At 43.9% G+C, this 144,179-nt stretch overlaps 2 protein-coding genes across 5 annotated transcripts in view; one reads left to right on the top strand and one right to left on the bottom strand.

Moving 5' to 3' along the window:
- The window catches only part of LOC120052406 (protein MON2 homolog), a 55,929-nt gene extending 10,482 nt beyond the window's left edge, over window positions 1-45,447 (top strand). Inside the window, exons 2-35 of one of the 4 annotated variants that reach the window (XM_038999288.1) lie at window positions 2,361-2,424; window positions 2,652-2,779; window positions 9,746-9,877; window positions 10,140-10,269; window positions 10,812-10,909; window positions 13,200-13,325; window positions 13,543-13,737; window positions 16,939-17,063; window positions 17,389-17,528; window positions 17,743-17,890; window positions 19,767-19,957; window positions 20,269-20,350; window positions 20,743-20,924; window positions 22,154-22,266; window positions 23,652-23,756; window positions 24,204-24,284; window positions 24,484-24,648; window positions 24,792-24,893; window positions 25,364-25,366; window positions 27,758-27,868; window positions 28,308-28,483; window positions 28,972-29,134; window positions 30,236-30,529; window positions 30,790-30,988; window positions 31,210-31,859; window positions 32,646-32,789; window positions 34,085-34,102; window positions 34,988-35,116; window positions 36,120-36,310; window positions 36,541-36,601; window positions 36,946-37,069; window positions 37,493-37,700; window positions 40,519-40,601; window positions 44,669-45,447. In XM_038999288.1, the coding sequence (XP_038855216.1) occupies window positions 2,361-2,424; window positions 2,652-2,779; window positions 9,746-9,877; window positions 10,140-10,269; window positions 10,812-10,909; window positions 13,200-13,325; window positions 13,543-13,737; window positions 16,939-17,063; window positions 17,389-17,528; window positions 17,743-17,890; window positions 19,767-19,957; window positions 20,269-20,350; window positions 20,743-20,924; window positions 22,154-22,266; window positions 23,652-23,756; window positions 24,204-24,284; window positions 24,484-24,648; window positions 24,792-24,893; window positions 25,364-25,366; window positions 27,758-27,868; window positions 28,308-28,483; window positions 28,972-29,134; window positions 30,236-30,529; window positions 30,790-30,988; window positions 31,210-31,859; window positions 32,646-32,789; window positions 34,085-34,102; window positions 34,988-35,116; window positions 36,120-36,310; window positions 36,541-36,601; window positions 36,946-37,069; window positions 37,493-37,700; window positions 40,519-40,601; window positions 44,669-44,832 (5,025 nt within the window). In that variant the 3' untranslated portion in view covers window positions 44,833-45,447. The remainder of the gene's footprint in view (window positions 1-2,360; window positions 2,425-2,651; window positions 2,780-9,745; window positions 9,878-10,139; window positions 10,270-10,811; window positions 10,910-13,199; window positions 13,326-13,542; window positions 13,738-16,938; window positions 17,064-17,388; window positions 17,529-17,742; window positions 17,891-19,766; window positions 19,958-20,268; window positions 20,351-20,742; window positions 20,925-22,153; window positions 22,267-23,651; window positions 23,757-24,203; window positions 24,285-24,483; window positions 24,649-24,791; window positions 24,894-25,363; window positions 25,367-27,757; window positions 27,869-28,307; window positions 28,484-28,971; window positions 29,135-30,235; window positions 30,530-30,789; window positions 30,989-31,209; window positions 31,860-32,645; window positions 32,790-34,084; window positions 34,103-34,987; window positions 35,117-36,119; window positions 36,311-36,540; window positions 36,602-36,945; window positions 37,070-37,492; window positions 37,701-40,518; window positions 40,602-44,668) is intronic. The other 3 variants (XM_038999289.1, XM_038999290.1, XM_038999291.1) reach the window with 3 other exon arrangements.
- A 15,605-nt stretch (window positions 45,448-61,052) lies between these two features.
- LOC120052405 (protein phosphatase 1H-like) lies at window positions 61,053-115,918 on the bottom strand. Its single transcript, XM_038999287.1, has 10 exons — window positions 115,482-115,918; window positions 97,065-97,236; window positions 88,866-89,225; window positions 80,822-80,934; window positions 80,302-80,386; window positions 79,211-79,329; window positions 70,389-70,452; window positions 68,734-68,841; window positions 65,698-65,849; window positions 61,053-63,979 (listed from the first exon to the last, which is right to left on the bottom strand). The coding sequence occupies exons 1-10, from the start codon at window positions 115,712-115,714 to the stop codon at window positions 63,832-63,834; spliced, it is 1,554 nt and encodes a 517-aa protein (XP_038855215.1). The 5' UTR covers window positions 115,715-115,918; the 3' UTR covers window positions 61,053-63,831.
- Window positions 115,919-144,179: the final 28,261 nt, after the last annotated feature.

The following is a 144,179-nucleotide window of genomic DNA, read 5'->3' as shown; positions in this document are numbered from 1 at the left end:
GGCCTAACCTTGTTTGTGCTAGAGAGATGTCCTCAACAACAACAAAAATGTATGTCACCCTGCCTGCCTCCCATTTTAGAAATAAGAGCAACAGCCAAAAAGAAAGGAGGACCAAGGCAGTCTTCATAGAATTAAAATGCCTTTATTTGTATGGCATGTTCAATGGAAACAAAGATGAAAAACTGTTTCGGCTGCATGACCTTTGTCAGGGAATACATGAGCCAAAGCCAATTAGTTGTCTTCACTGTTCTTCGTAGCTTCTAGGGTTATATTGATATCTTCGTCTCTACACCAGCAGGATCGGAATGATTATTAGAACAAGTTCTGTGTGATTTTTAATGCCCTGTTTAACGCCCTCCGCCTCCATCCACACTGAGGACAAAGGAGAGGAGGGAGACGTGCATTTCTCTAGATTATCTTTAAGTCGCTGTGTGGGGTTACAATAGGGCCTGTAGTTCTACACAGTTTGGCCCAGTCCACACTCTGCAGTATTAAGGCCCTGTTGCCGGGTAACCAAGAGGTTCAAGAGGTCGCATACTGTCCAATTGACTCCCACCTCTGTGCGGCCTTGTGGCAGGTCAAATTAAATATGAAGTGATATGACTGTATACCAGGCCAAACACAGCAGCATAGCACAGCAGGTCTGGTTAGAACAACAATAACAGGAAGTGTTTGTCACCCAGGCTGTCTTCCTACGTGATTTTACATCATACGAAGAGGGTTTGACTGGTGGTTGTTATTCATATCAAATGAATTACCTGCTGGAGTGTTGCACACTGTTCTTAAGCTAGACCCTTTGTGGTCAGATTTTAACTGCAAAAAAACCTGCTAAGCTGTGTGTGTTTTAGTATGGAGGAGAGGCAGTGACTAGAACAGGTTAACTGAAGAAACCCTGCTAAGCTGTGTGTGTTTCAGTATGGAGGAGAGGCAGTGACTAGAACAGGTTAACTGAAAGAAACCCTGCTAAGCTGTGTGTGTTTCAGTATGGAGGAGAGGCAGTGACTAGAACAGGTTAACTGAAGAAACCCTGCTAAGCTGTGTGTGTTTCAGTATGGAGGAGAGGCAGTGACTAGAACAGGTTAACTGAAAGAAACCCTGCTAAGCTGTGTGTGTTTCAGTATGGAGGAGAGGCAGTGACTAGAACAGGTTAACTGAAAGAAACCCTGCTAAGCTGTGTGTGTTTCAGTATGGAGGAGAGGCAGTGACTAGAACAGGTTAACTGAAAGAAACCCTGCTAAGCTGTGTGTGTTTCAGTATGGAGGAGAGGCAGTGACTAGAACAGGTTAACTGAAAGAAACCCTGCTAAGCTGTGTGTGTTTCAGTATGGAGGAGAGGCAGTGACTAGAACAGGTTAACTGAAGAAACCCTGCTAAGCTGTGTGTGTTTCAGTATGGAGGAGAGGCAGTGACTAGAACAGGTTAACTGAAGAAACCCTGCTAAGCTGTGTGTGTTTCAGTACTAGAACAGGTTGTCTTGTGCTCACACCAATCCAATATTTCCTCACTTTAGCTTGGAACAAGAATTGTGGGACAGGAATTGCCAGGAAACAATTTGACACTGAAAGTATGTTAATGTAGGCTATAGGGAAAGAAGTGGAGGGTGCTCAACCAATGGGAGGCGAGGTACAACCCAAAAAATGTTAATCATCATTGAAAAGGAAAAGACGCAACGCTCGCTCACCATTTAAATATTCATTGTTTTATTCAAGCAAGGTTAAAAGTTGTTCTGATAAAGGCCATTGAGGGCTGAAATGTTCATCTTTTAACCTTGCTTAAATAAAACACTGCATTTTGTTATGGTGAACGAGCGTCGCACCTTTTCTATGTAGGTTATAGGCCCAGTCTGTATCACAGTGCACAGTCAGGTGTTAATGATCTGCTTGTTGTGGTTGGTTTCTTACTTTTTAACGGCATTGTTGGGAAAGGGCTCGTGAGTAAGCATTTCACGGTAAAGTCTACACTTGTTGTATTCGGCGTATGTGACAAATAAAAATTTATTTCAATTTGAATTGTTTTATTCGATTTGACTTGGGGATGGGAGAAAAAGAACGAAGGAGAACGAGAGGGAGAATATCTAGACCTCTGTAGACTGCTGAAAGCACAGCATGATCTCACTATGTCAGGCAACAGAGCTCCACACAAGAGAAATCACTATGGCTCCCAGGGTCTCCTCTCCGGTAACTCAAGGTTAACTGATTAGTGTGTCTGGCCTTGAGGATCATTAATAAGGACTAGGAGACGTCTACCTCAGTTCTAACAGTGCATATAGAGGTGGTAACGTATCGTCAGCTGTCTTATCATAAGGAATGTATAGGTACAGTAAATGGAAACTTAATGTGTCTCTGTTCTGTGCTTTTCTAGGCTGCTGAGTCTGGGATAGTCAAGATCAAGACCATCGCTGCGAGGAATTCAGACATCTTGGCAAGTGAGTGATTGAGGGAGGGGACACTCTTATGCCTTGTGTTTGTTTGTTTGTGAGCGATGTTTTGGCTGAGCCAATATCCAATCACATACAGAACAGTGATTAGACCCCTTTAAAACAAGCTAAGGAAAGGAGGATGCATTCTAACAGAGTAGTCTTATTGTAGATGTTTGTTTTAGAACAGCTGTCTAATGTGTTAACTGCATGCCCATGATTTGTCTCCTCTTTAGCTCTGAAGGAGAACAGCTCGGAGGTGGTCCAGCCGTTCCTGATGGGCTGTGGCACCAAGGAGCCCAAGATCACCCAGCTGTGTCTGGCTGCTATCCAGAGACTCATGTCCCACGAGGTGGTGTCTGAGGTGAGGAACACAGGACCACTAACAAAAGAGTGATATGCTTTCATTCTAAGGAAATTGGTCTGGATGTAAGGCATACATTTGAAGTCAGGGCAGTGGGAGAACGTTATGATGATCCTGTCTGGGCTTCTACTACTTTACATTCAGTAGTGCCAGTATCTCTCACTGAGAGGGTGAGAGATCTACTTTAGGCTTCACATTGCAGTGCAAAGCCTCATCTCTGTAGAACTGCTTGCTGCACCTCAATATGGAGCCCAGGCTATTGTGACTGGCCCTTTAACCCCTACACCTCAACATGGAACACAGGCTATTGTGACTGGCCCTTTAACCCCTACACCTCAACATGGAACACAGGCTATTGTGACTGGCCCTTTAACCCCTACACCTCAACATGGAACACAGGCTATTGTGACTGGCCCTTTAACCCCTACACCTCAACATGGAACACAGGCTATTGTGACTGGCCCTTTAACCCCTACACCTCAACATGGAACACAGGCTATTGTGACTGGCCCTTTAACCCCTACACTTCAACATGGAACACAGGCTATTGTGACTGGCCCTTTAACCCCTACACCTCAACATGGAACACAGGCTATTGTGACTGGCCTTCCCTGACAATGGCCTTGATCTGCCTGGTGTTAGCAGCGACACCTTACTGACCACTGACCACCTAGCCAGCCAGGCCTACTGTGTGAATAAGAACACCCTGGCTAATTCACTCCCTGCCTGACTGAATGTGTACACCCTGCCTTCCTGATTGGCTGGCTGGCTGACTGACTGTGTACACCCTACCTTCCTGGCTGACTGACTGTGTACAGCCTGACTGGCTGGCTGGTTGTGTTTACATGATATCAGCAGTCTCCCTGTTTGTAGCCTTTCAACAGAGGCTTTCTGCCACACTCCAGCGCCTCCGCTCTATCTCTGTTTGTCTGTAAGCCCAGGGCTTAACTACTGGGATGGGGAAGAGGAACCAAGCTACCACGATATTGATTATATGTGATGTTTTATGTGAGTGAAAAGTGTTGGTTTTGCCTTCTGAAGAACAGGTTCTTTCTTCAAACTCAACTTCCCCCAGTTTCACTGGTTGTGTACGAGTTCTGCAGAGTTGTTCTGACCTCAGGAAGTGACACGAGGACAATGGCTCAATCCCAATACCCCCGCCTTAGCCCTCCCCCTCGTTTTCAAGTGTCCCTCGGTGGGGGAGTGGCACTCAAACGGAGCAACTAGAGGTAGGGAGAGATGAATAACCCTAGGGAATGGGACGTCACTCACGTACATCAGAAGCCGCCGAAGGATAGCCTACCACGCAATTCAATGACGTCGAGCCTTGTTTTCACTCCACTGGCGGCGATAATAGCTTTCCTTATATTTCTCATGCAACAAATACGTACAGTACTTACCAAATGAAAACAGCCAAATAACAATGTGCCCATAATGTACCAATCCTCTGGTTGTGGTTCAATGTGGAGTAGTACTGAAGTCAGGACTTTCATTCCATAATAGCAGTTTGACATGTAACAGTCGCATTTCCCTTCACTCAGTCATTTTATGCATTTTCTTGGGGATTAAAGATGAATGATTAACCAGTGGAAGCATTGTAAAAAAGTTTCAACCACTGTTCTGAACTAATATTTAGTTAGAGGTGGGGGATATCTAGCTGCACAACATTTTTAACAAACCGATCTCATGGAACTATATTTAACTATACTGTACATTTTCGTTATAGTCCTTCAAATACTTGTTTTAATTAAAATTCAGAAATGGATAATCACCCTACAGTTTTCTTAATCTGAGCCGAAAGGTCATTTCAGAATCACCCCAGTTTGGTAGCCTATGCTGTTGAATGCTCTTCCTGGCCATGGTTGTTCATGTGGTGGTTACAATGTATCTCTGATCAAACGCTCTCATAAAAGGTCTGTGGTAAAGACACAGGAGCAAATGAGTTTGGTACAGGGATGGACAGAATTTTGACATGCAAATCTGATTGGATACAGCGTTTTTGATTATTGAAATATCAGCCTCAATTTTACATGTTGCTTTTTTATTTTTGAGGGCTAATTGGGGACATTTACAGCGACAGCTGTAGTCAGGGACAGGCCACTAAAATTGGCCCACTTATTTTATCCTCTACTACACAATAAGCAAGAAAATACTTAAAAACCTCTGAAGGTTTGGACTCTTTTTTTCAATTTTCGTCTAAAATGACATGCCCAAATCTAACTGCCTGTAGCTCTGGACCTGAAGCAAGGATATGCATATTCTTGACACCATTTGAAAGGAAACAATTTGAAGTTTGTGAGAATGTGAAATTACTGTAGGACAATATAATACATTAGATCTGGTAAAAGATAATACAAAGAAAATATGTTTTTTTTGTTTTTTGGTTCCATCTTTTGAAATGCAAGAGAAAGGCCAATATATGACTTAGGAATCTAGGCGCAGTTTAGATTTTGGCCACTAGATGGCAGCAGTGTATGTGCAAAGTTTTAGACTGATCCAATGAACCATTGTATTTCTGTTCAAAATGTTGTATCAAGACTGCCCAAATGTGCCTAATTGGATTATTAATACATTTTTAAGTTCATAACTGTGCACTCTCCTCAAACAATAGCATGGCATTTCACTGTAATAGCTACTGTAAATTGGACAGTGCAGTTAGATAAATTATTGTTAAAGCTTTCTGCCCATATCAAATATGTCTATGTAGAGGTTAAATATGTTATTTCAGCTGCATTGCATGGCATATACTGTAGTGTACAGTGCCTTCAGAAAGTATTCACATCTCTTGACTTTTTCCACATTTTGTTGTTACAGCCTGAATTTAAAATGGATTAAATTGAAATGTTGCGTCACTGGCTTACCCACTAATGTCAACGTGGAATTATGTTTATAGAATTTTTTTGGTAATTCATTAAATATGAAATGTCTTGAGTCAATAATTAAACAACCCAGGCTTGCATTATGGCAAGCCTAAATAAGTTCAGTAGTAAAAATATACTTAACAAGTCACATAATAAGTTGCCTGGACTCACTCAGTGTGGGATAATAGTGTATAACATGATTTTGGAATGACTCATCTCTACCCCACATACAATTATCTGTAAGGTCCCTCAGTTGAGCAGTGCATTTCAAACACAGATTCAACCACAAAGACCAGGAAGGTTTTTCAGTTCCTCACAAAGAAGGTCATCTATTGGTAGATGTGTAAAAAAGCATTTTTTTTAAATAGAGCACACTTTGAATATCCCTTTGAGCATGGTTAAGTTATTTACACTTTGGTTGGTGTATCAATACACCCAATCACTACAAAGATACAGGCGTCCTTCCTAACTCCATTGCTGGATAGGAAGGAAACCTCTCAGGGATTTCACCATGACGCCAATGATGACTTTAAAGCAGTTAGAGTTTAATGGCTTTGATAGGAGAAATCTGAGGATGGATCAACAACATTGTAGTTACTCCACAATACTAACCTAAATAACAGAGTGAAAAGAAGGAAGCCTGTACAGAATAAATTTATTCCAAAACATGCATCCTGTTTGCAATAAGGCACTGAAGTAAAACTGCTCAAATTAGGCAAAGAAATTGACTTTGTCTTGAATACAAAGCGCTATGTTTGGGACAAACACAACACATCACTTCAAATTTTCAACCATGGTGGTGGCTGCGTTATGTTATGGGTATGCTTGTCATCGGCAAGGACTAGGGAGTTTTTTGGATGCAAAGAAGTGGAATTAAGCTAAGCACAGGCAAAATCCTAGAGGAAAACCTGGTTGTCTGCTTTCCAACAGACACTGGGAGACAAATTCACCTTTCAGCACGACAGTATCCTAAAACACAAGACCAAATATACACTGGAATTGCTTATCAATATGACATTGTGAAGTAAAAAAATATATATATTTTAAGATAACAGCTGTAACAAATGTTTATTTTTTAACCTTTATTTAACTAGGCAAGTCAGTTAAGAACAAATTCTTATTTACAATGACGGCCTAGGAACTGCCTTGTTCAGAGGCAGAACGACAGATTTTTGTCAGCTCGGGATTCGATCTAGCAACCTTTCGGTTACTGGCTCAACACTCTAACCACTAGGCTACCTGCCGCCCCAACAAAATGTGCAGTAAGTCCAGGGGTATGAACATATTCTGGTGGCACTGTAGCTTCAATCTCTAACATTACTACAATAAAGAGCAATGGCAAGTGATTGACTTTTAAATCTTTTTTTATGAACAGCAAGGCAAGCTTTCACAATTGTACCTAACATTTTCAGTAAATGCTTTAGCTTTTTTTTGTTGTAAATTACCTTTATGACACATGCATAGGCCTAATCATTTCTCTACATTAACTAACAACATATTCCTCTTAACTGTACATTTTTTTAGCATGAAGTTATTTCTTACGTTTGCTTCCATCCTAGTATTTTTGTCAGCCATCTTTCCTGAAGCAACTTTCTAGCCTCGGGTCGCAGAGCTTCATGGGAGTTTTGAGTACCACTCGTTAGCAACTCGATTCGCTTCATTTGGTGTGCCAATTAGAGTGCTGAAAAGCCACTATGCCTCGCTCAAGGTTGAATTGGGATGCCACATTCCTCAATAGTTAACACAGCCACAAAGTAATAAATCGTGCCTATTTCTACAATTTATCTTAAAATCAGATTTTAAACCAAACCTTAACCCTTGCCGCACTGCTAACCTTAGGTCTGACCTTAACCTTAAATTAAGACAATTTTTATGATATAGCCAAATTTTGACTTTGTGGCTGTGTATCTAGTGAAAACTGGACACCACTCCGACTTGATGAGATTCGCGGGATCGTTGTTAACCTGTTGAGGACAGAGGGCGCTGTTTTCACTTTGGGGGAAAATCGTGCCCAATTTAAACGGCCTCGTACTCAATTCTTGCTCGTACAATATGCATATTATTATTACTATTGGATAGAAAACACTCTCTAGTTTCTAAAACCGTTTGAATTATATCTGTGAGTAAAACAGAACTCATTTTGCAGCAAACTTCCTGACAGGAAGTGGAAAATCTGAAATCGATGCTCTGTTCTAGGGCCTGCCTATAAATGTCCTTGATATTTATTAGTATACATGCACTTCATACGTCTTCCACTAGATGTCGACAGGCAGTGAGAGAAGAAATGGAGTGTATAACTTGATCTGGGGTCGAATAAAAGCTCTCGGCATGACGTGTCACCAGTTTCCTGTTTTCTGGAGAGCGCGAGAAGGGACCTGGTATTGCCTTCTGAAAAGCTGTCGTTATAGACGACTAATATCTCCGGCTTTGATTTTATTTGATAAATGTGACAATATCATCGTAAAGTATGTTTTTTCAATATAGTTTTATTAGATTATTGAAATTTATTCGGGACGTTAGGCGTGTTGCGTTGTGTGCCTTTGTTCAGGAAAGAGAGCTTCGCGCTACTTTGCTAGCTTTCCATGCTAATTGACTGGAGAAGAGGACATTCTAAAACCAAACAACGATTGTTCTGGACAAAGGACCCCTTGTACAACATTCTGATGGAAGATCATCAAAAGTAGGACCCATTTTATGATGCTATTTCATATATCTGTCGAACATGTGAAATAGTAGTTTGCGCCCAGATTTTGGGCACGCTCTCGCTATAACTAAGCTGGATGTTGTAATGAAGTTATTTTTAGAATTCTAACACGGCGATTGCATTAAGAACTAGTGTATATAATTTCCTATACAACATGTATTTTCTAGTAACGTTTATGAATAGTTATTTGGTCAGAATAGTTGAGTGTCGTAAAAATATCCGCACATTCTGGGAAAAAGATGCTACGTTAGCACAATGTATAACCTCTGATTTCAGCTCTAAATATGCACATTTTCGAACAAAACATAAGTGTATGTATAACCTGATGTTATAGGACTGTCATCTGATGAAGGTTTATGAAGGTTAGTGAAAATTAATATCTTTTGCTGGTTTATTCGCTATCGCTAACGTGCCTATTGCTATCGCTAACGTGCCTTGATGAATGAATGCGGTAGTGTGGTAGGCTATTGTAGTAAGCTAATATAATGCTATATTGTGTTTTCGCTGTAAAACAATTAAAAAATCGGAAATATTGGCTGGATTCACAAGATGTTTGTCTTTAATTTGCTGTACACCATCGATTTTTCAGAAATGTTTTATGATGAGTATTTAGGTATTTGACGTTGGTGTCTGTAATTACTCTGGCTGCTTCGGTGCTATTTCTGACGGTAGCTGTGATGGTAGCTGCAATGTAAAACTGATTTATACCTCAAATATGCAAATTTTTCGAACAAAACATAGATTTATTGTATAACATGTTATAAGACTGTCATCTGATGAAGTTGTTTCTTGGTTAGTTTGGTTGGTTCTTGGTTAGTTAGGTTGGCTTTGTGCATGCTATCTGGGCTGTGAAAAATGTCTGTCCTTTTTTGTATTTGGTGGTGAGCTAACATAAATATATGTGGTGTTTTCGCTGTAAAACATTTTAAAAATCGGACATGTTGACTGGATTCACAAGATGTGTATCTTTCATTTGCTGTATTGGACTTGTTAATGTGTGAAAGTTAAATATTTCTAAAAAAAATAATAATAATAATTTCGCGCTCTGCCTTTTCAGTGGAATGTGGGAGGAGTTCCGCTAGCGGAACCCCGGTGCCAGACAGGTTAACGAAGGTGGAGGGTTAAGGGGGTGGTGTTGGTATTAAGCCAATGTCACTGGAGTGCCACAGTGGCTGTGTTTGGCTGAAAGAATGCCAATGTGACTCCCTGACCCTGATGTGGTGTTGGCTGGTCCGGTCGGCTGCTGCCCTGTGTCTGTGTATCTGTGTGTACATGTCTGTGACCTCTAGAGCTCCTCTCACTTCCTCTGTTCTGTCACATTCCAGTACATTGTGACTGTCGCTGCCTCCTGGGTGTACAAGTAGGCTACAAGTCTAACCATGTGTTGTGTGTGTTCATCAGGCTGCAGCAGGGAACATCATTAACATGCTGTGGCAGTTGATGGAGAACGGGCTGGAGGAACTGAAGCTGCTGCAGACTGTCCTAGTGCTGCTCACCACCAACACAGTGGTACATGACCAAGTCCTGTCCAAGGTACCGTACACTCAGCAGACACTTTTATATATTCACAGTACAGTCAGATTGTACATGCTGTGTCCCAAACACGTCTCATATTGCCCAGGGAGTTGGTTTCCACGTACATGTTAATCCAGGTGTGTGCCTTAGTAAATCTGACTACGTTCCGATGTTCATACTAGCATACCACTTAGAATGTATTCCCCAGTACATGTCTTGATTCTTGGTGGCAGGCTATGTTAGGCTGGATATTGTAACAGAGCCTGTGTCACCCTTCCAGGCCATCGTGCTGTGTTTCCGTCTGCACTTCACCAAGGACAACATCACCAACAACACAGCCGCCGCCACCGTCAGACAAGTCGTCACCGTGGTATTCGAGAGGATGGTCGCGGAGGACGAGCGCTTCAAAGGTCAGAGCAGAGTGCTCATGGGAAATGGAGTTCCCGGACTTTCTTTTGGCCATTGATTCAGAGTTGAGTCATTGTTAGATCCACAAAGGGAAGTGCGCAAGTGTACACTTTGGATGAAAGGTGGAGGTTGCTGCCACAGAACTTTACATCAGTATTCTAGCATCCCACTTCCTCTCTCCAACCCTCCTCTTTTCCTCTAACTTTGACCATGCCACAGAGGAAGGGAAGGGTGTTTGTTTCTCCTTGGATTGCCTAAAACTCCTTATCCCATGACTTCAGTGAATACAACATGACTTGTTGAGGTTCTGGTTTGGCCCCTTTAGTTTTCACACTGCTGTCTTTCCACTCTACGTCTTAGTATCACTGGGATTGGAAATCACAATTTAAATGAGGGACTTTTCCCTCTTGAGGTAGGTTTTGGACGGGTCTTTTCTGAGAGTGTTTGTTTGTTATTGTTTGATGAGAGATTGATCTCTCCAGGCTTGTAGCCACAGCTGTTTCTAAAGTTGTCTCTCTCCTCTGCCCCCTTCCCTCTCCTCCAGACATCGTGGACCAGCCTCCTCCAGTCCAGGGTAACACTAACCGGAGGTCTGTCAGCACCCTGAGGCCCAGTGCTAAAGACGCCTACATGCTGTTCCAGGTACGTCCACCAGGTGGAGACAGTCCTCCATACCTCTCACTGTACCCAACATTCACCCTCTCTCCCATCAGTAGAGGCGGTGTAGCTAGGGTAGAGTAAAATAGGTATGGGAGGGCCAGGGCAAGGGAGGGAACGAGGGCCAGGGCAAGGGAGGGTACGAGGGCAAGGGAGGGTGCGGGGGCAAGGGAGGGTGCGGGGGCAAGGGAGGGTACGAGGGCAAGGGAGGGTACGAGGGCAAGGGAGGGTACGAGGTGAGGGAAGGGGGGGAACACGGGTAGGAGGAAATGAAGGTAGGGGAAGGGGTAGGGGGAACGAGGGTAGGGGGGGAACGAAGGTAGGGAGCGGGGTGAGGGAAGAGAATGGGGGAAGGGGTAGGGGGAACGAGGTGAGGGAAGGAAGGGGGGAAGGGGTAGGGAGGAATGAGGGAAGGGGTAGAGGAAGGGGGAACGAGGGTAGGGAAGGGTGAGGGAAGGGGGGGAACACGGGAAGGGGTAGGGGGAAATAAAGGTAGGGGAAGGGGTAGGGGGGAATGAGGGAACGAGGGTAGGGAAGGGGGGAACGAGGTGAGGGAAGGGGGGAAATGAGGGAAGGGGTAGGGGAATGAGGGAAGGGGTAGGGGGGGTAACGAGGTGAGGGAAGGGGTGAGGGAAGGGGTAGGGAGGAATGTTGGAAGGGTAGGGGGGAGGGAAGGTGGGGGAACGGGGGTAGGGAACGAGGTGAGGGAAGGGGGGAGCGAGGTGAGGGAAGGGGGGGGTGGAAGGGGGGGGACACGGGAAGGGGTAGGGGGAAATTAAGGTAGGGGAAGGGGTAGGAGGGAATGAGAGAACGAGGGTAGGGAAGGGGGGAACGAGGAGGAGGAGGTGGGAACGAGGGTAGGGAAGGGGGGGAACACGGGAAGGGGTAGGGGGAAATGAAGGTAGGGGGGAATGGGGGAACGAGGGAAGGGAAGTGGGGGAACGAGGGAAGGGAAGTGGGGGAACGAGGGAAGGGAAGTGGGGGAAGGGGTAGGGGGGGAACGAGATGAGGGAAGGGGGAATGAGGGAAGGGGGGAATGAGGGAAGGGTGAGGGAAGGGGGGAACGAGGGTAGGGAAGGGTGAGGGAAGGGTGGAACGAGGTGTGGGAAGGGGGGAACGAGGTGAGGGGTAGGGGGGAATGTTGGAAGGGGAAGGGGGGAGGGAAGGTGGGGGAACGGGGGTAGGGAACAAGGTGAGGGAAGGGGGGAACGAGGTGGGGGAGGGGGGGAACACAGGAAGGGGTAGGGGGAAATGAGGGAACGAGGGAAGGGGTAGGGGCTTGAGGGAAGGGGTAGGGGGGGAACGATGTGAGGGAAGGGGGGAAGGGGTAGGGAGGAATGAGGGAAGGGGGGAACGGGGTGAGGGAAAGGGGGGGAACGAGGTGTGGGGTAGGGGGGAACGAGGTGAGGGGTAGAGGGAACAAGGGGAGGGGTAGGGGGGAATGTTGGAAGGGGAAGGGGGAGGGAACGAGGTGAGGGAAGGGGGGAACAAGGTGGGGGAAGGGGGGGAATGAGGGAAGGGGTAGGTGGGAATGCGGGAAGGGATGAGGGTAGGGGTGGAAATGAGGGAAGGGGTAGGGGAATGAGGGAAGGGGTGGAATGAGGCTAGGGGAAAGGGGTGGAATGAGGGTGGGGGGAATGAGGGAAGGGGTAGGGGGGAATGAGGGAAGGGGTAGGGCTAGGGGAAGGGAGGGAACGAGGGGGAACGAGAGGAAGGGGAACGGGGGAAGGGGTGGGTGAGGGAACGAGGGAAGGGGTGGAATGAGGGTAGGGGAAAGGGGTGGAATGAGGGAAGGGGTAGGGCTAGGGGAAGGGAGGGAACGAGGGGGAACGAGAGGAAGGGGAACGGGGGAAGGGGTGGGTGAGGGAACGAGGGAAGGGGTGGAATGAGGGTAGGGGAAAGGGGTGGAATGAGGGAAGGGGTAGGGCTAGGGGAACGGCGAGAATGAGGGGTGAGGGAACGAGGGAAGGGGTGGGTGAGGGAACGAGGGAAGGGGTGGGTGAGGCAACGAGGGAAGGGGTGAGGGAATGAGTGTTGGGGAAGGGAGGGACGAGGAGAAGGGAGAGGGAGGGGACGGGGGAAGGGAGGGAAGGGGTGAGGGAGGGGAAGCGAGGGGTGGAAAAGGGTAAGGGAGGGAACAATTTTGTGGAATGAAACAGCCATGCTGTCATAAGATGTGTACAGCCCATACTTCCAGACTGTATCACAGAGGCAATGCTAGTAGCTGTCGCCAGCTGTCCTATGTCTACATCCCCATTTCCGTTTGTCCCTCCAGGACCTGTGTCAGCTAGTAAATGCTGATGCCCCCTACTGGCTGGTAGGGATGACAGAGATGACACGGACGTTTGGTCTGGAGCTCCTGGAGTCGGTCCTCAATGACTTCCCTGGGGTCTTCCTGCAGGTGAATACACAGTAAAGTATAATGCTGTACTGTACAATGCAATACAACTTAATACAATATGATGCAGTAAAGTATGGTGCAATACAACACAATCAATTTTTATCTGCATTGAAATAGAATACAATACAACATCTCATCTCACTGTAGGTGTCTTGTATTTGTACTGTGATCCCCAACTCTGTGGGGGATTGCCCTCTAACCTCTGACCCCCGTGTAGCACCAGGAGTTCAGCTTCCTGCTGAAGGAGCGTGTGTGTCCGCTGGTCATCAAGCTGTTCTCCCCCAACATCAAGTTCCGTCAAGGCAACAGCAGCGCCGCCTCCCCAGCCCCTGTAGAAAAACCCTACTTCCCCATCTGCATGAGGCTGCTCAGAGTGGTATCTGTGCTCATCAAACACTTCTACAGCCTACTGGTGAGTCTCTGTGGTTATCAAACACTTCTACAGCCTACTGGTGAGTCTCTGTGGTTATCAAACACTTCTACAGCCTACTGGTGAGTCTCTGTGGTTATCAAACACTTCTACAGCCTACTGGTGAGTCTCTGTGGTTATCAAACACTTCTACAGCCTACTGGTGAGAGTCAGTTACAGCTATCTATCAAATTTTATTTGTCACATACACATGGTTAGCAGATGTTAATGCGAGTGTAGCAAAATGCTTGTGCTTCTAGTTCCGACAATGCAGTAATAACCAACGAGTAATCTAACCTAACAATTCCACAACTACTACCTTATACACACAAGTGTAAAGGGATAAAGAATATGTACATAAAGATATATGAATGAGTGATGGTACAGAACGGCATAGGCAAGATGCAGTAGATGGTATTGAGTACAGTATATACATATGAGATGAGCAATGTAAGGTATGTAAACATAAAAGTGCATAGTTTAAAGTGGCTAGTGATACATGTATTACATAAAGATGGCAAGATGCGGTAGATGATATAGAGTACAGTATATACATATACATTATATTAAGTGGCATTGTTTAAAGTGGCTAGTGATACATTTTTGATAAATTTTCATTATTAAAGTGAGCTGGAGTTGAGTCAGTATGTTGGCAGCAGCCACTCAATGTTAGTGGTGGCTGTTTAACAGTCTGATGGCATTGAGATAGAAGCTGTTTTTCAGTCTCTCGGTCCCTGCTTTGATGCACCTGTACTGACCTCGCCTTCTGGATGATAGCGGGGTGAACAGGCAGTGGCTCGGGTGGTTGTTGTCCTTGGTGATCTTTATGGCCTTCCTGTGACATCGGGTGGTGTAGGTGTCCTGGAGGGCAGGTAGTTTGCCCCCAGTGATGCGTTGTGCAGACCTCACTACCCTCTGGAGAGCCTTACGGTTGTGGGCGGAGCAGTTGCCGTACCAGGCGGTGATACAGCCCGACAGGATGCTCTTGATTGTGCATCTGTGAAAGTTTGTGAGTGTTTTTGGTGACAAGCCAAATTTCTTCAGCCTCCTGAGGTTGAAGAGGCGCTGCTGCGCCTTCTTCACAACGCTGTCTGTGTGGGTGGACCAATTCATTTTGTCCGTGATGTGTACGAGGAACTTAAAACTTACTACCCTCTCCACTACTGTCCCGTCGATGTGGATAGGGGGGTGCTCCCTCTGCTGTTTCCTGAAGTCCTAAATCATCTCCTTTGTTTTGTTGACGTTGAGTGTGAGGTTATTTTCCTGACACCACACTCCGAGGGCCCTCACCTCCTCCCTGTAGGCCGTCTCGTCGTTGTTGGTAATCAAGCCTTCCACTGTAGTGTTGTCTGCAAACTTGATGATTGAGTTGGAGGCGTGCATGGCCACGCAGTCGTGGGTGAACAGGGAGTACAGGAGAGGGCTCAGAACGCACCCTTGTGGGGCCCCAGTGTTGAGGATCAGCGGGGTGGAGATGTTGTTACCTACCCTCACCACCTGGGGGCGGCCCGTCAGGAAGTCCAGTACCCAGTTGCACAGGGCGGGGTCGAGACCCAGGGTCTCGAGCTTGATGACGAGTTTGGAGGGTACTATGGTGTTAAATGTTGAGCTGTAGTCGACGAACAGCATTCTCACATAGGTATTCCTCTTGTCCAGATGGGTTAGGGCAGTGTGCAGTGTGGTTGCGATTGTGTCGTCTGTGGACCTATTGGGGCGGTAAGCAAATTGGAGTGGGTCGAGGGTGTCAGGTAGGGTGGAGGTGATATGGTCCTTGACTAGTCTCTCAAAGCACTTCATGATGACGGAAGTGAGTGCTACGGGGCGGTAGTCGTTTAGCTCAGTTACCTTAGCTTTCTTGGGAACAGGAACAATGGTGGCCCTCTTGAAGCATGTGGGAACACCAGACTGGGATAAGGATTGATTGAATATGTCCGTAAACACACCAGCCAGCTGGTCTGCGCATGCTCTGAGGACGCGGCTGGGGATGCCGTCTGGGCCTGCAGCCTTGCGAGGGTTAACACGTTTAAATGTTTTACTCACGTCGGCTGCAGTGAAGGAGAGTCCGCAGGTTTTGGTAGCGGGCCATGTCAGTGGCACTGTATTGTCCTCAAAGCGAGCAAAGAAGTTATTTAGTCTGTCTGGGAGCAAGACATCCTGGTCCGCGACGGGGCTGGTTTTCTTTTTGTAATCCGTGATTGGCTGGAGACCCTGCCACATACCTCTTGTGTTTGAGCCGTTGAATTGCAACTCTACTTTGTCTCTGTACTGACGCTTAGCTTATTTGATTGCCTTGCGGAGGGAATAGCTACACTGTTTGTATTCGGTCATGTTTCCGGTCACCTTGCCCTGGTTAAAAGCAGTGGTTCGCGCTTTCAGTTTTGCGCGAATGCTGCCATCAATCAACGGTTTCTGGTTTGGGAATGTTTTAATAGTTGCTATGGGTACGACATCCCCGATGCACTTTCTAATGAACTCGCTCACCGACTCAGCGTATTCGTCAATGTTGTTGTTGGACACAATGCGGAACATATCCCAATCCACGTGATCGAAGCAGTCTACTACTACCAAGTACTGTGTTCTCTGTACCTACATCAAACACAACTACAGTCTGTCCCAGACCTGCTGTTTTCAACTCTCTAGAGACAGCAGGAGCGGTAGAGATACTCTCAATGATTGGCTATGAAAAGCCAACTGACATTTACTCCTGAGGTGCTGACTTGTTGCACCCTCGACAACTACTGTGATTATTATTATTTGACCATGCTGTTCATTTATGAACATTTGAACATCTTGGCCATGTTCTGTTATAATCTCCACCCGGCACAGCCAGAAGAGGACTGGCCACCCCTCATAGCCTGGTTCCTCTCTAGGTTTCTTCCTAGGTTTTGGCCTATCTAGGGACATTTTCCTAGCCACCGTGCTTCTACACCTGCATTGCTTGCTGTTTGGGGTTTTAGGCTGGGTTTCTGTACAGCACTTTGAGATATCAGCTGATGTAAGAAGGGCTATATAAATACGTTTCATTTGATTTGATTAGTGGTGAGAGCCAAGGCAGGAACTATAGTTAGGGTCAAGTCCATTTCAATTTAGGAAGTGAGTTGAAATTCCAATTTTCCACAAATCCTGTTGTCTTATTGTAGAGCCAGAAATGTGTGGATAGTTAGCTTGGGGAGCTGAGGTGTGTGTTTGTCTGTGTTGCTGTAGGTGACAGAGTGTGAGATCTTCCTGTCTCTGCTGGTGAAGTTCTTGGATGGAGAGAAGCCTCAGTGGCTTAGAGCTGTGGCCGTGGAGTCAGTCCACAGGCTGTGTGTACAGCCACACCTGCTACGGTGAGTAGGAGGAGCGCACACACTGACTTTACCCTACACACACACACCCTCATCACTAAACTTACCACATAACTTCAACGTATCGCCGTTGATAATGGCTGACCCTGGCCATGACCCCCACTCTCCAAGGGTGTCTCAGGGGGAGTTGGGATTTGCAGAAAAACATTTCCATTTCACACATGCATATAATACATGCTTGTGCATGTGTGTAAAAGGACAAATATAATCACCCGCTAAATTATTATTATTAGATTCTATGTTCTACCCAACCTCCCATCCACTTTTCCAACTCCCTTCATCTCCCCCTCTCCCCCTGTTCACCCAGGTCTTTCTGCTTGTCCTATGACATGAAGCAGCACTCCACCAAGGTGTTCAGGGACATCGTCAATGCTCTGGGCTCCTTCATCCAGTCCCTCTTTATTGTCCTCAACACAGGAAACCCTGCTGCTACCAACGCTTCCACCGGTCAGTAGTGTTGACCTTTCGTGTTATAGCTTTTGACATATAATGTAGTGGGACTTATGGTGAGGTAAAGGAAGGAGTCTAGGATAGGAGTAGTCAACTCAAGAGGGTACAGGAGAGTGTGGTCTGCAGGGTGCAGGCTTTTGTTCCAACCCAACACTAACAGCCCACTCTTTTTACTCCTCTCTCTCCCTAATCTCTCTGTCCCCCTCCCTAGGTGGGTCAGGGGCCCAGGGGGCTGCCCAGGGGGGTCCAGGAGCAGGAGGTCAGGGTGGGAGTCTAACCACACAGGCTGCCTTTGAGTACCGCGGTACCTGGATCCCCCTCATGACCGTCAGTGTACAGGGCAGCGCCAAGGCTACCTAGTCAGTAGTAATATATATACACACACCCACTAGATATCTAGCTATTGCTGTCTAGATAGAAATCTGAACCTAGCTGCACTGTATCTGAACCTAGCTGCACTGTATCTGAACCTAGCTGCACTGTATCTGAACCTAGCTGCACTGTATCTGCACCTAGCTGCACTGTATCTGCACCTAGCTGCACTGTATCTGCACCTAGCTGCACTGTATCTGCACCTAGCTGCACTGTATCTGCACCTAGCTGCACTCTATCTGCACCTAGCTGCACTCTATCTGCACCTAGCTGCACTGTATCTGCACGCTGCTGGCTAGAGAGCATGTGCCAAGACCAGAGTGGACACATTCGCTATTTTTAACTATCGTAGAGCTGAAAATGCGAGGGAGTGGGTAGCATCTGTTGGCTGTAATTATGAGGAGATGAAACAATGCTGCTGTTTTTATGTTATAGAAGCTGGTTTGTTGATGCTGGAGAAAGAGTTGTTAGAGTTGTCAGTCAACATCTACCTCAACATTGTGTTTCTGTAATGGACAAATGGCCAGGGACAGCTGATCCTGCAGGGGTTTAATACAAGAACAAATGGTCAGGGACAGCTGATCCTGCAGGTGTTTAATACAAGAACAAATGGCCAGGGACAGCTGATCCTGCAGGTGTTTAATACAAGAACAAATGGTCAGGGACAGCTGATCCTGCAGGTGTTTAATACAAGAACAAATGGCCAGGGACAGCTGATCCTGCAGGTGTTTAATACAAGAACAAATGGTCAGAGACAGCTGATCCTGCAGGTGTTTAATACAAGAACAAATGGCCAGGGACAGCTGATCCTGCAGGTGTTTAATACAAGAACAAATGGTCAGGGACAGCTGATCCTGCAGGGGTTTAATACAAGATCAAATGGTCAGGGACAGCTGATCCTGCAGGTGTTTAATACAAGAACAAATGGCCAGGGACAGCTGATCCTGCAGGGGTTTAATACAAGAACAAATGGTCAGGGACAGCTGATCCTGCAGGGGTTTAATACAAGAACAAATGGTCAGGGACAGCTGATCCTGCAGGGGTTTAATACAAGAACAAATGGTCAGGGACAGCTGATCCTGCAGGTGTTTAATACAAGAACAAATGGTCAGGGACAGCTGATCCTGCAGGTGTTTAATACAAGAACAAATGGCCAGGGACAGCTGATCCTGCAGGTGTTTAATACAAGAACAAATGGTCAGGGACAGCTGATCCTGCAGGGGTTTAATACAAGAACAAATGGTCAGGGACAGCTGATCCTGCAGGTGTTTAATACAAGAACAAATGGCCAGGGACAGCTGATCCTGCAGGTGTTTAATACAAGAACAAATGGTCAGGGACAGCTGATCCTGCAGGTGTTTAATACAAGAACAAATGGTCAGGGACAGCTGATCCTGCAGGTGTTTAATACAAGAACAAATGGTCAGGGACAGCTGATCCTGCAGGTGTTTAATACAAGAACAAATGGCCAGGGACAGCTGATCCTGCAGGTGTTTAATACAAGAACAAATGGCCAGGGACAGCTGATCCTGCAGGTGTTTAACACAAGAACAAATGGCCAGGGACAGCTGATCCTGCAGGTGTTTAATACAAGAACAAATGGCCAGGGACAGCTGATCCTGCAGGGGTTTAATACAAGATCAAATGGTCAGGGATAGCTGATCCTGCAGGTGTTTAATATAAGCAGCAGTCCAGTGAAAAATAGTTTGTTAGTAGGAGCTGAACAACAGTGATTGCACGCAGCCCCTTTGATGTAATATACGCACATTCATGCGACTCAGCAGGGTAGAGAAGTGGTTCTCAGCATCTGCACACACACTAACACACACTCATTCACATAATTACTCTCTCTTCCTCCGCCAGTCTGGAGATGTTGGACAAGGTGGAGCCCCCGTCTATCCCAGAGGGTTATGCTATGTCTGTGGCCTTCAGCGCCCTGCTGGACCTGGTCCGAGGCATCACTTCCATGATAGAGAGAGAATTGGCCAAGGAGGAGGAGGAGGCGGCTGTACGCAGAGAGGCCAACCCAGACCAGAACACCCAGCCTGAGCCTGGTGAAGAGAGGGGAGGGGGATGAGGGTCAGGGGTTAGGACCGGGGGGCTTCTCTGGGCCTACAGAAAGTGCTGAATCTTAGCTTGACATTCTGTAGGTGTGCAAATCTTGAACTTTGAAGCACTTTTCTGACCTCTAGTGGCCAATCCAGTACCTACACTTCCTAAGGGAGTTTATCAATGTAGGCTTACCACAGTGATGCACTCTGTTGTCATCCTTATTCAAAAGCTTATGTAGAATTTTTAAATATAGATATCTGTACAAATGTATATTGCTTTTCCACTCTGTTGCTAACTGCTGTTTCTCTGTCAGGGGCCCATCTGGTCTGGGAGGAGATGGTCAGTACGTGTTGGTGTGGTCTACTGGCTGCCCTCTCTCTCCTGCTGGACGCCAGGTAAACAACCCTTCTTATAGATCACCTCAAAGTAAATGGATTTAGTATCCCCTCAAATGTATTTAGTATCCTCTCAAATGTATTTAGTATCCCCTCAAAGTAAATGTATTTAGTATCCTCTCAAATGTATTTAGTATCCCCTCAAAGTAACTTGATAGTTTGACAGGGGAAACTCAAGGTCAGTGTTAAGTTCAGGAGCAACAAAAGTTATTGAAACTACTGTGCCCAGCAACTATGGTCCCTAGACATAAATTGCTGTGTAAGGGGTCTGCAGATTAAACGGTTTTCTGATATTTTTTTTACCGCTGCAAAAAGTGAAGACGTTGCGGCAGTTAGGCCATCATAAACGTTTGTTCCAAACCCATAACCCCCTCTGTCTCGTCCCCTTCCAGTACAGATGAGACGGCGACAGAGAGCATCCTGAAGGCGGAGCTGACCGTGGCGGCGCTGTGTGGTCGCCTGGGCCTTGTGACGCCCCGCGACGCCTTCATCACAGCCATCTGCAAGGCCTCGCTGCCCCCACACTACGCCCTGACTGTCCTCAGCAGTAATACAGCCAACCTTAACAACAAGGGTCAGTCGTGGATGCTAAACCAACACTGCAAAAACGTTTTTACTAAACATTTGGGAAGGTAAAACGTTTTCAGTGTAAACTTAAACCACTAAAACAAGATATCAAGTATATAGAAAATATAATGGCGCTATATACTTTTAAATAAGATCATCTGTGAGAACTAATAATCACCAACATGAAAACTAGACAGTCAGGGAGAATCTAAAATTCAAAAAATGTGATGCCATGGGACCTCCAATGATTTTGTTGTAATGTTTAAGTCCGATAGCATAAGAACAAGGCATAAGCCATGACAAAATGTGTAGAATTTAAGGGAATTTGCTTTAAAACTGAAAATATTCTCTCGCCGCTCTGTGGCAAAATGTGTAGAAGTGCAAGAAATTAGCTTTAAAACAGCAACATTTTGTCTCTGCAGCTAAGAAGACAGCCTCTAAAACCGCGCCATTGGCCAAGGCCACTACCACGCACCCTCCAAAAATGTCTAGGGGAAACACTGGCGCGTGTACGTCAGTACCCTGCGTGGGGGTGGTGGGTGCATGCATGTGTGAGAGCGTATGTTTGTGTGCGTTCATAGCAGTCTTCCCTCATGGCTTTGCTACATCAGCTCTGTGATAATTATACATACGTGCCTCTGAGGAACTTGATAAGCCGGTGGTAGTTAGTTGTTTATTTGTACACTTAATGCGCTTTTCACCCCAAGTCTCTCTGTATACGTTTGTGAGAGTGTGAAGCTCTAGCCCTGGCTGTGTGATCTCCATACTAACCACTGTGATGCCCCACTTTTATGTCATTAACCCTGGCTGGGCCTCAACTGTTTTCTTGTTCCCTCTAATTAGTAACACCAAGATTAATGTGTCGGGGAGGTCACAGTCTCACACACACACACTATTTGCATATTTGCTGTGATAGATCGAGCTTGCAAAATGGCTTCAGCAGGATCGATGTTTGCTAGGGAGTTAATAAATCAAGTCTCTGTAGCATGTAGCTGGCTTGTCACTCAGTGAAGTATATACATGGAAATGCCTGACGTTGTGTGTTATTATTATCAGGGGTGTCTGCCTCTGTCTGTCTGCCTGCCTGTGAGGTACATCATGAAGAAGAGAAAATAACGAAGTCGTCGTGGACCAAGGAGTCTAAATCTATTTTTGGACCTCCAAAAGATTTGGTCCTTGTGATCATTACTTTTGTTGTGGACTCAAATAAAAGGTGTTTTCTCCTGTCCTCCTTAGCCTACTCCATCCAGGGCCAGAGTGTTCAGATCATCAGTTCCTCCAGTGAGTCTCATCAGCAGGTGGTGGCTGTGGGACAGCCTCTCTCTGTACAGCCCCAAGGCACCGTAGTGGTAAGATTACCTCTACACAACATTACCACAACACCACATCTAAAGGCCACTGTGGTGGTAAGATACTTTTGTGTATTTAGTGTTTGTGGACACACCTTCAAATTAGTGATTTCGGCTATTTCAGCCACTCACATCGCTGACAGGTGTATCAAATTGAGCACAGAGTCATGCAATCTCCATAGACAAATATTGGCAGTAGAATGGCCTTACTGAAGAGCTCAGTGACTTTCAACGTGGCACCGTCACAGGATGCCATCTTTCCAACAAGTCAGTTCGTAAAATTTCTGCCCTTCTAGAGCTGCCCTGGTCAACTGTAAGTACTGTTATTGTGAAGTGGAAACGTCTAGGAGCAACAATGGCTCAGCCGCGAAGTGGTAAGGCCACACAAGCTCACAGAACGGGACCGCCGAGTGCTGAAGCGTAAAAATCGCCTGTCCTCAGTTCGAACACACTACCGAGTTTGAAACTGCCTCTGGAAGCAACATCGGCACACGAACTGTTTGCCGGGAACTTCATGAAATGGGTTTCCATGGCCGAATAGCCTCACACAAGGCTAAGATCATCATGCACAATACCAAGCATCGGCTGGAGTGGTGTAAAGCTTGCTGCCATTGGACTCTGAAGCAGTGGAAATGCGTTCTCTGAAGTGATGAATCACGCTTCACCATCTGGCAGTCTGATGGATGAATCTGGGTTTGGAGGATGCCAGGAGAACGCTACATTCCCCAATGCATAGTGCCAACTGTAAAGTTTGGTGGAGGAGGAATAATGGTCTGGGGCTGTTTTTCATGGTTCGGACTAGGCGCCTTAGTTCAAGTGAAGGGACATCTTAACGTTACAGCATACAAGACATTCTAGACGATTCTGTGCTTCTAACTTTGTGGCAACTTTTTGGGGAAGGCCCTTTCCTGTTTTAGCATGACAATGTCCCCATGCATAAAGCGAGGTCTGTACAGAAATGGTTTGTTGATCGGTGTGGAAGAACTTGACTGGCCTGCACAGAGCCCTGACCTCAACCCCTTCGAACACCTTTGGGATAAATTGGAACGCCGACTGCGAGCCATGCCTAATCTCCGAACATCAGTGCCCTGCTCTTCTGGCTGGATGGAAGCAAGTCCCCACATCAATGCTCCAACATCTATTGGATAGCCTTCCCAGAAGTGGAGGCTGTTATAGCAGCAAAGAGGGGACCAACTCCATTTTAATGCCCATGATTTTGGACTGAGTTGTTCGATAAGCAGGTGTCCAAATACTTTTGGTCATGTAGTGTACCTCTACACAACATTTACTACAACACCACAACTAGAGGGCACCGTATGAGCAAATGTTAGATGTTCACACATACAAACAGTAGTGTTGCATAACTCCATCTCTCCATCTATCAGCTGACAGCTAAGAATATCCAGTGTATGCGGACCTTGTTGAACCTGGCCCACTGCCATGGGGCGGTGCTGGGAACCTCCTGGCAGCTGGTGCTGGCCACGCTGCAGGTACACTTCCACCATACTGTATCCACCACACACCAGAGGAGGCTGGTGGGTGGAGCTATAAGAGGACAGGCTCATTGTAATGGCTGGAATGGAATAGATGGAACAGTCAAACATGTGGTTTCCCTGTTTGATGTGTTTGATACCATTCCATTTATTCAATTCCAGCCATTACAATAAGCCTGTCCTCCTATAGCTCCTCCCACCAGCCTCCTCTGCCACACACACACACACACACACACACACTGGTACAATTTTACACCGTATTATAACCAAGCTGGGATTTTTATTTTTTTATTGTTGATATTGACAAGCCTAAATATTTCAATTCATAAAAACATATTATTTTTGTTCTGATTTATATAGTGGAAGTGGTCTGAGTGAATCACTCTGACTTTTCTCACCACTCCACTCTTCCTGTTCTCTCCCACCTTCCCTCTCCTCTCCCAGCACCTGGTGTGGATCCTAGGTCTGAAGCCTGGGGTTGGAGGTGCTCTGAAGCCTGGTCGTGCAGTAGAGGGGCCCAGCACGGTAATACAAAGCCACAAATCGATCGCCCTGCCTTACATAGTCATACTGTAATTAGTTAAATTCTCTGCATCAATTAGCAACAGCCTCCGTAAGGTTTCATTGGCTATTCGGCCTTCAAAGCTAGACACCACACTAAGGTACATGACTCTGCTGGATAGTAACAGACAAACCTGACTCCTCTGATGTCTGTTGGTTACAGGTGCTGACCACGGCTGTGATGACGGACCTGCCTGTCATCGCCAACATCCTGTCTAGGCTCTTTGAGAGTTCCCAGTACTTAGACGACGTGTCACTGCATCACCTGATCAACGCACTGTGCTCCCTCTCTCTGGAGGCTGTGGAGATGGCCTATGGGACTAACAAAGTAACTACTATACGTGCATGTAGCCAGAGCAACAACGTATGACATCCCCATCTTCTGTATGTGCCGCCTTGTGTTACTGAATGTGTAATGTTTATATCCACCAAACCAGTCACTCATATGTTCTGTTCTGGTCCTGTGTCCAGGAGCCGTCTCTGTTTGCTGTTGCCAAGCTGCTGGAGACCGGCCTGGTCAACATGGACCGTATAGAGATCCTATGGAGGCCCCTCACTGGACATCTACTGGAGGTACGTCTTCCATTCACTATTATAGACCACCAATAGACCTTTATATACCATCATAATGGAAGAGGTGGGTAGTGAAGTCCAGGGTTCAAATAATATTTTTTTATCATTTCAAATCTGTACTTTATTGAGCTTGCTTGCTTTAAATGGACCAGTAGAATAATCCCACTACTTGGAACTGCCCATCTCACATTCCAGGCAGGCTCAAGCTAACTTTGAAAGTATTTGAAAATATTTGAAATAGTATTTGAACCCAGGTCAATTGAAGTGGTATTTTGGGAAAACTTCAATAGATACTTCTCAAGCCCTTTCATTTCGTGGTAATGGTAGTAACTCCCCCGTTTCCAATGCCTTGAGTGGCATCTGTCCTCTGTGTAGTAAAAGTAATACACCTGTTGTGTGTGGTCTGTCTGAAACGAACCGTTCTCTTTTCTCTATCTCCCTCTCTTTTGCAACCCATGTCTGTTTTGCAGAAGGTAAGCTCGGAAACGTCTCCTCCCAATCATTTGCTTCCGCTCTCATTCCCTGTGCCTCTCTGCCTGGTAATCAATGTGTTGGAGCTGAGAGTATGCAATGTGCAGCTTGCAACACATTTATGTTTGCTTTGCTGTTATGTTTGATCTAAATTTCCTCGCTTGAGTTGCATTTTTGTAACTCTGTTTTTGTTTGAATGGATACTATACAGCACCAACCCTTTCTGAGGACAGATCACTTTCTGGGTCAAAAAGCAATCTGAGATCTATTGCTTCGATTCTACTTTTTTGTTGTTTTTTTACACGACTTAAACATAATCCTATGCAACATTAACCAATTAAAAACAGTTCTGTAGCAATTAGGTTTGTGCAGTAGGCTATAGGCCCAATACATTATCACTGCATATTGGCTGTGCTTGAATTGTCCTGCCAATGTTGTTCTTCTCAGACTATTTAGAAATTATATTTAAAAATTGTAGGTATATGATCACACTGGAATAGATACTTTGTTGTATTTCTTGAGGCACAGCTGAGTGAGCATAATAATTTGCTTTAAAAAAAAATGTTTTAACTGGACTGATGGCCTGCATCTGATGGTCAGTCTGAGGTGAGGGAGGGAGCAGTGGTGAGGCTGCCTCTCACCTGACTCACCATCTTCCAGCTGATGGCATCACTGCATGACTTTTCTTCTGCCTTATGCACCATGTTGTTACTCCTATGACCAGAGAAAGTGAAATATTCCTCGATATTAAGAGACACAAGCCGCAAATAATAGCAATAAAAGTTTATCGAAACATGCATTTTATGGCCTATAAAACTGTTGAACAAAGTGTTGACAGTGCTGAATAACAACTTAAACAGGAACTTACTCATAAAACAGCTGTTTGCTGTATTCATTCAGTCTCTCGTCATGGTTTTGAAATCTCACATTATGAACTTTGCTGTGTGTTACGGTCTATGGCTCCAGGAATCTGTGCAGACACAGTGATCTGAGCTATCTGATTGGCCAGCAGTAGGCCTATAGGTGCACTAGATTTGCTCTCTGGGCCTGCTGGGTAGACTGAGTTCTACCTTCAGGCTCGTGAAATCATTCAAAATGGTAACACGTTGCCTTCCCAGGACACTAGGGCTACTGAATCAAGTGCACCTACCGTCAATAGCGCACATTTTAAAATTTTTAAATAGGAACTCAAGGCTTTATCATTGGGTTTTGTACAGAAATGTTTGGTGATTGATTAGGAATGCCTTGGAGATGGACCGGTTGGTGACCACTGCTATACAGACATCTGAATATATACATCAGCTGTAATGATATGCCAGCCTTTCTAGACAAGTCACATACTTGTTTCATGTTGGGCAACGTGTATATAACAGACACTTGTGGGGTGTAAAGGATGGGGCTAATATGGCGTCTTAATCACTGTTGGTGTAGCTGTCCAGTGTAGTGAGCAACAATGCAACTCGTTGAAAGCCAGCTGATCTCGCCACAGCGTTCATGATTATGTGTCTGTCAAATGGAATTACATTATTTAATTCATCACAGGCATACAGTGTTTTAACCACTGGGTGGACATACTGTTTGAACAGCCCCTGACCCAGATCCCTTTCGCTCTCTCTCTACCCCCACTCTCCTCTTTCTCCCTCTCCGTGCTTGTCTACCGTGTGATCTCCCTCTCCGTGTTCGTCTACCGTGTGATCTCCCTCTCCGTGTTCGTGTACCGTGTGATCTCCCTCTCCGTGTTCGTGTACTGTGTGCTCTCCCTCTCCATGTTCGTGTACTGTGTGCTCTCCCTCTCCATGCTAGTGTACTGTGTGATCTCCCTCTCCATGTTCGTGTGCTGTGTGATCTCCCTCTCCATGCTCGTGTGCTGTGTGATCTCCCTCTCCATGCTCGTGTGCTGTGTGATCTCCCTCTCCATGCTCGTGTGCTGTGTGATCTCCCTCTCCATGATCGTGTGCTGTGTGATCTCCCTCTCCGTGCTGTGTGATCTCCCTCTCCGTGCTGTGTGATCTCCCTCTCCGTGCTGTGTGATCTCCCTCTCCGTGCTGTGTGATCTCCCCCTCCATGCTGTCTGATCTCCCCCGCCGTGCTGTCTGTTCTCCCCCGCCGTGATGTCTGATCTCCCTCTCCGTGCTCGTGTGATGTCTGATCTCCGTGCTCGTGTGATGTCCCTCTCCGTGCTCGTGTGATGTCTGATCTCCGTGCTCGTGTGATGTCCCTCTCCGTGCTCGTGTGATGTCCCTCTCCGTACTCGTGTGATGTCCCTTTCCGTGCTCGTGTGATGTCCCTTTCCGTGCTCGTGTGATGTCTGATCTCCTTATCCGTGCTCGTGTGATGTCTGATCTCCCTCTCCGTGCTCGTGTGTGTGCCCTACCCTCTGTTCCCTGCTGCAGGTCTGCCAGCACCCCAATGCCAGAATGAGAGAGTGGGGGGCTGAGGCTGTGACCTCCCTCATCAAAGCTGGCCTGGCCTACAAACACAACCCCCCTCTGGCACAGAACCAGGTACTACTACTATCCCATCTCGCTCATCTTCACCCAGTAACCCAAAAACAGGGAATGCTGGAACATTTCCTGTCTAGAAGTTGGAAGACTGTTACAATGCAATGGAAGGTGTTAAGATGACTAGCTATTAGTCCGCTTCACCATGCCAACCCACCCACACATAGTTGACATGTTTAGATCTTAAGGACACTCCCTGCCCTCTTTCTTTCTCTCTGTCCCCATCTCTCTCTCTCACGCTCTGTCAATTCCATTTTAATTTATTGGCATGGGAAACATGTTTACATTGCCAACGCAAGTGAAATAGATAATAAACAGATGTGAAATAAACAGTAAACATTGCAAAGTTTCAAAGGAATGGAGACATTTAAATAAACGTAAATAGGGATTGTATTTACAATGGTGTTTGTTCTTCACTGGTTGCCCTCTATCCCTCTGTCAGAGGCTGCAGCTCCTGTTGTTGAACCCGCTGAAGGAGCTGTCCAACGTGCTCCATGCAGACATCCGTCAGAAGCAGCTGGAGAGCGTGCTGCAGATCCTCCAGAGCCAAGGGGACAGTCTGGGGCCCGGCTGGCCCTTAGTGCTGGGCGTAATAGGGGCCATCCGCAACGACCAGGGGTGAGAGAGCAAGGGAGGGATGAAAGGATAGATGGGAAGAGCGATAACGTTGAAGCGGTGCAGAGATAATGTGCTTCTTTACTATTTTAGCAGTAGTAACACTTAAAGCGGTAATATGTTACTTTTCGGGCGACCCGACCAAATGTGAGTTAAAGATCTGTCATTCTTATTGAAAGCAAGTCTAAGAAGCTGTAGATCGGTTCTATATTTGCTATGTTTCCCGTTCTTAAGTTTTGTTTGTGTGTCTTTTAATTTTTGTTTTGTACATCAAACAGACGAAAATAAGATACTTTGTGTTCTTAAGAAGATATTTCACGGCGGTTTAGATTTGTACAATGATTCTCTGCACTATGCATTGCTTGTTTTGTCACATAAAATGAAATGAGGCAAACTTTTATTTTATTTTAGCAGCCAGGAAGTGGCAGAGCGATTTCTGCGTAGTGCACCTTTAATTGATCTCGCCTGCTGTATTTCCTCCTGTCCCCCAGAGAGTCATTGATCCGAACAGCCTTCCAGTGCCTGCAGTTGGTGGTGACTGACTTCCTCCCCACCATGCCTTGCGCGTGCCTCCAGATCGTAGTGGACGTAGCCGGCAGCTTCGGTCTCCAGAACCAGGAGCTCAACATCAGCCTCACCTCAATAGGACTCCTGGTGAGACTGAACACACCATGACTAACACTAGCTCTAACTTAACATCAGCCTCCCCTCAATAGGACTCCTGGTGAGACTGAACACACCATGATTAACACTAGCCCTAACTCAACATCAGCCTCCCCTCAATAGGACTCCTGGTGAGACTGAACACACCATGATTAACACTAGCCCTAACTCAACATCAGCCTCCCCTCCATAGGACTCCTGGTGAGACTGAACACACCATGATTAACACTAGCCCTAACTCAACATCAGCCTCCCCTCCATAGGACTCCTGGTGAGACTGAACACACCATGATTAACACTAGCCCTAACTCAACATCAGCCTCACCTCCATAGGACTCCTGGTGAGACTGAACACACCATGATTAACACTAGCCCTAACTCAACATCAGCCTCCCCTCAATAGGACTCCTGGTGAGACTGAACACACCATGATTAACACTAGCCCTAACTCAACATCAGCCTCCCCTCCATAGGACTCCTGGTGAGACTGAACACACCATGACTAACACTAGCTCTAACTTAACATCAGCCTCCCCTCAATAGGACTCCTGGTGAGACTGAACACACCATGATTAACACTAGCCCTAACTCAACATCAGCCTCCCCTCCATAGGACTCCTGGTGAGACTGAACACACCATGATTAACACTAGCCCTAACTCAACATCAGCCTCCCCTCAATAGGACTCCTGGTGAGACTGAACACACCATGACTAACACTAGCCCTAACTTAACATCAGCCTCCCCTCCATAGGACTCCTGGTGAGACTGAACACACCATGATTAACACTAGCCCTAACTCAACATCAGCCTCCCCTCCATAGGACTCCTGGTGAGACTGAACACACCATGATTAACACTAGCCCTAACTCAACATCAGCCTCCCCTCCATAGGACTCCTGGTACGACCGCAGTATGTGGCATATATTGTTTTATATCCTATATAGTATTGAGCTTGTTGATACTGTTATAAATGCTGTTGCGTTCCCCCAAGGTATTACCTTTCTAGTATTTAAACAATGATTTTTGAAAGTGACTGTCTGTGCTAGTGATTTTAGTCAACCTCTCTCCCTCCCCCTGTTTTCCCCCACAGTGGAACATCTCTGACTACTTCTTCCAGAGGGGCGAGGCCATCACCCAGGAGCTAGAGAGGGAGGAGGCCGTGTTACAGAAGCATGCTCAGGAAAAGGGTGAGCCCCTGAACAGGCCCTTTCATCCGGCCCCTCCCTTCGACTGCCTGTGGCTGTGTCTATACGCCAAGCTGGGCCAGCTGTGTGTGGACCCCCGGCCCGCCGTCAGGAAGAGCGCCGGTCAGACCATGTTCTCCACCATCGCTGCCCACGGCACCCTACTGCAGCAGTCCACCTGGCACATCGTCGTCTGGAAGGTACCGTCTAGTCACTAACAGTAATCACATGAATGATGCATGGCTGTAGACTCCTATGGCATACTGGAAGCTATTCAAACGTTCAGTCACTGGCCGTCGTCTATCAAGGAAACATGCGGTCAAATAGGATTGTACTTTTGGGATCTGTCAATTTGAACCTGATCATACGTGATTAAGTCCTGCTGCTAATACTTGAAACCACCCAGTATGATTTTAACAACCTTATTGGTCATCTGCCCTCTGGCGGTCAATAAAACCAGGTTCTGTTCCACCTGCTGGACTGTGTGAGGAAGTCTTCCACTACGGCCGATAAGGAAAAGATTGAGTCGGGGGGCGGGAACATCCTCATCCACCACTCACGGGACACAGCTGAGAAACAGTGGGCAGAGACCTGGGTGCTGACGCTGGCAGGGGTGGCTCGTATCTTCAACACCAGGAGATACCTCCTGCAGCAGCTAGGTGTGTGTGTCCCTGTCTGTGTGTGGTCACTTGTTTTTATTTCAAGCTTTTTTCATTCATCTCTTATGTCTACACTCAATGACAGGAGGAGGAAGATTAGTGATTTATGGACAGTGCTCCTCCTCCTCATTGCCCTGTCCCCACGCATATGCAAAATACTAATTTAATGAATAGGCCCCAATATTTTCCTCTTCTTACCTGGTTCTGTGTCCACTCCACAGGTGACTTCTTCAAGGCGTGGGAGGTTCTGTTGGACCACATCCAGTCTGCTGCCCTCAGTAAGAACAGCGAGGTCTCCCTGGCCGCGCTCAAGTCCTTCCAGGAGATCCTCCAGATCGCCACACCCGTCAAGGACTCCGCCATGCCCACCGACGCTCTGGCTGCCATGGGTGTTTCCCCCGTCCTCATCGACCCCCTCAGCGCCCCGGGCCCCGGCAGACCCCTGCTGCGCTCCGACTCGATGCTGGAGAGGCTGACGAGCTATAACGGCGCCGAACTCCAGGCCCCTCCACCAGGGGAGGAATCGGCACTGGAGGATGCGGCGCTGTGGTGGTCGGCGTGGAACACCTGGTACCGGACAGGCACAGACAGCACGAGGCCCCCTAGTGGTGGTACGGGGACAGACAGACCCTCCTTCGTCCCCAGCCAGCCCTTCCTGACAGCGTTAGTCCAGATCTTCCCTGCCCTCTACCAGCACATAAAGACTGGCTTCAGCATGGAGGACCTGAGGAAACTGGGGGTGATCCTCCACGGGGCCGTGTCCATACCCATCAGTAGTGACGCCTCGCCCTTCATCCTGCCCTCTTACACCGAGGCTGTCCTCACCAGCCTGCAGGAGGCCGTTCTCACTGCGCTCGACGTGCTGCAGAAGGTGGGTGGGCCGCAGCACAAAAATTATAACATTTTTAAAGCGAAAGCCAATCCGCACACACACACACTGTTAAATGCTCTCAGTTCCCTTTTTATTAGATGGACTATTCCTTTGTTGTCCTCTGTTATGGAAACTAGCACATTGATTTAAAGGGTCATTGTTCCTTTTCTCCTGACCTACTAATGGAACAGTATGTGACTGTGTAGTATAACCTTGTTTAAACTGATGGGTGTCAGTAGTGAGTGAGGTTCCCTGGTTCTAGTGAGGTCAGTAGTGAGTGAGGTTCCCTGGTTCTAGTGAGGTCAGTAGTGAGTGAGGTTCCCTGGTTCTAGTGAGGTCAGTAGTGAGTGAGGTTCCCTGGTTCTAGTGAGGTCAGTAGTGAATGAGGTTCCCTGGTTCTAGTGAGGTCAGTAGTGAGTGAGGTTCCCTGGTTCTAGTGAGGTCAGTAGTGAGTGAGGTTCCCTGGTTCTAGTGAGGTCAGTAGTGAGTGAGGTTCCCTGGTTCTAGTGAGGTCAGTAGTGAATGAGGTCCCCTGGTTCTAGTGAGGTCAGTAGTGAATGAGGTTCCCTGGTTCTAGTGAGGTCAGTAGTGAATGAGGTTCCCTGGTTCTAGTGAGGTCAGTAGTGAGTGAGGTTCCCTGGTTCTAGTGAGGTCAGTAGTGAGTGAGGTTCCCTGGTTCTAGTGAGGTCAGTAGTGAGTGAGGTTCCCTGGTTCTAGTGAGGTCAGTAGTGAGTGAGGTTCTAGTGAGGGCAGTAGTGAGTGAGGTTACTGTCTCTCTGTCTGCAGGCCATCTGTGTGGGCCCAGAGAACCTGCAGGTCATGTACCCAGCCGTCTTTGAACAGCTGCTCCTCTTCGTCGAGTTCTCCTGCAAACCCCCCCAGTACGGCAAGCTGGAAACCAAACATGTGGCCAACGCTAAATACAACCAGGTAACGAATCACAATCTATCTCTCTCTGCCGTTGTCTTTCTCTGACGCTTTGTGTGCAAGTCTCTCTCTCTCTCTCTCGCTTTCGCTCTCTCTCGATACCTCAGATATTTTCCATTGAAGGAATGTTGAAACATTTTCTATCCCAGTCGTCCGTTTCTTTCCAGGCTTTCTGAAAATGGTCACACCCCCCCCGTCTCGTGACATTAATTAAGCCCCTCCCCTTTATTTTGTGTTCCTTATTTGCCCTGCCCCCATTGTTCAAATCAAAAGACACACAGCTAGGTCTTTTAAACTGCATCAGCAGCCATAAACGATCTCTTCTTTCTCTCTCTCTCATTCCCACCAGCACGCTAGCCCCTCAGGCTGGCAGCACGCTAGCCCCTCAGGCTGGCAGCGCGCTAGCCCCTCAGGCTGGGAGCGCGCTAGCCCCTCAGGCTGGCAGCACGCTAGCCCCTCAGGCTGGCAGCGCGCTAGCCCCAGGTGACATTTTTCCGGCTTTCGGCAGCTTTTTATTAAAAATTTTAAAAAATGACCTTTTATTTAACTAGGCAAGTCAGTTAAGAACAAATTCTTATTTTCAATGACGGCCTAGGAACAGTAGGTTAACTGCCTTGTTCAGGGGCAGAACGACATATTTTTACCTTGTCAGCTCGGGGATTCGATCTTGCAACCTTCCGGTTACTAGTCCAACACTCTAACCGCCAGGATAGCTGCCCGAGTTCATCATTATTCCCTTTTCTCAGAATGAAGGACAAGTGAGATTCACTTAACTCGTACAACCCTTTTTTTTTAAGTAGGCTATTGGATGATACCTGCTTTGTTCACACTGAGTTCAGAACAGAAGGGAATCTTTAAAACAAAGCTAGGATCTCATCTCAGTGTTATCCTCACTTATTTGTATTCTCACACTTACAAAAAAAAGCCTGTCAAACGGTCTGGTCTTTGATGACATCATCTGGTGTAGCAGCTGCTGTGCCTATCAGGGGAGATGCAGTATGTTGTATTGATTTCATGGTGGTGGCTGAATCAGCTATGCTAATTAACGCTATCGCTACTCTCACCAGTAAAAGCTCCAAGTATGTCTGTCACTTGACCTGTCAGTCATTCATACTGTCAGTCAGTTTGTTGTTCAATCAAACCGTTAAGAAACATGATTGCCACTGTCAGTCAATTGGTCAGTGGCGACAAGTTGGTATAATAACACCAGGCACCAGCAAACAAGTTAACTCCAACCTTCTTCTCGTTGTTCTGTTTTTGTGTCGTACTATCCATCTACTCACTGGATCAACCTTTAGATCCAGCTGTTTGCACCGGTGAGTTCCACCTCCCCCCTTCAGCCCCCTTTAGTACTGTACTGTACTGTACTCAGCTGTGTATTACTGCTCAATGGTCCCATCACTACTACAGTAGATGAGGCATTTCACCCACCGCATGCTTGGTAAGACGTTGTCTACATCATCACTCACTCCATGTTACCTACCCCTATCTGTTCTGTCCGTCACTAACCAGTCCCTCCAGGATTTCGCTTGGATTTTTTGTGAAATTTGCAGGCCCAAATTCTTGATTTTGCTGCTGCAATTCAGACATTTTGCATAGCGAATATGCAAGGATTTTTTTGTCCGATTCGTCGCAACAATTCTGTCAACGAGTTTGTTGACGTGTGAGTTGATTGAACCATATTATGCGGTAAATGTCAGGTGAATTGTTGAAATTGCGAGCCCTCTTTGTGTTCTGTGGTCATGGATCAGTTCTATGTGATAATATTGCGATGGTTTGACTGTTTTATGCGGAAATAGTGCGACGATTGGTCAAATCTTCAAGCCCTCGGATAATATGCTGGGAATTATTGATTTAGCTAAAAGAAAATGATCACGGAATCCTGAAGAGGCTGACTAACCAGTGGATATGCCTCTCTCTGAATCTACTACCTACCTGTCAAGTCCCATCCTCCTATCACTTCTCTTACTGACTGTTTTAGTGTCGTGCTGTCCATATTTGCACATGTACAGTATTTCTACTACAAGTTATATGGTGCTTTGCTCCTGTTAGTATTTGAATGGAGGGATGTTTTCAGCTTTAGATAACCCCCTCTCTCTCTCTCTCTCTCTCTCTGTCTCTGTCTCTGTCTCTGTCTCTGTCTCTGTCTCTCTCTCTGTCTCTCTCTCTGTCTCTCTCTCTGTCTCTCTGTGTGTGTACAGGCAGAATGGGTTGCCTTAAACTACGTGCCCTTTGCTGAGAGGTCCCTGGAGGTGGTGGTGGACCTCTACCACAAAACAGCCTGTCACAAAGCTGTCATCAACGAGAAAGTCCTACAGAACATCATCAAGGTGCTGTCTCCAACATCACCAATACATGTTATTTTGTTTCTAAGTGTTCATGTAAAAGGAGTTGCTCGGAAACTGGAACTCCTAGTGCTGGTTCTGGTTGTGAAACTACTACTCCCTAATTTCAAATGTCAACGCCATTCTAAAATTCTTTCATATCTCCCATTAGTCTATCATACTCCAGTGACTAGTGTTTCTGTCATAAATGAGCTGCTCTTTGTCATGAGAAACAAGATCTCTTTACAAAGCTGTCAGGTTTTCCTCTTGTTTCCTGTGGGTCAATGACATACCAAGTTGTTTCCCAACAAGCCCTGGTCTGGTGTGTGTGGGACGATCTGACTCCCATTATCTTCTTAAAGCAACTCCCAGAACCAGGACTACTACTCTGCTACGACCTCATTAGAGAGTTTTTCTATGGATAGGTTCAAACCAACCCTCCTCTCCTGAGAACGGAGGTCATAGCCATAAAATCCTAACCTTTGGGAGGCCAGCTGTGTATGGAAAGAGGGAGCCGTTTGTCACAAAGACAGTCTGTTTCTGTTCCGTTGCTCATTCTTTCCCTGGTTTTGAGACTAAAATGCATAGACATCGATGGCTCAAGACATCATTGTTTAGATGTGTCTGTGATTGATGTTATACCTACAGGTCTCTGCGTCATTAGTGAGTCACACACACAAGACCATCAGGAATACTTTTTTTCCCTCCTGCGCTAGCAGATCGAGCACCAGGCAAGTTGAAGACTCCCATTGTGTTTCCAACGCCGCTTCCCCTCTCGTTACAGAGAATATGCTACACATTATCTCAATCACACTACATCTAAATATGAACCTTTGATCTTAATTTCCCCGTTACCCTCTCTCCTTTCCCCCATAGATCCTGAGGAAATAGCCTGGAAGTCGAGCCTAAGTGTTAGCTAATCCACTAGCAGACCGGTCAACCAGCCTGGTCCATACATTGAAGACTCCCATTGTGTTCCAACCCCACTCTTTCTCTCCTTCCTCCATAGACCCTGCGGATGCCCCTGGGCCTAAAGTATGGGTGTCCGTCAGAGAGCACGTGGAAGCTAGCTGTGTCATCCCTGCTGAAGGTGCTATCCACCGGGCTGCCCGTGGCCCGTCAGCACGCCTCCTCTGGGAAGTTTGACACTATGTGGCCAGAGCTGGCCAACGCCTTCGAAGACTTCCTTTTCACCAAAAGGTAGGTACACCCTTTCTCAGACAGTTCATAAAAAATATGCGGAGCGATTTCTACATATTGCACCTTAAAATGTAATGTTTTTTTATGTTATTTTTTTTGGGACGCACCTGAATGTTCCTCAGATTCTGGGAAACAGGCATTGATTCAGTATTGACACTGGATGGAGGACTGGGTCTTGATTAGCCATAAGGCAGTAGCTCATTAATTGCGTTTCTGTTTTTGTTTTACAGCACACCTCCAGACAATGTGTCCATCCAGGAGTTCCAGAAGAATGAAGCCATTGACGTTGAGGTAAAAACCTGACCGACTGACCACATGTAACGGATGTGAAATGGCTAGCTAGTTAGCGGGTACGCGCTAATAGCGTTTCAATCAGTTACGTCACTTGCTCTGAAACCTAGAAGTAGTGTTGCCCCTTGCTCTGCAAGGGCCGCGGCTTTTGTGGAGCGATGGGTAACGACGCTTCGTGGGTGACTGTTGTTGATGTGTGCAGAGGGTCCCTGGTTCGCGCCCGGGTCGGGGCGAGGGGACGGTTTAAAGTTATACTGTTACACACACTTAAACCAATCTTTGAATTGTATTACTGCTTTTATACCTGCCAATCTCTGAGGTCTGTGTGTGTCCTCTCTCTGTAGGTGGTGCAGTTGATCAGCACAGAGATCTTGCCGTTTGCCATCTTCATCCCCAAAGACTTTGTTGGCCAGATTATGGCCATGCTTAATAAAGGATCCATTCACTCACAGTCCTCCTCATTCACAGGTAAGGAAAGAACACCAACTCTTATTCCAGTCCCTTTGCTCTTCCCCTAACGATATGTTAACATAGTCCATACACTTCTGTTGGTCACAATGTATAATTTCAATCATTTGGGTTTTCCTTTTATTAATGAATCTATAATATATAATGTTGGTTAAGGGTTTGTAAGTAAGCATTTCACGGTAAGGTCTACACCTGTTGTATTCGGCGCATGTGACAAATAAAATTTGATTTGATCAAAAACACTGAAAAAACGATGTATTTTCTAGCATCACCTCTGAAACCAAATATTTTTTATGTACGTTTCTCATTCTAGTTATTTAGTAGATGCTCTTATATCACAGTGACTAACAATAAGGGCATTCAAATAGGTATAGCAACCACATATCACAATCTTTGCAAATACAACCATATTTCCCTCCACAGAGGCAGAGGTAGACGTGCGGATGCGGGAGGAGTTCTCCAAAGTGTGTTTTGAGACGCTGCTCCAGTTCTCTTTCAGTAACAAGGTGTCCACGCCCCAGGAAGGCTACATCTCTCGCATGGCCCTCTCCGTGCTCCTCAAGAGGTCCCAGGACGTGTTGAGGCGCTATGTGGACGATGAGAGGCTGAGTGGACGCTGCCCACTGCCCAGGTGAGTCCACTTACATCACTAAAATGATTTCTAGAACAGGGATGGTGAGACCACGACCCCTGTAGTAGACGCACCAAAACGCAGCATATTTAGCGCTTTTATGCACATTTTTACACAATTTGCATTCAACATTAACAAGAGAGTGCTTACACTGGTAAGTACTTCAGCTGAGAACTGGCATCAGTTTCTCCATCCATATTCCTCTATCTCATCATTTTTCTTCCCCCTAGTCTCTCTCGTCCTTTCTCTTCCCTCCTTTCTCTTTCGTTCTCTTGGTATTCATATAGTGCCTTCGGAAAGTATTCAGACCCCTTGACTTTTTCCACATTTTGTTACATTACAGCCTTATTCTAAAATGGAATAAATAGTTTTTTCCCCTCATCAATCTACACACACTACCTCATAATGACAAAGCAAAAACAGTGTTTTTTAGAAATGTTTGCTGTTTTTTTTAATCACATTTACATAAGTATTCAAACCCTTTATTCAGTATTTTGTTGAAGCACCTTTGGCAGCAATTACAGCCTCGGGTCTTCTTGGGTATGACACGACAAGCTTGGCACACCTGTATTTGGAGATTTTCTCCCATTCTCTGCAGATTCTCTCAAGCTCTGTCAGGTTGGATGGGGAGCGTTGCTGCACAGCTATTTTCAGGTCTCCAGAGATGTTCGATTGGGTTCAAGTCCGGCCTCTTGCTGGTATCACGCAAGGACATTCAGAGACTTGTCCCAAAGCCACTCCAGCATTGTCTTGGCTGTGTGCTTAGGGTCGTTGTCCTATTGGAAGGTGAACGTTCACCCCAGTCTGAGGTCCTGAGTGCTCTGGAGCAGGTTTATATCAAGGATCTCTCTGTACTTTGCTCTGTTGATCTTTGCCTCAATCCTGACTAGTCTCTCAGTCCCTGCTGCTGAAAAACACCCCCACAGCATGATGCTGCCACCATCATGCTTCACCATAGGGATGATGCCAGGTTCCCTCCAGACATGACACTTGGAATTCAGGCCAAAGAGTTTAATCTTGGTTTTCTCAGACCAGGGAATCTTGTTTCTCATGGTTTGAGAGTCTTTAGGTGCCTTTTGGCAAACGCCAAGCTGGCTGTCATGTGCCTTTTTATTGAGGAGTGGCTTCTGTCCGGCCACTCTACCATAAAGTGCTGCAGAGATGGTTGTCCTTCTGGAAGGTTCTCCCATCTCCACAGAGGAACTCTAGAGCTCTGTCAGTGACCATCGGGTTCTTGGTCATCTCCCTGACCGAGGCCCTTCTCCCCCGATTGCTCAGTTTGGCCGGGTGGCCAGCTCTAGGAAGAGGTGGTTCCAAACTTCTTCCATTTAAGAATGATGGAGGCCACTTTGTTCTTAGGGACCTTCAATGCTGCAGACATTTTTTGGTACCCTTCCCCAGATATGTGCCTCGACACAATCCTGTCTCGGAGCTCTACGGACAATTCCTTTGACCTCATGGCTTGGTTTTTGCCCTGACATGCACTGTCAACTGTGGGAGCTTATATAGATAGGTGTGTGCCTTTCCAAGTCATGTCCAATCAATTGAATTTACCACAGGTGGACTCCAATCAAGTTGTAGAAACATCAAGGATGATCAATGGAAACAGGATGCACCTGAGCTCAATTTCAATTCTCATAACAAAGGGTTTGAATACTTATATACATGGTATTTGTTTTTTTTGTTTTTAATACTTTTGCAAAAATGTCTAAACCTGTTTTTGCTTTGACATTGAGGTATTGTGGGCAGATTGCTGAGTTTTTTTTAAATTAAATGTTTTATCCATTTTAGTGTAAGGTTGTAACGTAACAAAATGTGGAAAATGTCAAGGGGTCTGAATACTTTCCAAAGGCACTGTATGGCACTGTACCTCCCTGGTAGGTGTACTGTCATCCTAGAATGTGTTCTGTGTTTGTTTACCATGGCGGCATAGTGTAACAGTCTTTTCACTGTCTTCCATAGTGGACAGAGGATGAAGCTTGATTGCCAACTTCTCAGGTTAATAGCATAATTACATTTGCATCCTTCAGATACACACCTTTTTTCAAACTGCTCCTGTTCCTTTTCTATGTGTGTTTTTCTCTATTACCTGAGCGAATTCCACACTGACTGATACAAATTATATACAGTGAGTATACAAAACATTAGGAATACCTGCTCTTTCCATGACATAGACTGACCAGGTGAGTCCAGGTGAAAGCTATGATCCCTTATTGATGTCAATCCACTTCAGTCAGTGTAAATGAAGGGGAGGATACAGGTTACATTTTTAATACTTGAGACATGGATTGTGTATGTGTGCCATTCAGAGGGTGAATGGGCAAGACAAAATATTTAAGTGTCTTTGAAGAGTGTATGGTAGTAGGTGCCAGGTGCACCGGTGTGTGTCAAGAACTGCAACACTGCCTGGATTTTCACGCTCAACAGTTTTCCGTATGAATCAAGAATGGTTCACCACCCAAAGGACATCCAGCCAACTTGACACAACTGTGGGAAGCGTTGGAGTCAACATGGGCCAGCATCCCTGTGGAACGCTTTCGACACCTTGTAGAGTCCATTCCCCGACGAATTGAGGCTGTTCTGTGGGCAAAAGGGGAGGGCGTAACTCAATATTAGGAAGGTATTCGGTATACTCAGTGTATATATTCATGCCTCCAGCTGCAAAAAGGGGTTTTCATTTTATTTTATTTTTCCTATGATTTGTTTGTGAAGATTTGAAGGTCGGTACTCATTGTATGTCCCCTTGTTTGGTTCTTTTTTTTATGCAGTACATGAATATGTGAGTATAATTATTCCATTCCTTTTATTTTATATTTAGGCAACAAGTGACGGAAATCATCTTTGTCTTAAAAGCTATCAGCACTTTGATGGACTCACTTAAAAAGACCCAGCCGGAAAACGGTGAGTGGAAATAAACTACTTAGGAAACACACTGACACTTATTTGACTATATCAAGCCAGGTGTCCATCCAATAGGCGACAGATCTTCATGCGAATATTCCAAAATCTGCATAAAAACATATGCGCATTTTCCCCCAACTTGTTCATATCAAATTTTAAACAACAGGTGTAGACTAACAGTGACATGCTTACTTACAGGCCCTTCCCAACAATGGAGGGAGAAAGAAAATATGGAAATAGAAAAATAAAATGCGTAATAATAAATCCACAATGATTAACTATAAATGGGCTATATACACGGGTTACCAGTACCAAGTCAATGTGCGGTGGTACAATGTGACTGAGGTAGATATGCACATAACTAGGAATAAAGTGACTAGGCAACATGATAGATAATAAACAGTATCAGCAGCGTATGTGATGAGGCAAAAAAAGTTAACTATTTAACTAAATACTACTTTTTGAGGATCTGAGGGCCAAATCATTTGTCTCCTGAGGGTGAAGAGGTGTTATCGTGCCCTCTACAATTGTGTTGGTGGGTATAGACCATGATAGATCCTTAAGCCGTCAGCATGCTTCAGTTCGGCTGGCGCCTAGCCAAACTTGGCTAACCGAACCGAATGAGTGTGTTTGCATGCTTCCTTAAAAGACCTTCGGTTGAAAAACAAGACAAAAGCGGCAATAGTACTGTTTGTCCATTTTGAGACCCCGTAGTCAGAATTAATCTAAGATAGCGCAAGAAATCTGTTATTACAACTACCTATATAAGATTTTTGAAGAATTTTTCAATTAAAACATTTGCATGAAAATTAGTCGTCTCTTTGAATGACAACAAAGACTGATCAACAGTATGGATTCTTCACTAATCATCGACGATGGGGCGTAGACTTCGGCTCCGAACTTCGGCTTGTCTCCAGAAAAAATGTTGTGTGCTCGAACAGCCGAAAAAACCCTCACCGAAGTACAAAACGAATGAAAAAACATCACAAAATGTCGTCATAATATACAGTGCATTTGGAAAGAATTCAGACCCCTTCCCTATTTCCACATTTTTGTTACGTAACAGCCTTATTCTAAAATTGATTAAATAAATGTTTTTCCTCATCAATCAACACACAATACCCCATAATGACAAAGCGGAAAACATGTTTTTAGAAATGTTTGCAAATGTCTAAAAAATGTTTTTTACATATCTTTACATAAGTATTCAGACCCTTTGCTATGAGACTCGGAAATTTAGCTCAGTGCATCCTGTTTCCATTGATCATCCTTGAGATATTTCTACAACTTGATTGGAGTCCACTTGTGGTAAATTCAATTGATTGGACATGATTTGGAAAGAGATTAATAGAGATTAGAGATTGTCATCTGTGGAACTATTGGAGTGGGTCCAGGGTTTCTGGGATGATGGTGTTGATGTGAGCCATAACCAGCCTTTCAAAGCATTTAATGGCTGCAGATGTGAGTGCTATGGGGCAATAACCTGTCTAAATGACTATCTTGCCGTTCTTGGGCACAGAGACTATGGTGGTCTGATTGAAACGTGTAGGTATTAGACTGGTTCAGAGAGAGGTTGGAAATGTCAGTGAAGAAACTTTCCAGCTGGTCAGCGCATGCTCCGAGTACTCGTCCTGTTAATCCGGCTGGGTTTCCCTTTGTAATCCTTGATAGTTTGCAAGCCCTACCACATCCGACAAGCGCCAAGAGCCGGTGTAGTAGGATTCGATCTTAGTCCTGTGTTGACGCTTTGCCTGTTTGATGGCTCGTCGGAGGACGTAGCAGGATTTCTTATAAGCGTCTGGATTAGTGTCACGCTCCTTGAAAGTGTCAGCTCTCGCCTGCAGCACAGTGCAGATGTTACCAATAATCCATGGCTTCTGGTTGGTATATGTATGTTGGTATATGTGGTAAACTCCTCAATGCCTTCGGATGAATCCCGGAACATATTCCAGTCGGTGCTAGCGAAACAGTACTGTAGTTTAGCATTCGCTTCATCGGACCACTTCCGTACTGGGTGCATCACTGGTACTTTCTGTTTGAGTTTTTGCATGTTAGCTTTGTATGTGTTTCTGTGTGTGGAGTAAAGGTGATTTGGAGTAAAATATGTCACCTGTGCCTCTAGTTGCGCAGGTGACAGGCTGGTAGAAATTAAGTCAAATGGATTTCAGTTTCCCTGCATTAAAATCGCCGGCCACTAGGAGCGCCACCTCTGGATCAGCATTTTCTTGTTTGCTTATGGCCCTATACAGCATGTTAACTGCGGTCTTAGTGCTAGTATCGGTTTGTGGTAGTAAATAGACAGCTACAAAAAATAGTAAATAGTATGGTCTACAGTTTAGCATGAGGTATTCTCATGAGTCTCAAGACTTCCTTCATATTAGAGATTGCGCACTAGCTGCTGTTAAGACACCCCTGCCCCTTGAGCTTACTCGACACTGCCGTTCTGTCTTCCTGATGCATAGAAAGCCCAGCTAGATGTATATTGTCCTTGTTCAACCACAACTCTGAGAAACATAGGATATTACAGTTCTTATGTTGCTGATAAAATTCTGTGCGTGATGACATTTACATTTACATTTAAGTCATTTAGCAGACGCTCTTATCCAGAGCGACTTACAAGTTGGTGCATTCACCTTATGATATCCAGTGGAACAACCACTTTACAATAGTGCATCTAACTCTTTTAAGGGGGGGGGGGGGGGGGGTTAGAAGGATTACTTTATCCTATCCTAGGTATTCCTTAAAGAGGTGGTGTTTCAGGTGTTTCCGGAAGGTGGTGATTGACTCCGCTGACCTGGCGTCGTGGGGGAGTTTGTTCCACCATTGGGGTGCCAGAGCAGCGAACAGAATGACGGAATGCACGGAATGCACATAAAAACACTTTTGCAGTTAAATTCCCATGTACCGACTAAAGAATACAAGTTAAATGGGTTTTCATCACATGTTCAACTCTACTGATGGTTTGTAAAAATGAAATTGTTATATAGGGAATGTGCCCACTCTGGTCTTGGCGCATGTACATTAGCCAACAGCTGGCAGATACAGTGTGGGTAGGTTTGCCTACATGATGAGATTATTATGGACAGAAGAGGGAGATTATTTTAATTTATCAAACAGTAGCCAAGCATCGATCATCATGTCACCAGAATAAGACCCTTGATATTTATTGGAAAGGAGCATTAATCTCATCACTGTGCACTTTTACCACACGTTGAAGTTCATCATACCTTATTTAATCTGTAGCCTAATAAACTGCATGCTTTCCTGAGTCGTAGTCGGAGGACCACACACGATGTCATCGCGTGACTTCCAAGTTTACTTTCCATATGATGGTTATTATATAAATATTTGCGGATAAAGATGTTTCCACCACCATTTTTTCACATAATTAATTTTACAGACACATAAAGATCCCGCCTTGTCTAGCGTATTTAGTTTTGTTGACATTTGGAAAGTTTGCCTGTCGTGAAATGTTTTATCCGAAATGTACTTTAATCACATAAGGTTGGATGGAAACCTGGTTTCAGTCATTATTAATTTGTGTCACAGTACAATGGGGAATGTTTGCAAATGCAATTTATATCTGAAGAGAGATTTGTATGTACCGTGTTAGGTCAATTTACAATGTTTGATTTTTGGAATCAGAGGCAAAAGTAAGGCATTCAAAGTGCCCTTGAGGTTGTTTATAACCTCATTTATCCAGACAAAAAGTCATTTATATTTCCCTCTGGCTTTCCATAAAAATAATGATTTATTTAATTGCTTTCTCTCTCACATCTGTCTCTGTGGCTCTCTCCTTTTCCTCTCCCTTCCTTCCTTCCTTCTCCCTCTGTGTCTTCTTCCCTTTCCTCTTCTTCTCTGCCATCCCCTCCGTTCCACTCCTCCCATCTTCTCCTCTGCCCTCCTCCTCTTCTCTTCTCACTCCTCTGTCCACCTTCCTCTCCTCTGCCCTCCTTCCTTTCCTCTGCCCTCCTTCCTTTCCTATCCCCACATTGCATCTCTTCTGCCTTTCTCTTTCCCCACCGCATTCCATGCCATCCCATGGTGTGTGTGTGTGTGTCCTACAGTGGATGGGACCACGTGGGCCCAGGTCATTGCACTGTACCCTACCCTGGTGGAGTGCATCACCTGCTCCTCCTCTGAGGTCAGCTCAGCACTGAAGGAGGCCATGGGGCCCTTCAAAGACTTTATGCAGCCCCCTGTCTCCAGAGTACAAAACGGAGAGTCCTGACTGTTCCAACCCCTTTTTATAATGAAGGAATTCATAATGAATGTGTCCTCCTGAGACCCAAACACACACTTCTTCACACAAGTGGATGGACGGATAGACGGACGGTCTCTTTTACTTCATATGAGCCCATCTAACAGACAGTAACCAGTGGCAACTGAGCTCCCCCGGCGACTGCTCGGTCCTCAACGAGAACTCTGACCTGCTACACACGACATCATCAATGTATGCTTCTAATACACGCTGGTTGATACCACCTCCCATTCTCATTCTGACTGGCTGGACTTGTGTATTAACTGCTACAGTAAAACAATTGCAGTGTTTTCTTTTGGGTTTTCCTTTGTTTTATTTTGATTTCTTGAATAGAGTCGATGTACAGTGTGTGGTTAGTGTTGATGTAATTAAGAAAAAACTAAAAGTACTGGGGCTATATGGACCTTTAAAAAGATTGAGAGGGGGAAAGATGAGATTACCTTTTGAAGTTTTTAACATCTAGGATTTTATTCCAAATCTTACTGTAACATTCCATGTCATATTTTAGCTGACCTGAGAAGTGTACTTGTCTGTATGAAATAAATGGGAGAGTTCTACAAACAATTAAATGATTTCTGTGTGTGCCTCGGTGATGTCCTGTCCTTAACCTTGTAATTGACTTGTATGTCGCTCTGTGTCATTTTCTTAAGCATCTGAGATTGTGGCAGAGCTTGCTGACTTGAGTGTAGAAAACACATTTCCCACAATCCTAAACAACTAACCTCCTGAATGGCATTTCCCGAAAAATTATATCAGAGGAATTCTGATGAATGGGTGAGTGTCATGGCCATAGAATGAGGACTTAGAATACTAGAAGGTCAGGGAGTTGGTCAACCATGGTTTGCCAGTGTTGTGATAAGATATTGTGTAAAATGCTGAATATGAAAAATATATCTGCATTGTATGTTTGTTAGCTAGCTAGTCAGACAGTTTTAGAGGAATGATTCCATAATTAGAAATATCAACTGCCAATATGCCTACATTCCATTCAAACAATGCTGTCAATCTACAGCCATACACTGGCTCAAATCAGTTGGTGATAGGACTTAGACAAGTTGTAAATGCAACGAGTACTGATATTGTATCATAATACACTCAACGCTTTCCAAGAAAGACCATACAATTTTAAGATTTGTTGTTTACTATATTTTAGAATCAATTTTTACAGAAAATGTGTTTACAACCTGTCTAAACTGTATTTATAGTTATATGACAATATTTTAGGTTGACAATAATTATATTAGACACATTTCTGATGTTACTTTTATTTTCCTGCATAAGTAAAATCAGGATTGTGCCTCTACTGCCATTCATTCCAATGAGACTGGTTTGGATTTCTCCCTAACCAATATGGCTGCCATTTTCAGACCTTTCCGGAACTTTGAGGGTTTATGACAAATCCCCTCTAGTAATTTAATAGTATAATGCTATGTATAAAACTGCTAACTTTCTCTGTGCCACAAGCCAAAAACAATAAGATATCGCTTCTGGGATGTAGCCATATTATCGTGCAAAGCAAGAATTATATTTGGTTGCGACCATGTACCTTCTTCACGTTAACAGTCGCGCAAGAAGGGTTGTGAAGTCTTCCATTCTTGCGACAAACTGGAGCTTGAGGTTAGGTCATATGAGGGAAACGACCGCAGGTTGTCTGGTGCACAGGGGAAAGGGGAGGAGTAGACTGGGGGAGGTCTTGGGCGGGGTTTCCCCTCATATTTCAACTCTGCCCATGATACGACCGTCTGCTCACTGCGCTCAGGAGATCGGATGAACATAACCAGCCCCAAGCGCGTGGAACCGTACGTATCAGGTCGGAATTATATAATAAAAATGTATTCGTTATAATTGGCAGTTGTGATTTCTGCTATTTCAGTGTGTTTCTATCGGCATTTGACCATGTACTGGCTGAGGTAGTAGTTTGTGCTGTTGGTTGGGTTATGACATTTCCCGCTATGGAGATGACTGCGCAAGCTACTGCCTTGCCAGTGCTGGTATTCGACTTCAAGCCGAGGATTTTCCTGTTTATTTGTTTTAAAAGGTAAATATAAATATATGATAATGTTATAAGAGCTACGTTGTTACAATGGAGCTGTGAAAGTAGTCTAGCCACTGTATTGTTACATTGTTGCAACATTCCTTCCGTTTTGCCTTGGCTATGAAGGTTCCAGAAGTGGCAGCAGTTATGATTTTTTACTCAAATAAAATGCTATTCAAGGGGGAAAAGCTGCTTGTGTGTAATTTTGAGCATTTCACATTTCATCGATTTTTTTTTAAATTTTGATTTGGTTGCATTTTTTTGATTTGATATTATCTAGGCTGCCATGATTGCATTTCCTGCAAAAATAGATACTCATTTTCAATAAAGGTTAATTGTACACCAGGGATAAAAATGTGAAGCAAAGAAGTATTTTTATATATACAGCTATTTGGTTTTATCCTTAGGCAAAGTGGCTGCTGCGTCTCTCTTCAATCTGGAAAGCATGTATGATGGGTGATAGATAGTGCTGTTGCTATGAAGAGAGAGCGAGCTGTGACGTGGCTCCTCTACTGCCCACTCGTAAAACTGGCCTGCTACAGCCTACAGACAGCCAGTCAGGCTAGGTATATGACTAACCATGACGTCCTTTGTTGATGTTTAGCATACCTTAAGTCACTGGTGAGTGGTAGCTGTACTCCAACATTTATTGTAAAGCAAACGTCTAAAGGCAGGTGGCCAATTTTAGCCAAGGCACTTTGATAGAAAAATGTGCAGCGTTGTACAGTGTTGTTCCTTTGGCACCACTGACTGACCTCGTAATCTGATGACTCAATTAAATCATCATCAGATGTGCCACAGACAGACACAGTATGTAAACTACTGTACAGAGAACTTACACATGATCCAGCTTGCCAATGCTGCTCAGCACAAGGCTTCATGTGTCTCTAAACTGAGTTGTGACTGTCTGGCTGGCTGCAGTTTACTGATATGGGTCATGCATTGTGACTTACCCTTTTAAACCCTAGCTGAGATAGCTAGCTGCTGGCCAACTGTACACAGTATCATCTGCCTGCCCTGTGCTGAGCCCTGAATCAGTATGGCAGCCGAGTCTCGTGGTGGATGGGGATGGAGACTGGCCTGGGTAATGCGTCCCTGAAACTGTACAGCCATGCAGGCTGCAGTCCTCCAGCAGGAGTTCAGAGCTGCCAGTCTCAGCCGAGACCATGGCTATGTGAAATGGCACCCTATTCCCTATACAGTGCACTACTTTTGACCAAAGCCCAATGGGTCATGGTCAAAAGTAGTGCACTATATAGGGAATAGGGTGCCAGACAGACTGTTTTGCTCTGTGAAGTTGCTGTGCTGACTGAAGATTGGATCCTACTACACTTGACCTTCCTACACTGACAAGCTGCAATATTTATCTGGGCAGGTTTATGTTAACAACTTGGAGCAATTTTTTTCTCACACCAGCACCTTTTTAGCATTGGGGCTTTGGACGGGTAGTGTATGGAGAATACAGTATTCTGCAGGGACATGACTGGCTGCCTCCTTTTGCCCATTTCAGTCCCTTCATGATCCCCAGATGGAGATGTCATCCCCTTCAGAGGTAACAACAACTATATTGAACACTCATTTACTCGTCTTGACTTAAGTAACCCTTAGTTTCCATCTCTTTTGCATACACTGACTGAGCTGGCTGCACCATTCCCATCAGTACTGATATAACATGGAAGAAGCGTTGTGAGAGTTCCCCTTGTACTGAGTGTCTCACAGATGGTACAGTACAGTGAGTGAAGGAGCCAGTGCGGATAGCTATATGGTAATGTAGGAGTTATGGAGGATAGCCTCTCTAGCTCGGCCTATCCAGACCCAGTCATCCATCTTGTGTGGAGGTTCCCATTTGAGTCGGCTGCAGATAAATCAGCTTCAGGCCGTTCAGGCCCCAAGGCAGTAAATTAGAGCCACTTCCCAGTGGAAAATCAGCCTGCTCCCTCCGATGATTATCGTCACAGCTGCATCCTGGAACGGAACCGGCTGCCGCAGCCTCCACTGCCACACCTTCCTCTGACGGACCGGACAGGACCATCTGCCTCTGGGTGTGAACGACACACCCCACATGCCTTTACATTGCACAACACTGTAACACTAGTCAATGGGAAGTAACACCAGTCAACAAAAAATGTTTCCTAAGACAAGTCCATATGGACTGTTCCTCTCAAAGCACCAAAATAACAAGGGTTACACATAGACAAAAGGAAAAACAGAGGTGGCAATCCAAGAAATATGTGAAGTCTATCATTTTTAAAACTTTTTTTTAAGCTGTTGTTCCTTTCTGGCCTTGTAGCTGATTCTGCAGGTTGAGGCATTGGTTTCAAGCCTTCACCAGAGTATAGTGCTACATCAACACTGGTACTGTAACACATGTCATTTGCAGTGCATCATTACCACTTACAGGGTGAGAAGGGGGGATGCTGGTTTTCCCAGCTGCTAATGCCTCAGCTAGGTTGTGAACCTGTAGTGTGTAGTGTTGACTTACAGCCCAAACCCAAGTGGATGTAATGATATAGTGCATCTATACTGAACAAAAATATAAACGAAAGATGGAAAGCGTTATCCCATGTTTCGTGAGCTGAAGTAAAAGATCTCAGACATTTTCCATATGCACAAAGAGCTTATTTCACTCAAATGTGCATAAATTTGTTAACATCCCTGTGAGTGAGCATTTTATCCTTTGTCAAGATAATTGATCCACCTGATAGGTGTGGCATATCAAGAAGCTGATTAAACAGCATGATCATTACACAGATGCACCTTGTGTGGAGACAATAAAAGGCCACTAAAATATGCAGTTGTGTCACACAACACAATTCCACAGATGTCTCAAGTTTTGAGGGAGCATGCAATTGGCATGCTGACTGCAGGAATGTCCACCAGAGCTGTTGCCAGATATTTAAGGTTCATTTCGCTACCATAAGCCACCTTCAACTTCATTTTAGAGAATGTGGCAGTACATCCAACTGGCCTCACAACCGCAGACCACATATAACCACGCCAGCCCAGGACCTCCACATCCAGCTTCTTCACCTGCAGGATCGTCTGAGGGGGGTGCTGAGGAGAATTTCTGTCTGTAATAAATGCTTTTTGTGGGGGAAAATGTATTCTGATTGGCTGGGTCTGGCTCCCAAGTGGGTGCGCCCCTGCCCAGTCATGTGAAATCCATAGATTATTAAAGCCTAATGAATTTATTTCAATTGACTGGTTTCCTTATATGAACAGTAACGCAGCAAAATCTTTGAAATTGTTGCATTTATATTTTTGTTCAGTATAATAACTCAGTGAAACGATAAGGAACTGTAAACACAGTCTACCTACTCTTACTACATGATTCTGCTCATAGCTCACATGCCTTACATGTGAAACATTTTGTCCTTTACACCAACTCTGCTCCTATTTCCCTTTAGCTTTCCTCTCAATATCTATTCAGTTTCCCTATACAGTCATTGATCCAGTTATTGATTGTAAGGTGCTTACTGTGCATACCTCTACCTCATCGCATTCACAGTGGCAGGCAGGGATGATGAGTATGGACCCTTGCCTTTCCCTGTCAGCTAAATACTACCTTGGTTACTTCTGTCCTCTGCTTCGATGCCATGTGATGACCTTGGAAAAAACAACCCACCCACAGACAGGGCTGACTGTGTCATCGCTGCCTTACAATCTGGACCACACACATACGCGTGGGGAGAGTAGGAGTGGACTGCCAGATCAATGCTGGCCTGACTGTATGGGAATTTGTGGTGTAAGGGTTGTATGGACCAGATGGCTCTCAGACTCCTGCAGAGGGCCTGGGAGTGTCAGACACAGCACTTTGAGATCCACTACAGATTGTGTGTGTGTATGTTTGCGTTCGAGCATGCGTGCGTGTATACGTGGGTGGATGGGTATGTGTGTGTGCGTGTCTTTCTTTTTATCACCACTCAAGGATAGGATCATGTGGCCAGATAAGACTTCTGGAACATACAGTTATGCAGTGAGTTAAATCCACAATAACAATACTGTTATAGTAATGGTCACTGGTGGTCCATAAACCCTCACTACACAACCTCATTCAATATGATTCCACTAATCAAACATGAATTTACTCAGAAACAAGATGGCAACTAGCAGTGAATTAAGTGTGTTTTCTCAAAAAATGAATGATGTTGTGTTTGATAATACAATATTTAGAGGGTTAAAGATCCATTATGATAGGCTGCCTCAACATTCCAGAACATTTCCTGGAGTGTTGAGTTCTGAATAAGACACTCAAATCATTCTCACACAGACCTCACCAGCCAGGTGGAAAACTTGCAGTTCAGCAAGGCTGACTAATTGGTCTAAAGTCTAAACTATTCCATCTATGAACTTCAGGTGTGGTAAGACTCCTTTCTCTTATTGCCACACACTCTTCAATCCTGTATTAGGCTGCGTTTACACAGTGCCCATTTCAGATATTTTTCCACTAATTAGTCTTTTGACCAATCACATCAGATCTTTGCACATCATATCTTTTTCAGAGCTAATCTGATTGGTGAAAAAAAAACAGAATTGGGCTACCTGTGTAAGAGTACTACTTGGCTTGTTCTCTGGAATACAAAGCAAAATCAGTGGAATCCATCCAAATTGAATATTAGCCCTCATCTCAAATGCAGCTGGACTCAAGTACATTTCCCATTTATGAATATTGACATATGTGGAACTTTACTTTCAGACAGGGCAAGGATATAATATTCTAAACTTTCTCTCGGTGGTGTAGTATGCTCAGACAATACGCTTTATAAAGCTCAAAATGTATGTACACTGAACAAAAATATGAACACAACATGTAAACTGTTGGTTGCATGTTTTATAAACTGAAATAAAAGATCCCATAAATTTGCCATATGCACAAAAAGCTTATTTCTCTCAAATGTTGTGCATACATTTGTTTACATCCCTGTTAGTGAGCATTTATCCTTCACCTAGATAATCCATCCACCTGGCAGGTGTGGCATAAGAAGCTGATTAAACAGCATGATCATCACACAGGTGCACCTTATGCTGGGGACAATAAAAGGCCACTCTAAAATGTGAGGTTTTGTCACACAACACAATGCCACAGATATCAATCAATAAATCAAGTTTATTTTATATAGCCCTTCGTACATCAGCTAATATCTCGAAGTGCTGTACAGAAACCCAGCCTAAAACCCCAAACAGCAAGCAATGCAGGTGTAGAAGCACGGTGGCTAGGAAAAACTCCCTAGAAAGGCCAAAACCTAGGAAGAAACCTAGAGAGGAACCAGGCTATGAGGGGTGGCCAGTCCTCTTCTGGCTGTGCCGGGTGGAGATTATAACAGAACTATGCCAAGATGTTCAAAATGTTCATAAGTGACAAGCATGGTCAAATAATAATCATGAATAATTTTCAGTTGGCTTTTCATAGCCGATCATTAAGAGTTGAAAACAGCAGGTCTGGGACAGGTGGCGGTTCCATAACCGCAGGCAGAACAGTTGAAACTGGAATAGCAGCAAGGCCAGGTGGACTGGGGACAGCAAGGAGTCAACATGCCCGGTAGTCCTGACGTATGGTCCTAGGGCTCAGGTCCTCCGAGAGAGAGAAAGAAAGAGAGAAGGAGAAAATTAGAGAGAGCCAAGATTTTCAAAATGTTCATAAATGACAAGCATGGTCAAATAATAATCAGGAATAAATGTCAGTTGGCTTTTCATAGCCGATCATTAAGAGTTGAAAACAGCAGGTCTGGGACAGGTAGGGGTTCCGTAACCGCAGGCAGAACAGTTGAAACTGGAATAGCAGCAAGGCCAGGCGGACTGGGGACAGCAAGGAGTCATCATGCCCGGTTTGCCGTGACGTATGGTCCTAGGGCTCAGGTTCTCAGAGAGAGAGAAAGAAAGAGAGAACGAGAGAATTAGAGAGAGCATACTTAAATTCACACAGGACACTGGATAAGACAGGAGAAGTACTCCAGGTATAACCAACTGACCCTAGCCCCCCGACACATAAACTACTGCAGCATAAATACTGGAGGCTGAGACAGGAGCGGTCAGGAGACACTGTGGCCCCATCCGAAGATACCCCCGGACAGGGCCAAACAGGAAGGATATAACCCCACCCACTTTGCCAAAGCACAGCCCCCGCACCACTAGAGGGATATCTTCAACCACCAACTTACAATCCTAAGACAAGGCCGAGTATAGCCCACAAAGATCTCCACCACAGCACAAACCAAGGGGGGGCGCCAACCCAGACAGGAAGATCACGTCAGTAACTCAACCCACTCAAGTGACGCACCCCTCCTAGGGACGGCATGAAAGAGCACCAGTAAGCCAGTGACTCAGCCCCTGTAATAGGGTTAGAGGTAGAGAATCCCAGTGGAGGGGAACCGGCCAGGCAGAGACAGCAAGGGCGGTTCGTTGCTCCAGAGCCTTTCCGTTCACCTTCACACTCCTGGGCCAGACTACACTCAATCATATGACCTACTGAAGAGATAAGTCTTCAGTAAAGACTTAAAGGTTGAGACCGAGTCTGCGTCTCTCACATGGGTAGGCAGACCGTTCCATAAAAATGGAGATCTATAGGAGAAAGCCCTGCCTCCCGCTGTTTGCTTAGAAATTCTAGGGACAATTAGGAGGCCTGCGTCTTGTGACCGTAGCGTACGTATAGGTATGTACGGCAGGACCAACTCGGAAAGATAGGTAGGAGCAAGCCCATGTAACGCTTTATAGGTTAACAGTAAAACCTTGAAATCAGCCCTTGCCTTAACAGGAAGCCAGTGTAGGGAAGCTAGCACTGGAGTAATATGATCAAATTTCTTGGTTCTAGTCAGGATTCTAGCAGCCGTATTTAGCACTAACTGAAGTTTATTTAGTGCTTTATCCGGGTAGCCGGAAAGTAGAGCATTGCAGTAGTCTAACCTAGAAGTAACAAATGCATGGATTAATTTTTCTGCATCATTTTTGTACAGAAAATTTCTGATTTTTGCAATGTTACGTAGATGGAAAAAAGCTGTCCTTGAAACAGTCTTGATATGTTCGTCAAAAGAGAGATCAGGGTCAAGAGTAACGCCGAGGTCCTTCACAGTTTTATTTGAGACGACTTTACAACCATCAAGATTAATTGTCAGATTTAACAGAAGATCTCTTTGTTTCTTGGGACCTAGAACAAGCATCTCTGTTTTGTCCGAGTTTAAAAGTAGAAAGTTTTCAGCCATCCACTTCCTTATGTCTGAAACACAGGCTTCTAGCGAGGGCAATTTTGGGGCTTCACCATGTTTCATTGAAATGTACAGCTGTCATCCGCATAGCAGTGAAAGTTAACATTATGTTTTCGAATAACATCCCCAAGAGGTAAAATATATAGTGAAAACAATAGTGGTCCTAAAACGGAACCTTGAGGAACACCGAAATGTACAGTTGATTTGTCAGAGGACAAACCATTCACAGAGACAAACTGATATCTTTCCGACAGGTAAGATCTAAACCAGGCCAGAACTTGTCCGTGTAGACCAATTTGGGTTTCCAGTCTCTCCAAAAGAATGTGGTGATCGATGGTGTCAAAGGCAGCACTAAGGTCTAGTAGCACGAGGACAGATGCAGAGCCTCGGTCTGACGCCATTAAAAGGTAATTTACCACCTTCACAAGTGCAGTCTCAGTGCTATGATGGGGTCTAAAACCAGACTGAAGCATTTCGTATACATTGTTTTTCTTCAGGAAGGCAGTGAGTTGCTGCGCAACAGCTTTTTCTAAAATTTTTGAGAGGAATGGAAGATTCGATATAGGCCGATAGTTTTTTATATTTTCCGGGTCAAGGTTTGGCTTTTTCAAGAGAGGCTTTATTACTGCCACTTTTAGTGAGTTTGGTACACATCCGGTGGATAGAGAGCTGTTTATTATGTTCAACATAGGAGGGCCAAGCACAGGAAGCAGCTCTTTCAGTAGTTTAGTAGGAATAGGATCCAGTATGCAGCTTGAAGGTTTAGAGGCCATGATTATTTTCATCATTGTGTCAAGAGATATAGTACTAAAACACTTAAGTGTCTCTCCCGATCCCAGGCCCTGGCAGAGCTGTGCAGATCCAGGACAGCTAAGCCCTGGAGGAATACGCAGATTCAAAGAGGAGTCCGTAATTTGCTTTCTAATGGTCATGATCTTTTCCTCAAAGAAGTTCATGAATTTATTACTGCTGAAGTGAAAGCCATCCTCTCTTGGGGAATGCTGCTTTTTAGTTAGCTTTGCAACAGTATCAAAAAGAAATTTTGGATTGTTCTTATTTTCCTCGATTAAGTTGGAAAAGTAGGATGATCGAGCAGCAGTGAGGGCTCTTCGGTACTGCACGGTACTGTCTTTCCAAGCTAGTCGGAAGACTTCCAGTTTGGTGTGGCGCCATTTCCGTTCCAATTTTCTGGAAGCTCGCTTCAAAGCTTGGGTATTTTCTGTATACCAGGGAGCTAGTTTCTTATGACAAATGTTTTTCGTTTTTTGGGGTGCAACTGCATCTAGGGTATAGCGCAAGGTTAAATTGAGTTCCTCAGTTAGGTGGTTAACTGATTTTTGTCCTCTGACGTCCTTGGGTAGGCAGAAGGAGTCTGGAAGGGCATCAAGGAATTTTTGTGTTGTCTGAGAATTTATAGCACGACTTTTGATGCTCCTTGGTTGGGGTCTGAGCAGATTATTTGTTGTGATTGCAAACGTAATAGAATGGTGGTCCGATAGTCCAGGATTATGTGGAAAAACATTAAGATCTACAACATTTATTCCATGGGACAAAACTAGGTCCAGAGTATGACTGTGGCAGTGAGTAGGTCCAGAGACATGTTGGACAAAACCCACTGAGTCGATGATGGCTCCGAAAGACTTTTGGAGTGGGTCTGTGGACTTCTCCATATGAATATTAAAATCACCAAAAATTAGAATATGATCTGCTATGACTACAAGGTCTGATAGGAATTCAGGGAACTCAGAGAGGAACGCTGTATATGGCCCAGGAGGCCTGTAAACAGTAGCTATAAAAAGTGATTGAGTAGGCTGCATAGATTTCATGACTAGAAGCTCAAAAGACGAAAACGTCATTTTTTTTTTTGTAAATTGAAATTTGCTATCGTAAATGTTAGCAACACCTCCGCCTTTGCGGGATGCATGGGGGATATGGTCACTAATGTAACCAGGAGGTGAGGCCTCATTTAACACAGTAAATTCATCAGGCTTAAGCCATGTTTCAGTCAGGCCAATCACATCAAGATTATGATCAGTGATTAGTTCATTGACTATGACTGCCTTTGAAGTGAGGGATCTAACATTAAGTAACCCTATTTTGAGATGTGAGGTATCACGATCTCTTTCAATAATGGCAGGAATGGAGGAGGTCTTTATCCTAATGAGATTGCTAAGGCGAACACCGCCATGTTTAGTTTTGCCCAACCTAGGTCGAGGCACAGACACAGTCTCAATGGGGATGGCTGAGCTGACTACACTGACTGTGCTATTGGCAGACTCCACTAAGCTGGCAGGTTGGCTAACAGCCTGCTGCCTGGCCTGCACCCTATTTCATTGTGGAGCTAGAGGAGTTAGAGCCCTATCTATGTTAGTAGATAAGATGAGAGCACCCCTCCAGCTAGGATGGAGTCCGTCACTCCTCAGCAGGCCAGGCTTGGTCCTGTTTGTGGGTGAGTCCCAGAAAGAGGGCCAATTATCTACAAATTCTATCTTTTGGGAGGGGCAGAAAACAGTTTTCAACCAGCGATTGAGTTGTGAGACTCTGCTGTAGAGCTCGTCACTCCCCCTAACTGGGAGGGGGCCAGAGACAATTACTCGATGCCGACACATCTTTCTAGCTGATTTACACGCTGAAGTTATGTTGCACTTGGTGACCTCTGACTGTTTCATCCTAACATCGTTGGTGCCGACGTGGATAACAATATCTCTATACTCTCTACACTCGCCAGATTTAGCTTTAGCCAGCACCATCTTTAGATTAGCCTTAACGTCGGTAGCCCTGCCCCCTGGTAAACAGTGTATGATCGCTGGGTGATTCGTTTTAAGTCTAATACTGCGGGTAATGGAGTCGCCAATGACTAGGGTTTTCAATTTGTCAGAGCTAATGGTTGGAGCCTTCGGCATCTCAGACCCCGTAGCGGGAGGAGTAGAGACAAGAGAAGACTCCGACTCGCTACATAATGGGGAAAACCGGTTGAAAGTTTCTGTCGGCTGAATGAGCGACACCAGTTGAGCATTCCAACAGCATTTCCCTCCAGAAGCCATGAGAAAGTTGTCCGGCTGCGGGGACCGTGCGGGGGGGGGGTTATACTAACGTTAGTATCTGTACTTACTGGTGGCACAGACGCTGTTTCTTCCTTTCCTACACTGAAATTACCCTTGCCTAACGATTGCGTCTGAAGCTGGGCTTGCAGCACAGCTATCCTCGCCATAAGGCGATCGTTCTCCTGTATATTATGAGTACAGCGACTGCAATTAGAAGACATCATGTTAATGTTACTACTTAGCTTCGGCTGTTGAAGGTGCTGACGAACCATGTCCAGATAAAGCGTCCGGAGTGAAAAAGTTGAATGAGGGAAAAAAGTTGATGGAAAAACTAAAAATATAAACGGTAATTAAAAAGAAAAAAAAAACGTAAAGTTGTCAGCTAGCAAAGTAAAGTTGGCAACAAAACGCACAGCAACAAAACGCACAGCAACACGTCTGCAAATTCAAGAGGAAGTGACGTCAAGAGTAGTCCAGGGTATCTACTCTCCTGATCTAGGTCTAAGTTGAGGGAGTGGGCAATTTGCATGCTGACTGAAGGAATGTCCACTAGAGCTGTTGCCAGAGAATTTAATGTTACTTTCTCTACCATAAGCCGCCACCAACGTCATTTTAGAGAATTTGGCAGTATTTCCAACCGGTCTCACAACCACAGAACACGTGCATCGCGTTGTGTGGGCGAGCGGTTTCCTGATGTCAACATTGTGAACAGAATGCTCCATGGTGGCGGTGGGATTATGGTATGGGCAGGCATAAGCTACGGACAACGAACACAATTGCATTTTATCAATGGCAATTTGAATGCACTGAGATACTGTGACGAGATCCTGAGGCCCATTGTCATATTATTTATCTGCCACCATCACCTCCTGTTTCAGCATGATCATGCACGCCCACATGTCACAAGGATCTGTAAACAATTCCTGGAAGCTGAAAATGTCCCACTTCTTCCATGGCCTGCATACTCACCAGACATGTCACCCATTGAGCATGTTTGGGATGTTCTGGATCAACGTCTACGGCAGCGTGTTCCATTTCCCGCCAATATCCAGCAACTTCGCACAGCCATTTTAGAGGAGTGGGACAACATTCCACAGGCCACAATCAACAGCCTCAACTCTTTGAGGTGTGTTGCACTACATGAGGGACATGGTGGTCACAACAGATACCGACTGGTTTTCTGATCACACCCCTTCCTTTTTCCTTTTTTTTTTAAGGTATCTGTGATCAACAGATGCATATCTGTATTGCCTGTCATGTGAAATCCATAGATTAGGGCCAAATTAATTTATTTCAATCGCCTGATTTCCATATATGAACTGTAACTCAGTACATCTTTGAAATTGTTGCGTTTATATTTTTGTTCAGTATAGACATTGACAAAAATATATTACATACAAACCCGAAGGTGTGGACAGTTGCATGGGTGTCATACGATCCCCCAGTCTCCCACGAGCCTTCCTTTCTCCCTCGCAGAAGCTCCATCTGCCAGTTGGGGATTTGTTCTAACTGATCGGTCTACCCCTCACCCCATGGGACTCTGACAGGGAGTTGAGTATCATGACACTGTGTCACAATGAGTGCACAGACACACCAGAGTGCCCCTGCTAAGCTGCTCTAGTTCCCTGGCTGTGTGTGATTGGTGGTGGTGGGGAGGCGGGGCAGTGCTGTGATGGGTTATTTCTCAATTCATATTCCCCTCGATTCCTCAAATGCATTGGAGAAAAAGGTCTGAGGGGAGGGACCTTGAACCTACTCTTCCAATACAGGTAAGAAAAAAGGCAAGGAGTCACAATGTGAGGAATAACAGAAAGACAAATGGAGAGCCCTGGTAATAGAGCAACCAGCCAGTCGACCTCCTCCCTCCAGATGTCTGCTCCCCCAGGGGCCCAGCCTGCCATACAGGGCTCACCAGAGCACTGCTCTACCCAGGAATCAATCACCACCTCTTGTAGCACCTTCCATCTGTCTAAAGCAAAACACTTAGTGCAGTCTGGGGATTGAGAGCTGAACACTCTAGACAAAGGCTTCCTACATCAGTATGTCTACTGTATCTATCTGATATATAGAACTATCTAAATCTGTTGTGGTAAATACTGTAGACACAATGGTACTTTGTGTAAATGAGTGTACCCTTTGTAAACAGTTCCTTATAAAACATTTACAAGAAAAAAGGCTTCAGAATCAGCTCATAGTATTTTTAATCCATTTGAAAAGCAATCCTTCAAATTATTTTCTTCTTTGCATTTTCCAAAACATTACAAATGCCTGTTGACTTCATTTCTTTTCTTGTGGCTTAAGAACAATGTAGAGCACATAGAGTAGTACAAAGGAGAGAATTGTTCCAGAAGTATCCTTTACATTTTATTTACACTTATGTTTACATTCTGCTTCTGCTTGAGGCTCTATTCAATACATACAGTTGAATTCGGAAGTTTACATACACTTAGGTTGGAGACATTAAAACTCGTTTTTCAACCACTCCACAAAATTCTTGTTAACAAACTATAGTTTTTGCAAGTCGGTTAAGACTTGTGCATGACACAAGTAATTTTTCCAACAATTGTTTACAGACAGATTATTTCACTTAATCACAATTCCAGTGGGTCAGAAGTTTACATACACTAGGTTGAATGGCATTAGAAGCTTCTGATAGGCTAATTGACATCATTTGAGTCAATTGGAGGTGTACCTGTGGATGTATTTCAAGGCCTAACTTCAAACTCAGTGCCTCTTTGCTTGACATCATGGGAAAATCAAAAGAAAATCAGCCAAGACCTCAGAAAAATAATTGTAGACCTCCACAAGTCTGGTTCATGCTTGGGAGCAATTTCCAAACACCTGAAGGTACCACGTTCATCTGTACAAACAATAGTACGCAAGTATAAACACCATGGGACCACGCAGCCGTCATACCGCTCAGGAAGGAGACGTGTTCTGCCTCCTAGAGATGACTGTACTTTGGTGCGAAAAGTGCAAATCAATCCCAGAACAACAGAAAAAGGACCTGGTGAAGATGCTGGAGGAAACAGGTACAAAAGTATCTATATCCACAGTAAAACGAGTTCTATATCGGCATTACCTGAAAGGCCGCTCAGCAAGGAAGAAGCCACTGCTCCAAAACCGCCTTCAAAAAGCCAGACTACAGTTTGCAACTGCACATGGGGACAAAGATCATACTTTTTGGAGAAATGTCCTCTGGTGAAACAAAAATAGAACTGTTTGGCCATAATGACAATTGTTATGTTTGGAGGAAAAAGGAGGAGGCTTGCAAGCCGAAGAACACCATCCCAACCGTGAAGCACAGGGGTGGCAGCATCATGTTGTGGGGGTGCTTTGCTGCAGGAGGGACTGGTGCACTTCACAAAATAGATGGCATCATGAGGATGGAAAATTATGTGGATATATTGAAACAACATCTCAAGACATCAGTCAGGAGGTTAAAGCTTGGGTCGCAAATGGGTCTTCCAAATGGACAATGACCCCACGCATACTTCTAAAGTTGTGGCAAAACAGCTTAAGGACAACAAAGTCAAGATATTGGAGTGGCCATCACAAAGCACTGACCTCAATCTATAGAAAATTTGTGGGCAGAACTGAAAAAGTGGGTGCGAGCAAGGTGGCCTACAAACCTGACTCAGTTACACCAGCTGTGTCAGGAGGAATGGGCCAAAATTCACCCAACTTATTGTGGGAAGCTTGTGGAAGGCTACCCAAAACATTTTACCCAGGTTAAACAATTTAAAGGCAATGCTACCAAATACTAACTGAGTGTATGTAAACTTGGGAATGTGATGAAAGAAATAAAAGCTGAAATAAATCATTCTCTCTACTATTATTCTGACATTTAAAATAAAGTGGTGATACTAACTGACCTAAAACAGGGAATTTGTACTTGGATTAAATGTCAGGAATTGTGAAAAACTGAGTTTAAAATGTATTTGGCTAAGGTGTATGTAAACTTCCCACTTCAACTGTATTGAGTAAGTTCAGCGTTACAGTGTGATTGAAATGTAAAGCCAATGTTCCCACGCTAGCGGAGACTGCATTCACGGTAAACACTGCTTAAATCGGCTCAATCTGAAATTACCTTTACATTTCTATCACATAATCTGTAACGCTTCGGCGATCCAGACTGAATAGAGCCCTGGGCCTCTTTCTGCAATGTTTTGAGCAGGTCAGTCATAGAGAAATAGATGAGTAAAGTTTGTGTTATCAGAACAAATACACTTTGAAACAGCTTGAAAAGAAACATGCCAAATACATTAAAAGGAACAGAGACAAATTAACATGGATTAGGCCATGACTAGACTAATTTGATTGGACTCGAAACAGTGCGGTCTTAGTCAGCGACACACACATCAACACCTCCCTAACAACGGTTTTAAACAACTCAGAGATGAATCCACTTAAAACGACATCTAGCAAGTCCCAAGTTCTGACATCATTAGTGACTGTGTGAGTGTTTTTAGAGCGCCAGTGGCATCAGTAGAGGTCCCACGGCAGTAGGAGAGATGTGTACAATGTCCATTAGTGTAGTTCATGACTGGACATCCAGGAACATTGTCATCATACTGCATTGAATAAAGGAAGTGCACCTGGCATTACATCCTCTATTTTCTTATCCAGAAAATGGAAGAGGTGGAAACCCAAGAATACACTGTACATCCTTCATACTGTATCTGAACAGCAATCGATTCAGGTTAATGCCCTAAATGGTTAGTTTGCAGAGTATTGTTCAGCAAAGTGTAAATACCAGACTGCATAATAACAAGGATTCAGGATAAAATAAGAATTCCTGTAGAGCAGAGGAGGCTGGTGGAAGGAGCTATAGGACAGGCTCATTGTAATGACTGGAATGGCATTGAATGAACAGCGTCAAACCTTGTTTCCATGTTTGATGTGCTTGATACCGTTCCATTTTTCCATTCCAGTCTGTACGATGAACCGGTCCTCCAAAAGCTCCTCCCACCAGCCTCCTCTGGTACAGACACATTTTCTGTATAGCATCCGGCATGAGAATCGGTCACATAGCTCCCTGAGTTGTGACACATGTTCAGTAAACTACAAGTAAAGATCACTTAAAAACAACAAAAAACAGAGAGCAACAGTTTTCATACCAGCATTCAATTTAATCTCATGTGTTCCTCCCAAGCACTTGCTAATCAATGTATCTGCTTAAGGGATGTAACTCTAGCCTTCAAGGACTGAATGTTCATTTGAGAGATCCACACTCGTAACTTGAACTTTTGAGTAAATCAAGCACGTCTCAATAAGATAAAATGACAACCATGTCTCAACTTAGGATTCAGCTGTAAGAACATTCAGTAAACTTGACCCATTTTACATCCTATTCATGTCGCTATACAGTTTCTCTAATTTTCCTAATATTTTTTACAGAGCTAAACTAAGCTATATTTGTATGAAAACTAGTGACAATTAATTAAGGAATGGCTGTTTCATATTTGAAAAGTAAACGAGCACGCAAACAGGATGATGCAAACAAGTATTTGACATATAGAAACATAAAATGTTAAACGGGCAAGGGATTGGATATCTTGTTTAAAACAAAGCAAAAACATGAGGTAGCTGTTTCACAATTATGTATAAAATGTGTTCCTTCACATCCTTTAAGTAAATACACTTTCAGGGTCATCGCAATGACAAAGAAAAAACAAACCTATCAAAATTAAGAAAAAAGAAACAATGAGAGATGAACATTGTCACTGGCAATACAACGACCATAAGACTGACTTCATTCACCTTACACTTAGAGAGGAACACTAGTTCTGAAAGCTGAAGGCTATAGTTTGTCTGTGGTAGGATTGTACTGTCTAGGTCAGTGACTTATGTATGTAATGGATCATAGGGACAGGAGAGGTTTCATAACGTACAGTATATACAGATAACTCAAAACTGGTTCTTTACACTGTACAGCATGGATATCTAAAATCCATACATTTTTAAGCATTTTTACCTGTTCATAATCAGTAATATAGTAACAATATCTCATCTAAAAAGGATAAAAAACAATTCCATAAAGCATTGCACTTGAAAGAGTCCCTTTGTCTTTCCCCATGCGATATCCATAAGAGAAGTATTGCCTTTGTGAAAGCAATACTCTTCCATTGCATCAGAAAATATTTGGCTATGCAGAAGCCGTAGCCTACTGAAAAACAACAAAGAGTTGGTTATGAATTACTCGAAATACATGGCCCCGGTAGGCCTTTAAATCCAGAATTGTCCTTTGTTCCTTTGCAGCACAGAAACACAAGAAGAAACTGAAGGTACTGTATATTGGAACATCCTGAGATTTTCCTTCCTTTCACAAGAGACAAGAACAATCATGCTACCCTGTACTGTACAACAACCAGCAGCCATTTTGTTTCCTCAGGAAAACCGTTCGGGATGAAGCACTGTGAGAGCACCAGGGCATTGATTTTAGGACAGAGGGGATAGGATAGATGGGATAGGGGGGCAGCCTGTCTAGAGTCCCATGGTGGGTGGTGAGCTGGTCCTTAGCTAGATCTGCCGGTTGGGAGAACACCTACAATTGCACCCTATTCCCTACATAATGCAATACTTGTCATGGCCTTGGCCTAAAGTAGTGCACTATATAGGGTGTCATTTTGGACACAGAACCTGTCTAGAGTCCCATGGTGGGTGGTGGTGAGCTGGACCTGGGCTACGGCTAGGTCTGCAGGTTGCCGTACCTCAGAGGGATGATGTAGACAGAGATGTCGTCTCCGGAGCCCAGACGTTCGTTGGCTATCCTCCAGCCTCGGTCCTTCAGGACCCCCCGTGCCCTCATCACCAAGTCCTGAGCTGCCATCGTGTACCTGGGTCACAATGGAAGAGACAAAAGACAGTTAGAAGACACTATGGACAATATACTTTGACATAGGGCAGACAGTTAGTTGTATTCATCTCCATACAGTGTGTGAACAAAGAGCAAGAGAGAGATGACATTACAACCTACACTTTAGAAAGTCTCTACACTCTCCCACCAGTCATCTGGAGCTTACTTAACCCAGTGGTGGGCCGTCAGGGCCAGCAAGGCCTTCTCTGCTGGCCTAAATATCATCAGAATATAATTTTTTTTTTTAAATATATTTTCCCACAAATATGTATTAAATTATTCCCCAGAGTAAGAGTTATACTCTTCATTTCATAGCTTTCCTCTTGGTTGCACTGCTTCCAGCCCCAGGTTGAGATTTGGAGGGCTGGTCTTTATGTTAGATGTTTTATCCAATCATATTCAGCCATCATGTGTTGCCAGGGGTCTAAAATCTGCCCTCATGCCTTCAGAATCAACAGTGCGGGCGCTTTTAGCTTAAAGTGAATGGAAATGAAAATTTAGTGTCAACCAATCAGCTTTAGAGTTGGCTATTGTACGCCTGCTGGCTGGCTCCAGTGTTACACAGGAGCCAGCTAGCAGGCGTAGTGCGTGCACGTCTTTTGATTGGATTACCAATATTGAGAGGCAGGTCCTATGGGCAGGTCTATGCAGAACCTCAGAACTAGGAAACTGAATTTGATAAACTAATTAATTCGCGTACTACTAAGCTGTTTTTTCAACCCACAATGGCGGAAGGAGGAGAAGATATCGATTTGGTCGAGGATATAATTATAACGCCATTCTCAAGACGAACTTTTCAAGAAAAGTTAGACATTGTAAGGAGAGGTCGCCCGACGCCGACGCTACAAAGCCTGTCACAGGCGGGAAAGGGGTTCGTTCGCCACTTTCAAAGTTCCAACTACGAGCGCTATCAATGGCTCACAGGCTCCGAGAAGCACTGCAAACTGTACTGCTGGGAATGCCTATTATTTGCAAGTGATCGATTTGGTGTTTGGAGCCACACTGGCTTTGCAAACTTGAGTTGTCTAACCAAGGCAGCAACGAGACACCAAAGTACGGCTGGGCACTTACAAGCAATGGTGCTTTTGAAAACTTTTGGGGACACCCGAGTGGATCTACAGCTCAAAGAACAAGCGCGCAGGGCAACGGAGCTGCACAATGAAAAGGTGAAGAAAAATAGGGAAATATTGAAAAGACTCATTGATTGTGTCATAAACACTGTTTACCCAAAAATGACAATTTTTGTCAATTTCAAGGTGACGCAACGCCTGGTTATACTGCGTTTCTGTCTAAATGTATAGTGTCTAGAGCCATGGCATCATAATGATGGTAATAAGAGGTGGATTAATTCGGGTGGGACTGTGTAGGACCTCACTGAAGGCCCAGGCCCCAGGCACGCCACTGACTTAACCCCAAACTAAGAAAGGGGTAGAACATTTCAGAAATGATTTCAATGTTATCACTTAAATCAACCACCATGCCATGGGATCCTCAAGACAGGAACCTTTACGTTACTAGTCTCACAAGCTCTTCATCGACTTCAGAGAATACTTTTAAAATGTGTGTAATTACGGCAAGATACTGTAAGAAGCATATCCTCTCCAAATAAGAGCGAGGTGAGTGTGATTTGACCACAGCATCGGTCTGTCAGCAGCTGGGCTACAGTAGTATGAGCGAAACATGGAACGTAGAACATGCCTATGCTGGTCGTCAGGGCCACAGTTGGCAAGGAAACCAGTGACTGCCTCGGCAACGTCCTGGTTGGATAGGACGTCCCACAGCCCATCTGTCCCCATCACCAGGACGTCATCCACCCCGTGTTCATACTGCGTCAGAGGGTACACTTTGACCTGTGGATGGGGAGAGAGGGAGGTAATAGTGATGTTATTACAGAGAAAATAGAAGATCACAGACACATCCGGTCTGCACTGTAGACCATTAATGGTGATAGAAAATCATCATCATTCAGAGGTATGCACTACACAATGTGTAACACCGTCTCCCTCCACACACTAACAGCGTCTCCCTCCACACATTGTAACACCGTCTCCCTCCACACAATACTTCGGGATTTTGGCAATCAGGCGCTTTATCTACTTCCCCAGAGTCAGAAGAACTCGTAAAAAACATTTTTATGTCTCTGTTCCCAGTATGAAGGAAGTTAGAGCTACACACAATACCCCATAATGACAAAGGAAATAATGGCATTTAGAAATGTTTGCAAATTGAAATAACTGAAATATCACATTTACATAAGTATTCAGACCCTTTACTCAGTATTTTGTTGAAGCACCTTTGGCAGCGATTACAGCCATGAGTCTTCTTGGGTTTGATGCTACAAGTTTGGCACACCTGTATTTGGGGAGTTTCTCCCATTCCTCTCTGCAGATCCTGTCAGGTTGGATGGGGAGCGTCGCTGCACAGCTATTTTCAGGTCTCTCCAGAGATGTTTGATCATGTTCAAGTACAGGCTCTGGCTGGGCCACTCAAGGACATTCGGAGACTTGTCCCGAAGCCACTCCTGCATTGTCTTGGCTGTGTGCTTAGGGTCGTTGTCCTGTTGGAATGTAAACCTTCGCCCCAGTCTGAGGTCCTGAGCGCTCTGGAGCAGGTTTTCAAGGATCTCTCTGTACTTTGCTTCGTTCATCTTTCCCTCGATCCTGACTAGTCTCCCAGTCCCTGACGCTGAGGAGTGTCTTCCATCTGGCCACTCTACCATAAAGGCCTGATTGGTGGAGTGCTGCAGATATGGTTGTCCTTCTGGAAGGTTCTCCCATCTCCACAAAAGGAACTCTGGAGCTCTGTCAGAGTGACCATCGGGTTCTTGGTCCTCCCTGACCATGGCCCTTCTTCCCCGATTGCTCAGTTTGGCCGGGCTGCCAGCTCTAGGAAGAGTATTGGTGGTTCAAAAGTTCTTCCATTTAAGAATGATGGAGGCCACTGTGTTCTTGAGGACCTTCATTGCTGCAGACATTTTATGGTTCCCTTCCCCACAATCCTGTCTATGAGCTCAACAGACAATTCCTTTGACCTCATACGGCTTGGTTTTTACTCTGACATGGACTGTCAACTGTGAGACCTTATATAGACAGGTGTGGGCCCTACCAAATCATGTCCAATCAATTGAATTTACCACAGGTGTTGTAAAAACATCTCAAGAATAATCAATGGAACCAGGATGCACTTGAGCTCAATTTCTGGTCTCCTAGCAACAGGTCTGAATACTTTCGTAAATAAGGTTTCTGTTTATTATTCTTAATAAATTTGCAAAACTTTCTATAAACTTGTTTTCGCTTTGTCATTATGGGGTATTGTGTGTAGATTGATGAGAAAAAAACATATTTAATCAATTTTAGAATAAGGCTGTAATGTAACAAAAATGTGAAGTGGTCTGAATACTTTCCGAATGCACTGCATCTGCTCACCCATAGACTTCCAGCCATTGTGCTAACGCTACTTCGCTACTTCTGGGGAAGTAGATAAAAGGGCCTCCTTGCCAAAATCTCAAAGTATCCATTTCATGAACAGGCTATGAAGAATGACTCATCTGTACATACATTCTTCATTTCCTTGTTCTTGATCTTGTCTTGTACCCCTGTCTTTTATGATAACAGACAGCTATAGCCTGCAGGTTCCACAAAGAGGTCTTCTAAATGCATAGATCAACGCTACTCCGTCTACTAGCACTGCTACAGCACACGCTCTTCAAGTATCTGGTATAATGAAAAGGCATCCTGCAGTATGTCACAATCAGAGAGCACTAAGTAATGCCTCTGGCTTTGGTCTTTGTACAAAGTGCCATGGTTTTGAAGTATTGTTGTTTCAATGTGCTGATAGAGGGAGTACTGTTATGGCGATAACCATGGACATGTTGTTCCTCCATAGGAGGCATATCACGTCACCTCACACAAACTGGGAGTGCTAGTCAGTCACTGAACAAACACTACATGAAGACGGTGTTGTAATAGTGGTTGTGAAAGAATCAGTCAAAAGGCTAAAGGCAAAAAATATTGTCTCATCAACCTCTGTCTGACTGGAATAATAACCAGCAATGGGAGACGCAATCTTAAGAATCTGTTTCACAATACAGTTCAAGGGAGATTTCGAAATGGAGACGTCATACTGTAAAACAGTGATGACTCGCCCACATCTTACTTTTGACCCACAACAGGAAGTGATTAACAGGAAGAGCCTTGACCTTCGGTTCACCCAATGGGAAGCAGTGGAAACCACTGACCGCTGGATTCCATAGCAATTTTACGACCTCCATCTTATATACATACTGTCTGCACATGTATTTACTGTGACTTTAAAGCAACAGTAAGGGCAGATAGACGGCAAGGAAAAAAGGTTCAAAAGAAGAGATCTTCAAAAAAAAGCTAATCTACTGTAGTAGTTGCATACTGTCTGAACCATGACTGAACTCAGAGGGTGATGAATTAAAGATCAAGAGAGTGTTGAGAGCTTCCTGACTATCAGGAGGCAGGAGGTACGTGTTCAGTGGAGGGTTGGTTGGGAGGTGAGAGCTTCTTTTAAGACTTGATGGGCCCTGGTCAAAAGCGGTGAACTATAAAAGGGATAGGGTGCCGTTTGGAACACAGGAATGGCTTCCTCTCATTGTATCATGATGATCTTGAGGTCAATAAGGATTGATGCACTGGAATGTGGAACTATTAAAAACCCACCAGGTTATTGATAGACAGGAAATAGAAAATGAGGAGTACCGTACTCTACCTCGGGACAGCAGGACAGGAAGGGCTTGATGTAGATATTGGAGTCATGCACTTTGAGCTCGTGGTCTCCCAGGCCCCTGGTGACCCCGATAGTAGCCAACACACGGGCCTGTGGAGGGATGAGACCATCAAAGAGAGGAACTATAATCACCTCCCTCTGACCCCATGACCCTCATTCCCCAACTCTGTTTGGCAACAATAATTATTTCAAACCAATGTTTGGAATCATTTGATCTATTGAAGTCTTTTGATGTGTGTGGACCTCAGGGTCAATTCTACCGGTTTTTCAACTCTGTCAACTCGGCGGGATGGGGAATTGAAATAACAATCCTCATTTAAAATAATCTACTAAATTGAAATTCTATTTACCCTGGCGCAGATAAATCATACTCCCCTCTGAGATTCCTTATTCATCAGGGCAGAACTGAAAACTGGACCAATGATGGCCTCATGACCTTATAATGATGACCTCCAAGGATATGTTCTCTGAGCAAATCTGATCTTCATAAACACACACAATCCTTAACGATCTATCTCCTCTCTCCCTAGTCTGAGACGCCGGCACGGTCTACGGTCTCCCTCATTTGTACTCTGTGTGAAATTCCTTTTGATTGCTACTGTCTGCACATATCGCCTCTGTCTCTGAAAAGGACTATCGGCTCAGAGCTGGGGAGCAGTACTAATTTAATCTATATCAAATAGGAGCCATGTGAGGAGGAGAGGGAGAGAGAGGAGGGAAGCGGTGAGAGTGAGGAAGATGAGAAAGAGAATGGGCGACAGAGGGGGGCGAGGAAAGAAAGAGGGGGTAAGAGTAAAGGTAGAGGAGAGAGATTGAGGAGGCAGTCATACAGTCCGTTGGCCTGACCGTGGATCAGTATGCAGTGCAAATGCTGCAACTAGAGAGCGATGAAAAGAGAGACTAGATAATGATGGAGAGAGACAGGGAGAGAGGGAGAAAGAGAGAGCTCCTCGGGCGGTTAAGGAGAAACATCCTGGGATTAATTGTTGAGCGTATGTACGGCCCCAACATGCTGTGCCGGGCTTTGAAGTGCTCTGGCGTTCCTCTCCAGCACAACCCATCTGCTCCCTTCTATCGCCATATCTACCCATTTCTCCCTCCCGTCTATCTACCCATCTCTTGCCCTCTCTCCCTACACTATTGCCCTATCTACCCATCTCTCTCTCCCCCACTGTAAAGGAGGGACTGGCTTCGGCTGGCACTTGATGTTGTGGGAAGCGCCAACTGTGATAGGAGGGTTTGTGTGGTGTGGTAACAGACTGCACTTGGGGGGGATATCTTCTTGGTCCTCAACTAACGACACAACCCCCTACTGCCTACATGTCAGATGATGGGCATAGTAGCAAACTGTGATAGCCAGACTTTGGCTTGGCATCTCAGGAACCACATTAACATGATATAGGCTAGCAATCTTATCGTGTGTGCAGTGTGACTGTTATAAAGATGGTCTGTAACGCCACCATAGTGAGCCTTCCTGCAGGCTGAAACTGCTCCTTCCTCCAGTGTGACACTGGGTTGACTAATGGTGCCCTGGTGGAGCTTTGATTACAGCTTAGCAACACAAGGCTGTGGGAGTAACCCTATCAGCAGGCAGGGAGCAGGGAGAGAGGCAGGCAGTACGGCGAGAGTAGTCTTACCTTCTTCCCTTCGCCGTAGATTAGGGGAAACTTCAGGTCGTCGTCCTCAATGGTTTTATATGCCCTGCACACAGGAGAGAAGAGACTTTAATGGGTTTTTGTTTTATGGCAGCCAGGCAGGCAGTGGTTCGTACGCAGTGTGCCCAGGAGATACACCACCTCCCTCAGGGCCTGTAGATGAGACGAGCTGAGAAGACAGAGTTAGGAAGAAAAGAGAAACACCCAGACAATACAAAGAGAGAAAACATATCTTTACATATTATTTTTTTGCTGTTTTTGTGAAAATATACCCTTGTGACAAAGTGGGAAATACCAATGAATGTATGAGATGGTGTTCCTGTTTCAGATTGTGTGTGTGTGTGTGTGTAAAGAGGGGTGATTGATTGATTTTCCCCCCCTGTATAATCCTCCATATTCTCAAAGCAGTGTTTAAACAACCCCCACTCATGCATTTTTCAACAGCATGTGACTGGGAGTCGATGAAGATGCAGTACAAGAGATCAGACTGGAAAGTATTACACACGTGCTACGGAAAGGTCTTACATTTGAATCTGGGCATCTATAGTACATTCAAAGTAAAACATCTATACTGGCTCCTTAAGAAAGCCAATGTACTAATGGACATGATGCCTACTGCCCATTCTTTTTCAGTGTTAAACGTTCCACCTTCCTTTCTAAGCAGCAGTTATGACCACATCGAAAGTAACCACCCCATGGTCACAAATCACACCATTTATACCAACTGAAAGGAGTCTGGATTTTCTATTCTAAATTCACACCTGGTCCTCCATGTGAATGTGATAAACACCAGCCTGGTAATGAAAGCCGTCCTACCATATGTTGTCAGATGCATTTCAGCTGTGCTGGTGTAGAGAGAGGAGGGTTAGACAGGACTGGAATGGTTTGTAGATTACTGGTTCCACTCTGAGACCATATGCTTCCACCCTGGGCCAGCAGGACTCACACACTCAGCACTTTCTGCAGCATGCAGAGCTAGATCTGAGGCCATGCTATCCATCCATCCATCTATCTATCTACAGTATCCGTCCATCCATCTGCAGGTATTCCCAAACTGGGGTACGCGTACCCCTGGCCGTCGGAGGTACGCCAAATAAAAATGTGAGGCACATTTTTTAAATCACATTTTCAAAACAGTCCATTTATATTTTCCAACGGGGCCATAGTTGGGTGGGTTTTTCCCCCCCTCGCCTGAGTAGCCTCGTTTCACTGCCAAAAATAAAATGAAACCATCTAGAGTTCAGAGAAATAACAACTATGTCAAATACAGGTAACCTAGTCAAATAATTAACCTGTTTGGGCTGCAGGGGCAGTATTGAGTAGTCAGATAAAAGGTGCCCATTTCAAACGGCCTCGTACTCAATTCTTGCTCGTACAATATGCATATTATTATTACTATTGGATAGAAAACACTCTCTAGTTTCTAAAACCGTTTGAATTATATCTGTGAGTAAAACAGAACTCATTTGGCACAAACTTCCTGACCAGGAAGTGGAAAGTCTGAAATCGAGGCTCTGTTCTACTTCCTGCCTATAAATGGGCATGATACGTATTAGTATACATGCACTTCATACACCTTCCCCTGGATGTCAAGAGGCGGTGAGAGAAGAAATTGAGTGTTTATCTTGGTCTGAAGTGGAATACAAGCTCTTTGTATGACGTGTCACCCATTTCCTGTTTTCTGGAGAGCGCGAGGAGGCACCTGGATTTGCCTTCTGATAAGCTGCCGTTATGGACGACTAATATCTCCGGCTTTGATTTTATTTGATACATGTGACCATATCATCGTAAAGTATGTTTTTTCAATATAGTTTAATCAGATTATTGAAATTTTTTCGGGAGTTTTGCCGTGTTCCGTTCTCTTCCGTTTGTTGACATGGAGAGATTCGTGCCACTTGGCTAGTGTGCTTGCTAAATCGAGAGGGAAAGAGGCCGTTCTAAATCCAAACAACGATTGTTCTTGACAAAGGACCCCTTGTCCAACATTCTGATGAAAGATCAGCAAAAGTAGGAAACATTTTATGATGCTATTTCATATATCTGTCGTACATGTGAACTAGTCGTCGGCGCCCAGCTTTTGGGTACTCTAGCTATACCGAAGCTGGATGTCGTAATGAAGTTATTTTTAGAATTCTAACACGGCGATTTCATTAAGAACTAATGGATCTATCATTTCCTATACAACATGTATTTTTTAGTTATGTTTATGAATAGCTATTTGGTCAGAATATGTGTGTCAGAAAAAGTGTCAGAAAAATATCCGGACGTTGTGGGAAAAAGTAGCTACGATAGCAAAACATAAGTGTATGTATAACCTGATGTTATAGGACTGTCATCTGATGAAGAATATCAAGGTTAGTCAAAAATTATATATCTTTTACTGGTTTGTTACGATCGCTAACCTTTGCTACTGGGAAATGGCTTGTGTTTCTGGCTATTGTGGTAAGCTAATATAACGCTATATTGTGTTTGCTGTAAAACACTTAATAAATCGGAAATATTGGCTGGAATCACAAGATGCCTGTCTTTCATTTGCTGTACACTATGTATTTTTCAGAAATGTTTTATGATGAGTATTTAGGTATTTGGCGTTGGTGTCTGTAATTATTCTGTCTGCTTTCGGTGCAATTTCTGATTGTAGCTGCAATGTAAACTATGATTTATACCTGAAATATGCACATTTTTCGAACAAAACATAGATTTATTGAATAACATGTTATAAGACTGTCATCTGATGAAGTTGTTTCTTGGTTAGTTTGGTTGGTTCTTGGTTAGTTAGGTTGGCTTTGTGCATGCTACCTGTGCTGTGAAAAATGCCTGTCCTTTTTTGTATTTGGTGGTGAGCTAACATAAATATACGTGCTGTTTTCGCTGTAAAACATTTTTAAAATCGGGCATGTTGGCTGGATTCACAAGATGTGTACCTTTCATATGCTGTATTGGACTTGTTAATGTGTGAAAGTTAAATATTTAAAAAAAAAAATTTGAATTTCGCGCCCTGCACTTGAGCTGGCTGTTGTCATAAGTGTACCGGGCTGCAGCCATAAGAAGTTAACATCCAATCACATTAACCGTTACTCTCTCACGGGAATTCCACTAACCGTCCGTATGTAACCTAACATAGATGCTGCTCATGTTGGTATCTGTGCGGATGGCGCAAAAGCCATGACAGGGAGACATAGTGGAGTGGGAACTCGCATGCAAGCAGTTGCTCCCGACGCCACTTGGGTACATTGAAGAATCCACCGAGAGACTCTTGCTGCTAAGGGAATGCCTGACAGCTTGAAATACGTTTTGGACACTACAGTGAAAATGGTTAACTTTGTTAAAGCAAGGACCTTGAACTCTCATGCATTTTCTGCACTATGCAATGATATGGACAGCGACCATGTAACACTTTTACAACATACAGAAGTGTGCTGGTTATCAAGGGGCAAAGTATGGACACATTTTTTTAAATTAAGTGACGAGCTTAAAGTTTTCTTCACTGACCATAATTTTCACTTGTCTGACCGCTTGTGTGATGAGTTTCTCACATGACTGGCCTATCTAGGTGATGTTTTTTCTCACCTGAATGATCTGAATCTAGGATTACAGGGACTCTCCGCAACTATATTCAATGTGCGGGACAAAATTTAGGCTAAATAGTTGGAGCTCTTCTCTGTCTGCATTAACAAGGACAACACACAGGTCTTTCCATCATTGTATGATTTTTCGTGTGCAAATTAACTCAAGCTTACAGACAATGTCAAATGTGATATAGCGAAGCACCTGAGTGACTTGGATGCTCAATTATGCAGGTACTTTCCAGAAACAAAGGACACAAACAACTGAATTCATTATCCCTTTCATGCCCTGCCTCCAGTCCACTTACCGATATCTGAACAACAGAGCCTCATCGAAATTGCAACAAGCGGTTCTGTGAAAATTGAATATAAATCAGAAGCCAATGCCAGATTTCTGGATTGGGCTGCGCTCAGAGCATCCTGCCTTGGCAAATCGCGCTGTGAAGACACTGATGCCCTTTGCAACCACGTACCTACGTGAGAGTGGATTCTCAGCCCTCACTAGCATGAAAACTAAATACAGGCACAGACTGTGTGTGGAAAATGATTTAAGACAGACTCTTCAATACAACCCAACAGTGCAGAGTTATGTGCATATCCTCAGGAGGCTGAAGAAATTCGGCTTGTCACCAAAAGCACACAAACTTTTACAGATGCACAATCGAGAGCATCCTGTAGGGCTGTATCACCGCCTGGTACGGCAACTGCTCCACTCACAACCGTAAGGCTCTCCAGAGGGTAGTGAGGTCTGCACAACACATCACCGGGGGCAAACTACCTGCCCTCCAGGACACCTACACCACCAGATGTCACAGGAAGGCCATAAAGATCACCAAGGACAACAACCACCCGAGCCACTGCCTGTTCACCCCGCTATCATCCAGAAGGCGAGGTCAGTACAGGTGCATCAAAGCAGGGACCGAGAGACTGAAAAACAGCTTCTATCTCAAGCCCATCAGACTGTTAAACAGCCACCACTAACATTGAGTGGCTGCTGCCAACATACTGACTCAACTCCAGCCACTTTAATAATGGAAAAATTGATGTAAAAAATGTATCACTAGCCACTTTAAACAATGCCACTTTATATAATGTTTACATACCCTACATTACTCATCTCATATGTATATACTGTACTCTATACCATCTACTGCATCTTGCCTATGCCGTTCTGTACCATCACTCATTCATATATCTTTATGTACATATTCTTCATCCCTTTACACTTGTGTGTATAAGGTTGTTGTTGTGAAATTGTTAGGTTAGATTACTCGTTGGTTATTACTGCATTGTCGGAACTAGAAGCACAAGCATTTCGCTACACTCGCATTAACATCTGCTAACCATGTGTATGTGACAAATAACATTTGATTTGCATCCTTTCAAGCACACCCTTCTCATGAACATGTGATGAGTTATTCACAATTTTCAATGAACAAATAAGGTTTTATATGTAAGATGGTTAAATAAAGAGTATAATGATTGATTATATTATTATTTGTGCCCTGGTCCTGCATGTGAGCTGGGTTGTGACAAAAACTCACACTCATTCTTACGTTTAATAAATGTATCGTATAGTGTGTGTGTGGCGGGCTTACAATGATGGCAAAAAACAACATTTGAGAGTGCGCCGACCCTGGTGCTAGAGGGGGTACGCAGCTGGAGGTTGAACGTTTGAAAGGGTACGGGACTATAAAAAGTTTGGGAACCACTGATCTACAGTATCCATCTAGCCATCCATCCACAGTATCCATCCACAGTATCCATTTATCCATCCATCCACAGTATCCATCCATCCACAGTATCCATCCATCCACAGTATCCATCCATCCACAGTATCCATCCGTCCGTCCACAGTATCCATCCGTCCGTCCACAGTATCCATCCGTCCGTCCACAGTATCCATCCGTCCGTCCACAGTATCCATCCGTCCGTCCACAGTATCCATCCGTCCGTCCACAGTATCCATCCGTCCGTCCACAGTATCCATCCGTCCGTCCACAGTATCCATCCGTCCGTCCACAGTATCCATCCGTCCGTCCACAGTATCCATCCGTCCGTCCGTCCACAGTATCCATCCGTCCGTCCACAGTATCCATCTGTCCGTCCGTCCACAGTATCCATCTGTCCATCCGTCCACAGTATCCATCAGTCCATCCGTCCACAGTATCCATCTATCCATCCATCCATCCAGTATCATCCATCCATCCACAGTATCATCCATCCATCCACAGTATCATCCATCCATCCACAGTATCATCCATCCATCCACAGTATCCATCCATATCTACAGTACCCATCTATCTACAGTATCCATCCATATCTACAGTATCCATCCATATCTACAGTATCCATCTAGTGTTATACAAACTTGTAAGGCTGAGCACAGAAATACTGTCCTTCACTTTAGAACTTTAATATGATCTATGGTCCTTTCTGACTCATTCTGTGAGGTTCTTTTCATTCCATCATTTCACCTACAAAAACATAAAGCTTTATACTGAAAAGCCCCAGCAGCCTTTATGATTTCAAAGGACATCTAGCAGACATCTTCAGACTAGTCCCTATGGGGACTGAGTCAGACTCCCAGTGAAGTTAGTGTTTTACCAGGACGCTCCCAGTCTCAGAGCGCGGTCTCTCTGTCTAGCTGGAGATAAAGCATGTGTGACAGCGTGACATACACACATTAATCCCCTTATAATACCTGCTCCCACTCATACCTCCGGGACTGTCAGGGACAACACTATGGTTGCTGCAAACAGCACCAGACATTCACAGGCTCATTTTCCTGACGAAGACCCAGCTTGGGGTTGAAACGTTGTCCAATGAACCTACCCCTGGGAGCATGTACCAGTGTGTGGATTTCATTGTTCATTAGACCATGGTTTTCTACAGTGTGGGGGTCTATTTCAGACAACCACACTGTAGTGTGTGACAGAGGAGAGGGGAGGAGAGGTGTTGGGTGTAGTAACTGCTAGCCTGTATCCTCCACTCTGCTGGTGATGAGAGATGGGCAGGAGAGCAGTGATCTCATCTCTTACGAGTGGGCAGGGCCACTGCTCAGTGTACTGGGGTGATAGAGAGAGACATTAGCTTTACGTGCTCAGTATACTAACCACGACTCAAACAGGCACTCACAGTGCACACACACATCAATAAACTGTGGGGTGACATTGAGGGGCCGTCAGCAGCAGTCAGTCATGTATGGAGTCAGACAGATTGCGATATTAGAGAGTAAAGGCAAACCTTAAGACAACCATTTGCCCAAGTTTGATAGACTATAAATCGATGCAGTCTGTGTTCAGAATTAAAACAGGGCCAAAGTGGACAGGGGTGTGGCCCTACAGTATCTCTCCAAAAATAGACTATTTACATCACACTGCCATCGTAGGCAGGAAAGAGGGGAGTGCATGCAGAGAGGGAGAATGAAGAGAGAGAAAGACAAAAGAGAGCAGTAAATAAATGTGTGACAATGATGAACGTTCTAGGATTCGCCCCTCTCTCCTCTCCTTTGTCTCGGAGAACAGGAGTCCAGTGAGACAGCTTGAGTCCATTGATCTCCTGCTTCCTCTCTTTCCCTCTCTGCCTCCTTGTCTCCCTCCCTCCATCCACTGTTGGCTGCCGGGCTGTTTGAAAATGTAGAACATGCGTGCTGCTAAACATCCATCAACTGAACACGGCCCTGAAACACCACCGCCTGCCATCCTTAACAACCCCCCATCTGCACTATCAACTCACAGCCCAGCTCACTGCCAACTGGGCATGAGAGGGAGGAGGTGGTAGAGGGAGTGAGGGAGCACACAGACACACACACAAATGCAGTTACGTCTTTTTGTCTGTTATGGTACACTAGAGGCCAGTTGTAGTCCTGAGAAGTGGCTTTTAAAGGAATCTGTTTAAAAATACATCACAAGTGTAACCGATGTGAAATGGCTAGCTAGTTAGCGGTGGTGCGCGCTAATAGCGTTTCAATCGTTGACGTCACTCGCTTTGAGACCTTGAAGTAGTGGTTCCCCTTGCTCTGCAAGGGCCGCGGCTTTTGTGGAGCGATGGGTAACGATGCTTCGTGGGTGACTGTTGTTGATGTGTGCAGAGGGTCCCTGGTTCGCGATCGGGTCGGGGTGAGGGGACGGACTAAAGTTATACTGTTACATTGATGCTGTTGACCCGGATCACTGGTTGCTGCGGAAAAGGAGGAGGTCGAAAGGGGGGTGAGTGTAACCGATGTGAAATGGCTAGCTAGTTAGCGGTGGTGCGTGCTAATAGCGTTTCAATCGGTGAGGTCACTCCCTTTGAGACCTTGAAGTAGTGGTTCCCCTTGCTCTGCAAGGGGAACGACGCTTCGTGGGTGACTGTTGTTGATGTGTGCAGAAGGTCCCTGGTTCGCGCCCGGACGGACTAAAGTTAAACTGTTACACAGGCATGTCTGAGTCAGTGAGACAGATGGTCAGTTCTGGATTCAATAAGGAGCAGCACTGCTCTACATCGGCACATCTTAACAGCACACAGAACCGCATTGAGAAAGCTCCAGCACCAATAAACCTCCCCTCAATCACCTCTTGCTCGTTCACTCCTCCCTTCAGTCTGCCTCTGTATCAAAGATGATGTGGAGCTGTGATGGGCCCTAGTTCTGTCCAGATCACTGATGAGCTGAATTGTCCCTGTCATTCATACAGACAACACAGAATGTCTGGGTCTATCAGAGCATTCCCTGTCATTCATACAGACAACACAGAATGTCTGGGTCTATCAGAGCATTCCCTGTCATTCATACAGACAACACAGAATGTCTGGGTCTATCAGAGCATTCCCTGTCATTCATACAGACAACACAGAATGTCTGGGTCTATCAGAGCATTCCCTGTCAATCAGCTTTACTGAGTGCCATGGATGAGAATGAGAGTTTCAGATAGACAAAGTGATTGCGGACAAAGGACATTATTTCAATAGTACTGTGTAGTTGCTTGTGAAATTGCAAACTGTAAAGTTCCAATGACAAATCATGCAAAGATGCCTAATTTGAATGATCTAATGATTATGGATCTCATGACTATGGTAAAATGGTGGGGTGGGATGATTTCCTAAATGCAGCATCTGTCTAACTTATTCCAATGAGAGGACCAAGGCCCTCATTACTTGAGTTCCAGTAATCAAACAAACCACTGGTGGAAAGAAAGACAGACACAGATAGACAGTTGGATAGAGACAGACAGACCAGACAGATAAATAGATACCCACCAGCCAGACATAGTGAAGTCCCGGTAAAGCATCCTCTTCCCCACCTCCTTCCTCTGTACACGTCTGGGGAACTCCAGATGTGTAAACTCGCCTCCTAACAGGTGCGGCTGCATGTAGGCCTTTACAGAGAGAGAGGAGAGAGAGGAGATTGAAATGCCCAGTGGATAGGAAGGCAATCAAACAGTCTATTAAACCAACCAAGACACCAGGCAGGAGAGTTAAGCCTAGTAACTGTCTGTACAGGGAGTCATATGTTGTGATAACTGACAGCTGTGCTTAATAAGAACAGAGCAGACCTGGGTTCAAATACTATTTGAAATCTTTCAAATACTTTGATCGTTTTCTCTGCCTGGAATGTTAGATGGCTGGGGTTTGCACTTTTGCGACTAGTCTATTTGTTCCATTGCGCCAGTCAAGCACAGCTAAAGTTCGCTATGATTCAGGGGGTTGTAGTCGAGTTCCTCCACTTACCGGGAACTGTGGGAGCTATTATGCAGACCTGAGCAGAAAATATTAGTATTTTATTTCCAAATATCAACAATACAATATTCAAAGTACTCAAAAATGTAGTCGAATATAGAAAATCAACTGAAGGCAATTATTTCCCTTGATATTCAAATAAAGGTCTCAGAAAAACAAATAACATTTAAAAGTAACCTGAATACTTCTTAGAAAAACAAATAATATTTGAAGGTATTTGAATATATGCAAGTTATTTGAAACCCCCCAAAAATTATGGCTGCTAAATATTTGATGAAGAACTAAAAAACTACAATAGTTTGTTTGATTAGTCTAAAATACTGTATATGATCATTAGGGTCGAGGTCAATAGCTGGATCTACACAACAAATGACCTGGGACATGGACTTATGATGTCCCTTTCAGGCATTTAGCTAGATCTAGGAAACCGTTTGTAAGGAACATTGACTCACAACAATAGAGCAGAACACTTTTGCAGTTTAAAATAATGACAAAAACACATTTACATAATGAGTGAGACATAAGGACACTTGACATCAAGTTCTTATACATATGTAGTGACTTTGTGGTCATGTGTTGTGATACAGTAGGAGTTGAATTCTTCCTCTTACCAGGAACTGCAGGCGCTGCCTCTCTGACTCTGGTGTGAACTCTGTAGACATGGGGATGACCTCTCCACCTCGGATAATGATCGCTCTGAAGGGCAAAGCAACAAAACAATGTGTTTATTTCTGTTGGTGTGTGTGTGTAAATACAATGGCTCTCCCACACCACATGTCCCTGCAAGAATGACCTCAATACCAGTAGACAGAATTTTTCCCTGTCAGCCAAATTGCAAATTAAAGGCTTTTTAAAATAACCACACATTTGTGAATCATTATATTAATCAAGTGTGCAACACTATGTGCAATGTGGTGTAGATGAGAAGCTCCTGTATAGTTTGAATTGGTATCCTTATTTTGTTTGTCTATATACTATTACAGTATGCTAATAGCTGAACTCAAACCTGAAGCCGGAATGTGGCTTCGGCCACACCACATCCAAGGCTAGCGTAAACAGAAAAGTTGAGAGAGATTGATCTCACCAGACATATTTTACTCATCGAAATCCACCCGTGTGCGTGTGTCTCACCTGCTGTCCCCGGCATTTCCAACATAGAGCTTTCCCAATAAAAAGAGTGCACACAGAGCAGTACAGCCTCCTGAGATGTTAAACACAGCCTTGTCTCTCTCAATCTGGGCATCCTGAAAACACAACCCAACAAACACATAAGTGTACACACACACACAGCAAAAAAACTGTGTCTCTAAACATATATTTTCCAGTTACAAAGTAGCAAGAAAGAAGGACCTGATTTGGATTAAAGTCCTTGATACGGTAACATACCATATATAACATTTGCATTTTGTATTTATAATGGATCCCGATTAGCTGATGCCAAGGCAGCAGCAACTCTTCCTGGGGTCCAAACACATTAAGGACGACTCACAGGAAGAGCATTATGTCCAGGAGCAAAAACAATAAATGAAAACCTAAAGACGAGGTGAAGTTTGAGGGAGTACTCGTTATTACACGGCTTAATTAGGTTGATTAATTTAGCACTAATTAAACCGAGAAAATTATTTTAAAAATACATGTTAATTCATTAATAAGGAGAATAATTAATCTGTCACTGAATTAATCAAAAAGCTAACAAAAAAATGTAACCAACCAACCAACCAACCTATAGCTCTACCAAAATTATGTACCATTTCACAAGTTAACCCTTTCTATTCTAAACAATCGTGAGAGAGTCGTGGAGAAGTTAAAATGGTTTGAAGCACAAACCAGAGTATGTAGCCTTGTCCGAGCAAGAACAGCTCATAGGGCAGCAGCCAATCTTTCTGTAGCGTGAAGCAGCTTGATGTACATTGTACATCGTACATTGTACATTGTACAAGGCTACATACTCCCCTGGATAGGATGCTCGTCTATCGCAGGGTCAACAATCCTACTGTGACGCTGGCTGTATGAATACGGGTCCAGACCAGGAAGTGATGAGTGAAAATGTGTATCCTGGGTTACAGCAATGTCATGAGTCTCTAGAGATATGTTAAGAGTGAAGAAATAATGCACGCTAATACATGTACTCTGTCCCTAGCATGTAGTCCGCTGTGGAAACACACAAGGTTAGTTTTACAAGACTGTGTGCGTGTTTGGTTTGTGTCAAATAAAATTGTATAGGGCCGAATACAACAGTAGACTTTACAGTGAAATGCTTACTTACGAGCCCATTCCCAACAATGCAGAGTTAAAAAGTAAAACAAATATTTGCTAAATAAAAATGAAATAGTACCACAAAAACAAAGCTATACATACACTGAACAAAAATATAAACTCAACAGGTAACAATTTCAAACATTTTACTGAGTTACAGTTCATGAGAAAATCAGCCAATTTAAATAATTGAATTATGCCCTAATCTATGGATTTCACATGACTGGGAATACAGATCTGCATCCTTTGGTCACAAATACCGTAAATGGGATCACAATGGGCCTCGTCACTGTATTTCTGTGCATTCAAATTTCCAATCGATAAAATGCAACTGTGTTCGTTGTCCGTAGCTTATGCCTACCCATACCATTGCCCCACCACCACAGGGCATTCTGTTGACAACGTTGACATCAGCAAGCTGCTTGCCCACATGATGCCATACACGTTTCCTCACAACTTGAGACATCTGTTGCATTGTGTTGTGACAAAACTGCACATTTTAGAGTGGCCTTTCGTCCCCAGCACAAGGTGTACCTGTGTAATGAACATGCTGTTCAGCTTCTTGATATGCCACAACTGTTAAGTGGATGGATTATCTGAGCAAAGGAGAAATGCTCACTAACAGGGATGTAAACAAATTTGTACACATCATTTGAGAGAAATAAGCTTTTTGTGCTTATGGAACATTTCTGGGATATTTTATTTCAGGTCATGAAACATCGGACCCACACTTTACATGTTGCATTTATATTTTAGTTCAGTGTACCAGGAGTACCATTACAGAGTCAATGTGCAGGGGTACGAGGTAGTTGAGGCAATACAGTATGTAGGTAGGAGTCAAAGTGACTAGGCAATCAGGATATATAACAAACCGAGTAGCAACAGCATATGTGAAGAATGTGAAAGTGTGTCTATGTGTGTGTGTGTGTGAGAGAGTGTGTTTTGTGTGTGTGTGTGTGTACAGTATGTGTGTTGGACTGTCAGTGTAGTATGTATGAGTAGAGTCTAGTGAGTGTGCATAGAGTCAGTGCAAGAGAGTATGTGCAAAACAATTAAAATAATGAAATAAATCATAAAAACAGGGTCAATGTCAATAGTCCGGGTAGCCATTTGATTAACTAATCAGCAGTTTTATGGCTTGGGATAGAAGCTGTTCAGGTGCCTTTCGGTCCCAAACTTGACGCTCCGGTACCGCTTGACGTACGGCAGAAGAGAGAACAGTCTATGACTTGCGTGGCTGGAGTCTTTGAAACTTTTTAAGGCCTTCCTCTGACAACGCCTGGTATAGAGGTCCTGGATGGCAGGGAATTCGGGCCCAGTGATGTACGTCGGATGTGGCAGGGCTTGCAAACTATCACAGAGGATTATAACGGGAAGCATAGCGGAGCTGCCCAGTGACACGAGCCTACCAGACGAGCTAAATGGCTTCTATGCTCGCTTCGAGGCAAGCAACACTGAACCATGTATGAGAGCACCAACTGTTCCAGACGACTGTATGATCGCGCTCTCCGTAGACGATGAGAGTAAGACCTTTAAACAGGTTAACATTTACAAGGCCGCAGGGCCAGACGGATTACCAGGACGCGTACTCAGAGCATGCGCTGACAAGTGTCTTCACTGACATTTGTGTGTATTTGTGTGTGTGTGTGTGTGTGTAAAACTCTCCTGTAACAAGGCCCTAGTGACACGCCAGCAACCGTTTTCCACCACTGCTGTCGGCTTGGAGGAGAAACACATTTCTCAGGAGATGTGTGTGTGTTTGTCTGTGTACGCGTGTTTGTCTGTGTGATCGTGTGTGTATGTGTGTGTGTGTGTTACGAAGGGGGAACGACGTGAACAAATGTGTCCTTCACCCAGGGTGAGTTTTGAATCTGTAGCGGTGCATACATATTCATCCTGTCATCAAACGCCTGTGGCTGCAGGGAGGGAAGCCTTCAATAATAAATATTTTCCGCATAAACAACTAGCTACACCTTTCTTCCCTTATGGCATCTGGTAGGCACAATGAAAAAAACTATTTCACAATTACATCAAAGCATACAAACAGTCAATGCAAGACAACAAGTTAGGATTAGGGTTTTTACCCCATTACAGGCATAATTGACTGTAGCTTTAGTGGGGTATATGCATGTCTTTCCAGAGCAGCAGAGAGGAAGACTAGGCTTCCCAAAGATCTGATCTTCCCCTGTTATTTCTGTCCTTCTGTAAACAGATTGCTGATAAGGCCGTCGTGAGCCATGTTTCTTTTTGATGTTTACTTGTCTCTGTGTGTTTATCAGGCTCTGGCAGCCTCCTCCAGACACGGCCCGTTTCCATAGGAATGTGGTGATTCATGTCAGCCTGAGAACTAGACTCCGAGCCGGTGGTTGGTGGTTACCCCAGATAAGAGAGGGGTAAACTAGACTCCGAGCCGGTGGTTGGTGGTTACCCCAGATAAGAGAGGGGTAAACTAGACTCCGAGCCGGTGGTTGGTGGTTACCCCAGATAAGAGAGGGGTAAACTAGACTCCGAGCCGGTGGTTGGTGGTTACCCCAGATAAGAGAGGGGTAAACTAGACTCCGAGCCGGTGGTTGGTGGTTACCCCAGATAAGAGAGGGGTAAACTAGACTCCGAGCCGGTGGTTGGTGGTTACCCCAGATAAGAGAGGGGTAAACTAGACTCCGAGCCGGTGGTTGGTGGTTACCCCAGATAAGAGAGGGGTAAACTAGACTCCGAGCCGGTGGTTGGTGGTTACCCCAGATAAGAGAGGGGTAAACTAGACTCCGAGCCGGTGGTTGGTGGTTACCCCAGATAAGAGAGGGGTAAACTAGACTCCGAGCCGGTGGTTGGTGGTTACCCCAGATAAGAGAGGGGTAAACTAGACTCCGAGCCAGTGGTTGGTGGTTACCCCAGATAAGAGAGGGGTAAACTAGTCAGACAGAGTTACTGGCAAATATGCACCACCACCCCAATAATGATGACAGATTTACATTTATTTGAGAATTAGGTTAATTAAAATAAGAAGCGAGATCACGAAGAAATGGGGGAGCAGAGGGACAGAAAAGTGTTCCCTTGTCCCTGGGAAGAGAGAGTGACAGAGATAAAGAATGAGAGCGATAGAGAGAGAAAAGAGAGCAGTTTTATCACGTTATGAAATCAAGTATGTGAATGAGCTGAATAGTGTGGAATATCATGGTACGGGTTTAACAACAAATTCTCCATAATAGACTGCTGTTGGATCAAAGCCAAAAATGTGTGTGACATCCACTCAACTGTATCGGCATGACCGTGTACTGTTTTTTGATGAAATTCTGGATTTATATAGATGTTTAATCTTAAATTCGTGTACATCACACTTTCATTATAACACAATCGTTAAGCATAAACAGTCTGAAATGTGTACAGGTGCATTATTATTAGTCTCGATAGATTGGGTTGACAGTGACAATAGGCTGGGAAAATCACACTAACTCTCAATAAATGGCTGCACACTGCCATCTAGTGGTGATGTAGAGGAAACAGCTACCACCGCAGTACCCAGGTCTGTCTGACGTTATGTATGTTAATGTCAGCAGTTATATGGAACAGGTGAGATCAGAATGCATTTTGGCACTCAGATATCAGCATTTCAGGCTTCGATGTTATCAATTAACTAGACACCAGGAGGTGAACTCTCTCTCAGATATGTAGATAGGAAACAGCTGAAGTCAGCAGGGACAAAAGCAAGAATCCTCAATAAGAACGTTAGACAACAAGGCTAATAACCCACGACCTTCCTGACCCCTCATTGACCAATCCTGTCATGACCACTCTTTTGATTGGCTCTGTGTGTATGACCACTGGGCTGCTGACTGAGCTGAATTCAAGTCCACACATCCACTTACAGCCCCACAACCAGATGTTGAGCAGCACAGACATTTTTGGAGGGCCTGCGGGTTGTAAGGGAAAAGTCCACCAATTGCGCTACTGTGGATTGACTGGCACCATATGCTGCTGATTTGAAAGGAACAGTCACAGATAATGGATTAAAGCGATGGGGAGATAGAGAGGGGTAACATGCCTTATCACTGGCAGCCAGCTGTTAAGACACCCACTCGTCTTAATGCTAAGGAGCTGCCGAAGAACACACAGACACAGCTGAAGATGGAGCAAATTAAAATCAAACCTGGAGTTAAGAAACATAAACTGGGTGGTTCGAGCCCTGAATGCTGATTTGCTGAAAACCCTGGTATATTAGACCGTATACCACGGGTATGACAAAACATGTATTTTTACCGCTCTAATTACATTGGTAACCAGTTAGAAATAGCAATAAGGCACCTCGGGGGTTTGTGGTACAGTTGAAATCAGAAGTTTACATACACTTAGGTTAGAGTCACTAAAACTCGTTTTTCAACCACACCACACATTTCTTGTTGACAAACTATAGTTTTGGCAAGTCAGTTAGGACATCTACTTTGTGCATGACAAGTAATTTTTCCAACAATTGTTTACAGACAGATTATTTCACTTATAATTCACAGTACCACAATTCCAGTGGGTCAGAAGTTTACATACACTAAATTGACTGTGCCTAATCAGCTTGGAAAATTCCAGAAGATTATGTCATGGCTCTAGAAGCTTCTGATAGGCTAATTGACATCATTTGAGTCAATTGGAGGTGTACCTGTGGATGTATTTCAAGGCCAACCTTCAAACTCAGTGCCTCTTTGCTTGACATCATGGGAAAATCAAAAGAAATCAGCCAAGACCTCAGACAAAAAATTGTAGACCTACACAAGTCTGGTTCATCCTTGGGAGCAATTTCCAAATGCCTGAAGGTACCACGTTCATCTGTACAAGCAATAGTACCCAAGTATAAAAATCATGGGACCACGCAGCCTTCATGCCGCTCAGGAAGGAGACGCATTCTGTCTCCTAGAGATGAACGTACTTTGGGGCGAAAAGTGCAAATCAATCCCAGAACAACAGCAAAGGACCTTGTGAAGATGCTGGAGGAAACGGGTACAAAAGTACCTATATCCACAGTAAAACGAGTCCTATATTGACATAACCTGAAAGGCCGCTCAGCAAGGAAGAACCCACTGCTCCAAAACCGCCATAAAAAAGCGAGACTACGGTTTGCAACTGCACATGGGGACAAAGATCGTACTTTGGAGAAATGTCCTCTGATCCGATGAAACAAAAATAGAAATATTTGGCCATAATGACCATCATTATGTTTGGAGGAAAAAGGGGGAGACTTGCAAGCCAAAGAACACCATCCCACCCGTGAAGCACGGGGGTGGCAGCATCATGTTCTGAGGGTGCTTTGCTGCAGGAGGGACTGGTGCACTTCACAAAATAGCTGGCATCATGAGGCAGGAAAATTGTGTGGATATATTGAAACAACTTCTCAAGACATCAGTCAGGAAGTTAAAGCTTGGTCACAAACGGGTCTTCCAAATGGACAATGACCCAAAGCATACTTCCAAAGTAGTGGCAAAATGGCTTAAGGACAACAAAGTCAAGGTATTGGAGTGGCCATCACAAAGCCCTGACCTCAATCCTATAGAACATTTGTGGGCAGAACTGAAAAAGTGTGTGCGAGCAAGGAGGCCTACAAACCTGACTCAGTTACACCAGCTCTGTCAGGAGGAATGGGCCAAAATTCACCCAACTTATTGTGGGAAGCTTGTGGAAGGCTACCCGAAATGTTTGACCCAAGTCAAACAATTTAAAGGCAATGCTACCAAATACTAATTGAGTGCATGTACACTTCTGACCCACTGGGAATGTGATGAAAGAAATAAAAACTGAAATAATTCTCTACTATTACTCTGACATTTCACATTCTTAAAATAAAGTGGTGATCCTAACTGACCTAAGACAGGGAATCTTTACTAGGATTAAATGTCAGGATTTATGATAAACTGAGTTTAAATGTATTTGGCTAAGGTGTATGTGAAATTCCGACTTCAACTGTATATAGCCAATATACCACGGCTAGGGGCTGTATCTAGGAACTCTGTGTTGTGTCGTACTTAAGAACAGCCCTAAGGCATGATATATTGGCCATATAAATAAAATGTTATTTGTCACATACATGCGTTTAGCAGATGTTATTGCGGGTGTAGCGAAATGCTTGTGTTCCTAGCTCCAACAGTTTAGTGATATCTAACAATTTCACAACAAATACCTAATACACACACATCTAAAGTAAAGGAATGGAATTAAGAACATATAAATACTGGGCGAGCAATGTCAAAGCGGCATAAAATAAGATACAGTAGAATAGTATAGGACACAGTATATGCATGTGAGATGAGTAATGCAAAATATGTAAACATTATTAAAGTGACTAGTGTTCTATTATTAAAGTGGCCAGTGATTGGATGTACCACACCCCCTCGTGCCTTATTGCTTAATTAACCTACTTCAGACATACAGGCAGAGTATGTCTTTATGTACAATAACCAGACAGTTATTATTAGAAATAAAGAAGGAAGCTGCATTCATACAATGCTTACTAGTCCTATTCCCAGTAGTTTGCGATGTTGATCTCCGTATGCCAACTGCTTATATAAATCGGCAGAAAAAAATACTGTAATTGCCAAGAGGCCGCTGATCAATGTCCATCAACTGAGCAGATAATGAACGGATAATGAATAGTTAGTGTGCTGCGATGTCTCTTAAAGTGAATGTGCTGTATTTAATTGATGCTGCGGTGTCCCTTATGCTATAATTAATGTCTAATTAATGCATGGTTAATATGTGTAGAGTCCCTTACTCTCAGAACATCACTCAGCACAATTGAAAATACGTTCCTTCAGACCGGAGTTCAACAGGCCACAACATAGTCGTTCAGATAGAAATAGATGTACAACAAGGAATCACGTCCACTCTTTTCATTACACTTCCATCTACAATGTTCGCCTACTGAACATAGCCCTGAACTCACCATCTCTTTAAAGGCGTTCTCAATGGCTCCCATCACCATGCTCTCGTGATGGATCTTCTTCTCTGTGAAGAACCTGGTGAGCGGGGGGTGGCTAGGGGAGCCGGGGGCCCCTGCAGCCCCCCGCAGGGAGGCGGCCCTGGTGATGCCCCGGTGAGTGGTGGGGGTGAGGTGGTAGTTGGTGGGCTCTTCCCCCTGGATGATGGGGGCCAGCTGGGCCGGGTTCCTCAGGACATCCAGGACCTCCTGGAGGTGTTCTATGATGTGGTGCTGGAGCAGCTTAGATGCCACCACCGCTGCCCCTGAGCCCGCGTGGCCGTCAAACAGACCCCAGTAGTGGAAGGTCAGTCCGGGCTCCACGTCCTGGACACACACACACAGTATTTCAGAAGGAAACAGATATTCCCCAAGCACGAACACATACTGTTTAGTTTTTTTCTGTGGTAGACCTGAAAACTGCAGCACACACATAGGAAGCGTGTGTACATCTCAGAGACCATCAAATATACATATATTCCTGTGTGGTCCGGCATGCACAGACACACACAGGAATTTAAGTAGAACAAAACAAACCACATGTATACAAATACATCACTTGACTTCATGTACCTAAAACACTTTCATATCCCACTGTAGCTGCAAAACTATTGTTTGCAAGCAGTCTGCAGTATATAACATAGAGCATGCCAAAAACAGTACATCATGCTTGGTATTATTTCACTGTCTGATGAAGTGATTAAATGGGGCACTTGTGTAGGTGTATATTGGTGTAGGCTTTGAGTGGGCCTGAGTAGGGTGGGTTGAGAGGGACAGGAGGCTAGACTTACAGAGGAGGTAGATACTGCAGCTCTGGAACTAACCCTGGTCATCTACAGGCACACAACTACTAGTCTGCAGCTCTGGAACCAACCCTGGTCATCTATAGGAACACATCTACTAGTCTGCAGCTCTGGAACCAACCCTGGTCCTGGTCATCTACAGGAACACAACTACTAGTCTGCAGCTCTGGAACCAACCCTGGTCCTGGTCATCTACAGGAACACAACTACTAGTCTGCAGCTCTGGAACCAACCCTGGTCCTGGTCATCTACAGGAACACAACTACTAGTCTGCAGCTCTGGAACCAACCCTGGTCCTGGTCATCTACAGGAACACAACTACTAGTCTGCAGCTCTGGAACCAACCCTGGTCCTGGTCATCTATAGGAACACATCTACTAGTCTGCAGCTCTGGAACCAACCCTGGTCCTGGTCATCTACAGGAACACAACTACTAGTCTGCAGCTCTGGAACCAACCCTGGTCCTGGTCATCTACAGGAACACAACTACTAGTCTGCAGCTCTGGAACCAACCCTGGTCCTGGTCATCTACAGGAACACAACTACTAGTCTGCAGCTCTGGAACCAACCCTGGTCCTGGTCATCTACAGGAACACAACTACTAGTCTGCAGCTCTGGAACCAACCCTGGTCCTGGTCATCTATAGGAACACATCTACTAGTCTGCAGCTCTGGAACCAACCCTGGTCATCTACAGGAACACATCTACTAGTCTGCAGCTCTGGAACCAACCCTGGTCATCTATAGGAACACATCTACTAGTCTGCAGCTCTGGAACCAACCCTGGTCATCTACAGGAACACATCTACTAGTCTGCAGCTCTGGAACCAACCCTGGTCATCTACAGGAACACATCTACTAGTCTGCAGCTCTGGAACCAACCCTGGTCATCTATAGGAACACAACTACTAGTCTGCAGCTCTGGAACCAACCCTGGTCCTGGTCATCTACAGGAACACATCTACTAGTCTGCAGCTCTGGAACCAACCCTGGTCATCTATAGGAACACATCTACTAGTCTGCAGCTCTGGAACCAACCCTGGTCATCTACAGGAACACAACTACTAGTCTGCAGCTCTGGAACCAACCCTGGTCATCTACAGGAACACATCTACTAGTCTGCAGCTCTGGAACCAACCCTGGTCATCTACAGGAACACAACTACTAGTCTGCAGCTCTGGAACCAACCCTGGTCATCTACAGGAACACAACTACTAGTCTGCAGCTCTGGAACCAACCCTGGTCATCTACAGGAACACATCTACTAGTCTGCAGCTCTGGAACCAACCCTGGTCATCTACAGGAACACATCTACTAGTCTGCAGCTCTGGAACCAACCCTGGTCATCTATAGGAACACATCTACTAGTCTGCAGCTCTGGAACCAACCCTGGTCATCTACAGGAACACATCTACTAGTCTGCAGCTCTGGAACCAACCCTGGTCATCTATAGGAACACATCTACTAGTCTGCAGCTCTGGAACCAACCCTGGTCATCTACAGGAACACAACTACTAGTCTGCAGCTCTGGAACCAACCCTGGTCATCTACAGGAACACAACTACTAGTCTGCAGCTCTGGAACCAACCCTGGTCATCTACAGGAACACAACTACTAGTCTGCAGCTCTGGAACCAACCCTGGTCCTGGTCATCTACAGGAACACAACTACTAGTCTGCAGCTCTGGAACCAACCCTGGTCATCTACAGGAACACAACTACTAGTCTGCAGCTCTGGAACCAACCCTGGTCATCTACAGGAACACAACTACTAGTCTGCAGCTCTGGAACCAACCCTGGTCATCTACAGGAACACAACTACTAGTCTGCAGCTCTGGAACCAACCCTGGTCATCTACAGGAACACAACTACTAGTCTGCAGCTCTGGAACCAACCCTGGTCCTGGTCATCTACAGGAACACATCTACTAGTCTGCAGCTCTGGAACCAACCCTGGTCCTGGTCATCTACAGGAACACAACTACTAGTCTGCAGCTCTGGAACCAACCTTGGTCCTGGTCATCTACAGGCACACAACTACTAGTCTGCAGCTCTGGAACCAACCCTGGTCATCTACAGGCACACAACTACTAGTCTGCAGCTCTGGAACCAACCCTGGTCATCTACAGGAACACATCTACTAGTCTGCAGCTCTGGAACCAACCCTGGTCATCTACAGGAACACAACTACTAGTCTGCAGCTCTGGAACCAACCCTGGTCATCTATAGGAACACATCTACTAGTCTGCAGCTCTGGAACCAACCCTGGTCCTGGTCATCTACAGGAACACAACTACTAGTCTGCAGCTCTGGAACCAACCCTGGTCCTGGTCATCTACAGGAACACAACTACTAGTCTGCAGCTCTGGAACCAACCCTGGTCATCTACAGGAACACAACTACTAGTCTGCAGCTATGGAACCAACCCTGGTCATCTATAGGAACACAACTACTAGTCTGCAGCTCTGGAACCAACCCTGGTCATCTATAGGAACACAACTACTAGTCTGCAGCTCTGGAACCAACCCTGGTCATCTATAGGAACACATCTACTAGTCTGCAGCTCTGGAACCAACCCTGGTCATCTACAGGAACACAACTACTAGTCTGCAGCTCTGGAACCAACCCTGGTCATCTATAGGAACACAACTACTAGTCTGCAGCTCTGGAACCAACCCTGGTCATCTATAGGAACACATCTACTAGTCTGCAGCTCTGGAACCAACCCTGGTCATCTATAGGAACACAACTACTAGTCTGCAGCTCTGGAACCAACCCTGGTCATCTATAGGAACACAACTACTAGTCTGCAGCTCTGGAACCAACCCTGGTCATCTACAGGAACACATCTACTAGTCTGCAGCTCTGGAACCAACCCTGGTCATCTACAGGAACACAACTACTAGTCTGCAGCTCTGGAACCAACCCTGGTCATCTATAGGAACACATCTACTAGTCTGCAGCTCTGGAACCAACCTTGGTCCTGGTCATCTACAGGCACACAACTACTAGTCTGCAGCTCTGGAACCAACCCTGGTCATCTACAGGAACACAACTACTAGTCTGCAGCTCTGGAACCAACCCTGGTCATCTATAGGAACACAACTACTAGTCTGCAGCTCTGGAACCAACCCTGGTCATCTACAGGAACACAACTACTAGTCTGCAGCTCTGGAACCAACCCTGGTCATCTACAGGAACACAACTACTAGTCTGCAGCTCTGGAACCAACCCTGGTCCTGGTCATCAACAGGAACACAACTACTAGTCTGCAGCTCTGGAACCAACCTTGGTCCTGGTCATCTACAGGCACACAACTACTAGTCTGCAGCTCTGGAACCAACCCTGGTCATCTATAGGAACACATCTACTAGTCTGCAGCTCTGGAACCAACCCTGGTCATCTACAGGAACACATCTACTAGTCTGCAGCTCTGGAACCAACCCTGGTCATCTACAGGAACACAACTACTAGTCTGCAGCTCTGGAACCAACCCTGGTCATCTATAGGAACACATCTACTAGTCTGCAGCTCTGGAACCAACCCTGGTCATCTATAGGAACACAACTACTAGTCTGCAGCTCTGGAACCAACCCTGGTCATCTATAGGAACACAACTACTAGTCTGCAGCTCTGGAACCAACCCTGGTCCTGGTCATCTACAGGAACACAACTACTAGTCTGCAGCTCTGGAACCAACCCTGGTCCTGGTCATCTACAGGAACACAACTACTAGTCTGCAGCTCTGGAACCAACCCTGGTCCTGGTCATCTACAGGAACACAACTACTAGTCTGCAGCTCTGGAACCAACCCTGGTCCTGGTCATCTACAGGAACACAACTACTAGTCTGCAGCTCTGGAACCAACCCTGGTCATCTACAGGAACACAACTACTAGTCTGCAGCTCTGGAACCAACCCTGGTCCTGGTCATCTACAGGAACACAACTACTAGTCTGCAGCTCTGGAACCAACCTTGGTCCTGGTCATCTACAGGAACACAACTACTAGTCTGCAGCTCTGGAACCAACCCTGGTCATCTATAGGAACACAACTACTAGTCTGCAGCTCTGGAACCAACCCTGGTCATCTACAGGAACACAACTACTAGTCTGCAGCTCTGGAACCAACCCTGGTCCTGGTCATCTACAGGAACACATCTACTAGTCTGCAGCTCTGGAACCAACCCTGGTCATCTACAGGAACACATCTACTAGTCTGCAGCTCTGGAACCAACCCTGGTCATCTACAGGAACACAACTACTAGTCTGCAGCTCTGGAACCAACCCTGGTCATCTATAGGAACACATCTACTAGTCTGCAGCTCTGGAACCAACCCTGGTCATCTATAGGAACACATCTACTAGTCTGCAGCTCTGGAACCAACCCTGGTCATCTACAGGAACACAACTACTAGTCTGCAGCTCTGGAACCAACCCTGGTCATCTATAGGAACACATCTACTAGTCTGCAGCTCTGGAACCAACCCTGGTCCTGGTCATCTATAGGAACACATCTACTAGTCTGCAGCTCTGGAACCAACCCTGGTCATCTACAGGAACACAACTACTAGTCTGCAGCTCTGGAACCAACCCTGGTCATCTATAGGAACACATCTACTAGTCTGCAGCTCTGGAACCAACCCTGGTCCTGGTCATCTACAGGAACACAACTACTAGTCTGCAGCTCTGGAACCAACCCTGGTCCTGGTCATCTATAGGAACACATCTACTAGTCTGCAGCTCTGGAACCAACCCTGGTCATCTACAGGAACACAACTACTAGTCTGCAGCTCTGGAACCAACCCTGGTCATCTATAGGAACACATCTACTAGTCTGCAGCTCTGGAACCAACCCTGGTCATCTACAGGAACACAACTACTAGTCTGCAGCTCTGGAACCAACCCTGGTCATCTATAGGAACACATCTACTAGTCTGCAGCTCTGGAACCAACCCTGGTCATCTACAGGAACACAACTACTAGTCTGCAGCTCTGGAACCAACCCTGGTCATCTATAGGAACACATCTACTAGTCTGCAGCTCTGGAACCAACCCTGGTCATCTATAGGAACACATCTACTAGTCTGCAGCTCTGGAACCAACCCTGGTCATCTACAGGAACACAACTACTAGTCTGCAGCTCTGGAACCAACCCTGGTCATCTATAGGAACACATCTACTAGTCTGCAGCTCTGGAACCAACCCTGGTCATCTATAGGAACACATCTACTAGTCTGCAGCTCTGGAACCAACCCTGGTCCTGGTCATCTACAGGAACACAACTACTAGTCTGCAGCTCTGGAACCAACCCTGGTCCTGGTCATCTATAGGAACACATCTACTAGTCTGCAGCTCTGGAACCAACCCTGGTCATCTACAGGAACACAACTACTAGTCTGCAGCTCTGGAACCAACCCTGGTCATCTACAGGAACACATCTACTAGTCTGCAGCTCTGGAACCAACCCTGGTCATCTACAGGAACACAACTACTAGTCTGCAGCTCTGGAACCAACCCTGGTCATCTATAGGAACACAACTACTAGTCTGCAGCTCTGGAACCAACCCTGGTCATCTACAGGAACACATCTACTAGTCTGCAGCTCTGGAACCAACCCTGGTCATCTATAGGAACACATCTACTAGTCTGCAGCTCTGGAACCAACCCTGGTCATCTACAGGAACACAACTACTAGTCTGCAGCTCTGGAACCAACCCTGGTCATCTATAGGAACACATCTACTAGTCTGCAGCTCTGGAACCAACCCTGGTCATCTACAGGAACACAACTACTAGTCTGCAGCTCTGGAACCAACCCTGGTCATCTATAGGAACACATCTACTAGTCTGCAGCTCTGGAACCAACCCTGGTCCTGGTCATCTATAGGAACACATCTACTAGTCTGCAGCTCTGGAACCAACCCTGGTCATCTACAGGAACACAACTACTAGTCTGCAGCTCTGGAACCAACCCTGGTCATCTATAGGAACACATCTACTAGTCTGCAGCTCTGGAACCAACCCTGGTCCTGGTCATCTACAGGAACACAACTACTAGTCTGCAGCTCTGGAACCAACCCTGGTCCTGGTCATCTATAGGAACACATCTACTAGTCTGCAGCTCTGGAACCAACCCTGGTCATCTACAGGAACACAACTACTAGTCTGCAGCTCTGGAACCAACCCTGGTCATCTATAGGAACACATCTACTAGTCTGCAGCTCTGGAACCAACCCTGGTCATCTATAGGAACACATCTACTAGTCTGCAGCTCTGGAACCAACCCTGGTCATCTACAGGAACACAACTACTAGTCTGCAGCTCTGGAACCAACCCTGGTCATCTATAGGAACACATCTACTAGTCTGCAGCTCTGGAACCAACCCTGGTCATCTATAGGAACACATCTACTAGTCTGCAGCTCTGGAACCAACCCTGGTCATCTATAGGAACACATCTACTAGTCTGCAGCTCTGGAACCAACCCTGGTCCTGGTCATCTACAGGAACACAACTACTAGTCTGCAGCTCTGGAACCAACCCTGGTCCTGGTCATCTATAGGAACACATCTACTAGTCTGCAGCTCTGGAACCAACCCTGGTCATCTACAGGAACACAACTACTAGTCTGCAGCTCTGGAACCAACCCTGGTCATCTACAGGAACACATCTACTAGTCTGCAGCTCTGGAACCAACCCTGGTCATCTACAGGAACACAACTACTAGTCTGCAGCTCTGGAACCAACCCTGGTCATCTACAGGAACACATCTACTAGTCTGCAGCTCTGGAACCAACCCTGGTCATCTACAGGAACACAACTACTAGTCTGCAGCTCTGGAACCAACCCTGGTCATCTACAGGAACACAACTACTAGTCTGCAGCTCTGGAACCAACCCTGGTCATCTACAGGAACACAACTACTAGTCTGCAGCTCTGGAACCAACCCTGGTCATCTACAGGAACACAACTACTAGTCTGCAGTCTTTTGTTCCCGTCCATCACTTACACTCCCCTTTCAGCTAACCATAATTTTGCAGATTAGTTGACATGGTCAAGTGTGTTAGCGCTGGGCTGGAATGGCAGTCTTCACATCCTGTGTGTTAGTGCTGGAATATCACAACCCTGCACACCGCACCCTGCAGCTCGCTCTAGAACCAGGCTTAGCGACCACTGCTGTAGCTGGAAGGCAGTGGACTGTAGCCTCATTTCACCTTGCTTACCAGGCTTATATGTCAGGCTGGATAAGAGACTATGGATGATGTGAGGCCGGGGAATAGAAGAGTATACAGGTCCTGATGTGATAGAATGAGAGGGAAGGCCCCAGGGTGTTAGACTACATCTGGAAAGGGGGAGGGGCTACTCACAGCGTTCTCCCTGAGCCCCAGCCCCTCTCCATTGGGCAGAGAGGACCTCCTCCGGGTGGTAGGGGGCCTGTTGGAGGTGGAGTTGCCCCCGGCACTGGGTCTACTCGTCACCACCACCACCTCACAGCACGCTTGGTCTTCGTTCAGATGGCTCTTCCCCGCGTTGATCACCCTGTGGGAGAGAGAGGCCAATGGGAAGCAGACACACATTCATTTCTCTCGTAAAGTAAGGGCAGCAGGTACATCTGAACCAGTGGATACTTTATGTAAACAAACAATTCATACAATGCAACAATAAATGAGCAAGAATTGGCGGGAGGAAGCTGAGCCCATTCTGGAGAGCTGAGCACCTGATTTCTGGAGAGAGACGTGCCATGTCTTCGCCACACACCTCCCCTTCTTGCCTCAACATTTTAAATTACACTTCAAGATACATTATCTTCAAAAACATTTCAGTGGTCACAGTGGTCACCAACCAGTCCATCACGGTCGACTGGTCGTTCTCCAAGGCATTCCTAGTCGATCACCAAACATTTCTGTAAAAACCCAACAATAAAGCCTTGCATTCCTATATATTCTTTATTTTTTCATTTCATGTTGTTGGCGGTAGGTGCACTTGATTCAGTAGCCCTAGTGCCGGGAAGGCAACGTGTTCCCATTTTGAACGATTTCATGTGTGAAGGTAAAACTCCACCTACCCGGCAGGACCAGAGAGCAAATCAAGTGCACCTATAGGCCTACCGCTGGCCAATCAGATAGCTCAGATCACCATGTCTGCAGTTTCCTCGAGCCATGGACTGTAAAAATAAGCTTTGAACGCACAGCAAAGTTGATACTGTGATATTACAAAACCACGACTAGAGACTCAATGAATACAGCAAAGGGCTGCTGTTTTTATGAGTAAGTTCATGTGTAAGTTGTTATTCAGCACTGTCAACACTTTGTTCAACACTTTTAAAAGCCATAAAATATGCCTTCTCCCTACTTCCACTCACGCCACAACCAGCACTGCAGCTGTAATGAATGAATATAGCAAACTCTTCCGATAATCCTGCTTTGCTACTATTATTAGCTTGTGTCTGTTAATATCAAGGAATATTTCACTTTCTCTGGTCATAGGAGTAGCAACATGAATTGGTGCATGAGGCAGAAATAATGCAGTGAGACTTGAATTTCACCATCAGTAGAGGGAGAGCGGAGAGATGGTGAGTCAGGTGAGAGGCAGCCTCACAGCTGCTCCCTCCCCTCAAACTGACCATCAGATGCAGGCCATCAGTCCAGAAAAAAGTACATTATAATTATATATTTATATATGTTGCTATATATATATATATATATATATATACACATACATACACACACACACACAGAGTTGAAATCGGAAGTTTACATACACTTAGGTTGGAGTGATTAAAACTAGTTTTTCTATCACTCAACAAATTTCTTGTTAACAAACAATAGTTTTGGCAAGTCGGTTAGAACATCTTTTGTGCAGGACACAAGTAATTTTTCCAACAATTGTTTACAGATAGATTATTTCACATATAATTCAATGTATCACAATTCCAGTGGGACTGTGCCTTTAAATAGCTTGGAAATTTCCATAAAATGATGTCATGGCTTTAGAAGCTTCTGATAGGCTAATTGACATAATTTGAGTCAATTGGAGGTGTACCTGTGGATGTATTTCAAGGCCTACCTTCAAACTCAGTGCCTCGTTGCTTGACATCATGGAAAAATCAAAAGAAATCAGCCAAGACCTCAGAAAGAAAATTGTAGACCACAAGTCTGGTTCATCCTTGGGAGCAATTTCCAAATGCCTGAAGGTACCACGTTCATCTGTACAAACAATATCACTCAAGTATAAACACCATGGGACCACACAGACGTCATACCGCTCAGGAAGGAGTTCTGTCTCCTAGAGATGAATGTACTTCGGTGCAAAATGTGCAAATCAATCCAAGAACAGCAGCAAAGGACCTTTTGAAGATGTTGGGGGAAAAAGGTACAAAAGTATCTATATCCACAGTAAAACAAGTCCTATATCGACATAACCTGAAAGAACGCTCAGCAAGGAAGAAGCCACTGCTCCAAAACCTCCATAAAAAAGCTAGACTACGGTTTGCAACTGCACATGGGGACAAAGATCGTACTTTTTGGAGAAATGTCCTGTGGTCTGATGAAACAAAAATAGAAATGTTTGGCCATCGTTATGTTTGGAGGACAAAGGGGGAGGCTTGCAAGCCGAAGAACACCATCCCAACCGTGAAGCACGGGGGTGGCAGCATCATGTTCTGGGGGTGCTTTGCTGCAGGGGGGACTGGTGCACTTCACAAAATAGATGGCACCATGAGGCAGGAAGATGATGTGGATATATTTAAGCAACATCTCAAGACATCAGGAAGTTAAAGCTTGGTCACATATGGGTCTTCCAAATGGACAATGACCCCAAGCATACTTCCAAAGTTGTGGCAAAATGGCTTAAGGACAATCAAGTCAAGGTATTGGAATGGCCATCACAAAGCCCTGACCTCAATCCTGTAGAACATTTGTGGGCAGAACTGAAAAGGCATGTGCGAGCAAGGAGGCCTACAAACCTGACTCAGTTACACCAGCTCTGTCAGGAGGAATGGGCCAAAATTCACCCAACTTATTGTAGGAAACTTGTGGAAGGCTACCTGAAATGTTTGACCCAAGTCAAACAATTTAAAGGCAATGCTACCAAATACTAATTGAGTGCATGTACACTTCTGACCCACTGGGAATGTGATGAAATAAAAGCTGAAATCAATCACTCTCTACTATTATTCTGACATTTCACATTCTTAAAATAAAGTGGTGATTCTAACTGACCTAAGACAGGGAATTTTTACTAGGATGAAATGTCAGGAATTGTGAAAAACTGAATTTAAATGTATTTGGCTAAGGTGTATGTAAACTTCCGACTTCAACTGCATGTTCACTCAGCTGTGCCTCACAAGTAATACAACAAATGTTCTATACCAGTGTAATCATATACCTAAAATGTTTAAATATATTTTCTAAATGGTCTGAGAAGAACAATGTCTGCAGGGCAATTCAAGCATAGCCAATATGCAGTGATAATGTATTGGGCCTATAGCCTACTGCACAAACCTAATTGCTACAGAACTGTTTTTAGTTGGTGAATGTTGCATAGGCTTACGTTTAAATATGGTTTCAAAAAAAATAAATCTGAGCAGTACGTCTCAGCTTGCATTTTGACTCCGAAAGTGATCTGGACTCAGAAAAGGTTGGTGACCGCTGTTTAAGGTGCTTTTCACTGACAGCCGCAACTCAATCAGCTAGGCCTACTGCCACGCACGCTGCCCAAACTGCAGGCTTTCCAATGCCTAAGCACTTGTGATTTGAAATAATCCACAGCATTTATTTTTTTTACAGAAGCTAATGATCCTCTGTGACTAAGTCATGCTCTCTGTTAAAGTATTTTCAAATGGTTTTATTTGGACAGCAGTAATTATATAATTTTGGCAAAACATAAATTTACTTTAGGGGAAGCCAGCATCCAAACTGCACAACCATCAACTTTCCTTTCCTTTCTAAAACCAGAGATCTGTAGGGTATGTAATGACAAGATGCTCATGTCTCCGCCCTAACAATGGGAGGCATTGTTCTAAAGGCGCGAAGGCAGGCGACAAGCTTAGGTCTGCATATTATGCCCATAGAAACACATTAGGCTTATTCTGGACAGATTTTGGTGAGAGTGAGCCCTCTCGCTTCCTCTTCCTCTCTGCTAAAACTCTTTTACCGGAGAGAACAGCACAGCGAGCGAAACAGTGCCCCTCTGTCTCAGTATGTGTAGACCATGTATCTGATGAGGTCTGGCCAGAAATAGTATGACATTCCATCCTCTATTTGTCCAGACAGCATCAGATACATGGTCTACACATACTGAGACAGAGGGGCGCTGTTTCGCTTACTCAGCTGCTTTATCTGAGATTGATGTGTCTTTCTGGTGTAGGCATGGATGGGCTTTTCCTTTGGCATAGACATGGTGGGCCTCCCTTCTCAGATTGAGCAAAAATAAAATACATTGTTATTAAGATGTCTTCAGTAATATTGTGGATAATCATGCTCCGTTCAAAAAATGAAAGGTTGAAGGGATGCCTGGTACACTCCGGCATTATCAGAAGAAGTCTTTCATAAAAGAGATGATGCTTGGGTCAAGGCCAGGAACACAGGGTTAGGCCGGACTCGCAAGCTTTTAAGCAACTGAGGAATCATTGTGTAAGACAAATCAGAAAGGCTACATCTGATTATTATGTAACCGTTCTTTCAGATTGTAATGGGAACCCGGCTATATTCTGGAAAACTGTCAAATCACAAAAAAAGCGTTCTACTTCCTCCTCTTTGCCACAACAAATAAATTCAGACACTGGCCTCATTATAGGAAAAATGCCATCATTGATGCTTTTAAAGAACATTTTATTTCAGCAGGCTCTCTCTTTGAAAGAACTTCTATGCCAATTCACAATGCTATTGGGCTGGAAGCTGATCGGGGAAGCCTACTGAATGATAAGAGAAATTAGTCAAACCTTTTCTTTTAGGCTATTTACAGAAAATAAGTTCTGGACGCTTTGCTACAACAATAGACAACAAGAAATCCACAGGGGCCGACTAATTGGATCCCGGTCTGCTTAAGTGTGCAGCGCCCATCATTGTTTGCTTAATAACCCAGATGTTTTATTTAACGTTGTTATCAAGAAAAATTCCAAAAGTATGGAAATCAGCTCTTCTTGCCACTCCATAAGGACGGGATAGTAGTGATCTTAATAATTAATCGCTACATTTCAAGGCTTCCTTGTCTAGCTAAGATTCTTGAAATCTTAGTAAATGCACAACTTTACTCTTTTTTAATCTGAAAAATGTATTTTCAATGTAAACCAATCAGGGCATTGCACTATTCCAGCAACCACTTTAGCTGTTAATGATCTTGTCAATGCTTCAGACACTAAAATGAAATGTGCTACTTTGTTTGTGGACCTGTCAAAAGCTTTTGATACTGTTGATCATGCTATTTTATTGAATAAGTTGTCCTCCATAGGCCTGAGCTTTGACGCCAGTTAATGGTTTCATGATTATCTTAGTGACAGAACTCAGGCTATCGGGATCGGAATTTCCCCGACGGCATCCCTTGCGTTTACGGACATATTCAATCTCTACCTATCCCAGTCTGCTGTCCCCACATGTTTCAAGATGTTCACCATTGTTCCTGTACCCAAGAAAGCAAGGTAACTGAACTAAATGACTATCGCCCCGTAGCACTCACTTATGTCATCATGAAGTGCTTTGAGAGACTAGTCATGATCTTATCACCTCTACCTTTCCTGACACCCTAGACCCACTTCAATTTGCTTACCGCCCCAATGGACTATGCAATCGCACTGCACACTGCCCTATCCCATCTGGACAAGAGGAATACCTATGTTAGAATGCTTTTCATTGACTATAGCTCAGCATTCAACACCATAGTACCCTCCAAGCTCATCATTAAGCTTGAGGCCCTGGGTCTGAACCCCGCCCTGTGCAACTGGGTCCTGGACTTCCTGACAGGCCGCCACAAGGTGGTGAAGGTAGGAAACAACACCTCCACTTCACTGATCCTCAACACTGGGGCCCCACATGGATGCATGCTTAGCCCCTCCTGTACTCCCTGCCTTCCTGGACACTTACTTCACCCGATGTCACAGGAAGACCAAAAAGATAATCTAGGACTACAACCACCCGAGCCACTGCATGTTGACCACGCTATCATCCAGAAGGCGAGGTCAGTACAGGTGCATCAAAGCTGGGACCGAGAGACTGAACAACAGCTTTTATCTCAAGGCCATCAGACTGTTAAATAGCCATCACTAGCACAGAGGCTGCTGCCCTATATACATAGACTTGAAATCGTCACTGGTCACTTTAATAATGGAACACTAGTAACTTTAATGTTTACATATTTTGCATTACTCATCTCATATGTATATACTGTATTCCATCCTATTCTACTGTATCTTCATCTATGCCGCTCTGACATTGCTAGCACAAATATTGATATAGTCTTAATTCCATTCCTTTAGATTTATTTGTGTGTATTGTTAGATATCTAACAAGTAATACTACTGCACCGTTGGAGCTGGAAACACAAGCGTTTCGCTACACCCGCAATAACATCTGCTAAACACGTGTGGCAAATAAAACTTGATTTGATTGGGAGAAACTCCCCAATCAAAGACTCGCTGCTGTAATCACTGCCAAAGGTGCTTCAACAAAGTACTGAATAAAGGGTCTGAATACTTACGTAAATGTGCTATTTCAGTTTTTTTTTATAAATTAACAAACATTTCTACAAACCTGTTTTTGCTTTCTTAATATTGGGTATTGTGTGTAGATTGATAAAACAATTTAATATGTTTTAAAATAAGGCTGTAACGTAACACAGTGTGGAAAAAGGGGTCTGAATACTTTACGAACATGTTCCTGCATATATATATACACACTTAGGCATTTGGATCGATATGGATTTGACATTTAAAAAACAAATGACTGGTTAAGAAGCTAAGATTTAAATTTGGCTTTTTCTACACAAACATATTGTGCCTCTCTCTAAGCAGTAGTAAACAGATTATTCAATCAACCTTTTTATCTGTTCTTGATTATGGTGATATTATTTATCAAAGTGCAGCTGTTACTCTTAAACCATTGGATGCCATCTACCATTGTGCCTTTGTTACACGTAACAGTTTTGATCCTCACTACTGCATCCTGTATCAAAAGGTTGGCTGGACTTCGCTAAAGACCCGCAGATCACCACATTACTCCTTTTTGTTTACAAGGCCCTACTTCATAAACTTCCGTCTTAGCTAACTTTGCTTTCGAGTAGATACACCCGAGTTGCCTAACCCTTTCACAGGATTGGTTAACTCGAGGTTCCTAGGGTCTCCACTGAGCTAGGTAAAGCTGCTTTTAGTTTTAATGCACCATATTTTTGTAAACAAAATTCAAAGTACATTTCATCTTGATGTTCTGGTACCGTTCGGGCAATTTAAAGCATTGATTGGGGACTTATTTGTGGAGGAATGTAACAGTTTTTCTAGTTGATTTGTGATGGTTTTGTTTGTACTTCCCATGACTGTTTTTGTATTGTAATGTGTGTGTATGTAAACTCAGCAAAAAAAGAAACGTCTCTTTTTCAGGACCCTGTCTTTCAAAGATCATTCATAAAAATTCAAATAACTTCACAGATCTTCATTGTAAAGGGTTTAAACACCATTAACATGCTTGTTCAATGAACCATAAACAATTCATGAACATGCACCTGTGGAACGGTCGTTAAGACATTAAGAGCTTACAGACGGTGGGCGATTAAGGTCACAGTTATGAAAACTTAGGACACTAAAGAGACCTTTCTACTGACTCTGAAAAATACCAAAAGAAAGTTGCCCAGGGTCCCTGCTTATCTGCGTGAACGTGCCTTAGGCATGCTGCAAGGAGGCATGAGGACTACAGATGTGGCCAGGGCAATAAATTGCAATGTCCGTACTGTGAGACGCCTAAGACAGCGCTGAACCCACCGTCGCTGGACCAGACAGGACTGGCAAAAAGTGCTCTTCACTGACGAGTCGAGGATTTGTCTCACCAGGGGTGATGGTCGGATTAGCGTTTATCGTCGAAGGAATGAGCGTTACACCGAGGCCTTTACTCTGGAGCGGGATCAATTTGGAGGTGGAGGGTCCGTTATGGTCTGGGGCGGTGTGTCACAGCATCATCAGACTGAGTTTGTTGTCATTGCAGGCAATCTCAATGCTGTGCATCTCAATCCCATTGAGCACGACTGGGACCTGTTGGATCGAAGGGTGAGGACTAGGGCCATTTCCCCCAGAAATGTCTGGAAACTTGCAGGTGCCTTGGTGGAAGAGTGGGGTAACATCTCACAGCAAGAACTGGCAAATGGTGCAGTCCATGAGGAGGAGATGCACTGCAGTACTTAATGCAGCTGGTGGCCACACCAGATACTGACTGTTATTTTTGATTTTGACCCCCCCCCTTTGTTCAGGGACACATTATTCAATTTCTGTTAATCACATGTCTGTGGAACTAGTTCAGTTTATGTCTCAGTTGTTAAATCTTGTTATGTTCATACAAATATTTACACATGTTAAGTTTGCTGAAAATAAACACAGTTGACAGTGAGAGGACGTTTCTTTTTCTGCTGCGTTTATATATAGTGTATAATGTTATATTATACAGGGCACATTTGAAAAAGAGACCTAGGTCTCAAAATGTCTTCCCTGTCAAAATAAACAAATATTTTTTTAAGCACACACCCCTGGGGGGCCCATATTAAGAGTCAGCATGGCGGAGGTTTTGTTGCCTACCCTCATCACCTGGAGTCTGCCTGTCAGGAAGTCCAGGGTCCAGTTGCAGAGGGAGGGGTTCAGTGTACTGTATGGTTTAGGATAATTTTTTAGTTTAAATAGTGTTTCTGGTACCAGGCAGATTACACAAAATGATCTCCACCTCAGCAGAGTTTCCCATAGATCAGGGATTCCCAAACTCGGTCATGGGGCCTCCCATGGGTGCACATTTTGGTTTTTGCCCTAGCACTACACAACTGATTCAAATAATCAACTCATCATTAAGCTTTGATTATTTGAAAAAGCCATGTGCTAGGGTCAAAAATCAAAACGTGCACCCCTGGGAGGCCCCAGGACCGAGTTTGGGAAACCCTGACAGAGATAAAGAAGATACTGTAATGAATGATCCCTAGGTGTTTGAGCCCAGACTGTCTGAGATGGAGCTACAAGGAGAAGGAGCTGCAGAGCTGGACCCCCGACCATCAAGTGTTACACTTTTGTCTTGATAAGTCTGATCTGAGTGGAATGGGCAGCCAGGTCAGGCCTAAGTGATGAACAGCATCTTCTGAGACAGTGATTGTGGTATTCAGTTGGTTACCTCATTCCACTTCCTCTATATTTGGCCTCACTTACTCGGTCTGACCTTAAATAGACCCGAATGCATTTGGACCCGTCATTGTGTACCATTGCCTGGTCCTAATAATAGGGCAGTGGCTGTGTTCCAATATCCACAGTCAACACGAGCATATCACGTCGAAACAAGTCAATGTATTGCTAAGTGTTGTGCTTGTGTGGATATGGGAACGTAGCCAGTGATATGCTTGGCTTTGAAGTCAGAATTGGACTGTTACGCAGTAGAATACTACAATCAATGTGCATCAGTGTTGGGAAAGCTACTCAAAATAGTTTACCAAGCTACAGTACCAAACACTTCACACTGGAGGAAGTTAAGCAACACTAAAGCTACCCTTAAGAAAATATAAATCAAATCGTATGTCACATGCTTCGTAAAACAGCTGTAGACCGACAAAAAAAAAGAAAGTAAAAACTACTTTGTGAAAAATTTGATGTAAATCTGAAATGTCAGACTACAAATTCCAAGAACCAATCTCTTTGGGGTCATATGTTAATAGGCCAAATAACACCTTCTGTTAAAACAAAAATAAATGTTTCAAGTGAGAATTAGGCAGGTCTGAACCCGAAAAGGAAAGGAAATGATTGCCTACTTCACCCATATTTTCTTTTTGCAGAAAAAAGTGTGTAGTTCCAGTAGTTAGCTACACCGCTACATTGTAAAAAAAAAAAAAAGCAACTGTAGTTAAATGACTAATTGAACTACATGTAGTTTACTACTCCCCAACACTAATGTGCATGTGAAGGGTGCGATTGTGTAATCACAGTCATACTCTGAACAAAGCCGGTGCAGAGAAGAGCAAACCACCAGTCTCCATTGTGAAAATTGCATCTGAGGAGAAGTACAATTCTCTTATCACCAGTAATCTTACTTCACAAGCAGACCTTGATCATTCGACAGAATAGACATTTCTCATGTAATCAAATTCCTCTCTTATACATTCTGATTACATTGTCAGGATCTATTTAATGACAAAGGCACGACTTGATTGATCATTCGAACCCAAAGTGAGTGATTGGATCACATTTAAGTCACACTCAAACCATAACATTATATTAGGAGAGGAGAACACTTAAAATGATGACACTGATGCAGTTCCTGTGTATAACAGTCGCCGTGATTGGTGGACAATTGAACTGAAACTGCTCTCATTTCCGTGTGGACATCTGCCTTGTTACGAGATAGAAACTATGTACAGTAGAAACATTATGCTACTACATCATGTGCTACCCCATCCACTATCTATGTGAGTACAGTGATATGTATGGGTACTCTGAAGTTGACCGACATCCCCTTAGACATGCATGTCTGCCTGCCTGCAGTCATCAAAGTAGCAGTGTTCATGCTACATAGACACACATATCGACTGATGTATTGATCCTTATCCATTCAGTTCATGAGTGCTATGTAAATGCAGGACAGGAAGCAGGGAGAGAGGGAGAGAGAGAGCAGGAGTCTCTGCCCTTCTGAAATGTTAGCGCTAACAAGACCTAACAGCAGACCGGGAGAGAGCGTGCGAAGTGGCCGGGTCAGGGGAGGGATGCTGCTTTAGTTTAGACTGCAATATCCATTATATTCTTTCTCCATCCATCAGTTAAATATAAGAGCTGGGTGCAGGCTGTTGTAACACAGCCTATGACTAGATTATCACAATTAGAGGGTGATTCCTTGGCACAGGACACTGTTTATTCTCTCCCTAAGTGGATCAGTAGATATCACATCATCTCAATATGGCCTGGCTTCCGGCTGGGAGGAGATGGGCCAGATCTCACCACAACAACACGGCCTGCTGGTCAACCAGCTGTTGACAAATCCACTGCAGTGTAGCAGTGCCATGCCTACACGGAGAGCTGGCAGAGGCATGTTGGGCATAGCCTCACATGGACTAGATTGCTTTTATTTGTAGTGGCGTGTAATCTGGTGCTTTGCAGCATGCATGCTGAGTAGGTGCTGAATGACCATGGTTGTCCAAATGGGATCTTCCGCTGTCCCAAGAGAATAACCTTTTTTGGTTCCAGGTAGAACCCTTTTGGGTTCCGTGTAGAACCCTCTGTGGAAAGGGTTCTTCATGGAACCCGAAAGAGTTCTACCGGGAACCAAAAGTGTTCTAGCAGGAACCAAAAATAGTTATTCGAAGGGTTCACCTATGGGAGCAGCTGAATAACCCTTTGAGGTTCTAGATAGCACCTTTTTTTCTTATGAGTGTAGGATGCTAATCCTTTTTTCATTCTTGTTATTTAAATGTCTCCATACCTAGTGGCTAGTTGAGATGATTGAGATGATATTGAGATGTGATCTCTAATCCTGAGGGAGTAAGCGGGTATCACCCTCAACATTCCACAGTCAAGGGGTGCAGACAGAGGGGTTTTGGTGTTATTTAAAATAACACAGATCCATTGAAAACCTTTTTGTTCTTTGAAGTTCAAACCATGACGATCTTGAACATCACTCACCACTGCATTAGGCCTAAATACTGTATATTGTACTCTTTTGCACTGGGCGAAAATGCTATGGTCAGTTTTGTGGATTGGTGCCAGTAGTCATGTCTAGCTTGAGATGAAGAAGCATTTGCACATCTAAATTGGGTTAATCGTCGGGACATGGGAGTTGAAGCTGTAACATCCATGCAGAGGAGAGCTCCTTCCTGCACACTGTGTCCTTGTATTACAAATTGCATTTCATTATCATAGACAGATAATATGTCAGTCTAACAGGGCTGGAAAACTGTGGAGAATAGTTGGACAGATTAAGCTTGAGAGAAAATAGTCTAAAATCTAATGACAGACAAGGAACAGACATTAAAACTATTGGTATATATACAGTTGAAGTTGAAGTTAGCATACACTTATGTTGGAGTCATTACAACTCGTTTTTCAACCACTGCACAAATTTCTTGTTAACAAACTATAGTTTTGGCAAGTTGGTTAGGACATCTACTTTGTGCATGACAAGTAATTTTTCCAACAATTGTTTACACTTATAATTTCACTTATAATTCACAGAACCACAATTCCAGTGGGTCAGAAGTTTACATACACTAAGTTGACTGTGCCTAATCAGCTTGATAAATTCTTGAAAATGTCATGGCTTTAGAAGCTTCTGATATGTCAATTAGCCTAATTTGAGTCAATTGGAGGTGTACCTGTGGATGTATTTCAAGGCCTACCTTCAAACTCAGTGCCTCTTTGCTTGACATCATGGGAAAAATCAAAAGAAATTAGGCAAGACCTCAGAAAGAATTTTGTAGACCTCCACAAGTCTGGTTCATCCTTGGGAGCAATTTTCAAACGCCTGAAGGTACCACGTTCATCTGTACAAACAATAGTACGCAAGTATAAACATCATGGGACCACGCAGCCGTCATACCGCTCAGGAAGGAGACGCATTCTGTCTCCTAGAGATGACAGTACTTTGGTGAGAAAAGAGCAAATCAATCTCAGAACAACAGCAAAGGACCTTGTGAAGATGCTGGAGGAAACAGGTACAAAAGTATCTATATCCACAGTAAAACGAGCCCTATATCGACATAACCTGAAAGGCCGCACAGCAAGGAAGAAGCCACTGCTCCAAAACCGCCATAAAAAAGCCAGACTACGGTTTGCAACTGCACATGGGGACAAAAGCTTTCTGGAGAAATGTCCTCTGGTCTGGTCCAATGAAACAAAAATAGAAACGTTTGGCCATAATGACCATCGGTTGGAGGAAAAAGGGGGAGGCTTGCAAGCCAAAGAACACCATCCCAACAGTGAAGCTCGGGGGTGGCAGCATCATGTTGTTGGGGTGCTTTGCTGCAGGAGGGACTAGTGCACTTCCCAAAATAAATGTCATCATGAGGCAGGAAAATTATGTGGATATATTGAAGCAACATCTCAAGACATCAGTCAGGAAGTTGAAGCTTGGTCGCAAATTGGTCTTCCAAATGGACAATGACCCCAAGCATACTTCCAAAGTTGGGGCAAAATGGCTTAAGGACAACAAAGTCAAGGTATTGGAGTGGTCATCAAAGCCCTGACCTCATCCTATAGAAAAATTGTGGGCAGAACTGAAAAGGTGTGTGCGAGCAAGGTGGCCGACAAACCTGACTCAAAAACAAAACAAAAATAAGTTTGTAGAACAAACATTTAAAAAATCTAATGTCAAGGCCTTTAATCACTTATTGGACAATAATTGTAAAAAATAAAAGCATTTTATTGTATCTGACGAAGCCTTCAGAAAAATAGTGGTTGTTCCTTTACATGGTGTGATAGCTGATACTTTAGTCTATCAAAATATATATTTAAAATGTTGTTAATATTAAGACAAAATATTTGTGGAGAAAAAGTTGAGAATGTCCCATCTTTCAAGAATCCCTGACCTCTAAAACAGCAACATTTTCTCTCAGCCAACGTGCAAAATATCCCGAGATTATCTATACAACTGCACATTTGTCTCTCTGCCCCATGGCAGCAACAAAAATCCACACAAAAAAAGTGAATGTTTTATTTATTTTGGAGGGGGGCGCAAAACTGTGCTTCGCCACTGAGCCAGCAGGTATGGCACGTGTCAAACTCATTCCCCGGAGGGCCGAGTGTCTCCGGGATTTCACTTCTCCCTTGTACTTGATGAATTAAGGTCACTAATTAGTAAAAACTCCACACTTGGGTGTCTAAGTCTAACTTGAAAGGGAAAATCTAAAACCAACAGACACTAGGCCCTCCATGGAATGAGTTTGACACCCCTGAGGTATGGTATGGGTAAATGCTAGAGGTCGACCGATTAATCGGAATGGCCGATTACAAGTTTTCATAACAATCGGAAATCGGTAATTTTGGACGCCGATTTTGCCCTTCTTTTTTTTTTACACCTTTATTTAACTAGGCAAGTCAGTTATGAACACATTCTTATTTTCAATGACGGCCTAGGAACGGCCTTGTTCAGGGGCAGAACGACAGATTTTTACCTTGTCAGCTCAGGGATTCAATCTTGCAACCTTACGGTTAACTAGTCCAATGCTCTAACCACCTGCCTCACGAGGAGCCCACCTGTTACGCGAATGCAGTAAGAAGCCAAGGTAAGTTGCTAGCTAGCATTAAACTTAACTTATAAAAAACAATCAATCAATCAGAATCACTAGTTATAACTACACATGATTGATGATATTACTAGTTTATCTAGCGTGTCCTGCGTTGCATATAATCGATGCAGTGCGCATTCGCGAAAAAGGACTGTCGTTGCTCCAACGTGTACCTAACCATAAACATCAATGCCTTTCTTAAAATCAATACACAGAAGTATATATTTTTTAAACCTGCATATTTAGCTAAAAGAAATCCAGGTTAGCAGGCAATATTAACCAGGTGAAATTGTGTCACTTCTCTTGCGTTCATTGCACGCAGAGTCATGGTATATGCAACAGTTTGGGCCGCCTGGCTCGTTGCGAACTAATTTGACAGAATTTTACGTAATTATGACATAACATTGAAGGTTGTGCAATGTAACAGGAATATTTAGACTTATGGATGCCACCCGTTAGATAAAATACGTAACGGTTCCGTATTTCACTGAAAGAATAAACGTTTTGTTTGAGATGATAGTTTCCGGATTCGACCATATTAATGACCTAAGGCTCGTATTTCCGTGTGTTATTATGTTATAATTAAGTCTATGATTTGATAGAGCAGTCTGACTGAGCGATGGTAGGCACCAGCAGGCTCGTAAGCATTCATTCAAACAGCACTTTCGTACGTTTTGCCAGCAGCTCTTCGCAATGCTTCAAGCATTGCGCTGTTTATGACTTCAAGCCTATCAACTCCCAAGATTAGGCTGGTGTGACCGATGTGAAATGGCTAGCTAGTTAGCGGGGTGCGCGCTAACAGCATTTCAAACGTCACTCGCTCTGAGACTTGGAGTAGTTGTTCCCCTTGCTCTGCATGGGTAACGCTGCTTCGAGGGTGGCTGTTGTCGATGTGTTCCTGGTTCGAGCCCAGGTAGCGGCGAGGAGAGGGATGGAAGCTATACTGTTACACTGGCAATATTAAAGTGCCTATAAAAACATCCAATAGTCAAAGGTATATGAAATACAAATCGTATAGAGAAATAGTCCTATAATTCCTATAATAACTACAACCTAAAACTTTTTACCTGGGAATATTGAAGACTCATGTTAAAAGGAACCACCAGCTTTCATATGTTCTCATGTTCTGAGCAAGGAACTTAAACATTAGCTTTCTTACATGGCACATATTGCACTTTTACTTTCTTCTCCAACACTTTGTTTTTGCATTATTTAAACCAAATTGAACACGTTTCACTATTTATTTGAGGCTAAATTGATTTTATTGATGTATTATATTAAGTTAAAATAAGTGTTCCTTCAGTGTTGTAATTGTCATTATTACAAATAAATACATAAAACAAATTAAAAAAAACGGCCGATTGATCGGTATCGGCTTTTTTTGGTCCTCCAATAATCGGTATCGGTGTTGAAAAATCATAATCGGTCAACCTCTAGTAAATGCAATAACAATAGGATAGGCCTACTAATTGTAACAAGCATGAGCTCTTGAATGCAGTCTCATGGCCTGTTAGGTGTTCCTTGTTGTTAATTAAGAGCGTGGCCTCAGGTTTAAATGTTTGGCCATCAGTTAAAAATGCACTATGCAGAAATCGCACCTCCATTTCCTAGTTGCTAAAATTCAAACAGTTAGCCTAATTTGAGTTTGTGACAAAACAAATATAGTTTAGAAAATAATTGTACCATCTAAACCGCTGTGAAATACCTTGACATTTTTTTCCCTCATCTGTTTGAAGCTGGTGTACAAAACCAAAAGTAAAAGATGCAAAAACTTAAGAATGGGAAACATAGAAATATAGCACACATAGAACAGATCTACCACTTCTTAGACTTAATTTTTATGAAAACTCACATTTCTATGTGAATTTGGTTAGGTTGCCCAAAAAGTAACATATTGCAGCTTTCAATCAGGGGATCCCCTTACTTTGTGTCAGTTGGCATAAACTGGGAGAATGGGAATGGGTTTTATCTATTTGTAAGAGTTGTGTTTTAATGGGAATGCCTCGTCAACCTATATCTGCTCTCCTTCTCCCTGGGCACGCCTATCAGTTAGTGTTACAAAACTATCTATGTTTGATTGAAGTTCATTTATATTGTCAGATACCCTCTAAATGTAATCATTGTCTTGTTGGTGGTGGTTGCTCTGTTGTTGTTGGGTCATAAGACTGGCATTTCCATGAAATGTCATTAAGTAAATACAAGCGTTTTTATCTGTTTGCGTTTCAGACATCAAGGGGCAACCTTTGCACCCACTATTGCATGGGTAGGCTCAGTGGCGATTTTATCATGGGTAGGCTCAGTGGCGATGTAAATCTTGGTGGGGCAAAAAAATATATATAAAGTGGGATGCATGCCAGCAAAGCCACAACACTAAACAATACATGAATTTCACTACAATGGTGACAACGGTACCCACAAAACTGTTAGGGCCTACATAAAGCTGTCTCAACATCTTACCACTGCTACACCTGGCTATCAGCGGAGCCTTGACTGGAAGCAAAACCGTTAATTGAGCCTCATTTACCACCTCAAAAAAAAAAAGACATAGCCGATATACCTGACTTGCTTAAATAAATGTGGTTTCTACTGACAATTGAGATGAACAAATTATGGCATAAGGGAACGATGAGTGGATAAGAGGCAATCCGTAATTTCGATTAAGACATTAATGAGCGACGACGAACGTAGTCAATATAACTATTTGTTCTCCTCGTGCACCAAGTCAGAACCGTAGGGCAAATAAGGGGGGCATATAAGCAGACAATGAAAGCTCTTACAATATTCAATGATTACATTTCTCTAAAACAGGTTATAGGCTACATGTGCACCACCAAGTCAGAACAGTAGGCGAAATGAAGAGGGGTAAATAGACCAAATTATTAAGGTGAGGCACATGGGCTACTAACATCTTACTACACAACATACACTTAGTATTACTTTCTTAGCTACAGTATACATGTCTCCCTGGCATATTACACCATTTATGCAGCAGCATACAATACATTTTTGGATCACCTTGTTGTGCTCACAGGAAGGTGGCGTGGCAGTCATTTGTGGGCACATTTTTTCATCAGTCTGGCATTTTCTGGATTTATGGTGCATTCAAAACAACTGGGAACTCGGAAAAAAACAAGGTTGAATCATGATGACGTCATTGATATTCAGGTCGTAGCTCTAGAAAGAGGAACGGATTTACAATTCCGAGTTGGATGACCTTTCAAACCATATTTTAAGAGTCAGAGCTCCTTTATTCCCGACTTCCCAGTTGTCTTGAACTCACTGAAGTCAATTTTCGCAGATCCGAGTTAAGTTGTTTTGAGTGTGGCACAAATCATGCTTCATTGACAGCATGGCCAATGTTGAATGTTTATTATTTTAAACTTGGAAAAGAGCCCCTTCTCCCAGATTTCAGACCACACAGCCACTCCACTAAATAGCAGGCTAGTGATTGCTTTACAATGCTGGCAGTTAGCCACTGTCACTGATTCCTTTCAAACCACTCATTGTTGAATTTGAGATTTCCAACTTGTTGTGTAATGTTTATGTCCAATGGCCGATGAGCACCGATACGTTTGATCTATAATTTCACTTCATATAAAAAGGATTTGCCAGTAGATTGTCGACTTGATTCATGATGATGACTGCTAGCTAAGATTGAAAGTATGATGTTGACATGATCAGTCCAATCAAAGCGACTGTACATGTAACATGATTTGACAATTTTATCTGTGGCCAATAGTCTTGAGCTTTCTTGGATCGGCACTTCTAATGCAACTATGGCAGCACCCAAGAGGCTAGAATTTTCGAGCTCTACCCTTAGACTTGGTGGTGATGTAGTGTCGTCATGGGTGACATACCACTGGGTAAGCAACTAGATTAAGCTGCTGGATGATTTTTGTCTGAATGGATGGTCGGGTCAGAACATAATTATAATAATTTGTACACTACAAATTGACCATAACAAAGCCACAAAATAGATTGTATTTGAAAATGAAAATAATTTCAAACCTTGATTACATGGCGACACGATCATGTCTCTTGGGAAAAGATTGCCTAATTTAAACAAATGTTTACCTGGATTCCTGGTGATTTGACAATCTTTGACAAAAAAACGTAAATCCTAAATAAATAAAAATCACTTGCGGGCAAGTTTTGGCACAAGGGCTGCCTGTTGCCAACCCATGCACTAGTGTGGCAGGCTACGCTGACAGACGCAATTATAGCCTATTCCCATGAAACTAACCGGGGCACAATCAAATGAGGCTGATGTTTACGCTTCCTCTGGTGCAGGTAGTGCAATGTGCATGCTATAACCTGCTGCGATTTAATAAAGATGGACGCATACTTACTCTGCATAACCAGTGGCCCACGGCAGCCTCTTCGTCTCTTTCAGAATGAGTATCGGCCGAGCAACATGATCCGCCGAGCACTCGATTTCATCCGGTGACAGTCCCAGAAACTCCGGTCTTGTGTACGGGTATTTCAGCGGTAATTCGGAGCCACCGAGAGGTTCACTGTTCGAACTACCAGCCATCATACCGCCCATAAAATTGGCCACAGCTGATTTCACCCGGGTGAGCATGTTCTTGCTGCAGCGTGTGTCCAAGCAATGCTAATGCCGGGGTCCCCTTTCTCAGAATATCGCCAAGGCTCGGCTGCGCGTTTTGCGGACCGCAACGGTTCAGGTATGCACCTCTCTCTATCAAATCATTCTGTACCGAATGAACGCGGAAATAAACTCATGGTGAGCACAGTCATGTGACAAACCGTTTGCTTGCTGGATTAGGTCGCGTACCTATCGCGCTATGACGGTGAGCAGCTGTTATTGGCAAAGCGCCAGTAGGTGAAAAATGTAGGCTAATTATCCTGGAATGCCGTGGCAGGTAGGCAACAGTAGACTGCTACAACAAGAACCGACGGCAAGGTACAGTGAAAGGCACTTCAAACCAAGTGTTTGCTTGACCCTCAAAATATGGTGAGTGAAGTCAGCTGACAGATAGCCTATATCCTCTTTGGAGTAGCCTACATCCTCTTTGTAGTAAGTAGCCTAGTTGGTCTCCTTTTCTGCACGACAAAGCATTTTCTGCTTATTCTATTTGAGACTCTCCCACATCACATGCTCTTCTCAGTCATGTCAAAGTTGTCCTTGTCCCATTTTCATTTTGTGTAATGGGAATAGAACTTCCACTAGCCTATGTGTCTTTAATTAGGCTATTATGGAATAACCAGGTAAATACCAATGTTATAGTAACCATACCTATTGAGTTATGAGGTTCTATGATCAATACATTTTTTGTTGTTGCTGTGACTAGGTGATGGGATGATTTGACTATATTAACTCATGTATTACGGTAGTATTTTCCAGATCTAGGTTCTCATTATGGAAGGAGCCTCTCCAATGAGAATTAAGGAACTCCTGAGACACTGCAGATGCCAAACTGGCAGCATAGAGCAATCTTTAATTCATGGGTTTGTCTTTTAAGAGGTTCATTGACCTAATTACAAACAGCCAATCAGAGAAAATATATCAGACTATCTAGAGGTATATATTTCTATGCAGACAGTCAAAGTGATGCTGCCAGTGATTATGTTCTATATAAAGCAAGTGTTAGTCCCTATACAGTGCCTTCAGAAAGTATTTATATCCCTTCACTTTTCCCGTATTTTGTTGTGTTACAGCCTGGGTTTAAAATGGATTAAATTGGATGAGAAAAAATTCACTGGCCAACACACAAAACACAATGTCAAAGTGGAATTATGTTTTAAAAAATGTATACAAATTAATTAAAAGTGAAATGTCTTCAGTCAAGTATTCAACCCCTTTGAAATGACAAGCTTAAATAAGTTCAGTAATAAAAAAGTCAGATAACAAGTTGCATGGACTGAGTGCAAAATGTGCTTAACATGATTTTTGAATAACTACCTCATCTCTGTACCCCAGACATTCAATTATCTGTAAGGTTCCTCAGTCGAGCATTGAATTTCAGACACAGATTCCATCACAAAGACCAGGGAGATTTTCCAATGCCTCGCAAAAAAACTGACATTTTAGCATGGTGAAGTTATTCATTGAACTTTGGATGGTGTATCAATACACCCAGTCACTACAAAGATACAGGCAATTTTCGTAACTCAGTTGCAAGAGAGGAAGGAAACCACTCAGGGATTTTACCATGAGGCCAATGGTGACTTTAAAACAATTAGTTTAAAGCTGCAATATGTAACTTTTTGGGGCAACCCAACAAAATTCACAGAAATGTGAGTTATAGATCTGTCATTCTCATTGAAAGCAAGTCGGACGCGGTAGATCTCTTCTATGTGCTACAGTATTTCTATGCTTTACGTTTTTAACTTGTGTTTTTGTGTCTTTTGCTTAATTTTTTTACTCCAGCTTTAAACAGCTGAAAATACAATATTTTATTATAAACATGCATCCTGTTTGCAACAAGGCACTAAAGTAAAACTACAAAACATTTGGCAAAGAAATTCACTTTGTTCTGAATACAAAGCATTATGTTTGGGGCAAACACAACACATCACTGAGTACCACTCTTCATATTTTCAAGCATGGTGGTGGCTCCATCATGTTATGGGTATGCTTGTCATCGGCAAGGACTGGGGAGTTTTTCAGAATAAAGAAATGGAATGGAGCTAAGCACAGGCAAAATCCTAGAGAAAAACCTGGTTAAGTCTGCTTTCCACCAGACACTAGGAGATGAATTCACCTTTCAGCAGGACAATAACCTAAAACACAAGGCCAAATCTACACTGGAGTTGTTTACTAGGAAGTCAGTGAATGTTCCTGAGTGGCCAAGTTGACTTAAATCTACTTGAAAATACAGTACTGTATATGGCAAGACCTGAAAATGGTTGTCTAGCAACGATCAAGAACCAATTTGACAGAGCTTGAAGAATTTTGAAAAGTATAATGGGCAAATGTTGCGGAATGGTGTGGAAAGCTCTTAGAGACTTAGACGAAAGAGATATATCATTCTGTATTTCATTTTCAATAAATTTGCACAGAAAAAAAACATGTTTTCACTTTCATGGGGTATTGTGTGTAGATGGGTAAGCAAGAAAATCTACCTAATCCATTTTGAATTCAGGCTATAACACAACAAAATGTGGAATAAGTCAAGGGGTATGAATACTTTCTGAAGGTACTATATATCCTAGTTTCAAAAGGAAGTCTGGATGATTTCCCTTCGTGCTGCTGCCAGACGCTTTATCAGAAATATGAAATATGAGGCTGCAGTATTACTGTATGAGAAAATGTAAGGAAATGACGACGCAACACCAGATTGCAGAAGGTGATGTGGTATTGATGATGAAAATGATTACAAATCAATTATTACGGACTTCTGTTGTCTGCAAAATGAGCTCAAATCAATCAGGCTCTTCTTTCCTCTGACAGACAAGTATTGAAATCCAGAATCAACCCAGTCAGCTCACTTATATTGCTGGTTGAATTTAAAGGCTAAGCATCTTCAGGATTGTTGTTTTATATAATTATTATTATTTCTGCTCAGGTCTGTGATAGGGTGTATTCAAGCACACTAAGGTCAGAACAAACATGCTAGGGTCTTGGGCATGCACCCATGACTGGGTAAGTGATAGCTGAGATTGATCTGAATTTTTTTAGTTCACCTTTATTTAACCAGGTAGGCTAGTTGAGAACAAGTTCTCATTTACAACTGAGACCTGGCCAAGATAAAGCAAAGCAGTGCGACACAAACAACAACACAGAGTTACACATGGAATAAACAAACATACAGTCAATAACACAGAGAAAAACAAGTATATATACAGTGTGTGAAAATGAGGTACGGCAATAAATAGGCCATAGTGGCAAAATAATTACAATTTAGCAATTAAACACGGGAGTGATGGATGTGCAGAAGATGAATGTGCAAGTAGAGATACTGGGGTGCAAAGGAGCACAAAAAAAATATAACAGTATGGGGATGAGGTAGTTGGATGGGCTATTTACAAATGGGCTATGTACAGGTGCAGTGATCTGTGAGCTGCTCTGACAGCTGGTGCTTAAAACTAGTGAGGGTGATATGAGTCTCCAGCTTCAGTGATTTAAAAAAAAAAAAAAAAAAAAAAAATTTTTTTTGCAATACGTTCCTGTCATTGGCAGCAGAGAACTGGGAGGAAAGGCGGCCAAAGGGGGAATTTGCTTTGGGGGTGACCAGTGAAATATACCTGCTGGAGCGCGTGCTACGGGTGGGTGCTGCTATGGTGACCAGTGAGCTTCGATAAGGCGGGGCTTTACCTAGCAAAGACTGACAGATGACCTGAAGCCAGTGGGTTTGGTAACAAATATGAAGCGAGGGCCAGCCAACGAGAGCATACAGGTCGCAGTAGTGGGTAGTAGATGGGGCTTTGGTGACAAAACAGATGGCACTGTGATAGACTGCATCCAATTTGCTGAGTAGAGTGTTGGAGGCTATTTTGTAAATGACATCGCCGAAGTCCAGGATCGGTAGGATAGTCAGTTTTACGAGGGTATGTTTGGCAGCATGAGTGAAGGATGCTTTGTTGCGAAACAGGAAGCCGATTCTAGATTTAATTTTGGATTGGAGATGCTTAATGTGAGTCTGGAAGGAGAGTTTACAGTCTAACCAGACACCTAGGTATTTGTAGATGTCCACATATTCTAAGTCAGAACCGTCGATAGTAGTGATGCTGGACAGGCGGGCAGGTGCTGGTAGCGATCGGTTGAAGAGCATGCATTTAGTTTTACTTGCATTTAAGAGCAGTTGGAGGCCACGGAAGGAGAGTTGTATGGCGGTAAAGCTCGTCTGGAGGTTAGTTAACACAGTGTCCAAAGAAGGGCCAGAAGTATACAGAATGGTGTCGTCTGCGTAGAGGTGGATCAGAGAATCACCAGCAGCAAGAGCAACATCATTGATGTATATAGAGAAAAGAGTCGGCCCGAGAATTGAACCCTGTGGCACCCCCATAGAGACTGCCAGAGGTCCGGATAACAGGCCCTCCGATTTGACACACTGAACTCTGTCTGATAAGTAGTTGGTGAACCAGGCGAGGCAATCATTTGAGAAACCAAGGCTGTTGAGTCTGCCGATAAGAATGTGGTGATTGACAGAGTCGAAAGCCTTGGCCAGGTCGATGAATACAGCTGCACAGTATTGTCTCTTATCGATGGAGGTTATGATATTGTTTAGGACCTTGAGCGTGGTTGAGGTGCACCCATGACCAGCTCTGAAACCAGATTGCATAGCGGAGAAGGTATGGTGGGATTGGAAATGGTCGGTGATCTGTTTGTTAACTTGGCTTTCGAAGACCTTGGAAAGGCAGGGTAGGGTAGATATAGGTCTGTAGCAGTTTGGGTCTAGAGTGTCTCCCCCTTTGAAGGGGGGGATGACCGCGGCAGCTTTCCAATCTTTGGGGATCTCAGACGATACAAAAGAGAAGTTGAACAGGCTAGTAATAGGGGTTGCAACAATTTTGGCTTATAATTGTAGAAAGAGAGGGTCCAGATTGTCTAGCCCTGCTGATTTGTAGGGGTCCAGATTTTGCAGCTCTTTCAGAACATCAGCTATCTGGATTTGGGTGAAGGAGAAATGGGGGAGGCATGGGCAAGTTACTGTGGGGGGTACAGGGCTGTTGACCAGGGTATGGGTGGCCAGGTGGAAAGCCTGGCCACCCGTAGAAAAATGCTTATTGAAATTTTCAATTATCGTGGATTTATCGGTGGTGACAGTGTTTCCTAGCCTCAGTGCAGTGGGCAGCTGGGAGGAGGTGCTCTTATTCTCCATGGACTTTACAGAGTCCCAGAACTTTTTGGAGTTTGTGCTACAGTATGCAAATTTCTGTTTGAAAAAGCTAGCCTTTGCTTTACTAACTGCCTGTGTATATTGGTTCCTAACTTCCCTGAAAAGTTGCATATCGCGGGGGCTGTTCGATGCTAATGCAGTGCGCCAGAGGATGTTTTTGTGCTGGTTAAGGGCAGTCAGGTCTGGAGTGAACCACGGGCTATATCTGTTCCTGTTCCTACAATTTTTAAATGGGGCATGCTTATTTAAGATTGTGAGGAAAGCACACGTGAAATTAACGTCAATGTCTGCTGTCTCCCACAGATATGGTATGGAGTTTTGTCTGCAGTCACCAAGAGAACTGGCATGTAGTGGAACAAACAAGAGAAGAATGCCGGAAACAGTCTGTGTGTGATGGAGAGGAGATCTCAATGGCCAATGATAAGTAATAGTGTTTAACATCTGGTGTTTGAGGTTTGTTACAGAAGTTAGATACAGTACAGTAGTAGATTTGCTCAAGGGGTTTACAGTTGACTTCTTGGCATTATGGGTGTGTGTTATTCCTAAGGGAAAATAATACCTTTGCTACCTCCCTCCTAGACATGTGTTGGTTTCAACTATAGAGGCATTTAAGTATTTTTCCATTGTCAGCCAAGAGTGTCTGAAAATGTTCCTACTTTTTGACATTATAGTCATTTAGCAGACACTCTTATCCACACCAGTGAACAGTGACCTGACTGACAAACAGCTGGATGATTGGTCAGGCAGCTTGTGTTGTTGTATTGTAAGTCGTGTCTTGTTGGCTGTGATCCCATCTCCACACTAGAGCTTTATTTATTTATTCTGGTCCAGCAGAAGGAGCTCTGGCTGTGATTTTATCAGCTCACCAATGTTTTTTCCTTCAATTTTAACGCTTTCAACGGCTTTTCTTGCGTCACAAGAATGTTATTTTTCCATTAATTTAGGGTCAAATCCTTACTTGACCTCTGTGTGTTAAACTAACATTGGATTGATGTCAATGCCTAATGCACGGGAAAATCAGTTATGTTGAATACTGTATTCACACTACAAAAACATCTCATCAGATTTGTGATCTCTTTCTCTCTATCCCTCTCCCTCTCTGTGTTTTGTTTGAGTTGGAGGTCTGTCTTCAGAGAGGGATAGACCATCTCTGTTTTGTCATGAGTGGATTATGCCTGTGATGAGACAGTGAGGGGATTGAGGGAAGAAGCCACTGGCCTGGCCTGCCCTTGTCATAAGGTGTGTGTGTGTGTGTGTGTGTGAGTGAGACACCAGAAGTCCCCACAAGAATAGTAAACAAACAAAACATTTACCAACTGGGAACATTTTGTTTGTCCTCACAGGGTCAAATGCTATTTCTAAGGGGGTTAAGGTTAGAATTAGGGTTCAGGGTTAATGTTAGGTTTTTGGGTTCATGTTAGCGTAAGAGTATGAGTTAGGGTTTAGGGAAAATAGGATGTTGATGTTGGGATTGAATGTTGTGTCCCCACAAGGTTAGCTGAGAGAGTGTGAGGATCTGTGTTTATTGCACTATAACCCAATACTATATCACACGTGATATAATATTAGCAACTGTTGGCCTGGGCGCCTGGGTGTCTGTGTGTGTGTGCTGAAAGTAACATTTTGCCCCAGATAGTGTGCTGAGAAGCTGTGGTTAACCTTGAGTGAGAACAGTATGCTTTCTATGCAGGTGCAAATAGCTCAAACAATGTTACAGAACTGTCTGACCTCAGTCTCCAGGGTGTGGGAGCGTAATCTACACAGCAACAGCGCCGGACACCAAGGAGCGCCAAGAGGCTGGGACCAGCCTGAGCGCCGGCGATAGGCTGAGCAAAGTTTAAACCACGCTCAGCCTCTACTGTGATAGGCCAACAGACAGGTTGGAACTACGTCTATCACGGTATAAGAACAGCTGTTTACTTACCTCCTGCCAGTTCTCTGTTCTGCCCTGCGAGGTGATACAGAGAACCCGTATATACGAAAATTGCATTTACCATTTATCGCTTGAGTTTAATAAAAATACTTAAATTATATTCGGTGACTCTGAATCACATTTTGTCCTGATACCAGATTTGAATTGACGCAAATCCCTTATAAGAGAGCGAGAGAGAGTCATGCTCAACATGAGCTTCTGATATATTTCATATTTTTTTGTTTTTAGAATGAGATAAACACTCATTCCAGAAAAAGAATTCCAGACAAGAAGTGATGAACAACAACTCTATTCATTCAGAATAGAAGAAAAAAATAACTTTGCGCCTCAAGTTAAGAAGTTAAGAAGTTTTGAGTCTAGCAAGCTAGCTACACAACAAAGACCTAGCCAGCAGACTAACAAGCTAGCCAGAAGAAACGAGCTAGAACAAACCTAGCAAGGGCAGTTATTACAACTACATCAAACGACCAAACTGAGTGAGTAAACCAAAAAGGAGCACGGACTAACTTTAAACATATCTTCTGTTTTTTAATGTGAGGATTTGTCACTCTTTTTGCTGGTTTTTGAACTAAATTAGCGCTAGCTAGCAACAGCAGCAGACGAACAAATCAGTTGCCATGGCAACGGGGCAGCAGCAGCAGTCGTAGCAGAGCCCACAGGCACCATGTCCCCACTCCCCCTCAGCGCTGAATCCATTCTCTACCCTCCAGAGGCCAAAAATGACACAACGAGGAAAGCTTTTAAACAGAAGCTACTAGAGGGGAGGCCAGAAACCCTTTTTGCAGACCTCTACAAAAACGGTGACGTGAGTAATCTCATCTTCCTCACTGACCAGCCAAATGCATGGCGCTCAGCAGTGTGCTCTCACTACCCATCCATAAAGAAAGAGGGAATCTGTAATGGGTGGAAGCTGGAAATCAAAGAGAAGGACGACCCTGACAGCACCATGATAACAATCAACCTCTACAAGACTGGGACTGTCATGGTGCAAGGTAACATTAGGCTGTTTGAAACAGACTTTCAGACCATTAAGGAGAGAGCGGAGAGAGAGAAGGACACCACCAGTGACATGCCCTCCCACAAGACAAACTCCACCAGCACCACCCTCACCTCATGCCCCCCCGGGTCCAGAAGAAACACTGGCTGACATCGTCCTGTTGATGGACTCAAATGGGAAGTTTGTTCAGGAGAAGAAACTTTTCCCTAGACACAAAACGAGAAAGGTGTGGTGCCCAACAACGCAGAGTGCCATGGAGCTGCTTGATAAGGCCCATCTCGGGTCGCCAAGCCACATAATCATACATACCGGAAGCAACGACCTGCGTGCTCAGCATGAGAGGGTGGCGACTTCACTACGGGGAGTGATTGAGAAGGCCTCCGCAATCTTCCCCAACTCAAGAATCGTGGTGTCAACCCTTCTACAGAGGAAGGACTTCCACCCTGCCACAATCCAAAGAATAAACGCCAGCCTATCCCGGGACTGTGCCCTGCGACCCAATGTACACCTGGCCCACCATCCCACCCTCGATCTGGACTGTCTCTATGACCATGTTCACCTGTACAGGGAGACAGTCCCCATCCTTGCCAAGACTCTCAAGGACGTCGCTTTAAACCGCAGCCCGACCTCTCCACCCAGGAACAGCGGAGCAATCTCCACCCCGCCGAGATCACCGAGACAACACCTCGGACCAGCACCCTGGAACCTCCAGCCACGACCACAGCACCACCAACCTCAATGCCCACCACAGCCAGCGCAGACCACCCCAGCCCAGCTTCAGAGCCACCCAGACGAGGCCTCCCACCCCCCTGCCCCCAACCGCAGACCCACACTTGGAGGAGCCACAGCCCAGCAGGCAGAGCTATGCACAGGCTGTGAGAGGAGCAACTGGCCCAGCCCCCACCAACCAAATTAGTGACATTAAACAAATGCCGAGTCTACTATGCTCACATGTGATAGGCCGAGGGTCATGGTAAGATGAGCACAAGAACTCCACCATCCTCACACTACATCCACCCAAGTGGCATGACACAAATTTTATCTTAAATAGTTTACTTTAATTGAAAAATCCTATTTTAATAGTTCTTGTTGGATTGTGAGTGTTTGTCTCATTTTGAAGGTAAAGGAAAAAGAGTTATGAAATCTTTTTACGTTGCATGTTGGAATTTACAAGGATTGAAGTCCTCTGCTTTTGGGCTAAAGAGCAGAAACCCAGACTTCCTGAAAGAAATTGATGATGTTGATATTGTAGTACTACAGGAAACATGGTGCAGAGGTGATGTTTCCACTGGCTGTCTACTAGGTTATAGGGAGATAATCATACCATCCACTAAATTAAAAGGAATCAAACAGGGCAGAGACTCAGGGGGAATGCTAATATGGTATAAATCTGAACTAATTAATTAAATCGAATTGATCAAAACAGGAGAATTCTTTATCTGGTTAAAAAAATCAACAAGGAGGCTATCTTGACAGATAAAAACGTCTTCGTCTGTGCCACATACATTCCCCCCTCAGAATCACCCTACTTCAACGAAGAGAGTTTCTCCATTCTAGAGGGGGAGATTAGTCACTTTCAGGCCCAAGGTAACGTACTGGTCTGTGGAGACCTGAATGCTAGAACAGCAGAAGAACTAGACACTATTAACAGTCATGGGAATAAACACCTACCAGGAAGCAACAACCTTTCCCTCCCCACAGAAACAACTATGACAAAGTGAAAACCAAAAACTGAGTACAGCTCCTAAAGCTCTGTCGAACACTGGGTCTGTACATAATCAATGGCAGGCTGAGAGGGGACTCTTTTGGTAGGTACACCTACAGCTCATCCCTTGGCAGCAGCACTGTAGACTACTTCCTCACCGACCTAAACCCAGAGTCTCTCAGAGCCTTCACAGTCAGCCGACTCTCTCAGACCACAGTAAAATCACAGTGTATCTGAGAAGAGCAGAACCCAACCATGAAGCATCACGGCCCAATAAATTACATGGTACTAAACAGGCCTATAGATGGAGTGCAAACAGTACAGACATCTCCCAAAAAGCAATTAGTAGCCAAAAAATACAATCTCTCCTGGACAACTTTTTAGCCTTAACATTCTCCTTCAGCAATGAAGGTGTAAATTTGGCCATTTGGAACATAAACTTTATATTTGACAAATTAGCCTCCTTGGCTAATTTAAAGAAGCATACGAGCAATCCAAAAATAACAGATAATGAAAAATGGTTTGATAATGATTGCAAAAATCTAAGAAAGTCATTGAGAAATATATCTAATCAAAAACACAGAGAACCAGTCAACAAAAATATACGCCTTCAATATGGGGAAACACTGAAGCAATACAAACACACCCTAAGAACAAAAAAGGAACAGCACATTAGAAATCAGCTGGATGGAATTGAGGAATCCATAGAATCAAACCACTTCTGGGAGAATTGGAATAAATTAAACAAACCTCATCATGAGGAATTGGCTATCCAAAATGGGGATATGTAGAGAAATCACTTTGCAAACCTCTACAGCAATATAACAAAGAGCACAGAACAAAAATATATACAAGGAAAAGTACAAATCCTTGAATTAGCAGTCAAAGACTATCAGAATCCTGTGGATACCCCAATTACAGAAGAAGAATTATTGGAAAAACTATGCACTCTCCAACCCAAAAAGGCATGTGGTGCTGATGGTATTTTAAATGAAATGATCAAATATACAGACCACAAATTCAAATTGGCTATACTCAAACTCTTCAACATTATCCTCACTGCAGGTATTTTCCCCGATATTTGGAACCAGGGATTGTTCACACCAATCTATAAAAATGGACACAAATTTGACCCAAATAATTACAGAGGAATTTGTGTTAACAGCAACTTGGGGAAAATTCTCTGTAGTATTATAAATAGCAGACTACATTATTTCCTTGACGAACACAACGTCCTGAGCAGAAGCCAGATTGGATTTCTAAAAAATGATCGTACAACAGACCACATTTACACCCCCCACACTCTAATTGATAAAATAAAGTTAACCAAAACAAAGGCAAAATCTACTCGTGTTTTGTAGATTTCAAGAAAGTATTTGATTCAATTTGGCACGAAGGTCTTTTTTATAAACTAATAGAAAGTGGTATTGGAGGGAAAACATATGATTTTATTAAATCAATGTACACTAAAAACAAATGTGCGGTTAAAATTGGCAACAAGCAAAGACTTCTTCTCTCAGGGGCAGGGAGTGAAACAGGGCTGCCCAATAAATCCAACACTATTAAACATCTACATTAATGAATTGGCAAAAACATTAGAAGAATCGGCAGCACCTGGTATCACCCTACACAACACTGAAATCAAGTGTCTGCTGTACGCAGATGACCTGGTGCTGCTGTCTCCCACTAAAGAGGGGTTACAGCAGCACCTAGATCGTCTTCACAGGTTCTGTCAGACCTGGGCTCAAACCGTTAACCTAAAAAAAACTAATATAATCATATTCCAAAAAAGGTCCGGAAATAAGGATGACAAATATAAATTCTATTTGGACACAGTTCTATTAGAACACACCAAAACCTACACATATCTAGGACTAAATATCAGCAACACAGGTAGCTTTCACATGGCTGTGAATGAGCTGAGAGACAAAGCAAGAAGAGCATTCTATGCCATTAAAAGGAACATCAAAATTGAAATTCCAATTAGAATCTGGTTCAAAGTTTTGAAGTATGAACCAATTGCTCTATATGGCAGTGAAGTATGGGGTCCACTCTCTGATAATGAATTTACCAAATGGGACAAACATCCAATCGAAATACTGCATGCGGAGTTTTGCAAGACTGTATTGCAAATACAAAGAAAAACTCCAAATAACGCATGTAGGGCAGAATTGGGCCAATACCGCCTCCTCATTCGAATAGAAAAAAGAGCCATCAAATTTTACAACCATCTAAAAACAAGTGACCCCAAAACATTCCATCACACAGCTCTACAATGTCAAGAGATGAAACAAAAGAAGAGTCCCCTCAGCCAGCTGGTTCTGAGGCTCAGTTCACCAACCCAAACCAATCCCATAGAGCCTCAGGACAGCCCTCAGAAAATCTGGCCCAACCAAATCATCACAAAACAAAAATAAAAATATATCACCTATTGGAAAGACACCACAAAAAAATTAAGTAAACTTCAATGCTATTTGGCTCTAAACAGACAGTACATGGTGGCAGACTATCTGACCACTGTGACTGATAGAAAACCGAGGAAAACATTGACTAGGTACAGACTCAGTGAGCACAGTCTGGCTATAGAGACCGGTCGTCACAGACAAACCTGGCTGCCCAGAGAGGACAGGCTGTGCTCACTCTGCTCCAGGGGAGAGGTAGAGACAGAGCTGCATTTCCTATTACACTGTGACAAATACTCAGACCTAAGAGAATATTGCTTTCCCAAAATTATAATTCAATACAAAGAATTTGAAACTATAAAAGATTAACCAGATGCTGTTGGTCCCACCATTTATTTATATATAAATATAAATTTTGTATATTTATACATTTTATACATTTTATTTTTCAATATGTATACTTTGACAATGTAAGTAATAATGAACTTGCCATGTCAATAAGGTCAATTAGAGAGAGAGAGAGCGAGAGCGAGAGAGGAGGTGGGGGCGCTAGATATCAGCCCACTAGGCCTAAAGATGGGCGGACAGACAGACTGTCGTCCACTCATTCAAGAGCCTTAACTACACCATCAGATTATCCATGCGATTTTATGTGTGTGTGTATCATGAGTCATGGTAATGACTCGACAAAGCTCAGAGCTTTGCACAGTGCTTTGTTCAGCTGATTAGAGGATCTGACCAGCTGTGCATTAAGAAGAGGAGAAGGTGGTAATGGATCAGCATACCAGGATCACATTGAGACAATGCATCCAGGTTTCCCTCCTCCAGTCCTCCGGTACATCCAACATACACATTTTTTATTGTTGCCCTGGACAAAAAAACTGATTCAACAAGGGCTTGATGATTAGTTGACAAGTGGAATCAGGTTTGCTTGTCTGGGGCCACAACAGAAATATGTTCTGTTGGGGGTACCACTGGGCAAAAACTGAATCAACGTTGTTTCCACGTCATTTCAACCCCAAAAATATAAGTGATGACATTGAATCAATGTGGAACACTCATTGGATTTGCAAAAAGTCATAAACGTAAGGGCATTTCATGTTTTAACCTAAATCACATGACATGGTGACATGTTTTGTTATATTCACGTTGAATTCACACTAGTTGACAATTCAACCAAATGTAAATCAAAACTAGACGTTGAACTGACGTCTGTGCACAGTGGGTAGGCCAATATTCAGTTAGTGGAATCAGGGAATTTTTTGGTAAAACAGTTGTGTTAATAATATCAGTGACGGAGACTTCTGTCTTGGTTTTAACCTGGAACAACTCAAATGCACTCTTCCTGACTGTCCGGTGTTGTTCTAACAGCAGCCATAAGAACCTTGCACTCTGGAAAAAATCTTACTGCTGCCCGTGGGCCACAACCCTGTAACAGCAAAGTAATAGCAGTTTTAGTGTAAAATGCATACTTATGTATTACAATGGTGTGTGTGTGTTAGTTAAATACTAGTATATTCCTTGTATGACCACCAGGTGTCACCAAGCTCATTCAGAATCTTCCAAGAAAATTCGGCTGACTGTTCATCTGGCTTCATTCACACCAGAGATCCCAGTAGTTATCAGCAGTGGATTGAGTAAGTGTGTTGGATTAGATAAAAGCACGGAGGGACTTCACAAACAACCCCTTTGAGACTTTTTTTGTTGTTGCTTTTTACAGTCCTTGATCTTTTGTCTTAGCTGATAGGGCCCTTGGCTTTGAATAACATGACTGAATGAGTGTGTCTAGTAAGTGTGTTTCTCATCACAACCAACGTGATTCTGTGTGGCTACAGGGACCTGTATTGAAGACAAGCTGTGAGTGTGTTGATAGAGATTTAGTAGGAGCAAACTGGCATCCGCTTCCTTTCCCATCTGCTAAGTTTCAGAGTTAAGCTGTGGATGTTCTAACAGACTCCGCAGGGATCCAGTCCTGGGCCATTGTTATTTTATTACTGTGTGTGTGTGGTTATGTGTTTCTCTGTCTGTCTGGAAAACTGGACAGTGGAAAACTCCACTTTTCACTCACTGTTAGAAGTTGCAATATTGTACTAATGGAGGAAACCATTTATTTTCTGAGAATATGGCCACAAATGAGTATTCATAGAAGAAGAATTCAACAAAAACCTGAATTACTGGGTCTGATCTCATCACTGCCCAGTCACTATGCAGAGAATATTTGGCATCCAAGCCTTGGCTGCAGTCTATGAACATCCACAAGAAGGCAGGCAGTGAATAACTGAGCCTCTGTAGAGGAGCCAGCGCTGAGATAAGCCTGTGCTGTGCTTACATTTATTAACCTGATATTACATCTTCTCACCTCCACTATGTGTTTCATACTCCTATGCCAGGACATTCACGAAGGCCAACCCCGTAAATATCCATCTTTATCAGTCCTAATTCCTTTTTACAAAGTAGAAAAATGTAAATGCAGCACTATTCCTGCCATGCTGATAACTAATGTACTGTATTTCTCATGGAGGGATGTCACACATTCTGTGTGTGGGTGCAGTGTGTTTAATTGAGGAAGACATTCCCCAATAAACCCATCTTCACACAAACGCCAGGGAATCTTGAAATAACCCAGGAGGTTGCTGAGGGAAGGAGTGCTCATAATAATGTCTGGAATGGAGTAAATGGAATGGCATCAAACACATGGAAACCAAGTGTTTGATACCATTCCACTAATTCTGTTCCAGATATTACTATGAGCAGGTCCTCCACAGTTAAAGTGCCACCAGCTGCCTGTGGACAGTACCACAGGAGGTTGGTGGCACCTTAATTGGGGAGGACGGGCTCGTGGTAATGACTGGAGCGGAATCGGTGGAATGGTATCAAATACATCAAACACATTGTTTCTATGTGTTTGATGTCATGGCATTCGCTCTGTTCCAGCCATTATTATGTGCCGTCCTCCCCTCAGTAGCCTCCTGTGGACAGTACATATTCTAAGTTAACTAGGCAGGTGAAGGTGGACTGTGTCAGTTACAGTGAGTAGCTCCCTGATGGATTGCATTGTTTCCAATGACAGTCGTGTTGCTTTGAAGAGTCGACCCGTTTCACCTTGACTGGGTAGGTAAAGTCTATTTATTGAAGTCATTACACAGTAGGTGTGAACAGGCCTACTGTAAATCGATATTTTAATGACTGGGGTTTGAGTAATCTCACATAATTATGTTTGATTATTTATGCCCGTTCATTTTGATTATGCCCAGGAATACCTGTGCCTTGTTTATGGTAGAAATGTGAAGACATATTTCTGTCCCTACTGTAGAACTGAGTGTAGAACACAATGCCAGGGTAAGCCACTGACTTTACTGCAGACATGTCTAACACAACGATGTTCCCCAAGAGAATTTGAAGGTTAGATCAATTCCATTAAGCACATCCTAGACCTGCCTCTCTCTGTGGATGGCATTGAGCAGCAGTCAATCTTATATAAGCTTCTTAACAATCAATGTTTCGTTTTATTCTCAGATTCTAAGATCCTGTAAGGTAAAATGCAGGCATGCTTACAATACTGCATGCCACAACAATATGGAAATAGATCATTTATTCATCAATCAATAGTTATGTTCCCACAGGGGTTGTTCTATAGATCATTTGGCCTAATGAAGTACACACTGTACATTTCACCACATATGGGCTTTCAGTTTCTGTTCCAGTGAACTGTTATGACACACAATATCAAAACTATGAGAACTAACTCAGACTAACATCAGAACAACACCTTGTCGTTCATTCAGGTCCAATTAATATTAACAGATTATACCATGATTTATAAACAACTGGAAGGCTTGTCTGTCTCAGGTTGCGTCCCAAATTGTACCCTATTCCCTATAGAGCCTGGTTAAAGGTAGCACACCCTCAATCTGTTCATTAATCATTAGCCAGGACATGACAATTTGGTTGGGGTTTCCAGGTAACCACAGAGCTGTGGAAGAATAGTTTATGCGTGTTACTCTTGTTCCCTGCATGTTTTACTCTGTCGCTGCTGAATGCATATGAAGACCTTCCACATTGTTGTGTTATTTATCAATGGTGTTGCTTTGACAGGCTTGAGCTACTGTTTCTGTTTTAAGTCTTTAGGTACTTACTTTGTTTCCAAACTTCTGTTCCTGCCCGGTTAGGCCGGCTGTCTCTGGCTGTGTGGGCGGAAGGTGTGCCTGGTAGCCTCCATCTCACTTTCCTGGCTCTGCCTTTGATTCCTGGCCGCGCGCCTGGCCTCTGAGCTCACTGAGAAATGCTATCGCCTGTCTTTCGGTCAGTCGGCCGGTCACGGTGGCATCCACAGGTCCTTCACCCTGTGTTTCCAGACACATTAAAGCACAGCTTTTATTAATACACTTCTGATATGACATTTTACTCTTCCTGGAATTCCTCTGTGAAATTCAACCCCTTGCCATTTTCAAGGCCCCTGCAAACAAAAGTCAAACCACCACTGACAACGATCTGTTTCACCGTCTCCAATTAACTTATGTTCGATTGTATTTCCAGGTGACCCTGTTCTTAAAGGGATAGTTCACCCAAATTACGAAATTACATATTTTGGACTTCCTGATGGGCTGCCCCCTGGTGGTGAGTGTAGGCAACAACAACTCCGCCACGCTGACCCTCACCACGGGGCCCCTCAGGGGTGTATGCTTAGTCTCCTCCTGTACACATGTTGTATATAGCCAAGTTATCCTTACTCATTGTCTATTTATTATTACTTTTATTATTATGTGTTTTACTTTTCTATTATTTCTCTTTTCTTTCTTCTGCATTGTTGGGAAGGGCCCATAAGTAAGCATTTCACTGTTTGTCTCCACCTGTTGTTTACAAAGCATTTTTTATTTATTTATTTTTTATTTCACCTTTATTTAACCAGGTAGGCTAGTTGAGAACAAGTTCTCATTTGCAACTGCGACCTGGCCAAGATAAAGCATAGCAGTGTGAACAGACAACAACACAGAGTTACACATGGAGTAAACAATAAACAAGTCAATAACATGGTAGAAAAAAAGAGAATCTATATACAATGTGTACAAAAGGCATGAGGAGGTAGGCAATAAATCGAATAATTACAATTTAGCAGATTAACACTGGAGTGATAAATCATCAGATGACCATGTGCAAGTAGAGATACTGGTGTGCAAAAGAGCAGAAAAGTAAATAAATAAAAGCAGTATGGGGGGTGAGGTAGGTAAATTGGGTGGGCTATATACCGATGGACTATGTACAGCTGCAGCGATCGGTTAGCTGCTCGGATAGCAGATGTTTAAAGTTGTTGAGGGAGATAAAAGTCTCCAACTTCAGAGATTTTTGCAATTCGTTCCAGTCGCAGGCAGCAGAGAACTGGAAGGAAAGGCGTCCAAATGAGGTTTTGGCTTTAGGGATGATCAGTGAGATACACCTGCTGGAGCGCGTGCTACGGGTGGGTGTAGCCATCGTGACCAGTGAACTGAGATAAGGCGGCACTTTACCTAGCATAGCCTTGTAGATGACCTGGAGCCAGTGGGTCTGACGACGAACATGTAGCGAGGGCCAGCCGACTAGGGCATACAGGTCGCAGTGGTGGGTCATATAAGGTGCTTTAGTAACAAAACGGATGGAACTGTGATAAACTGCATCCAGTTTGCTGAGTAGAGTATTGGAAGCTATTTTGTAGATGACATCGCCGAAGTCGAGGATCGGTAGGATAGTCAGTTTTACTAGGGTAAGTTTGGCGGCGTGAGTGAAGGAGGCTTTGTTGCGAAATAGAAAGCCGACTCTAGATTTGATTTTGGATTGGAGATGTTTGATATGAGTCTGGAAGGAGAGTTTGCAGTCTAGCCAGACACCTAGGTACTTATAGATGTCCACATATTCTAGGTCGGAACCGTCCAGGGTGGTGATGCTAGTCGGGCGTGCGGGTGCAGGCAGCGAACGGTTGAAAAGCATGCATTTGGTTTTACTAGCGTTTAAGAGCAGTTGGAGGCCACGGAAGGAGTGTTGTATGACATTGAAGCTCGTTTGGAGGTTAGATAGCACAGTGTCCAAGGAAGGGCCAGAAGTATACAGAATGGTGTCGTCTGCGTAGAGGTGGATCAGGGAATCGCCCGCAGCAAGAGCAACATCATTGATATATACAGAGAAAAGAGTCGGCCCAAGAATTGAACCCTGTGGTACCCCCATAGAGACTGCCAGAGGACCGGACAACATGCCCTCCGATTTGACACACTGAACTCTGTCTGCAAAGTAGTTGGTGAACCAGGCAAGGCAGTCATTAGAAAAACCGAGGCTACTGAGTCTGCCGATAAGAATATGGTGATTGACAGAGTCGAAAGCCTTGGCCAGGTCGATGAAGACGGCTGCACAGTACTGTCTTTTATCGATGGCGGTTATGATATCGTTTAGTACCTTGAGCGTGGCTGTGACCGGCTCGGAAACCGGATTGCACAGCGGAGAAGGTACGGTGGGATTCGAGATGGTCAGTGATCTGTTTGTTGACTTGGCTTTCGAAGACCTTAGATAGGCAGGGCAGGATGGATATAGGTCTGTAACAGTTTGGGTCCAGGGTGTCTCCCCCTTTGAAGAGGGGGATGACCGCGGCAGCTTTCCAATCCTTGGTGATTTCAGATGATACGAAGGAGAGGTTGAACAGGCTGGTAATCGGGGGTGCGACAATGGCGGCGGACAGTTTCAGAAATAGGGGGTCCAGATTGTCAAGCCCAGCTGATTTGTATGGGTCCAGGTTTTCCAGCTCTTTCAGAACATCTGCTATCTGGATTTGGGTAAAGGAGAAGCTGGGGAGGCTTGGGCGAGTAGCAGCGGGGGGGGCGGGGCTGTTTGCCAAGGTTGGAGTCGCCAGGAGGAAGGCATGGCCAGCCGTTGAGAAATGCTTGTTGAAGTTTTCGATTATCACGGATTTATCGGTGGTGACCGTGTTACCTAGCCTCAGTGCAGTGGGCAGCTGGGAGGAGGTGCTCTTGTTCTCCATGGACTTTACAGTATCCCAGAACTTTTTGGAGTTAGTGCTACAGGATGCAAATTTCTGCTTGAAAAAGCTGGCCTTTGCTTTCCTGATTGACTGCGTGTATTGGTTCCTGACTTCCCTGAACAGTTGCATATCGCGGGGGCTCTTCGATGCTATTGCAGTTCGCCACAGGATGTTTTTGTGCTGGTCGAGGGCAGTCAGGTCTGGAGTGAACCAAGGGCTATATCTGTTCTTAGTTCTGCATTTTTTGAACGGAGCATGCTTGTCACAGCATGTGACAAATAAAAATGTGGTTTCGTTACCAATCCATGCTTATTTAAAAAAAATGTTTTAGGTTGCACTGTTTCACAATGCTAACGTTTTAGCATTTGTGGCACAAGTCCCAGTACCGATATTAGCATTTTTCGTGCATCATATCCAAATCATCCAAAAGTTTCTAAAATGTATGCCTGAAAAATGCAAAAATCGGTACCATGACTTTCAGGCATTTGTGGTACAAATCACATTTTAAGTTGTGGTACGAATATAATTTTTCACGCATCATGTTCAAATCATCTGTGGCTATCTTTGAGCTTTCAGATGATTTGGACATGATGCGCAAAAAAAATGCTAATATCAGTACCAGGACTTGGATGTGATTTTTGCCACAAATGCTAAAATGTTACCATTTGGAAACGGTGCCATGTAAACTAAACCAAAATCACAGATCGCTGTCAAACCTTGTCCATAGACTGCTTACAGGCTATGGAAACCTATGTCATTTTGTAATTTGGGTGAACTATCCCTTTAAGAAATGGCAAATGTTTAGTTTCACAACACAGGCATGTTTTGTGGAATCTCTGCATATATTCTGCTCATCTCTTGTAACATCCACTTCCGTTCCAGGAAACAACAGCCTAGCAGCTGTGTTACTTTGGACGTTCTATGTGTTCCAAGAGGTCATTCCTACCAAGAATTCTGACCCACAGTTCTAGGAACAGATGACTTATGGGTATAGAGTAAGCTGACTAAGAGCATGGTGACAGTTTAGATTAGCCGTCATAATGAAAGTACACTTCAGCCATGCACTGCCCCATATGTGCACTGCAGTTGGTAGAGTGAGAGAATAGCCAACCAATGGTAAATCAAATCAGTACTTCGCTCTGACATTTTTACTGTATTCATTCTTGTGAATTGGCAACAATGTGGGGTATTTAAAATGCTATTGATAAATAGATTACAATGTTATAGTTCACTTGACCTGTGGCGAACAATAGCACAGGAAGGGGAGACTGTTGTTGTAGTGTGGATGCGGACATGTTGCAGGAGAGCTTGGTCTCTGGGAGGTCCTCTTCATGAAGCTGTGGAGGCATCCCAAATGGCACCCTATTCCGTTTAAATTGCACAACCTTTGTCCAGTAGCGCACTATAGGGTGTCATTTGGGATGCAACCCATGGGTGGGTGAGACACTTCCTTTACAATTGAAGGGCTTGTTAAAAACACACTCCGGTCCTCTTAACTTTACTACCTAACTTCCAGATTGAAGAGTGTCAGAGACTCATCTCTCCATTTAGCTTCTGTTATAGCTCATGTTATCTTGTACAGTATGTCATAAAATGCGACATTGAACTAAGATTTTCACCCCAAAAATCAACTTCATTATTTGTATTGTAAATCTTGAATAAATAGTAAGGTGATCTGCTGTACCCCTGACCATTACGTTCAGAATAGGGAGAGAGAATTCCTCCTGCAGCTTTTCTGAACCTAATGGTCTATATACAGTATATATATATATTCACCCCCCCTTGGCATTTTTCCTATTTTGTTGCCTTACAACCTGGAATTAAAATAGATTTTTGGGGGTGTTTGTATCATTTGATGTACACAACATGCCTACCACTTTGAAGATGCAAAGATATTTGAAACAACACAAAGAAACAGAACTTGGGTGTGCATAACTATTCAACCCCCCCCCCCCCCCCCCCCCCCAATGGCAATACGCAATACTTTGTAGAGCCACCTTTTGCAGCAATTACAGCTGCAAATATCTTGGTATGTCTCTATAAGCTTGGCACATCTAGCCACTGAGATTTATGCCCATTCTTCAAGGCAAAACTGCTCCAGCTTCTTCAAGTTGGATCAGTTCCGCTGGTGTACAGCAATCTTTAAGTCACCCCAGATTCAATTGTACTCAATTGTATTGAGGTCTGGGCTTTGACTAGGCCATTCCATTTATATGTTTCCCCTTAAACCACTCAAGTATTGGTTTAGCAGGGTTATTGTCCTGCTGGACTGTGAACCTCCGTCCCAGTCTCAAATCTCTTGAAGACAAAACGGTTTCCCCTCAAGAATTTCCCTGTATTTAGCACCATCCATCATTCCTTCAATTCTGACCAGTTTCCAAGTCCCTGTCGATGAAAAACCTCCCCACAGCATGATGCTGCCACCACCATGCTTCACTGTGGGGATGATGTTCTCGGGGTGATGAGGTGTTGGGTTTGCGCCAGACATATCGTTTTCCTTGATGGCCAAAAAGCTAAATTTCAGTCTCATCTGACCAGAGTACCTTCTTCCATATGTTTGGGGAGTCTCCCACATGCCTTTTGGCGAACACCAAAAGTGCTTGCTTATTTTTTTCTGGCCACTCTTCCTTAAAGCCCAGCTCTGTGTAGTGTACGGCTTAATGTGGCCCTATGGACAGTTACTCCAATCTCCGCTGTGGAGCTTTGCAGCTCCTTCAGTGTTATCTTTGATCTCTTTGTTGCGTCTCTGATTAATGCCCTCCTTGCCCGGCCTGTGAGTTTTGGTGGGCAGCCCTCTCTTGGCAGGTTTGTTGTGGTGCCATATTCTTTCCATTTTGAAATAATGGATTTATTAGTGCTCCGTGGGATGTTCAAAGTTTCTGATATTTTTTTAAAACCCAACCCCGATCTGTACTTCTCCACAACTTTGTCCCTGACCTGTTTGTAGAGCTCCTTGGTCTTCATAGTGCTGCTTGCTTTGTGGTGCCCCTTGCTTAGCGGTGTTGCAGACTCTGGGGCCTTTCAGAACAGGTGTATATATATACTGAGATCATGTGACAGATCATGTGACACTTATATTGCACACAGGTGGACTTTATTTAACTAATTATGTGACTTCTGAAGGTAATTGGTTGCACCAGATCTTATTTAGGGGCTTCATAGCTAAGCGGGTGAATACATATGCACACACAACTTTTCCGTTTTGTATTTTTTTGAAACAAGTTCTTTTTTTCATTTCACTTCACCAATTTGGACTATTTTGTGTATGTCCATTATATAAAATCAATTTAAATTACAGGTTGTAATGCAACAAAATAGGAAAAACGCCAAGGGGTGAATAGTTTTGCAAGGCACTGTATATACACACACACATTGATGTATATACAGTACCAGTCAAAAGTTTGGACAGACCTACTCATTCCAGGCCATCAGACTATCAAATAGCCATCACTAGCCGGCTACCACCAGATTCTTCAACCCTGCACCTTAGAGGCTGCTGCCCTATATACATAGACATGGAATCACTGGCCACTTTAATAATGGAACACTAGTCACTTTAATAATGTTTACATACTGCTTTACTCATCTCATATGTATATACTGTATTCTATTCTAAAGTATCTTTGTCAATGCCACTCCGACATTGCTCGTTCTAATTTATATATTCTTAATACCATTATTTTGCTTTTAGATTTGTGAATTGTTAGATATTACTGCACTGTTGGAGCTAGGAACACAAGCATTTCACGCCACCCGCAATAACATCTGCTAAATATGTGTATGTGAACAATACAATGTGATTTGATATACAGTACCAGTCAAAAGTTTGGCCACACCTATTAATTCCAGGGTTTTTCTTTATTTTTGCTATTTTCTACATTGTAGAATAATAGTGAAGATATCAAAAATATGAAATAACACATATGGAATCATGTAGTAACCAAAAAAGTGTTAAACAAATCTAAATACATTTTATATTTGAGATTCTTCAAACCAGCCACTATTTGCCTTGATGACAGCTTTGCACACTCTTGGCATTCTCTCAACCAGCTTCACCTGGAATGCTTTTCCAACAGTCTTGAAGTAGTTCCCACATATGCTGAGCACTTGTTGGCTGCTTTTCCTTCACTCTGCAGTCCAAAAGAAATAGTCTCTAGAATGCCAACTCTGCCCACCTGAATCCTATTAGAACCCAGGTGTGTTTGATATTTACCCCTGGTTTGGTCTGTCTGGAATGCATTAGGAGGGGGTCATACATGGCCAGTCAGGGCTATGGGGGGAGAGAGAGATGCTATGCTGCTGCTCACAGAGAATTGATGTCAGAAACCTTGAACAGCACCTCCTCCCAGGCTGAGTGAGGCTCCTGCAGCAGTTACCACATTTCCAAGTGTGCATCTGAAATTGGCATCCTGTTCCCTATATAGGGCACTACTTTTACTTACTTTTGAGCCCTGTGAGGCTCTGGTAAAAAGCAGTGCACTGTATAGGGAACGGGGTGCCATTTCAGACACATCACAGTGTTCTTCTCACCAGTAGTGGCTCCTTTGCTACTTATTTCAAAAAGAGACAGAGGCATTACAATGTAAAGTTTTTATTTTGTATAGCAAATTTTCTTTATATTTTCTGCGATATGTATTGTCTTTACAATGTGTGCAAGCAAGGGGAAATAGATATGAAGTCACATTACACAACTTTGCATAAATTATTCATATAGATATCTTCAACATGGGCAAACGTGTTCTATACAAATATATACATTGGAAAATCTATACTTTATTTTACCTATACTTTATTTTACGTCAGTATTTTCTTTTGATACACTCTTGTTTGGCACAATGAAATCATTGAAAAAATAAGCTTGTATTGTCAGTCACATCCTATAGAATACATAGGCATGAATGTATGTACAGCAAAATGTGTAGCCTGGTAATATATTTTTTTAATCATGCGTGCTATGTCCAAAACACAGCACGTATGATTTCCCCAGGCAGGAAGTCAGGAAGTGTTTCTATGTGTGAGTTTTTTCCCCACGTAGCCCTGCTGTAGAATGTGTATTTTTTCAAATGTTGCTAAGCTGTGGAGGCTGTGATAGGAACTGTGACACAGTGTATACAGTGTATTTGGAAAGTATTCAGACCCCTTGACTTTTCCATATTTTGTTACCTTACAGCCTTATTTTAAAATCGATTAAATAGTTTTTCCCCCTCATCAATCTACACACAATACCCCACAATGACAAAGCAAAAACAGGTTTGTAGAATTTTTTGTAAATGTATAAAACTTTAAAAAAGAAATATCACATTAACATAAGTATTCAGACCATTTACTCAGTACTTTGTTGAAGCACCTCTGGCAGTGACTACAGCCTCAAGTCTTCTTGGGCATGACGCTACAAGCTTGGCACACCTGTATTTGAGGAGTTTCTCCCATTCTTCTCTGCAGATCCTCTCAGCTCTGTCAGGTTGGATGGGGAGCATTGCTGCACAGCTATTTTCAGGTCTCTACAGAGATTTGGCTGGGCCACTCAAGGACATTCAGAGACTTGTCTTGAAGCCACTCCTGCGTTGTCTTGGCTGTGTGCTTAGGGTCATTGTCCTGTTGGAAGGTGAACCTTCGCCCCAGTCTGAGGTCCTGAGCGCTCTGGAGCAGGTTTTCATCAAGGATCTCTCTGTACTTTGCTCCCTTCATCTTTCCCTTGATCCTGACTAGTCTCCCAGTCCCTGCCGCTGAAAAACATCCCCACAACATGATGCTTCCACCACCATGCTTCACCATAGGGATGGTGCCAGGTTTCCTCTAGACAATTCAGGCCAAAGATTTCAATCTTGGTTTCATCAGACCAGAGAATCTTGTTGATTGGTGGAGTGCTTCAGAGATGGTTGTCCTTCTGGAAGGTTCTCCCATCTCCACAGAGGAACTCTGGAGCTCTGTCAGAGTGACCATCTGGTTCTTGGTCACCTCCATGACCAAGGCCATTCTCCCCCGATTGCTCAGTTTGGCCAGGTGGCCAGCTCTAGAAAGAGTCTTGGTGGTTCCAAACTTATTTCATTTAAGAATGATGGAGGCCACTGTGTTCTTTGGGATCTGTGCCTCGAGATCTGTGCATCAACACAATCCTGTCTCAGAGCTCCATGAACAATTTATTCTACTTCATCGCTTGGTTTTTGCTCTGACATGCGCTGTAAACTGTGGGACCTTATATAGACAGATGTGTGCCTTTCCAAATTATTTCCAATCAATTGAATTTACCACAGGTGGACTCCAATCAAGTTGTAGAAACATCTCAAGGATGATCAAAGGAAGCAGGATGCACCTGAGCTCGTTTTCGAGTCTCATAGCAAAGGGTCTAAATACTTATGTAAATAAGGTATTTCTGTTTTTTATTCTATATACCTGTTTTTGCTTTGTCATTATGGGGTATTGTGTGTAGATTGATGAGGAAAATATTTAATCTATTCCATTTTAGAATAAGGCTGTAACGTAACAAAATGTGGAAAAAGTCAAGAGGTTTGAATACTTTCCGAATGCACTTTATATTAAATAATTTGCCTTTTACTTTTATTTTACTAGGCTGATGGTGCCTGCATCTGATGGCCAGTCTCAGCGGAGGGAAAGAGCAGCAGGCTGAGGGTCCGCCTCTCAACATCCCTCCATTCTCCCTTTCCTTTACTGACACAGAGTTGCTGAAACTTTATTTCTGCCTCATGCACACATTAATCTTGTTACTCCTATGAACAAAGAAAGGGAACTATTCTTCAATACTAAAAAAGACCCAAGCCACTAATAATAACAACAATGCAAGCCTATTGTCATGACGTTGGCCTGGGGGTAGGTTTATGACAGTCATAAATACCTCTTTCCCCCCTCCCCCGTTCCTCTTCCCTACTGATGTGACATAAGAAAACCCCTTGGTTAACATAGAGATTCTGGGAACATCAGAAGTTGGGGGGAAATGAACTATATTCTGGTAATCCGACCAACTGAACATATGCGGTGGTACTTAAGGTATATTATGTCAGTTCGGTTGCCCTCTGACACAGTCTCATCAATGATAGAATGACATAAACTCTACTGTGGAAAGTCTAAACCTCAGAGGTATCGGATTCACATGGAATTGTTGTTTAATTCAAATGTTTGAATATGAAATTATTTGTGAAGAGATTAAATGTAATTTTAGCTTCCAAATGAGAGATTTGGGTTTTCATAAGTTTGGGGCCTCTGCTCAAACAGTGGCCCGCCCCTGTGAAGAGGCATGGGTTATAAACTTTTCAGACACACCCCTCTCCCTCCACTATATAAGCCATTGACAAAAATATAACTTTCTGTTCCGTGTACATTAGGATGACGATCCGATGTCAGAATGGTTCAGATAATAACTACAGAACTAAACCAACATCAGCATGGACTTTGGTTGTGAATGGTATGAACTTTGAACTCGTATTCACTACAGAAGTGATACCTCCTAGCCGTTGAGTTAGCAACAGCTGCTACAAACGCAGGTTAGGAAGGACAGTCAGAGTATCCCGTCTACTACACAATGTTACTACGACAGTGACCACCAGAGACATTCTTCAAAGGACAGAGGACTCGGGTTGGCGATACGGTCTTCCATCTACCACCAACCTACTGAAGCGCAGCTCAGAGTAAATATTTATTTCATTTTCCTTTTCCAAATGGGCGGTAATTTAGAATGCATAAGATACTGTATTTACGATAGCACAGCTTCGCCTATGTTCCAGTCTCCCGCTCTTTCACTAAAATCCCACCCCTTTTCTTTGTGTAACAAGCTGTCATATCTGTTCCGCCTGCTAGGGACGTTTTCCTTTATGACGGCAATTTGTAATCAAGTTATGATTTAATTGTGTATGTGTGATTCTGTGTGATTAGTTAGGTATTTAGTAAATAAATAATTAAACCCAATTTTGTATTGCTGATTCAACTTGTTAGCCAGGATTCTTGCAGATAACCAAGGATTTACAACTTTCAGATGAGACTGAATAAAATGACGATTAATGTGACTGCTATGGATGTAAAATATTACTAAATCTTTAAGAGTTTATTCGGAAGATAACAGCTCTATAAATATTATTTTGTGGTGTCCCTCTCTAGTTAATTACATTTACATGATTAGTTCAATCAGGTGATATTAATTACGGAGAAATTATTTTATAGAATAGCATGTCATAGCAATTAATCTGGCATAGCCAAAGACACGACACTATCGACACACTTTCCTTCTCATTCATTACTGCTTCAGTGCTTGTTGTAACGCTGAGTGGAAATAGGAAGAAAGCGCATGTTATGTCTTATAAAACTGTTGAATACAAAGTGTTTACAGTGCTGAGTAAGAACTTAAACATGAACTCAATCATAAAAACAGCAGTTCTTTGTTGTATTCGTTGACAGTCTCTCTCTAGTCATGGTTTTAAATGTTTCAAAATCTCACGGTATCAATTTTGCTGTAGCTACGACACTGCAGACATGATAAACATCCGATTGGCCAGTAGTAGGTTTATATTTGCGCTTGATTTGCTCTATGTGCCCACTGGGAAGGCAGAGTTTGTCCCTTCAGACACATGAAATGGTTCAAAATGGCAACAGTTTGCGCAGGGCAGCTGAATCGGGTGCACCTACTGCCAAGAGACCGAAACGCAAAAAAAAAAAAAAAAAAAGGAACATTATTGTTGTTTTTTAGAGAAATGTTTGGCGATCAACTAGAATAGCCTTGGAGATCGACCAGTCGATTGCGATTGATCCGTTGGTGACCACTGCTCTAGAAAGTTAGGTTAAATTCAATCTCGGGCTCCTCTCCGTGGTCTGATATTTCTCCACAGTTTAGAGGGAACATTGCCTGGGGCAGGGGTGCAACTTTCACTGGGGACAGGGAGACATGCACCACCACATTCTGAAATTGCATTTTTGTCCCCCTCCCCAGTTTTATAATTGGAATGTGATACAAAACGAGGCTTGTGTGCTTTAGGACCATGTGGACGCCTCCGATCAGTCGGGTAGGCTGTTTTGAGTGTTTATCCGACTGGATTAAATAAACAAAATCCCCCCCCCACACACTTCTAAAAACAAAGTTGCGCCCCTGGCCTGGTGTGCCCCTGGCCATCCAGGCCCAATTCGTTTTTTAATTCACACTGAGAGTGGCTCACTGGGGAAATATGGCCAACACAGACGGCAACCTGTGATCTAATCCAGGGT

Source organism: Salvelinus namaycush, chromosome 8 (assembly GCF_016432855.1).
Source record: "Salvelinus namaycush isolate Seneca chromosome 8, SaNama_1.0, whole genome shotgun sequence".
Taxonomy (NCBI): Eukaryota; Metazoa; Chordata; class Actinopteri; order Salmoniformes; family Salmonidae; genus Salvelinus; species Salvelinus namaycush.
The sequence above is the reverse complement of the archived record's forward strand: the minus strand, read 5'-3'. Positions and strand labels throughout refer to the sequence as shown.

Coding starts and splice junctions, on each gene's coding strand:
- LOC120052405 (XM_038999287.1), bottom strand. CDS start 115,714: ATGCTCACCCGGGTGAAATCAGCTGTGGCCAATTTTATGGGCGGTATG. Junction 80,387..80,821: donor GGAAATGCCGGGGACAGCAG/GTGAGACACACG, acceptor TTTGCCCTTCAG/AGCGATCATTATCCGAGGTG. Junction 68,842..70,388: donor TCTACGGCGAAGGGAAGAAG/GTAAGACTACTC, acceptor ATCCCTCCACAG/GCCCGTGTGTTGGCTACTAT.